This window comes from Tasmannia lanceolata, unplaced genomic scaffold (genome assembly GCF_043159265.1).
Source record: "Tasmannia lanceolata isolate RefF3 unplaced genomic scaffold, GAP_Taslan_0.1 ptg000008l, whole genome shotgun sequence".
Lineage (NCBI taxonomy): Eukaryota > Viridiplantae > Streptophyta > Magnoliopsida > Canellales > Winteraceae > Tasmannia > Tasmannia lanceolata.
In genome coordinates, this window is record NW_027518685.1 from 28,781,443 (window position 1) to 28,903,338 (window position 121,896).

The window sequence follows — 121,896 nt, forward strand, 5'->3', positions numbered from 1 at the left end:
TGGGTCTCACTCTCTACCTTGCCCAAGAATCAAGCATTGATATGGTACAAGGTAAAGTAATATTATGTTTCATTTTTTCTGTTTTATGATATTTGGAAATGCAAATTAAATTTCTTGTTGTCGTATATGGAAAAAAGCATGTATGGCCTTCAATTCTATAGATGAAAATGTTATACCGTTGAGAGAGGTAGAGAAAAGAGAGAAAGTAAAGAATGAGAGAAAAGATTGAGTTAGGGTTCTCCCCCTCACTCATGTAATATAAATAATAAAGAGTGAAGTACAAAGACAAGTATGCCCTTGGGCATTACAATAAAGACCTAAAGACCTGTTAACACTTCCCCTCAAGCTGGAATGTAGATATCTAACATTCCTAGCTTGTTACAATTATCAACTAACTTAGCTCTACTTAGAGGCTTCGTGAACATGTCTGCTAATTGATCTGTAGATCTGGTAAACACAGGAGATATGTAGCCTCGCTGAATCAAATCTCTAATGAAATGACAATCCACTTCAATATGTTTGGTCCTCTCATGGAAGACTGGATTCGTGGCAATGTAAATGGCGGATTTGTTGTCACAGTATAACTGAGCTGGAGAAGAAGAAGGAGGAGGAAATCCAATCTCTAAAAGTAAGGAACGTAGCCGCATGAGTTCGCCACTCGTATGAGACATAGCTCTATATTCTGTCTCGGCACTGGATTTAGACACGACATCTTGTTTCTTACTTCTCCATGAAATAAGATTACCTCCAATAAAGGTGCAATATCCTGTAGTAGACCGCCTATCAGCTGGAGATCCTGCCCAGTCTGCATCAGTGTATCCTTCAATTCTCTGGTGCCCATGCCTCTCAAATAACAACCCTTTACCTGGCGAACTCTTCAGATATCTCAATATCTGAAGTACAGCAGCCCAGTGTGAAGTGCGAGGTGAGCTCATATGCTGGCTAACAGCGCTAACTGCAAAGGTAATATCTGGACGTGTAACAGTAAGATAATGAGCTTACGAACTAAGCGTCTGTATCGCCCTGGATCTTCTAACAGGACTCCCTCCTCAGGGAGTAATTTCATATTCTGGTCCATAGGAGTTGAGGCAGGCTTGACTCCCAAACAACCTGTCTCATCAAGAAGATCCAGAACATACTTCCTCTGTGAGAGGTAGATACCCCTAGTCGAATAGGCAACCTCAATGCCCAAGAAATACCGAAGACGACCCAAATCCTTAGTAGAGAACTCTGTCTGAAGGAAGGATTTGAGCCTCTGAATGCCACCTGTATCGCTACCAGTGATAATGATATCATCGACATATACTATCAACAGAACACAATCAGCCTGAGACTGAAAACTGAAGACGGAGTGATCAACTGCGCACTGCTTCATGCCAAAGCGAATAAGTGTAGCACTAAACTTCCCAAACCAGGCTCTCGGAGATTGTTTGAGACCATAAATGGATTTCCTCAAACGGCAAACAAGAGAAGATCTCTCCCCCTGAGCAACATATCCAGGAGGTTGCTCCATATAAACCTCTTCCTCCAAATCACCATGAAGAAAGGAATTCTTTACATCCAACTGATGAAGATGCCAGCCATGATTCACAGCAAGGGATAGCAGGACACGGACAGAAGGAATTTTCGCAACTGGTGAAAAAGTCTCGCCATAATCAATCCCATATGTCTGCGTGTACCCTTTTGCAACAAGTCGAGCCTTAAGGCGCTCAACTGTGCCATCAGGAAGGTGCTTGACTGCATAAACCCAGCGACAACCAACGGGGCGAGCACCATATGGTAGAGGGACCAAATCCCATGTCTGATTGGCCTGAAGGGCCTGCATCTCAAGATCCATAGCCGCCCGCCAGCCTTGATGATCAAGTGCCTCCTGTAGAGTCTTAGGTAGTGAACTAGAGGACAAAGACGAAACAAAACTACGAAATACAGGGGTGAGAAAGTCATAAGACACAAAAGAGGAAATGGGATGAGCAGTACTGCGAGACCGAGTGCGAGAGGCAATCAGAGAGTCAGAATGTACCTCAGAAGTGGGGATCTCCGGCTGAGATGATGATGGCTCGGGCGGGGCTGAATGAGCAGCAGATTTGGCCCGACGCTGATACTGCTTCAATGGTTGAGGTACAGGGGCTGCACAAGGCGCTGACATCGGCATAACAGTAGAATCAACTGTAGGGGAGGAACTGGACACCGGAGGTGTAGAAACAGGGATGGGATCAGCAAGAACCGGAAGAGGAAGAACATGAGTATGCGAGGAATCCTCCTGAAGTGTAGAGGGGGAGGGATCCAACGAGATGGACGGACAAAAAAATGATTGAGTCTCAAAGAATGTAACATCCGCCGAGACAAAGGATCGTCGCAGGCGAGGGCTGTAGCAACGATAACCCTTTTGGGTCCGAGAGTAACCTAGAAAGATACACCGTTCAGCTCGAGGATCCAACTTATCTAATCCTGACCCAAGAACGTGGACAAAACAGAGACGGCCAAAAACTCGAGGTATAAGAGGGAAAGGGTCAGAGGTAGGACAGAGAATCGAGAACGGAGAGGTGCCACCAAGGACCGAAGAGGGAAGCCTATTCGCCAGGTAGCATGCTGTGAGTACAGCATCAGCCCAATAGGTCTTAGGGACCCGCATCTGACATAGTAGTGTCTGGGCCCCATCTAATAAGGAGTGAAGCTTCCTCTCAGCCACTCCATTCTGCTGAGAGGTATGAGCACATGAGGACCGATGAAGAATGCCTCGCGAAGAGAGGAATTCCTGAAAACCATTTGAGTAAGTGAAATATTCCTTTGCATTGTCAGTGCGAAGACATTGGATAACACGTGAGACTTGATTACTAACTTCAACATAGAAATCACGAAACACAGAAAAAACTTCAGAACGATCTTTTATTAAATAAGTCGATGTCATACGTGAATAGTCATCAATAAAGACCACAAAATAGTGAAATCCAAATAAAGAGGTAGTCCTCGCAGGACCCCATACATCAGAATGAACAAGAGCGAAAGGGTGTGAAGCCCGACTAACAGTCCTAGAGGGAAATGGCACACGATGATGCTTCCCAAGTTCACAGGCCTCACACTGAAAAGACCTAACAGATGAAGAAGGAACGAAGGGAATCCTGCGTAAACGCTCCATAGACGGGTGACCTAGACGGCAATGCCACCGGTATGCATCGACCGAGCCATGTAGAATCGGATGGGACGGAGTGCAGTCGAGACGATAAAGGCCATCCACCTCACGGCCCGAGCCAATCATCCTCCCAGTCGAGAGATCCTGGAAAAGACAATATGAAGGAAAAAATGAGATAGAACAATGAAGATGCTTTGTTAATTGACTAACAGAAAGTAAACTGAAAGGTGACTTGGGGACACAGAGCACAGATGATAATGTAATGCCTGGTGAAGGGGAACAACTGCCAACACCAGTGATAGGAGAGGTACTCCCATCAGCAAGAGTAATAGAACGTGAAACAACATGATGAAAATCATGTAAGGATGACTGGGTACTTGTCATGTGATGAGATGCTCCCGAATCAATAATCCAGGAGCTAGGACTAGAGAGGAACGAAGCAGGAGAACTACCTGGCTGAACAAGACCAGCAGTAGGAGGGCGGCTGGCAGACCTGAAACGCTGTAGCTCATCATAGTCGACACGAGAGACGACCATCTGATCGGTCGGAGTAGCCAGTGGTGTCTGTGAGGGGTTGTCAATAGGAGCAGGCGAATCTGGAAGGGCAAGATGTGCAGTACGGCCCTTACGAGGATCTGGAGTGTGACGCAGCTCAGGATGGAGATCAAAGCATGTCTCGTGATAGTGACCCTCACGCCTACAATGAGTACAATAGGGCCGAGCTCGACCTCCACGGCCACCCTCTCGGCCGCCGCCACGTCCGCCTCGGCTAGTATCGCGACCACGGCCGCGACCAAAAGTGCCTCCTCCCCGGGAAGGGCGGTCAGTGACTCCATAAGCAGCAGTAGTCGAGACATCCACGGGAGTAGAAATAGTAATGCCAAGTGCACACTGCTGAGCTCGTAAAAATACCTCCTGAAGAGTGGGTACAGTACCAGACCCAAGAATGTGTTGTCGAAGATGAGTGAACTCTGATCCAAGACCCTTAAGGAAATGAACAACACGGAGTTGATCCCGCTGTCTGGCTGCCGTGGTAAGATCAGTGGTGAGAGGCATAGGAGCATCCAGCTGCTGGCAATAGGAGACAAACTGTCTGTAGTAATCATGGACTGTAGAATCACCGCGCCTGTGACCCATCCAGCGCGAATAAGTGTCGCAGAGACGGGCGACATTCCCCTCACCAGAATATAATGCCGCAGTGTGCTCCCATACCTTTTTGGCAGTAGGGAGATCCATCATGGTGCTAGCAATGGCAGGGGTCATACTCTGCCATAGAAGTGTACGAACAAGGGCATCATCTACATCCCAATCATCAAAGGTAGGGTCAGTCTCAGGAGGGGGATCACGACGAATAATAGAAATCTTTCGTCGGGCCTTCAGATATGTTTCCACAGCAATCTTCAAGTCAAATAGTTGAATCCATCAAGACGGGAAGTGGTAATCGGTGGGAATGACGCATCCACCGTAGACAAAGACGACGACGCAGCCTGACGCGGCTGGGAACTAGTAGCCATAGCTGGAGTACGAATAATAGGGTCCTCAATACGAGGGGTATCTTCCATAAGAGACCGGGAAGAAGACTGAAGAGGACCAACAACGAGCAAGTAGAGACAAGGATGAAGACTATAAGCAAGCTACTAGACCGCGGTTTCGTGAGGACAACATATGCATAAGGGAGGCATGAGATAGCCTCACGACATAAAGACAAAGTCGAGACAACTCCGAGCCACAAACATCGCAACGATGTAAGTACAAATCCAGAACAACACCATGAAGATAGTGATCAAGCCGAACAAGAAAATCTAGAGCATAGCTATGACCCAAAAGAGGAAGAAGAGATTATGATGGATCAGATTAGGGCAAGGAAGAGTGGGGAAAAGAGGGTACTGTAGCAGGAACTGTAGCGATTTACTGTAGCAGTCTATAGCGATTTACTGTAGCGGGTACTGTAGCAAAGAATGGAGGGGTTATGGTTAGGGTTAGGGATGGAGAAGATGGAGTTGGAGGTTAAGGTTAGGGTTAGGGAAAAAAGAAGAAAAAATAAGAAAAAAAAAAAATGGCCCTAGGCATCCATGCCCTAGAGCTCTGATACCATGTTGAGAGAGGTAGAGAAAATAGAGAAAGTAAAGAATGAGAGAAAAGATTGAGTTAGGGTTCTCCCCCTCACTCATGTAATATAAATAATAAAGAGTGAAGTACAAAGACAAGTATGCCCTTGGGCATTACAATAAAGACCTAAAGACCTGTTAACATATACTATTCTTTGTATGGTTTGATCTGATTATCTTTATTAGGTCCCTACTGATGAAATTCCATCAACTTTATATTTAAGATCTAGAAATTATTGGACAAGGATTTCTTTGAAAACAGACTGCAGAGAACTATTTTGTCAATGTTGTTTCTAATGCAATATATGGATAGGTGACAATATGCCAAGATTTCTTGGAGAACCCAGAAACTAACTTTAAATCTCAAATAAAAGTAATTGTCGAACCCAAAAACTACCTTCAGAAACTATGGGATATGGTGTTCAATAAATGGTTTATATGTGAAGGATGTAGAGAAAAGGCTAGCCCTTTTGTTTAAACTCCAGGTACTTGATTTTGACAGTAAATAAAAAATTCACCATTTTTACTGGTTGAAGGTCCATGTTCAGCCTTGTTTTTTGATGGTCCACTATGCATTTGTAATTAGACAGACATAAATAAATAGATTTTTTACTAATATCAGTGTGGTGGTTTATAAGTTAAATTTGCAGAATTTTTTACTAATGTCAGTGCGTTTGGATGCAATATTATACTTAAGCTTGATATGTCAAAAGCATATGATCAATATGGGACTTTCTCTTGGGGTCGCTAGCTTGGATTTTTGCCCCATTATCAACCTGATTAGGAATAACCATCTCTCGTTGCCAATTCCCAGTTAGTATCAATAGAGAACTAAGGGGATTTTTTAAATCTACAAGGGGTTTATGCCAAGGTGATCCTCTATCTCCCTATTTATTTAGCATTGTAGAAGAAGTGTTGAGCATTGGGTTGAAAAAATTGTTTCATGATAAGCTAGAGAATTACTACCTTGTTCGAGAGGGTGCATGCCGGTGTCTCACTGTCTTTTTTGCAGATGGTGCTATTATATTCTCAAATGGCAGGAAGAGGAGTCAACGACATCATGAAATTCTTAGCTTTGTATGTATCTGCATCAGACTCTGGACAACTAATAAACAAGGAGAAGAGCTACTTCATATTCTCGGATAAAATTCCCATGATAAAGAGATTGATTAATTACTGAACATAATTTCCTTCTAAAGATTGCTCATGTTCTATTTGGGCATGCCTCTTTACAAAGGACATATGCAGATGATATTTTTTGAAAAATTGATTGAGAAAGTGAGGCTCCGAGTTGAACACTGGAAGGGAAAGTGGGGGGTTTTCTTTCAGTTGTCTCAAATGCGGATGGGGGATAGTTTGCGCAGATGGTCAGGGGATTGGCAGTGCCTCTATTGCAACTACCATAATTTCAGTTGGCGGAAAAGATGCCGATGCTACAAGCAAGATAAAGTGAAATCAATCTTCCCAATTGCTTCGTTATGTGTGTGTGTGTGTGTGTGTGTGTGGAGGGGGGGACTTCAAAGAGGGAGTTAAGCTAGGGGTAGGAAGAAGCTTTGGGGACTGGTTTTGCCCCCTGTAAGTACCTTAACTTCAAGTGGCGGGACAAATGTCGTTGGTGTCGACATAATAGAAACACTCCAAAACGGGTAAGCCCAACCCCCATCTGGAGGTTGACTTTGGTGAGGGCGAGCGGTGGCCTGACATTGGTAAAATTTCCTCACGCGAGGATGGAGGGAATTCGACCTTATCCATCTCGGGTAGGGAAGTCGAAGTACAAATGGATACCCGAAAAGCCTGTCTGATAGGGAAAAAGAGTGATGACAATGGGACCTTAGAATATATATGGCTTTGGGCACAAAAGTCCTGGGATATTCCATCTTTACAATGCCCCTGTATCTTAGCGAAGGACGAGCTCCTGGGTCAATTTCTATGGTATCCCATTACATGCCTGGGCCAGATCAACGGTGGAGGCTATAGAGAATCTTTTTGGTAAAGTTCTGGAAACAAAGATGGAAGGAAATCACCTACGTTGTATGAGCTTTGTCTCGAACAAAATCCTAGCTCGATAAAAAATTTCAGGTTCCTTTGTTAAAATCAGGATCCAGGACTACGTTTACACCATCGGGGTTGAAGTTTAAGCAAAAACAAGCGAATGTTTAACCGCCCTTTGGGGCGGGAGCCGCTCTCTTTGGTTGAATCCCCCCCCCCCCCCCCCCCCCCCCCCCGCGGATCCTGCTGGCTGGGGTAACTTGACATTGCCACCGGTCGAAGGCCCTCCGAAGGTTCAGGGTGGTTTCTCCGGTGAAACCTTCAAACCCTCGCTAAATTCAAATTCCAAATCTGACCAATCATATTTCAATGGCGCGCTTCCTGAGAAAAGACTTAAGAATGGTGTGGTGGGACTTGGAAACAAGAGCTTTGTTCAAAGTCGCCTGTCTTTTGCGAGGCCCGACTCCAAATCAAATTCCTTTCCTGCCCCTAGAAGGAAAGTTGTTTGGCTGGATCATCCCACCAAGAAGAGTAAACAATATGGCCTTTATCCAAAAGGAAGGAACACTTATGAATCCCTCAAATCTCGAGTTTCTGGTGGGAGTCATTTTGGTTTAAAATTCAAGGCCAAGGTGGCAAGTTCAAACGAAAAGTTCCTTAAAAGAAATTTGGAGAATTGTTTGGGAGCCACCTCAATAAGGGTAAAGAAGAAAGATTGTAGCCGGCTTCCTAAACCATTGTCCCATTTGCCCAGGGTAGGCCTTGCTTATGGATAAGTTATCAGTAGACCCCCCCTAGTTGCTAGAAGTTTCTGGTGGGGGAGTGGGGATTCCATCTTATAGTACTTTCACTAGGCTTAAGGCTATAGAGGCCAAAGTGTATTGCAGAAGTTTTCTTTATTTTATTATTTCTTGGATGTTGGGGAATGGGCCACAATCTTTCTTGTCGCGTCTCCGCTTGTTAAGCGCATTTCTCCTTACTTAGCCCTTTTACCTAGGAGCAGGAAGTTGTAAAGGTTTGGGATTGGAATTAGAGGGCAGCACTAGAACAGTATCTTGAAGGGAAATAAGAAGCACAAAGGGGAGTTTATTGAATTATTTGGTATTCCGGGCGATCCGTCCTCATCCTCAACCAAGCAGGAATTGATAATCAAGGTAATACGCATGTTTCATCTTCATGTTCTTGAAGTCGAAGCAGGCGGTTGTTTATGGAAATTTTAGTTCTAGAACAAATTATTTTGGGGATGAGGTCAATGACCTATGATGAAGAGAGGGCTTCTATCAATGACCCAACCCATAAAGAGATGCCGGGAGATCTCCTTCGGAAGCAATGGAAACTATTTAAGCTAGAGGCCCAAGATTGCCCTTGGACACTTTCTAGCCTCTGTGGGACAGACCGATCAAAGAAACCCACTCGCCGTTACATAAACATCCTTTCTTCAAACTAATCTTGAACGAAGAAAGGATGGCGAGAAGGCAGAATTGGGAAGCTAACAAGATGGTGAGCATCCAGCTGGTGGAGGAAAGGATCGCTAGCAAAAAAATCCTGGTTTCTTGGATCGGGTTTCAGAGGATCTTCTCATTGAAATGCCGGATTTCCAAATCCAGCAAATCCTTGAGGAGTTGGAGAAGTGCTCGGCATAGGTATGATGCGGGCTTGGTTTGGCCGGTGCTGGGTCTGCCCAAATTAAGACTGCCAACATTTTTTGCTCACCCGGAATTATTTTTATGATCTTCGTTGTTGATCGCATAGGTTTTTTTGGTACTTTTATCAGGAGCTGTTTAAGAACGATCCCCTAGAAAGGTCGCAAAATTTGGAACTTTTGTTTTGGAATGGTGGATGTAAGGGGGATGGGATAGGGGGAATAGTTTTTTGGATTTCTTCTTTTTCAGGGCCCTGGAGTAATCTCCTACGCTTTCATACGATAGTTCATGGGAGACTCCTAGTCCCTTCTTCATATAATTTCCGTATGAATTATTAATATATCTCTGTCACTTTTTAAAAAAAAAACACTGGAAGGGAAAATTTCTTTAGGCTGGTGGTAAACTCTTTTTGCTTAACCATGTGATGTCTTCAATTCCTTTTCATATTCTTTCTGCTCTAAAGCCTCCTGCAGCCGTGCGGAGATGTATTGAAAGCATGTTCGCAAATTTCTAGAGGATCTCTACCAAGCATGTTAAAAAACACCTCTAGATGGCTTGCGAGAGCCTATGCAAAGCCAAGGGTGAGGGAAGTCTTAACACCAAGTCTCTGGCCGATTTTTGCAGTGCATTTAGAATTGAAAGCGACATAACATACACATAAAATCAAACTTCTAGAGTGAATTTATGAAGTATAGTGACTCGAAAGGTGAAAGCTACTTGAAGGTGAGTAAAGCAGGTGACACAAAATAATGGAAGGATAGGCTCCATAGGAAAGAGAAGTGGATCAAGAATAGTAGATGGATAATTTTTCTTTTTTTTTTCTTTTTTTTTTTTGTGTGTGGGTGGGTGGGGGTGGGGGTGATGTTACTTTTTGGACAGATCAGTGTTTTGACATTGGCCCCTGATTGACCTTTTCTCTAACTAGGCTAGATTGAATTCGGAAATCGTGGTTGAAGACATTTTAAATGAAGATGGAAGTTGGAATCTTACTTAAGCAGTGAATAATCTCCCTAAAGGGGTGACTGAAGACATCAAAGGTACCACTTTGAAGAAAACGTTGGAATCTTACTTAAGCAGTGAATAATCTCCCTAAAGGGGTGACTGAAGACATCAAAGGTACCACTTTGAAGAAAACTTCTGAAAGGGACATGTTAGTTTGGCTTCCAAACAATTCGATGCACTTTTCTACATGTTCTACTTGGAACGATTTGCGCAATAAGCTGCAAAATAAATTTGTCCAAACTTTATATGGAAGGACATTCAATAAAAAATCAGTTGCTATGTCGTGGTTATTTCTCAATATTATCTTGTGGACAGCAAAGCAAAATAAAGGACATTTTCATTCTAATTTCCTTCAAATGTAACTATTGCGACATCCCCAAAGAACAGGACTTGGATCACGTTTTTTCAGAGTGATTTAACGAGATATCTTTGGAGCTTTTTTGCTAATACTCTTGACGTTCCATTGATTCGTAGTCAGCCTTTTCCCTAGAAAATCAAATTACCAATGAGTTTCCACTAACTAACTTTCAATTTCTATTGCAGGATTTATTGCCTTTAATTGTGGGATTTATTGCCGTTTATTATGTTGTTTTTTTTAGAATAATGTCATCAGAAACTAATATAAAATCTGAGTTTTACAATTAAGGTTTGATGGGTGTGGGGCCCACATTTTCTACCCAAACCAATTCACCATTTTACACCTTGTGCATAGCTCGGGTAGGGCCCGCTATGTTACATCTTTTTGATGGGGTGGGCCCCTCCATCTTACAACTCATGTTTTGATGTTTTGATGGCATAGACTCATCATCTCCACCCAAACCCAAGCAAAGGATGGGACCACAGGATTTGATGGAGTGGGGCCCCCAATGTTGTTGATGGGTGGGGTCCACCATCTCTACGGAAACCTATGCATTAGGGTGAGACCCACAATGTTGCACCCATGCATAGCATGGGCCCAGAATACTAGTTTTTCCTATGTTACATTTTCTGCTATATTAGTGACTTGATTTGTCACTAATCTATAGATTTTCAACTTTTAGTATTATAATGGAATTGATTGGTCATTTCTATAGTTAAAATAATTGTTTCTATACTTTTAGCTCAATTAATAACAAAAAACTTGATGGATGACTAGATGGACAGGCAGTCGAAACTCTGGTCAGCACCATACAAATCTACTAAATCACGTAAGAAAATATCAAATCATAGTTATTAGTTGAAGTAAATATACCAAAATTCATTAAAATAAAAGTAAACACAAATATTGGTCGAAAAATTGCATATTGCTTTGTTTGCGCGGTCATAAGATTTTTTTTTATCACCTAATCCAAGGTCTATCATGGATACATCCAATAGATATTGCTAATATGGTTTGTATGGATGATACATATTGTTGATACAGCTGAAACTTATCGTTTCGCTCTCCGGCCAATACTTTAAGCTGATACAGATTTTGAACCATGGTTGAGCTACAGGTTTGAACCCTTTTTAGCATTGTCATATAACTATAACAAATGGCAGCATGTAAATCTTTCTTTGGTCACCAAGTATTCCTTTTATCTTTGTAACATTGCAACATATGCCCATGTCACATGGTTTAATTTAATCACTTAAACATTTTGTAGCAATAATTAAATCCTACATGATTTTGTCAACTCGTACCAAACAATCTCCAAAATTTCTATTTATCATGCTATAATTGTCAATATAGGGGGCTATTTATTCTGCAAATGCTTGAAAGCATTTGTTATTTTGTCACTTTGTGGATTACATATATGTTAATCTGTGGGCCTATATGCATTTGTGCCTGATTTGTAACCTACACTGTCATTTTCTATATGCGTACTGGAATGTGCTTGTCTTGTAGCATAATGAGCTTATTTTGTATTTGTTACTCCAGACAAACTTTGATGCCCCAGGCGGGACTGATCCAATTGCAATAGACTTCACAGGAATGGGGAAGGGTGAGGCATGGGTGAACGGGCAGAGCATTGGGCGTTATTGGCCGACTTACATTTCTCCCCAAAATGGTTGTGTCAATTTCTGCAACTATAGAGGCGCTTATAGTTCAAGCAAATGCCTTAAGGGGTGTGGAGAGCCATCACAGAAAATGTAAGAATTCAGAGAATTTAGACTTTTGCAACTCTCTTTGGTCAGACTCTTCTATGGAACAATCATATATGCCTTGCTCATGTCACAGGTACCACGTGCCTCGTTCGTGGATTCAACCCAGTGGTAATACACTTGTGTTGTTTGAGGAGATTGGTGGGGATCCCACACAGATTTCTTTTGCTACTAGGAAGACTGGAAGCTTGTGCGCTCATGTGTCAGAGTCTCACCCGCCTCCTGTAGATACTTGGGAGTTACAACCACAGACAGGAAAGAAACTGAGACCAGTGCTCCGTTTGGAATGCCCATCGCCTAATGAAGTCATCTCATCAATCAAGTTTGCAGGTTTCGGGACTCCTCATGGGACATGTGGGAATTACGGATACAGTCAGTGCAATAGTGCCAGGGCTCCTGCTATTGTAAATCAGGTACTCTTATCACTAAAAACAGGTAGTGTTTTTTTCGAGCAATTGGAATTTATTAATAAGAGAAGTAAAGTACCACGGGCTGGACAGCGCAGCAAAAGGAATCAAAAGTAAAACCAAACTAAAAACTGATACTCTATCAGTAAAACTATGATCAGGAGTGACACTCCATTATTTCAAAAATTGGTGTAGTCATTTGGAATTTAGGATGAGATTGAAGAGGATGTTAACCATTGAATAAGACAAGTTGGTTGAAGTGGAAGCATGCTTCTGGAGTTCTGTGCAATCATAAAATACCTACCAAGTTGAAGGGAAAGTTTTATCAGACAGTTGTGAGGCCAGCCATGCTGTACGGCTCAAAATGTTGGGCCACCAAGAAACAGCATGTGCAGAAGATGAGTGTAGCGGAGATGCGAATACTTAGATGGATGTGCGGCCACACAAGGTTAGATCGAATTAAAAATGAAGACATCCATAAAAAGGTGGGGGTGGCACCAATTGAGGAGAAGATGAGAGAGCACCGCGTAAGATGGTTTGGGCATATCCAACGTAGGCCTTTGGATGCTCCAATTAGAATAAGTGACTCGTGCCAAGTTGATGGAGTAAAAAGAGGTAGGGGCAGACCGAAAACAACTTGGGTAGAAACAGTGAGGAAAGACTTGAGGGCTAGGAATGTAACAGAGAACATGACCTTGGATATGATAGAATGGAAGAAAATGATCCATGCAGACAAACCCAACTACTAACAGGATTAGACTTAGTCAATTTGAGCTGGGTAAATCCTTTCACCTTCTTCTTGAAAATTTACTAAAAGGATTCATTAGCCGACCCCACTAGTTTGGGACAAAGGCTTAGTTGAGTTGAGTTGAGTTGAGTTGAGTTGAGTTGAGTTGTAGCAGTTTAGGGAAAATTATAGATGCATTTCCAGTCAATTTTGAAAACTAATTTGGTAGAGACCAAAAAACCCAAAACTATTTTATAGAAAATGCCATCAAGAGGAGGCAAATTATGTCTAATGAAATTTTATGAAGTTGCTAACCTCAGCTGCATGAGAGAGAGAGAGAGAGAGTACAATCATATCCACATTTCCTTGCTTTGATAAACGCACTCTGCTCTGAACGTGTCTAATAAGCCATTATAGGCTGTTACAATTCCCAAAAACCAAGCAATAGCGCATCAAAAAGTATTCAAGTGCTGAGTGCCATTCTTAAAATAAGTGAGTGATGCCTGCCTGTAGTTTTATAAAGGAAAACAAAGGTCAGAGCAAAAATATTTAGGCAAGGACCACTTGCTCAACTATTCAAATGGTTCATCTGCCAGTCACCACCATACACGGGCCATGACCTGAAGATCTCTCTTTTCATGATTCCCTCCAAAATATAAAATTTCCCATTGAATGTAGACAATTGGCTTCTATCATTCTAACCACTTATTTGCAAACCATCAATTTAAGAGTTAGGATAGTCTATATGTATGAGGCAAGGGCCTGTCCACTGGCCTTGTCCAATAAATGAATGGTTTGGGTGGTTGAACAAATTATCTCCCACTTGTACATTTGCTTCAGCTTACATCTTATTATTTTCTAATGCTTCTTTCTTGTGACAGGCTTGCATGGGACTGAAGAGTTGCGCCATTGAAGTTTCTATCGAGATGTTCGGGGATCCATGTAGTGGTGTCACTAAGAGCCTCGCAGTTGAAGCTTCTTGCACTTAAACAGCCAAGTGCACTACAGTAGTAAAGCCTCTCTTCCAAGTTAGATAGATTCGAGTATAAATGTATAAAATAAAAGTTAAAATAAACTTCTTTACTATCGACAATGGGATCTTATCCTGAAAAAAAGTTAGTGAAGAAACAGAGCAAATTGTTCTCTGGCTTCTCCACTGCACACAATAGAATCGAATTGTAGGTTCCCACTTGGTTCCCTTACCAATCTCAAATGTTATTTTCTTTGGAGAGAGAGAGAGAGAGATTCCTGAAAGCCCATGAGGAAAACATCTCTCTATGTGGGTCTAAACCCACTACTAATAAAGTTGAAAGACCAGTCCTCCCTTTTTGCAGTTACAGAACTATATTTTTTTTTGCACTTGCATACACACACTTCAACCGTATAAAAACTCCTATACTCAGAGGTACCGATGTCTACAAGTTGCTGAAACTTGTTCCTCTCTCAAATTGACCATCATATTTTGACTTGTTTGCAATTTACACTGCATTTTCACTAATGATTTCGTACATAAACTAAACTTCGTGTGCAGGAAAAAAACTTTTCCTCCATTCATGGTTCCTCGTAGGTACTGACGACACAAATTCTTCACTCTACAAAATACTTAACCGAAAATAGAAGCAAGTAGTCTAGATTAGGCTCTCCCTGTTCTTCGCCGAGTGAATCTTCAAAGTCAGTTGATAATCGTTGGTCAGAAACAGTTTATACAATTGATAGAACATGATAGAGCAAATCCAAATCTCTTGTGTTGGGAATCGGGTGGATCTTCTACTACCTCTTTCATTTGCGTGATATCTGATGGGAATCTTTATTTATGTTAAGGCCCAAGCCGCGGGCTGTGCCGGGCCTGGTTGGGCTGGCCGGCACGGCCCGCGAGCCCGGTTCCCCCTTATAAAATGTATTTTTTTTTAAATCCGAAAATACCCCCCAAAAGTACCCCCAACAACTCTTTTTGGGGGTATTTTGGGAAGTTAAAAGCTTTTTACCAAATTACCCCCCCCACACACAACTAGTTTTGGGGGGTATTTTGGATTTTTATTGTTTAAATCTTTTACCTTCCCTAAATACCCTCCCCAACAACTCTTTTTGTGGATATTTAAGTCATTTCATGTCTTTTACCAAATTAACCCCCCAAACAACTAGTTTTGGGGGTATTTTGGATTTTTATTGTTTAAATCTTTTACCTTCCCTAAATACCCTCCCCAACAACTCTTTTTTGTACATATTTAAGTCATTTCATGCCTTTTACCAAATTAAACCCCCCCCCCAACAACTAGTTTTTTTGGGTATTTTTGTTAGTAAAAAAATACCCACCCAATCCTATAAATACAACTTTCCACCCCCTTCATTTCTCACAAAAGCTCACTCTCTCTCTATTATCTATACTCTCCAATTAACTTCTCTCTCTCCCTAATCAAGTTCTCTCTCTCCCTAATCAAGTTCTCCCTCTCTCTCTCTCTCTCTCCCAATCAACTTCTCCCTCTCTCTCTCTCTCTTCAATCTACTTCTCTCTCTAGTTAGTAGCACTAACTACTCATCAATAGGGCGGCGATTGGCAATTAACATGAGAGCGGCGATTGGCGATCAACAAGAGGGCGAGATTTTGCTCAGATAGGTTGAGGTTGGTACCCATTTAAATATTTAATTGTAATTCTCCTTTCACTAATTTTTTTTTAAACCTCTCTTAATGACTAATTCGGAAGAAGTTTTCTACCCCAACATTGGCCATGACAGCAACCAAGCCATGGGCAATGATGAGTTAATTGAAGCTTGTTTTGGAGGTCAGTGGAGTGAAAACGAGGTTGGATTTGAAGTCCACAATAAACCCAACCTTAGTGCTAGTGGGAGCCAAGCTCCTTCTCGCTCTAAAGTTAAAAGGGGTAGAACTTCAACTGTCTGGTCTACCTTCACTCGTTAAGAGATAAGACGTCCCGATGGAAAGTAGAAGTTAGGGCAATTTGTAAACATTGTAAAATGGATCTTAGTTGTGATGTTTCGAGTGGAACGGGCCACTTAAAAAGGCATGTCGATGCTTGTGGTAAAAAGCATGGCCTGTTAGACCCTAAGCAAACTCAACTAAGTCGCACATCTAGTTCAATAGGAACATTTTCATACTCATGATAATAATAGAAGAGAACTAGCCGCATACGTTATACACTCAAAATAACCATTTGTTTTTGGAGAAGATAAACATTTTGAAAAATATGTTAAACAAGCTTTAAACCCCGCTTTTAAAAGGGTACCTAAAAATACTCTAAAATCAGACAGTTGTAAACTTTTTCATAAACGTAAACAACAACTGATTTCATATTTTGAAGGATTTAATGGGAAAATTACACTTACTTCCGATATTTGGAGTACCAAAAAGGGTTATTCATATATTTGTGTAACCGCACACTATATCAACTCTAATTGGCTTTTAGAAAAAAGAATTATTAGCTTTAGTCTTATTGATTACCCACATATTCTTCAATGTCTAGAAGACAAGAATTTGCAAAATTATGCAACACCTATGGAAAAGAATTTTTTAAATTCAAATTAGATGTTAGACATAGGTGGAATTCAACTTATTTAATATTGAAACATTGCCTCCCATATAATAATTTAATTCAATCATTTGGTAATGAAAATATACCTCAACCTCTCCGTTACACTGTAGGTTTCCCAGATTGGAACACTTGTGAGGGTTCCATAAGTTTTCTTGAAGTTTTTTATACTGCAACTAATGTTTTTTCTGCTGCTTACAAACCAACCTCAAACATAATTATGAGTAACTTATATAACATCATGCTTACTTTTAAAAAAATAGAACGGAAAGACATGAACAAATAATTGAAGTCGTGGAGGCAAAATTTTAAAAATATTCCTTCACTACAGTAATGGACCATAGGTTTAAGTTATAAGGTTTAGAAGTCTTGTTAGAAGAGTGCAATAACAACCTCGATAATGATCCTGAAGATTCAGGAAATAGTATAAATGAAATTAAATCATTATTAAGGTCTATGTATCATATATATGACGTGGAACACGGACAAAGAAGACCCATTTCTTCTACGAGCTCGGGGCCTAAAAATAATCCAATCTTTACTTTAATAAGCCTAAAAAGAGCAAAACCTAGTAATGTTGGTGAAGTATCTTGCAATGAGTTATCATTGTATTTGGAAAATAAACATTATATCAATCCCGAAGAATGGGAAACTTTTGAAATTTTGCCTTGGTTGAAAGCAAATGAGAAAATATATCCAGTGCTATCCGTCATGGCACGTGATCTAGTAACCCCCCCGGGTGTCTACAGTAGCATCGGAGTCCGCTTTTAGTGCAGGTAAGAGGGTTTTAGAAGACAAAAGAACCAAAATATCATTAAAAACATTGGAGGTATGTGTGTGTTTGAAGGATTGGCTTGATGCAGATGCTATGATACAAGGACTGGAAGGCTCAAACTCATCATTTGAAGATTGCTGAAGACTTTTAATTTAGAAGTTATTGTAATTTCAAAGTTGTATTTATTTTTTATTTTTTCTTTCCTTTAAAGGGTTAGAAGCAAGGTTCTATGTCCTCCTCAGCTCCTCTTTTCTTGTTATAATATTTTATATTAATAAAATTTATAAGTGCCGCCCGGGTTCTTGGATAAATATTCCGGGCACAATCAATCTTTGTTTCTAAATTACTATTGTATAGTGTAAATGAAATTGACAAAAGGGGGACTAAGAAAATTGTAAACAAAAATTGACAAAAGGGAACTAAGAAAATTGTTCACAAAATTTGAATTTTTTTTTTTCGAAACAGAACATTTCTCGGAACTCCGTAGGGATCCCACGGAGTTCTGAGAGATCCCACGGAGTTCCGAGAAATGTTTTAATTCAAAAAAAAAACACGGGCGGCCCCGCCCGGCATGGCCATGAACCCTTCCGTGCCGCGCCGTGCTGTGCCCGGCCTGCGGGCCTATCCGGGCCTCATTTGGTTGCCACCTTGAGACCATCCTCTTATTTATAAAAACGTACCACCTGAGTTCCATCCACATAACTTTATTTGGCTTAATTTATTTAACCAACTATATTGTCCAAACTTAGCTGATATAGTTGAAATGTGCTACACTAACCATACATGTGTCAATAGTGATGAGACGCACTGATTACCCTTATACCTCTATTGATCACTTTGGTCAATGGATAATTCCGGTAATTTCATTCTTAATCTCATTATTCAATCTAGACGGTCAATCTTATAATAATGATTGCCCAGATAAGATCTTAAACCAACCTCTTTTGAGGTTAACACGCCCCTCCTCCTTCAATATCCTTACACAAAGTTGAAGACATTAGGGCCCTAAAATCTCCCTTATGACTCACCAATAATGGTTTTAAATTTCGAACGAAATTGGGGATACACGAAACAGTCGTTTATTCGACCGAAATTTAAGGGATTTCACCCAAAAATGTAGATTTTTTTATAAGTATTGAATATTTTTCCCGGTAATTTCGGATTCTAGAAGAGATAAAATATTCTTTGATTATACGTTCCGGTGAGGACCTAAACACATTCCCAAACCAAAATTTGAAACCATGGTTACCATAGGATCTCTAGTCACAAAAGTAATACTTTTTTTCCTACTAATAGTGTTTGGGGCCTTTTTCTAGTATGTAGGGAGTTGCTATGCAATTCCGCAGAAAGCCATTTCGCAGCTGGCTTTTGCATGAGAGAATAGCCACACGGGCTCACTTTTTCTCAAATATTGTCTTATTTATTTATTCATCTGACGTGGCTGTTTCCTCGTGCAAAAGTCAGCCGCGAAATGGCTTTTACGAAATTACCTATCAAATGCCCCAGTGTATTATAATATTTGTATGTACGTATCAGTTTCGCTTTCCGAAAAGCTCCGTAAAAACTTAACGTGACGACAAGCACGTGCCGTATCGTTGACCGTCGCGATAAACCCGGCACGAAACGGCACAAAAACCCAATCGGAAGAGGAACGATAAACTCTCCATCGCTCTCTATGATTTAGGGTTTTCATTTTTCTTTTCTTTTCCTTTTTCGTAACGGATTTCCGATACATAGCCTTCTTTCTCCCCTTCCGAATCGCTTCCGGCTTCTGCTACCTCCCGGCACGGCAAGGTATCGCTCTGTTTTTCATTTCTCTTATTAGTTTCCGATTTCAATATCGTTTTTTTTCTCAAAACCGATTTTATTTTCTAATCCGTTCCTCTCTTGTGTGGGAATTTACAGCATTTATGCCCTCTCTCTCTTTTCCAAGGCAAGAAATCACTTCACTAGGTATATAGTCTTTTCTTTTCTTCCACAATCCATTTGTTTATAGCAGAAAGTTCTCATTTTATTTGTTTATTTATTGAAGATCCAACAGAATATGTAATTATATATGTCTTTCTAAAGGAGAACTCAATCTTAGAAGTACTGCAATTTCTCCTGTTTTGAAGTAAACAACTAAACATGTTGCCCATTTTCATGCTACATGATGATCTTGGCCCATTGGATGTGATGAATTAGAACATTGTTCTCCCCAACATTTTTCAGTTTTTTTTTTTTTTTTTTTTTTTTTTTTTTTTTTTTTTTCCTTAGGCATTTTTGGATCAAAAAGGTTTTTTCTCAGGTACCCATGTTGATAGACCCGACACGACATGGCACCTAAGTTTGGCATATACTAGTACCATTTACTTGAAATATGTTGTATAAATCTCTTACACTATGGACATGTGTTTTTAATTAACTTATTCATAATTTTACTTATTAGTAACAATACAAATGTCTTCTGATAGTCATAAGGGTATTGTATTGTCGGCACATTGTTTTCCTAGGGTTTTCCTTTTTTTTTCTTTTTCTTTTTATGTCAACATGCGTAATGCCTACAAGATATGTAGCCTTACTCTTGCTTTGGAGTGCAAAGCCCTAGGAACTTTGTTATCTTCTCCTTTTGATACCTTCGCTGCTTAAACAAGATGGGTGACTTAGTAGTTGACTTAGTTTCTTGAGGATGTGGACTGGTGATTTGGCTGGCAGCCAAGATGCTGCTTCGGTTCTCATAATAAGGACTCAAGTGCTTTTATTCATTGTTTCATTAAATTAATGGCTTTTTGGTGGAGACAAAGAAAATTACTTTTTTATTGTGAAAGTTATCCAATTCAACGATGAACATATGTGCATGCCACAATATATATTATTATTATGTTTATAATTTAGATAGCTACCCAACCAATCTCCTACATTCTCTAGTGGTTTTGAGGCAATAAGTACGCTGTTGCCGCGAGGTGTAGGGATCAAGACTGGTACAGAGGGTGAGAGGAAAGCTCTTCAAACAAAATTTAGATAGCTACCCAAAGCCCATAATTAGGATATTGGCATTACTATGTTTTCCAAAGCATTTGGTATTGAAAGTAGGGAGACAAGGTTGGTGGGAGGTCAGCATATAACAATTTTTGTTTTGAATCGGTCTCTATTCACAGATGATTTTAATTATTTATTGGTTAATTAGGATTAGGGATTCTACTTTGGTGTTCTGTATTTCTACATTGGTTCTAGAAGTCTTTCCGTGCTCTATTGACCAAATTTTTGGTGGATTCCAATGTTGTGCTTTGGAGTTGTTACTATTTATCTTATCCTGGAGACACATAAGATACCAAAAATCAACATGTTAATTTATCCAGCTCACATTAGCATTGAATTCATCTAATTCGTAATGGCCACTACTTTTTCCTCCATCAAATGTGTATAACTTTCTTTTTGAAATGGTTGTTTTATTTTTTATTTTTTTTGAAATGGACAAATTTGTATAACTTATTTAATGCAATTTGGAGGATTTATCTGAACTCATGTAAATATCCTTATCTTCATCATTATTGTATAATATCCACAATACATATTAGTCGTCAATTTGTTCGATGCCACATGCTCAATTTATTTGTCATTTGCATCTCAACTTGCATATCAACCAATGAATTCAGCCACTTCATAGCCATGTCTTATCTAATTCCTCATATTGAATTCTGTATCTGATAAGATCAATTTTCAGCGATAGATTACTTGGGAGTTGAGTGGGATTATTTCAATCTCAACTAAGTTTAAAACGAGGTTGGAAGGTTTTATGTTGGAGCTAATTAGCGCACAAGCTCAATAATTTGGGTTGTATGCTGTGTTGTGAGAATTTTTATGTACTCTGATTTTCTTTTATGATAAGCGGAACGGGTTGGATTGCAATTGCAACAAGTATTAGCTCATCAACCTTCAGCCTTGGAGCTTGTTCATATGGTATAACAACTAGGAGGAGGGCTCGGCCATTTCCCATTTTTTCAGATTCTAAATAGGAAAGAAGGAGCACTTACCGTTAAGATTTGAGAAATAATAATAAAAAAAGGGTGTGGTTGGAAGATTTTGTTAATCAAGTCAATGAATGGGGGCCCACTTCCCAAGATAAAGGCTAGGTGACTCAAGTTTAAAAGGAAACTTGAACTCCTACATTAGAGTGTCCATTGGTAGATCGTTAATTTGTGACAAAATCACCTCCAACAAAAGTACAATACCCACTGGTAGATCATCAATTTGTGTATGAGCCGTCCCATTCAGCATTAGATTGCCCCTTTCATACGACGATGATCTGTTTTTACTTTATAGAATGCCTTCCCCTTTTTTTTGAATGATAGAGTACCTTCTCCAAGCGCAGCCTTTATATACCTAAGAATCTAGTGGAAGCATCAAGATCTGTTTTTTCGGGTGTGCTCGCATGATTGACTAACCATGCACTCCATATGGAATATCAGAGCGAGTAATTGTAAGATTAGACATGTAAGAAACGGGAGTTGCTAGGTGATACAACTTCTTATCAAAGACTAGCTGGGAAACAGGGAGTCACCAATGTCAAGAAGATAAAGCCAACAGCCTCATGACAATTGCACAGTCTTCCTCATTTTCATGTCGTCGAAAACACTGTAAGAGGGACAAAAACTAAACTGCAATTCAACTAGTTAGTAAGCTACTCATAGAAGCAATACTTGAAAAAAAAAACTACGGAACATTCAAGAATCAAAACAGGCGGTAAAAATAAGAAGAGAACCTAAAGAGTCTCTCCCAGTGATGGTAGCTAAAGATCCATTTTCTTTTTAACAATTTCTATTAAAACACGGCGAAACATTTGATAAACAATCATTCTTACTAGTCATGTCTCAGGGGCTCTTGAATCAATTTTCCACAAGGTGGATGAAGATGACAAGTGTAAGCAGAGGTTCCTGGTTGTTCTATAGTGTATATTGAGCTAGATTAGGCTTCCATCAAAAACAAGAAGTTGGTGAAGATCATCGGTACTTTGATCTATGGGATCCATAGCCTCATGAGCAATAGACTCACGCTTACAAGTGCTGAAGTAACAGCACGAGCATCAGAAGTAGCTGGCTTTGGCCACAAGGTAGGAAAAATGTCCCAACACATCTCTTTCTTGTGCATCTTTTTTACACAATGATTACAAGTCAATTGGTCCTTGTCGGCAGAAGTGAAGTTTTTTTTCGTATGCTAAAGTTTTCATTTACTTCTAGATCTAGCACCACCACTCTTGATACCACTATAAACAACCCTTGAATTAGTAACCAGTGTCGAGTGTGATGGAATAACAACGCCATGACACTTTGCGTTAGTGGTGGCTCCCCTGCTAGCCTCACCATGAATGTAATTTATATAGTGACTTGAGATGTGAAAGATTTTCCTTGCCTACGACTTAACTATTCCGACTTGAGATCTGGTTTCAACCCTGTTAAGTAAATATTTCTTCTTTAATCTATCTTTCCAAAAACAGAGAAAGAAATAGAAATAGAAAATCTTCTTTGATCTATTCCCTCGATAATGATCCAACTCCTCATTTACTCTGTAGAGAATCATAATATTCCTCTATAGACATCTCTCCCATGCAACGATTTGCTACGATTTGGTATAGTTGATAGACTACAATGGTATCATGCCTGTGAATATGTATTTGCTATATTATCTCAGACGGCCTTCATTGTCCTCAAGAATAACAGTCCCCTGCATATGCTGGATACATCTAATGTAGCAACGAGGACATTACAATAAGGTTTTCATATTCCCATGTCTCATAGTTTACATCATCTTCTGTAATTTTCTTCATTCTCCTATATATGTATCTCATCTTTAATTCCACGAATAAATATCTTGCCAGGCTTGAGACTACATAAGGTCATTACTTCCATCCAACTTGACTGTGGTAATCTGCATCTCGAGTTTGTTGAATTGACCACTTCCTGTGGATTGATTCTCCTTAAACTCTCCTAGGCGGTGTTGAATACCCGTTGGATATAATAAAGCAATCAATCACCAAATAATATTATCTATAATCACAAACACTCTGAAAACAAAATATCAGCTCTGCGGTCTATTCCATCCAAGGTCGAGCAAGGGGAATGGTCAAATAGAATTCACTCTATTTCGAGAATTTTTCTAAATAAAAATTGACTGATCCATCCAAGGTCGAGCAAGGGGAATGGTCAAATAGAATTCACTCAATTTCTAGAATTTTTCTATATAAAAATTGACCAAATTCCTTCAGTCAAATGACCATAAAATTCTAGTGATAATCAATCATCACCAAAACCGTTCAAAACTGATTTTTTCAGAATTTCAGAAAAATAATTAGAACTTCATCCAAATCTTTCCGAAAAGGTATTAAGAATCGCAAAAAACATAAAGTAATCAAGTTTCATCAGAAGCTATAGTCACTAATCCATGATGGAAACACTTGTAATATGGTTGCTGATGTCAATTGTGCAGCCATACAATACTTTCTTGACCCTTTTCTGTGCTTATTCTGTAGATTTTTGATATGTTCAATTTGGCCGCTGAGATGATTAAAGGAGAAAAATAGATCTAGATCTTTGTTCTGACAGAAGTGGAAGTGGAAAATAAGAGAAAAAATGAAAGATTTCAGAGGGATGTCACTTGAGTTGTATGGTCAGTTCACATCTTTTATTCACTGAAGTGTTCTTCACAAAATGACAATTCTTTCTTGTCTTGTTTAATAAATACCAATTACCTAAAACATAAACTTATGAATTCTCTTCAATACATGCATATCTCAGTTGCCCCATGCATGTATCATATGTATTTTTTTAAAAAAAATTTCTTCTCATATTACTTGAAAAATGTATGTGTCGATTCCCAACACATAAAGACATTTGAATTCTCTTCAGTACCTACAGATCTCAGTCGCACATGCATGTGTCATATGTATTTTATTAAATAATTTTTTGATTTATTTTCTGCTTTTTTTCTTATGTTTTTTGTAATCTTCGGTAATATTCCCTTATTCTTATATGTGTGCATGTATTTATGGTTTTCTTGTGATATTCCTTGAAATATATATGTGTCGATTAGGATTTTTTTTACATTTTTCTGGTTTTTCTTCCTTTTCCGACTTTTACTTTTGTTTTGTGTTTTGTTTTTATTATTTTCGTATTTACTCATATATTCCTTTCAGATATTTCTTATAAAATGAGGATCTTTATTATGTATATATTGTGTCAATGGAAGTTTTATTTTGGGTTATTTTGTGCCTTTTTTGGTTATCTTTATTGGCCATTTTCTCTAATTAACATTCTGTTCTTTGTTGAATAGTGTAAGGGTAGTTTAGGCATTAAGTGATAATTAGAGCGTATCGTAGTCATTGTGCATTGGATGCCCTATTTGGGCCTATATATACATCATATACATGAGGAGCTCCGTAGTGGAGACTCTCCATCTCTCCATCTCTCTTCTTCCTCTCTTCTAACCCTAACTCCATTTCTAACACGGTATCAGAGCTAAGATCCTAGGGAAAGAAAGAAAAGAAGAAGAGTTCATCTCACGTTTTCATCTCCCTCTCTCGTGCGCCTCTATATCTTTATCTCTCACGTTTTTTTTTTGTGCATAGCACAGTCCTTCCCTTTGTTTTTCGGACATCCTTGATTTCTCTCTCTATATGCTCACACTCCCTATCTTCAGCGTATCTCTCTCTCTCTCTCGAAAATATCTCCCTCAAATCTCTAGAATCTCTCTCAATCTCCCTCAAATCTCTCTCCCAATGTCGAGAATCTCTCCCTCAGCTCGCGCAAACCCTTTTTTGGGTTTTGCCGTAAAGCCTTTCCACGTATTTCTCTCTACCCACCTTGAGATTAATAATCACACGTTTTTCCCCTTAAGTCTTGTGATTATCTTTTTAATTGCAAGTTATTTCTCTGTCTTTTTTTCTCTCCCTTAACTCACACTTGCAATTAACCCCTAATCGCAAGATGTGTCCTGCGATTACCCATCCTCCAACTCATGCCCTCCAACTCATGCGATTAACTCCTCCACCATCCCATCTTGCGATTACTCCTTATAATCGCAAGATTATGTTCTTGTGATTACTTGTACTCGAGCTGTGTTGCGATTACTATCTCCACTCATGCAATTACTCTCGCCTCCCACTATGCGATTACTCCTTCTTCGCTCATGCAATTACTCTCGCCTCCCACTATGCGATTACTCCTTCTTCGCTCATGCGATTACTTCAAAGAAAAACATGATTTCAATGCCCTCTTGTAAACCCATTTTTGGGTTCTCCTCCTCTCGTAACTTTCAATTCCAACCTCAAATCTTTCCTTTCTTTCTCTTTTGAATTCATTTGAGAAGAAATCTTCTTCCCAAATCCCTTTTGGCCTTCCACGCAAACCTCCAAATTCCTTTATTCTTCGATTTTTGTAGATCTACTCCCTAAAATCCTTTTCCATCTCCAAATCTCTTTATTTTCTCTTTTCTATAGTTTTTGGCTTCGCCTTTCTCTTGATCTTCAAGGTGCACCCCAAGTGTTTGACGAGATGTCCGAGAGACGTGGGGTGCCTTGAGAGTCCGTCTTTTTGTTGGAAGTTGAATGCCTTCGCCTCAACTTGAGGGGCAGTGTTGTCTCTCGTTCTTGGGTTGTTCCTTTTTCTTAGTGTTGCCCTCTTTGTTATTTTGTCTTGAGGGGGAGTTTTGTCGAGTGTTGTCATGTAGTTCTTCCTTTGTTGTCTTTTCTTGAGGGAGTCTTGTCTTCATGTCTTCTTGACGACTTGTCTTTTAGTGTGTTGTCATCTCCGGGCTCATGTAGTCTTGCCCAAGGGGGAGTGTTATCATCTTTTCTTTATGTTCTTCGTCTGTCTCCTTGGTGCTTGTTATTCCATTGTCATTTTCTTATTCGTTGTTTCCTCTTTGATGTCTTCTCTTTGAGTAGTTTACGCATTATCCGGCTTTATGCCTTGTCCAACTTTATGCCTTATCTTTCCGGGCGATGGTGTCCCCATCATTGGTTGGCTCTTTTCAGGCAACGGTTTCTCCGTTGACCTTTTTTCCGGGTGATGGTTTCCCCATTGTTGGTCGGCTCTTTTTTCAGACGGCGGTTTGTCCATCGACCTTCTTTCCGGGTTATGATTTCCCCATCGTTGGTCGGCTCTTTTCAGCTGACAGTTTCCCTGTCGACCTTTTTTCCACCCGATGGTTTCCCCATCCTTAGTCGGCTTTCGTCAGGCAACGATGTTCATGTCGTCGACCTTGTATCCAGACGATGGTTTCCCCATCATTGGTTGGTTATCTTTTCCCCTTTTTTGCTTACCTCCAGGCGACGGTTTCCCCGCCAACCTTATCTCCAATGGTTTCCCCATCGCTTGTTATCTTCTATTGGCGTGGCGCTGCTTAGTTGGTGTTCTTGCTCCTGGTGCTTCGTTGTTTCTCATGTGCGCGCCCTTAGTGTGCCTATTTTGCTCGCTGGACCGTTGCTGGTTCCTGCCATGGCACCTCCATTGCTCTTTGATATGCAGATTTGTTCGTCGTACTCTCATTCAGGGAGAGGCCATGTTTGATTGCTCTCGCCGTAGTGCTAATTCAGGGGGAGTTGCTCTTTTTTATGGTCGTTGATCTCGCTATTGTACTCATGCGGCCGCTGTTATCTTTTATTATGCTTTCATTATGTATTCACCACACCAGCTTGAGGAGTGTTATACCAAGCTGGATGTGTGTGTGTGAGATTATTGTACTTTTGCTAGTTTTAGTTGTTGCTAGGGGTGAGCATTATTCGGTTATACGGTCGGTTCGGTTTGGTTTCGGTTAGTTTTTTTGGAAATTCGGTTATTCGGTTTCGGTTATCTAAAAAAAAATTCGGTTAACCGAAATAATGGATGAAACCATTTTTTTTCCAAAAAAATTGCTTTATGTGCACTCCGTGGGATGATCAAAACCGTCCATTTGATTTATCACAACTTAATTAGGTTGTGCTCAAAAAATCATTTCGATCGGATGATCCTAGCCCTCCGATCCAAGCTAAAATTTACTTTTTTCCCTCTTTTCCTCTCACAATTCGAATAACCGAATTTGTAATCGGTTCGGTTTCTCATAAATTCGGTTTCGGTTTCTCATAAATTCGGTTTTGGTTTTGGTTCGAATTTTGGGAAACCGAAATAAATTCGGTTTTAATTTTTCGGTTTTTTCGGTTCAGTTTTAACCGAATAACCACCCCTAGTTGTTGCTGTAGTTTTCTTTATACCAAGCTGAAGTTCCATAGTATATACACTCCAGCTTGAGGGAGAGTGTTGAATAGTGTAAGGGCAGTTTAGGCATTACGTGTACATTAGAGGGTATTGTAGTCATTGTACATTGGATGGTTTAGGCATTACTACGTGTACATTAGAGGGTATTGTAGTCATTGTACATTGGATGCCCTATTTGGGCCTATATATACATCATATACATGAGGGGCTCCCTAGTGGAGACTCTCCATTTCTTTTCTTCTTCCTCTCGTCTAACCCTAACTCCATTTTTTAACATTCTTTATTATGTAAATATGCATGTAATCATGATTCTTTCGGTTTTATTTCATTTGATATGTTTAATTTCTTTTTTACTCCTGAAACTTGAAAAAGCAATTGCGTAAGGCATTCCGATTCTCGATGTCAATGACAGACTCGGCCGTAGTCGAATAAGTTCATGAAAAACTGTTTAGTAATAACTTCTTAATGTGTTCTATGCATGGTTTTAAATTTCGACCGAGACCGAAATTTCCCAAAATTTGAAATTTCGCGAATTCCAAATTTCGGTAATTTTAAATGCCATTTTTTATTAAAAAAAAATGTTACAAAATTTCAGTCGAAATTTCGAGCCAAAATACCAAATTTCGGCAATTTTGGATTTCGCCGAAATTTCGGTTTTTGGTGGGGTCCAAAATGGGTACCGAAACCGAAATTTAAAGCCTTGGTTCTATGTGACCAATTAAATTACTGCTTGTTAAAATTAAGTTTAACATCTAATTATGGCTTTGTAGGTATAGTTTATGAATAGCAAAAAGAAATAGAAAGTGCTCACTTTGTGAAATAACTGTTGTACTTCTCATGTTTTGTTTGTAAACATGCCTAAAGATGTATAATGAGAGAAAAACTGAGAAGACAAAACTATATGAATGTGTGTGGATAAATGGTTGCAGCTGCCCTACCTAGTAGGAAATTATTTGGTTGGAGATCATGTTGCTCCATGGCGTCTCCTTGCTCTTTACTTAATCTCCATAGGTTCTGTTACCTTATCTCTTTGACAAGTAAAAACAACAAAAGTTATTATGATGACCGATAAGGAAAGAGTAGGAGGAGGAAGAAGACGGTGAAGGAGAAAAAAAGAATAAAAAAGAGGAGATGAACCGGTGCTTTCCTTACCCGAGAAGAAAACCATATGGTTGAAAAAAGAAATGTTACATATTAGACGCCAAAAAAGTGAAAAAAGGGCTTTGAAATGAAAAAAGGGGCTTTGAGTTTGTGTATTTTTATGTGACCAGAAGTTGCAATATATAGGGTTTTCTTTCAATATGCATGTTTTTGTGATATACATGTGTTGATTTGGTTGAGTGTACATGTATTGATTTGGTTTTCTTGGATATATTCTTTTTTTGTCCATTTTTTTGCTTATTTTAATTTTTTTTCTTTCTTTAATTCTGCAAGTACGTGTGAATTATTGCTTCTTTTATCTGTATGTATCTTCTACTACTATTAACTATGTTTTTTTCTTTTCTTGTTCTTTTATCAATATAGTGCAAATTCCTTTTTGTAATGAAAAGTGCAAAATCTTGTGGCCAACTGAAAATGAAAAGTTACAATAAAATCCATAAAAGCGTTAGCCTGAAATGTTACACATTAGGCATATAATTCCAATTTGCCTAAAAAGAGCAATCAAGCCGAAAATTTCCAAGCTTTTTGGCCTACGAAGTTACTTCCCAATAGAGTGTGAGATATGACCCAAAGAGAAATTGAAGAATGTGTGCAATATGTCTGATATACTTACTACATACTAAGGGGTGCCATGCTTTTTTTGAAGCTTAATTCTTGATGCACTTTTTATATGTAATAATGTATTTGTTATGTATTTTTTTTGTTTTTCATTTTCCTATTGTATGCAATATTGCAGATTTGCTGATTGCAGAATTTGGGTTGCAATTGCATACTTGGGATTGTGGTTATTAAAATGCCACGTGAGCCAGACATTGGATGGCAACATGGGAAAATGATTGGGGGACATAGGCACCATGTGCAATGCAATTATTGCCATCGGACCATGATTGGGGGTGTTACTCGCTTCAAAAAACACTTGGCAAGCAGAAAGGGGGAAATTAAGGGTTGTGATGCTGTCCCCAAAGAAGTAAGAGAGACAATAAGAAAACACTTAGCCACTGTTAAAACGAAAAAGTTGTCAAACAAGAAGCTAAAAAGGGCACATTTGGAAGCCCTGAATGTGCCTCCATCTGATGATAAGGACACAGAATCAGATGAATCGGATCGGGAGATGGCAGCTGCTAGATTGGAAAGCTTGAGGACCATGCATGAAGAAGAACCCCACCATCCCATCATTAATGGTTTATTATCTTCTTTTTTCTTGTAAAATTATATTGTCCCAAGTTCTAACCTATTTCCGAATCCCTCTACCCACAAAAGCTTTAAGTATGCAATCTTAAATACTTAACTCTTATTCCGTACAAACTACATATGATTTTATAGAGTATATTTATGGAACAAGATATTTACATATAGACAATAGTAAATACATACTTACAGAAGAACACTAATGACTTCTTTTTATGTAGTCAATCCTTCTTTCTAATTCCTATGTTCACTGAATTTTTTTTTTTGTTTTTTCAATGAGAAGATCACATTGACTGCCCTAGGTTTTATTGGAGTCTTATTTTTTGTTAGACCAAGTTGGCATTCGATGCTGAGTCTTTAACCCTTGCATTTAAACAATGGGTCAAAGTAGAAAGCCGACGAAATATGACATGTTCAGTGTGATGATCAACACTCTCTCCCTTGAATATGAGCAGAGACATTAGAATACTTGATGGATGTGCTCAAGGTCCTCAGGTATGTCCGTAAAACTTGCACTAGAATGTTGATTAGTAAATATATTGCTCCCAAGATGTCATATGAAACCCTTCTAGAGCGCTTCACAATCAAGCTAAACATTTTTGTACGTGTGCCCAATCTATATTGTTATAAAGTACTGGGAGACCATCCAAGATGCCATGGAGAATCCATGAGTTAAGAAGATAGTGCTCATCGTTAATGTTAAAAGAGTTTTAGTTAGTTTGTAGAGTGTTGTCTTTCTAAGTCATGGAAGGGTAGCAGAGTCTTTTCCCATCAAAATCACATGAGTTCTTTGAGTCATGAGTGTTTTAAATAGGCCCCACACATGATTACGAAAATTTTAAGCGGGAGAGAGAGTCATCAACTTATTAGAGGGTATTTTAGTCCAAAATTATTGGATTTTTTCTAGGATTTTAGGACTTTCTAATTCTCATCTTTTTCTTATATATTGTAAGCCTTAAGGCCATTGAGGCTATGTTATAATAAAATGAATAAAGATTTAAAGTTTTTTTTTTTTTTTTGGAAGATAACTTTTATTGATAAAGGAGCAACACGGTAAAAAGGGGGACAAGATGTTCCCGACAAACAAGAAACTAACAAAGGGGGGTCTCCCTAATAACCCGATTAAGGCGTATATACTAATCTCAAGTCAGAAAGATTAACGCCCTCTTCCGCCAGCTCGTCAGCTTCGGAATTGGCAGTCCTCCTACGATGCTGAAGAGAGGGGTTGATGAGTCGCACAAGTTCCCGAATTTCGTCAATAATTGCATGGATTCGCCAAGGCCCACCCCCTTCACACCTTCCCCAGCCAACGACGTTGGTAGAGTCACCTTCAATTATCAATGGCCGGGGTCTGTTGCTAGCGTACCATTTTAGGCCCGCCAAGAGGGATTTTGCTTCGGCCTCATTCGCGTCGCAATGCCCAGCCGGACCAAATAAGACATAATGGTGAGCCCCTCACTGTTGCGAAGAATTCCACCAATTCCTGCCCTTCCCGGATTTCCAAGAGAGCTTCCATCGAAGTTCAACTTCAGCCATCCCTCCAGTGGTGGATCCCATCGCGAAGTCATTTGATTTAGCTTCCTCTTCTCTTGCAATACAGTGCCCCAATGTCTTAGAACAGTTCCGGACGAGTAAGGAATTTCCCCCTTTCTAAGAGCAATAATAGACAGTTTTACATCCAAAAGAATGTAGCGCTAGGATTTTTCCATGTCGCAGAAAATTCTGGCATTCCGTTTTGCCCAAATGTGCCACAAAATCTTGAAAGGCACTGCCGACCACATAATTTTTCTGAGGCAACCGTTGAAGATGCCGCCCCAATGAACGATTACCGGAAATATACGATTTTCCATCACCCATTTAACACCGAATATCCTAAAAATTCCGGACCATATTCTATGGACAAAAGTGCAGTTCACAGATAAATGGTCGATAGTCTCTTCGTTATTGTAGCACATGATGCATCTGTTGGCTAGGTGAAAGCCGCAACGCTTAAGCTTGTCATTTGTATTAATGCACCCATGAGCTACAGTCCACAGAAATGCCGAGATTCGCGGAGGGGCAACGTTACGCCAAATGCGAGCATGCTCGGAATCCGGGTCAATGAGGGCTGTAAAACTAGCAATCTTTGAAGTTTTTTTCTTTCTCGTGTGGATGTAATGTTTGTTCTTCGGGGTGTGATACCTTGATCCCCTTAGAACGATTCCTAGGGTTCTCTTGGTGCGAAGGCTCGTGATTGCTATTGTGATTCTAGCATAATCTTCTTCTTCTTTGGTGGTAAGCCTTGAGATAAGTATAATGCTTCTTCATTACTCACAATCAATAGTTCTCCTATTTCTCTCATCTTTTCTTAGTTTCTTCTACAAAAACAATTTGCCCACGAACTGAAGATATTCCCACCTGCTTAAAACCTCATAACCTTAATTTTTCTTCTTGTTTACCCATTTCATCTCAACCTAAACCTTACGTCCCTTAATCTTGTCAAAACATTTGCATGTACCTTTTTGACATATATATGCACCTTCCCGGCATACGTTCGTACCTCTCTTAGTAGAAATTTTTTTCTAATCTAATCACATATGTTAGGATCCAAGATCCTAATTTTTACCCATCCTTTTTACTCTTATTTCCTACTGCAACAGTCTACTCTTGCCAGTAATTTCAGATTCCAACTAGTTGCACAACTTATTTCCTTTACATACCTTATTCCTCACCTTATTTGACTAAAATCTAAGCTTAATATTTGAAAGTTACTCCCTTCCATAGATTGTCCTGCGTCACCCCACCACCTCCACCCAAAAAAAAAAAAAATCCTTTCCCATCTCCCACATGGAACGATGAGATTAGAATATTCTAACTTCATGTCTTGACATTTTTTGTCAAATTTCATTTTTGATCTTTCCCATACTTTCTTTCTCGTAGTCCATGAAACAACTTTGAAAAGTTTTGGTACAATGCTCTCAACTCAACCACCCCGATGAAGATTGTACTCGTTCCATGTTTTTCCACGGTCAACTCTCTCTATCTCTCTCTGAAAATGTATTCCAGGGCTTGCACAAGCTATAGTTTGAGGCACAAGCTATATTTTGAGGCAGAACAAATCGGGCAATTTGAGTTGGAGTTACGGTTTCTCAACCTGGCTAAGATGACAATTGTGTAAAATATAGTCACCCTCACAAGCTATGTTGTTAAAATCTTACAATTTACGATTTGAATCTTACGATTCAAATCGATTCATGGGTTGAACGATTCAAATCGGACGAAGAATCTTTTTTCATAAAAATCTTGCAATTCAAGTACGATTCGACTTTGAATCGTGCGTACAATTTTTACGATTATGTCTATTTTGGATTTTGATAACTGATTGTGATTTCAAAATGAAAATAATTTCAAAATGCTTCGTTTATTGCTGGCATTTCTTTGTATGATGATTATTATAGATTTGAGTATCTGCTTTATTTACTGTTGTGATAAATTATATAATGATTTATTATAGGGGAGTGATAAATCGACTCCCAAATATCTTAAATCGACTTCCCATGTGTCTTTCTCTCTCCTCTAGGTTAGAGAGAGAAAGACACATGGGAAGTCGATTTAAGATATTTGGGAGTCGATTTATCACTGCCCTTTATTATATGATGAATATAGTTTGTGCTTTGTTTAGTAATTTATTGTGCGATGAATATGATTTGTGCTTCGGATTACTAATCATGGAATTTTATATTTAATTTAATAGTTTCAAATTGAAAATAAATAATTACTCATTTTATTCTTATTTTTTACCTTTTTATATTTTTAAATATTTTTTCTCATTTTTTATATATAGAAATTTGAAAAAATCTTACGATTTACGATCCGATTTACGATTGATACGATTCGAACCCTGTTACGATTTACGATTCTATTCCGATTTTCAGAACCTTGCTCACAGTCACATGTGACGTCTACCTTGCACACTGCGACACCCCTAGACCGAACCTGGAAGTCTTCGCACATGTCTTTTGGTGTACAAGCGGTTGTTGCAAGTTAAGATTTGATACGGAAGTGATAATTTTCGTGTTTCATCAGTGTGCAACAAAGCAAAAAAAAAAAAAAAACAAGCATGTGGGAAAAGATAGAAGGAGATAATATTCCATAAAATTCCAAGTTTTGGTATCCAAAACACACCAAGGACCCAAGTCCAAAAACGATTCTGATTTGCCCATGGGCAAAAGGTAAAACATCAAGTATCACAGAAGGCAACAAACTAACACGTTATCCATCACATTAAGGTCCATGGCAAGAACGAACGATCGCAACAACTATGCCCCACGATCTGCAAGAATGATAATTATAGTGAACTAAAATAGCCTTGTAGGTAATCATACAGTAAAATCTATGATGTGTGGACATGGACATGAGTGTCGTGTGTCGACACGGACACGAGTGTGGTGTGTCGACACGGACACGGAGTGCCAGACACGACAAAGCTCCAAAATCGTGTGTCCAACTTCGACATGTATACGAGCTGTCTAAGATGGCAACATCTAAAAATCTAGAAATGGTGGCACATACATACGTATAAAATTATTGATTACTATCATAATTTGTAACAATATAAATATGATATTCATTTAACAAACTAATAAATCTTGGAATTAATCAACTATAATCTAAAACAAAAATAAGATAATCAAATAATAACGGTCCATCACTTTAATCGAGTTCTCTTTCGTCTCCAATATACAGCGAGAAAGGGAGACCAATATGATACAATGAATAGTATTGGATCAAGAGTTTATTTAGGGGATGGGATATAACATCAAATACTGGTTCAAGAAGAGTTTATAATAGAAAAGAATTAATAATAAAAGAGGTATACACAATATTCAATAATAAAACAGAATGCCATAGTACATGGTACAAAAACATGTCCACACGCCCACATCAATTCAAAGACTTCTAGAAATATATTTAAAAGTGTACAAAGGAGTGTCAACACGTGTGGACACGCGTGTTGTGTCAGACACGACAGGACACGTGTGTCGGCAAGATAATCAAATTGTCATCATTTAGGGCAATGTTTATGATCCTTGGCATCATGAGGAAGCACATTGAAGGTACAGATTTGGCCCAGGCTGCTTTTACTAGCGTTTCCACCGCCTTCTTGATACTTGGAGCTTATTCGAGAATCGTTGTTTTTGTTTGAGGAGTGGATCAACAGTATCTGGGTAAAGAAAGTGTTCTTTCGAAAACATTTGAGACGGAGTTGATTTAGGGTATCATCAACAGTAGGTGGGAGTTTCTGCTCCACCAGGCTCTACTTGCTGCAAGTTTTTTTTTTTCTTGTAACATGAGCATGCGCATTGCCTTTTTCATTTCCCATCTTAGCCTGGCTTCACTGAGTTAGGATTTTAATGTGAGGCATGGATTTTGTTTGGACCTTTGGCAGGGATGCATGTGAGTGCTTTAACCTTTGTAGGATCAACAGTATCTGGGTAAAGAAAGTGTGCTTTCGAAAACATTTGAGACGGAGTTGATTTAGGGTATCATCAACAGTAGGTGGGAGTTTCTGCTCCACCAGGCTCTACTTGCTGCAAGTTTTTTTTTTTTCGTAACACGAGCAAGCACATTGCCTTTTTCATTTCCCATCTTAGCCTGGCTTCACTGAGTTAGGATTTTAATGTGAGGCATGGATTTTGTTTGGACCTTTGGCAGGGATGCATGTGAGTGCTTTAACCTTTGTAGGATGACCAATGGTGTGTGGCATGATTTTAACTGTTCTAATTAGGTTATGTTGCGTAATTTTTCTTGAATGACTAGTGAACCTTATTTTACCTCTCTGACCATAATATCAATGACCTTGATGCGTAGGTAAGCTTTTTAAGTGGCTATAGATGCAGTATAGTTTTGAAACCATTCATTGTATCACATCTTGAATGACAAATCCAACCCCTTAGCGAATGATACATGAATTCTTTTCTTCTATTTGATACATGGTTTCCATGCATGTTGCAGTGACTAGCACTTTCATTATTTCAAATCATTCATGATTTTATGTAGATAACCTTGATTGTTCTAACTAATTCTAGCGTTTGCAAATTGTTCTAGTTGAATTACCATTCAAAAAAAAAAATGGTCTAGTTGAATTGATCAGATATACAGTTGCCTACTGCTAATTTGGACCTTTTATGGGGAAGGTGAGAGGGGAGAGGGGAGAGGGGGTGGTGTTCTTTCTGCTCAACCTGAATTCGGCATCTTTAATTTATATAGGTTGATTAAACATCTCGACTAAGGAGCCAAAACTGATTGTTTCATTAGAAATCAGGCAAATCCTTTTAGGGACAGAGCAGTGTCTTTTGTATTCCTAATGATTGGAAATAACTAAATTTTTTTTACAACACAAACAGAACTTGTCCTCCAACTTATCTGGGAGTGATTCGATACCTAATTTTTTCTACGGTGGTTTTTGGACCATTAATGAGGGTTTTCTTTAACTGCTAGAATAATAGTTTACTTTGTTTTTCTAACTTTCCTTTGTGGCACCATGGCTTCTAGATTCTAAATCAGACCCACAACAATTCATGGTGGGGAGTCGAGAGTTCTTTGATGCTTTCTCAGTTGTTCCCTGCAATGATGAGCAAGTAAGTAGTTTTTTATTTCCACATTTTCATGTGAACTTGTCTGGGATGCTTCCATAAATCCTTGAGTAACAACTCTTAAGGGCTTGTGTTCCATTTGTTTTTCCTTTTTTTTTTTTTCTCCTATCTACCCTGAGTGCTTGTATGCCATTTAGTTCTTTGATCATATACTTATTTCATAAATTACATATATGTCTCACAAGTTATTGCATTTCTTTTTTCTTTCAACTTTTGCTTCATCGTAGGGTTTGGCACCTCCAAGAGCCACTGATGTTGGATGGGCTCATGGTATAATGGTAAATGGGGATAGACAGAAAATCAAGTGCAGATATTGTCATAAGGTGATCCTAGGAGGTGGAATTTCCCGACTAAAGCAACATTTAGCTGGTGAAAGGGGAAACATAGCCCCATGTGAAAAAGTACCCGAAGATGTTAAAGCGCAGATAAAACAGCATTTAGGATTTAAAGTTTTGGAGAGGCTGAAAAAACAGAAGGAATCAGCAGAAGTTGTAAATGGTCCCTCTCGGGAAGGCAGGGAAGATGAAAATAATGATGATATGGAAAGGAGTCCTAATGCAACTCTTATACGAAGCCGTAGAGGTAAAAAGAGAGGAAAAGAGGTAGATGAAGGGACCTCTAGGAGAGGAAAGAGAATCAAGAACGCATTTGTTCCCCCGACTACACCCATTTCTCAACCCATGATGCACCTTACTTTTGCTTCACAAGAAAGCATAGACCAAGCAGATATGGCTGTTGCAAAATTTATGTATGACACTGGCATACCATTCAATGCAGCAAATTCATTGTATTTCCAACCAATGGCTGATGCGATTGCTGCAGTGGGCCCTGGATATAAAATGCCTTCTTATCATGCTTTGCGCGCTAAATTATTAAACAAAATTGTCCATGAAACAGGAGAGTTGTGTCAAGAACTAAGAAAGTCATGGGAGGTGACTGGTTGTTCGGTCATGGCCGACAGGTGGATGGATAAGACTGGTCATACTGTCATAAACTTTTTCATTTATTGTCCTAAAGGTACCATGTTCCTTAAGTCAGTAGATGCATCTGACATTGCAAAAGCTCCAGATGCACTGATGAATCTATTTGATGTTATAGTTCAAGAGGTTGGTCCGAAGAATATTATACATTTTGTTACAGATTGTTCAGCTAATTTTAAGGCTGCAGGAAAAATGTTGATGAACAAGTACAGAACCTTTTTCTGGAGTGCCTGTGCGGGCCATTGTATTGATCTAATGCTTGAGGAGTTGGGGGAAATGGACGAAGTGAAAGAGACATTGGCGAAGTCGAAAAGAATCAGTCAGTTCATCTACAACCATGCATGGGTCCTTAATTTGATGAGGAAAAAAACAGGTGGAAGAGATATCGTTCATCCTGCTATTTCAAAGTTCACAACAAACTTCTTAACGTTGCAAAACATCATGTCTTTAAAAGACTACCTCCATCAGATGTTTACTAGTACGACTTGGGAGCAGTCAGTTTTCTCCAAACAAAGGGCAGGTGCAGATGTGACAGATATCGTGATGGATCCACTATTCTGGTCATCATGTTCCAAAATTTTGAAGGTCACCAAACCCCTCATTACAGTCTTACACCTGGCAGATAGTGAAGAGCGGCCTTCTATGGGTTACATATATGATGCAATGGAAAAGGCAAAAAGGGGTATAATAGTGGCATTCAACAATAAGGAATCTGATTATTTGCCCTTCTTGAAGGTGATTGATCATGTATGGGAAGAACAACTCCATAGTCCCCTTCATGCAGCTGCTTACTATCTTAACCCATCCATATTTTACAATCCAAGCTTTTCCAATAATAAAGTCATTCACAAGGGCTTACTAGATTGCATTGAGACCTTGGAGCCTGATCTGTCTGCCCAGGAAATGATTACAAAACACATAGTGTGCTATGAGGATGCTATAGGTGATTTCAGTCGGCGTGTGGCGCTGCGGGGCCGGGAATCGTTGTATCCTGGTGAGCTATCTTCAAATTTTTGCTAGCAAGTGTGAGTCATAAGTGACAAAGCTCTTTTTTCAGATGTTGATATGTGATTTTGAAGTTTGAATTCTTATTTTATGCAAACAGTTAACTAGTAAACTGTGGTCCTACAGCTACATGGTGGTCCCTGTATGCATCAGATTATCCTGATCTGCAACGCTTCGCCGTTAGAATATTAAGCCAAACATGCAGCGGACCTAGGTGTGAGAGGAACTGGAGCATGTTTGAGCGTATCCTTTCAAAGAAGAGAAACTGTTTGGAGAACGAGAGGCTGAATGACCTCATCTTTGTCCACTATAATTTGCGTCTTCAACAAAGGTAAAACCATCTGAACACTAATTATTCCTTGATGCTCTTCAACCATCATCTTGAGTGTGAAATATTTGACATTGAAGCTTTGCTCTTGACTGACATTAGGCAAATGACACTGTTGGGAGGTAAACTACCAATAAGAGGCATGCACGATCCGATATGCTTGGAGGGAATGAATGTTGATATTGGAGATTGGGTTGAGGATCCTGGAGCAGCTGAAGAAGAGGGTCACCTTGGTTGGATGGATGTAGCTCTACCCAGTAATGCACTTGTTCTGAGTACCAAGGTGAGGAATGTTGGTGACTGTAATAATAGTGATGATGATGATGACAGCAATGGAAATGAGGGCAGCCTCTAACGCTGACGGGGATTCATTAAATGGAAAACTGAGGTTGCTAAATTTACTGGGAAGCTCAATGGGTCTTTGGACTTTGGACTTTCTCACAAGTTTTCAACTGAAGCTACTGGGATTCTTGCATCATAGACATCTCCTTGTTGCTCATGAATTATTCAGTTCTGTGTTGACTTCAAATGGGTCCATTCAGGTCAGTGGTCATTCATTTCCTCTAATTCTTTTATCCAAGATTTCAGAATTGAACTTGCAAATGTATGTAACAGAAGATGAATTGGATTACTCAGGGTTGAGTTTCATAGTTCCGTGTCATAAAACCTTGTTCGATAACTTGGTTCTGTACCCCTTGTTCGCACTGCCGGGCCGGTTGCCTGCCTTCTCGTTGAAGAGGGTATGTTTAGAAAAAAAAAAATAATGAAAAGAAAAGGAATGCCAAAGATCATATGAGAAAGATGTGTGGTGAGAACTGTTTCTTAAATGGGAGATGATATCCCCCCCCCCTCCCCCCCCAAATGCATTACGTGCATACAAATTTGACGTGAAAAGTGGGCAACTTTATGTCAAATCACGTTACAAGGGGGGTGTGCAAGTACTGCAGGGGGGGTGAAAATATCATGACCCTTCTTAAATTAATATGATGAATAATCTCTTTTATGGAGTTTTATTGTTTCTTATTGCAGCACAAAAATCAGCTTGGGGAATTATTCTGAGCGCCCATGGCGGATAGCAAGTTTCAACGTAGATCAACCAAGTTTTCATCAACAGATGCGGTTTTCTTTTATGTAATGGGAAATGATATCCTCACTCCCTTGTTTTAGTAATGGCACTCCGCTTATCAGTTTATAAGTTTTCAATTAGCTTTAAAGGTAATTGCAATCCTCTCCCCCCCCCCCCCCTAAAAACAAAAAAAACAAAAAAAAAAACCTTCAACAACCAATTAGAAAGGTGTGATTAATTAAGCCTGGAGTGCCATTATCAAAACAAGGACGTGTGGATATAAAATATCAAATGGTTCAAGTACCCATTTTGATGAGCATTTGTTTTATTGTATGAAATGGTTCAACTACTACCTATAGTTTGGCTTTGTTGCAAAACACTGCCTCTTTCAATATTTGTGAATCGATAAGAGTAGGGCCTGACCTCACGGTAGTACAATGTGGCACTCCGAATGTGACATAGTGGTGCTCAGCTTTGATGAGTGACTCACTCAACGCTCTGCTTCTCTTCCAAAACCAAGTTGTTCACCGTCCTCTACTGCACATCTATGCTACAAAACACAATGAGCAGCACCAAGACAATGTCTTGATACCTCAAGGGAAATGATAAATGTGCCCCTTTTCATCACTTGGGACACCCAGCTGCATTGTGCGTGGCAATCAGGTCACTTCATTCCTTCAAATGTGAAGTACATCAGCCCTTTGCAGCCATAGATACACTATAAGTGATGAAAAGGGAAGTAATGGAGACCATAACACTCATTCTACAACCCTTTGTCACCCGTATCAAAGACATAATTGCCAAGCTCCCCTCCCCAGGAAGACCACCAACAGTCATTCCCACAGTAGAAATCCCTATAACCAGGGTCATGCTCAAATTGAATGCTAAATAACGAAAATACTAGTCTTTCATCTGATGAACTCCCCAGCTGGCTATGGGTGGCTGGTCTATGGTTGGAAAAGGAGGGCGGATAGTTTTAGTGCCCCCTTCTATATGTTTTCTACGTTTAGGGGCTGTTTGGGTACGCGGATTTTAGAATCTTGGATTTCCTCAAAATTGTAGATGGGAGACGAGAGAAGAAAGAGACCAACCATCATTTTTCCGACATCAAGAGACCAGGAGATCGTCCCATGTTTCCAGGTTTAAGAAATCTCAGGATGGGGGAGAGATCTCTAAGACCTGAATTTCTTACTTAAAATCCAAGAAACGCTATCAGGACAGCATACAACAGCTTGATCATGAACCCTCTTTTACACTGTTTTCAAACTACAACCTGGATTCTAAAATCTGCATATATAGACGGCCCCTTACAGTCCTAAAAACACTAGGGGGAGGGGGGAAGTCAATGTTAAATAGAATGCATTTATCGCCACGCTTTAGAAATTGGATTTTGAAGAAATAAAAACAAATTTCCTTCTTTTTTATACATTTTGTATGTGTATCTAGTTGGATTTGGGTGCAGTTTGCACACAGATTTTGTTGTCTAATTGATCACAATTGTACACACAAAGGCCCTGTTTGTTTTGGATTTTGAGAACCGATTGTCAGATCAAAAGTGATCAACTTCGCGTACAATCCATTTAGATTGCACACCCAAACTTAAATTTCCAGTGAAAGGAGCAATATTTCTGTTTGAAGAATGACTCTAACCGTTAGATCAAATGAATCAAAGCACAGCTTTTGCCTATTGATGTTCATATCAAATGTGTTAACACTCGGGTTCTAATTGTATACTTATGCAGACTCTCTCATGCAACAGCCAGCCGCAAAATGCCTTTATGCAAAATGCCCTATCAAATAATCCATATCTACTACTACTATAAGCTGGGAGGAAAATAAGAGAATTTTTTGATTTTTTTGAAAATTATATGAGAATTACATATCACTTTTTTTTGACTTTTTTTAACAAATACACCCATTTAACTCACATATTTTTAATCCTACCCCTCCTTTATGCTTTTAACAAAGGCACCCATTAAAGCCATATAATTTCAATCTTACCCTCCTCTTTTATGGTTTTTAATAAAAAATCTATAGGGTGATCTTAACCATCCGATTTAAGAGGAATTATGGAAACATCTATAGATTGGAGGGCTAGGATCAGCCTATGGAAATGATTTTTGGGGCACAACCTATTTATGTTGTGTTCCATCACATGGACGGTTTGGATCAACCTATGACGTGGTCCGTACAGTTCTTTGTCGGCCCGTGCATCGCACGGGTTTTTTACTAGTATACTATATAGCAGAAGAGAAAAGAAAAGATTTTTTTGAATTTTTTGAAAATTCTATGAGAATTACACATCACTTTTTTTTAACTTTTTTTAACAAATGCACCCATTCAACTCACATATTTTCAATCCTACCCCCTCCTTTATGTTTTTTAACAAAGGCACCCATTAAAGCCACATAATTTCAATCTTACCCCCCCTCCTTTATGGTTTTTTAATAAAAAATCTATAGGGTGATCTTAACCATCCGATTTAAGAGGAATTATGGAAACCTCTATAGATTGGAGGGCTAGGATCAACCTATGAAAATGATTTTTGGGGTACAACCTATTTATGTTGTGTTCTATCACATGGACGGTTTAGATCAACCTATGACGTGGTCCGTACAGTTCTTTGTCGGCCCGTGTATCGCACGGGGTTTTTTACTAGTATATATAAAGAGGAAGGGGAGTTTTATTATGCACGCTGACATGGCAGCCTCCCCTTCCTCCTTATAATCTAAGTGACATTTCAGAAATTCCCCCAGAAATATTGAAAAAAGAAAAATTGCTGAAACTTCACAAGAAACCTAAAAACGTTGGAAAAAATAAAAAATTAGAAATAAAAAGGCCGGTGATAAATTCACCCCATCTAAGGATAAAATTCACCCCCATTTGCCGGTTGTGAAGCGACAATTTGTACAACACTGGTACTCTCTCTCCCCCCATTTGCCAGTTGTGAAGCCACAATAGGTACAGCAGGGGTACTCTCTCTCTCTCTCTCCAAAACATGAACCTTTGGTAGGGCCTAACAAGTGACTTGTTTAGATCTTTGAACCAAGGCCCCATCTATACTTTTCTCACAACTAGTGGTCTCTCTTCTCTCTTTGAGCACAAACCCTTGGTGGGACCAACAATTAATGATCTAGATCTTTAAAGGTGGACATCATAAAACCTGTATTTAAAAAAAAAAAAAAAAAACACTTGGGCCACCTGATTTGAAGATCCAAACTGTTCATTTGTTGGGAGCAAACATAAATATGCCTTGCCCACAAAATCAACTATATAGGATGATCCAAACCCTCCAATACGACTCTACAAATCAAAGAGTGAGGATCATCATATGGGGATGATTTTCGGGGAAAGGCCTATTTACATTGGGCCCATCAAATGACCTGTTTGGATATTGGAATGAGGGTCGCAACGAAATTTCTGATGCGTTATATGGTGTATCTACGGAGGTGCACATATTTTTTTTTAAAATAAAGTGGGTCCACCTTGTTCAAAGATCTAAACCATTTAGTTGGTAAGCCCCAACGTAAATACACCGTACCAGTAAAAATCATCTCCATCAGATGATCCTAACTCTTAGATCCATAGAGGATTCTATTTGGTGTAGTTTATCTACAGATTAAAGGGTTAGGATCATCCAATGTAGTAGTTTATCTACAGCGCGTATATCTTTAGAAAATTACCTCACCACTTGTTCGTAGATCCAAACCATTCATTTGTTGAGCTTCACAAAAATAATCTTGATGATCCTAACCCTCGGATACTATACGACGACACCATATATGAATCTCCACGGATCGAAGAGTTAGGAACATCTTAGGGAGATGGTTTTCGTAGCAAGGCCTACTTACATTGGGTTCGGGTTGCCTTTCAACCCTTCCCGACCTGAGTTGCACCCGTAGAAAAACAATTGGACCATATTTTGCCTAGAGTTTTGTGTTCCCTTATGTTTTTCACTCTCCTCACACAGTCCCTCTCGTATCTGTTCGTCTCCCACCCTATACCTCACAATTACTTAAACCAATATTTCAAGGAAAGAAATTTCATGGTAGCCACCCTGTTTGGGTTGCGAGAAAATCATTTCTGATGGAAATTCTTTTCATATACTCTTCGAAGGTAGAACGAAAGCTGACTCAGGCCCTGGTCGTTTCAGATTGTGAGGACCCCAATTGATTATTGTCCCGTCCACGTTCATTGCAGAACCCCCTTCTCATTTTGGGTTTTTCTTCTCTCTGTAATCTCTTCAAATTTCTGGCTCAAATAATCTTCTCTCGATCGATAGAGCTCACATTGTCCGTTGAATCGATGGTTTTAGCCACTCAATTGTGTTATCGTGAGGTAATCTCTCTCCCTAATTTCTTAGTCTCAAGGGTTTATTAAAAGGGGCGAATATATGTATTAAAAGGGGCGAATATGTGGATCGAACAGTCCGGAGCCCCTAAAGGCAAATCTATAATGCCCACTTTGTGATTTCATGTTCTGATTATGCATACTTATTGATGATCATCTTTAAATTTCAATGAAATCAGCAACCCAAATGGTTATATGCTTTCTTTCTATTTACTAAGAGATCATACATTTGATAGTCACAACTGCTTATAGTACACTTTCTTTCAGTCTAAATTATGCTGATTCCTTTCTGTCAGGATAAGCACTGTCGGGCGACTAAATCATGTGATGTGTGATCTTATTCCATTCCCATTAGAATTTGGTAACAGTTGGTAGAGTGATTTTCTGAGCCAAAGTCTTTAAAGAGAGCAATGATGTTAGCACCTTCTGAAAATAAGATGGATCCAACTAATACTTTTTTGGGGAGGATGTTATTAGAGGAAATAACTCCTGTGGTGATGGTGCTTCGAACTCCTCTTGTAGAAGAAGCTTGTCGAAAGAACAATCTCAACTTTGTTCAGATGCTACTCCCATTCTGTTTTTTTAACCGGATTGATGGTGAGCAATCTCTTTTACGTTGGTTTTTCACATATTAAATGACATTTTTTTTTCCCAAGCAGTTGACCTCATTTTGTGGGGATTTTGTTTGTTCAGTACCTGTACGTACGGCAAGTGATCAGCCCTATAGGTTGAAGATGTTCAACTTGCGGTTGGTTTATGCTTCTAACATACGTCAGCAAAATGTTGAGGTATTATTTACTACACTGCTCTTGTTTAATCTTTGGATTATCTTCTTTAATTTCTTTTCCACCTAGTTCTTCATTTAAGATTCGAGATTCTGTATTAAAATTAACTTAGAAAATGAAACAGTTAAAAAGTATTGATCTTAGTTTTTATTATCTATGATGGCTTCCAACCAGAAGTTCTGTCTGACCTGCGTTCTGGATCCGTTGGTCACTATTTCATTTTGATTCCATTTGATATCTTTATTTTGGTAATTTGATTAGATATAAATCTTTTCCTGTCTTGGTTACTATTTCTATAATTACCCATTTGGTTCTAATTTGATGGTTACTATTTTCTCTTAGCAAATTTTATTGAATTAAAAATGGGTTTCACGTAGGTTACCATTTCATTCCGTTAGAGGTCTGCGACAAAGAAGCCCCTCATCTCCCTTTTTGTTCACTATCCTTTTTTTTGAATGCCAACTAGAATTAAATTTGTTCACTAAATTGGCTGACAGTTTTGTTGAATGATGGCTAAGGCCAGATCCAGAGGTCGTATTGAAGGCTTTATCATTGGCCAACCTGGTGTGGAAATTTCTCTCCATTAGTATACTAATGACCCCCTGATTTTTAGCTGCTCAAACCTCTAGAAAATTAAAAACATTAAGGCTGTTTTTAGGTTTTACAAAGCACTCTCAGGGCAACGGATTAACTTCGCCAAATCGGTTGTAATGAGATTCAAGTTGAAAGATAGCAAAACGGAGGAGTTTGTAAACGCACTGTTTTGTGAGTCTGGTTCCTTTCCCAATACTGATATAGGCCTCTTGTTGTGCATTGGTAGACCCCCAAGAGGTCTATGCGACCCAGTCATTGAGAGTGAAGAGATTGACCTCCCAGAAGAAAAGTTTTCTCTCCCTTGGGGGTAGAATCATTCTAATTAAAATTGCTTGCCAACCTCCCCATACATTACATGCCGGTCTTTCATAGTACCATGATGGTGAGTAAGGGAATTGAATAGCTTCAAAGAAACTTCCTATGGAATGGTAAGGAGACATCCGGGATTTATCACTTAGGTTATATGGGAAGAAGTTTGCAAGCCTAGAAAGCAGAAGGGAGGGCATAGTTTCAGAAGGTTAAAGTTGATGAATAATGCTCTGCTCGAGAAATTACTATGGAGGTTTGGTGAGGAGAGTGAAAGCCTCTGGAGATCGATGATTGATTTTAAGTATGGATCTAATATTAGGTGTTGGGACTTGTCAATTGATTTCATGTTTCAAGGCTCTTTGGTTTGGAGGTATATCTGGAAGTATGAACACTTTTCGAGGAGGGTATCTGCTTCAGAGTTTCCAATGAAGAGAAGATAAGATTTTAGACAGATAAATGGTAAATGCTGTGGCTGTAGTCCTCTAAGTGTGGACTTTCCTGTCCTTTTTAGAATTGCTTCTAATAAAGGAATTAGTGTGGCTGATTCTTTAGCAGGCTTAACGAGAAGGTGGAATGGAATGTTAGATTTAGGAGGATTTCTTTTCGATTGGGAAGTGGATTTGGTCGCCTCCCTTCTTCGTATAATTAATTCGGTCTATATTAGAAGAAAGGGTTCTTATTTAGTCATATCCTTTTACTTTCACATGTTTGTCCTGGCAGACCTTTTGCCCGCCATTGGAGCACCAAGGCATCAAGGAGAGTAAAGTCTTTATGCTAGACAGCTTTTCTTGATAAGATCCATACTGTTGACGATTGCCGGCATTCTCAAAAAATCTTTATCAATCATTGTGCTTAGTGCTTTATGTATCACTGACGTTGAATATGTAGAGCACATTTTGATCCACTCTAGATTCAAGAGGGATATTTGGTACTTCGTTTTTTGCCTATTCAAAATTAGTTGGGTTCTTCCTGGTTAGATTGGTGGTCTTTTCATGCATGGAACTTCGCTAGGGTTGCAACTTGGGCCAGGTTGGGTCGGGTTGAGGCCAACCCGAACCCAACCTGAAAAAGCATTTCTCCAACCCAAACGCGACCTGACCCGAGCCCAACCTGAGGACAGTGAACATGAACCCTAACCCAAAGCCAACACTAACCTGACCCGACCCGAGCCCAACCCGAGGACAGTGAACATGAACCCTAACCCGAAGCCAACCCTAACCTGACCCGACCCGAGCCCCAACCCGAGAAGCATTGCTTCTGTAGGAACCCAACTTGAAATCCCTGTGATTTTCTTTTGAAAAAAATCCTAAAAAGAAAAGGAGGAAGAAGAGGGAGAAAAGTTTTGATCTTTGTCTCGTGTAAGCAATACAGGAATACCTTGAAGCAGAGAAGAGTATTGAGGATATCTGAAGAAATCCCTCCATAACACCTCACTTACTCACATATCAACCATTCCAGTCTGTTATCAGCTTGCCCAACACCACTTTTTTGAGTCGAGGCAGCAAAAATCATTATGGCAAATCCCATATACGATTTACGATCCGATACCATTCAACCCCTATTATGATTTACGATTTGATTCTGATTTTTCAAAACATTGGATTCAAGCACATGGTGCATGGGTAGCATTCAAAATCTTTGGATTGCAGGCTTCATACTTATGTCTAGTGTCTTAACAAGCTGACCCTTTTTTCATGGAAGTTTAGGAGGCTTTTTTGGAAATGCACGATTTAATGTCCAGCCTGTTAGAGTGCTTTTTTCACATTCATCGGGAAGAGAATGATTTAACCGATAAGTTAGCAAAATTTAGGGGGACTTGTGACAATTTAAGGGTTTGGCATTGCTAAGTTACCAACTTCTCCAAAAGCTTAATATGTTGGAGAAAGGCGTTATTTATCTTTTATACTTTAACACTCCCCCGTTCGTGTGGCCCACTTGGCAAACACGTGGCACATGTGGTCCCACTTTGGGCCGACCATCACGTTTGGATTTTTGCTATCCGGGAGGTTTGAACTTGAGACCTTTGGCTCTGATAACATGTTAACTTACCAAATTCTCCAAAAGCTTAAGCTGTTGTAGAAAGGCGTTATTTATCTTTTATGCTTTAACAGGCATGACATGCCAGCTTTGTAGCTGATTATTGTGTTTGGGTTGCGTCCCTGCTCCCCCTTGTTTTGGACTTGCTTTTGCTCTCCTTTTTGTTTTTTAAGACTATATGTACTTCTTTAAAATAATACTATAGGTGAATACTCAAATATATGGAACTCGCTATTAGCTCCTGAGTCCTGACATGATATATTTTTTTTATAATTTCTACCTTCTCTGCCATAATGTTTTTATCGATTGCATTCATAATCCTTCCATAAAACTCTTTTCTTTTTTCCATCATGATATCTCAAGTAATAGGATCTTTAAAGCTTTAGACTGCTTTCATAATATCTTCTCCAAACAGGCTGCAGAAGAGCATTTGAAGCAAGTGGTTAGTCATGCAAGCGAGAAAGATCATGTTGATTTGCAATCTGACCCACCACAACAGGAAACAGTGTTATCTAGTAAGTTTTACTTGTTTTCGATCCATATTTACGTTTTTTTCACCCATGATCTGTTTCTGAATGTTAGTTTATGCACTTTAATATCTGAACCTCACATCTAGCGGACACCAATTTGCTTAAGCAGCTTCATAGGTATGCCTGACTAGATTCTAGGATTATGATATATAAGGACAATAATCACCTGTAGCCCCCTAACCTTCAAGTTTACTACAGTTGCTTGCTTCAACCTTTAATAGTCCAAAAAAAAAAAAACCACAACAACTCGGTGGTAGACCTATGATCTGCCTATGATATATGATCAGTCATTGTTATGTTCTTGTTTCTTACACACATAATTTTTAATTTGAACTACAAATGTTGGACATTGGCATGCTGTTGCAAGTGCAATGATCTATTTTATTTTTTTGTGTCTGATTGTTAATGATATTTTTATGCAGTGGCTGCATCCAAATCTCCACCAGCATGGTTTCAAATGTTCAATAAAGAGCTTATTCGTACCTTATCCTTTTCAGAACATGAAACCTTTGACCATCCTGTGGCATGTAAGCTGTCAAATTTCTTTTATGGAGAAACCTCGGTGACTCCATATAGATGGTTATAATACTTTTGGTGTATAACATGATCTTTTATGACTTATGGTGATCTTGGATGTGCAATTGAACTTTGTCCAATTGACATGCAGGCCTTTTTGTTGTGTCCTCAAAGGATAAACAGCCCATCAGCAAATTTGTTGACCTTTTTAACACAGATCAGCTGCCCTCTCTTCTAAACGAAGGTGCAATGGATCCAAAGATTCTAAAGTATTATTTGCTAGTGCATGATAATCAGGATGGCACTTCAGAGAAGTATTTTGGCTCATCCCCTATTTTATTGTTGCATCTAATTTATTTTTGTCTACTTACATCATCATACTAATACAAAAAAAACTCTCCTGTTGGTTATGTTTCTCCTCTTTTCTTATGTGATTATTAGCATTGAAATAAGATCCGTATGTAAAGTGATTTTTTACACTACTGATCAACATTTAGAACTTATTGCCAGCTGAACGCTGCATCCGTAACCCTTGTTATTTGTGTGTGTGTGTGTGGGGTGGCCATTTCCAGTTTTCATCTTTACCAGCATAACATCTACCGAGGAAACATATAAAGTAAATAAGCTTTCTTTGCACTTTTCATCTCTACCAACATTACATATACGTAAATGTTATTGATTCTTCTATTCTTATTCCATCATGTATTTGTAGATGACATATATCACTTTTACATTTAGAATAGAAGGATCAATCATGGAACACCTCTGTTCTTTTCATTAACTGTCTATAACTAGGAATCACATCTATTCTCTTTTCATTAACTGTCTATAAGATACACATCTATTCTCTTGTCATTAACTGTCTCTAAGTTGGAAACACATCTATTTTCTTGTCATTAACTATCTATAAATAGGAAACCCTTAAGCTCATGTCTTCATGTCTTTGAATGTTTATAGAATTTCAGTTTATTAGATACAGGAACAAAGTACCTCCTATTCATACAATTTCAAAAGTGTAATATTAAGGAAGGTGTTAGTCTCTGTTTCACCATAGAGGTATTTATGGAGAACCTCTATTACTCCTTTTTTGACAATTATGATTTATGATTCATGCATGGAAGTAGATCAATTATAAGTGTCCAATGTGGTTACCTGAGCCAAAGTATATTAACGAGATCTTCATGCAATGCTCCTATTAGGGCTACTTGGGTAAACTGCTACCAGACGATATTCTAGTCTACCATAGGGTTGTAAAGTAACTTCCTAGACGATATTCTAGTCTACCATAGGGTTGTAAAGTAACTTCCTAGACGATATTCTAGTCTACCATAGGGTTGTAAAGTAACTTCCTAGAAAGAAAAGGGATCTACCAAGAGAAGAAATGTTTCTTGGAGAGAACAGTGAATAACAACGACAACATGTTATTTTACCAAAAAAAAAAAAAAAACAATGACAACATGTTCAGAGTCAGGTGCTAATATGGATACGAGTCCTATCTTTTCCTTTTTGAATGAAATTTGTGTCAAATAAGAAAAAAAACCCATTGCAAACCACCCAAGAGACTACAATAGGACGTGATTTACATTTCTCATGGAGTGGTAAGCTTTTGTCGTGGTTTATTGTCACTATGAGCAGCCATGGGAGAGTGATGTTGGATGGAATTTGGTTTTGGAGGTATCATTCTGGATAATATGGTTAATATTCTCTTTGCACATGTGGGGTCTGATGGTCAATCTCATGCAATTCATCTAGAAGTTTTGGCTTTCCGGAATGGTGTCATGTTTCTTTACTTCTGTCAGCTTTTCTTCTTATTTAAAGAGATGAATGGTATTCTCTCTCCATTTTCTGAGTACAAACTTTATCACATTCGGTGACAGGGAAATTCTTATTCAGATAGTCTACCCAACCACTGAGGCTCTTGTAGTTCTGTGGCTTTGTGGCATTATATGCCATCCTTGTAATTGTTTCTCTTCTTTTTCTCTTTAGTTCGCTTTTTCATTCTATTTTCTTTTCCTTTGGCTGCATTGAGCCTTTTGTTTCTTGCCTTTTTTATTTCAATGAAATATCTGTGTATAAAAAAGCAAGAGGCCTTGGCTAGTCACCACCAACCGCCTCGTAACTCTCCTTGTTCAGTCGATAAATAATTTAAACTCTAGTTTGGATTGGAAAAATTTCCCAACCAGACAGTTCTCCATATGCTCCACTACAAGTATGATTGCCTCATCCAGAATAACAAGCCTTTCAGACTCAACATCTCCTATCCTAAGTCTGGGTAAGACTTCCTCTTGTTCATTCCTCTTTCCTGACCACCTTCACAAAAGAAGCAAGCTTCATCTTCTCGCGGACAAATCCATAGCTCGTCCTCCAACTCTGTTCCTGATCCGGGCTTCATATTCCCCCAAAATCATTGATGCCGACCCATTGGCCAAGGGTTGGACTTCCAAATTGAAATTTGCTCATAAAAACTGTTTGGCGGGAGGAAACTCACTACAAAGGGAGTATCGTGACTATAAAAAACCTGTAAGCTCATTATTGATGCACGTGCGTGTGTGTTTATGATGGGAAGTCTTACATGAAGGGATATACTTGTAATTTCTATTTTTCTCTTTAATATATACAAGAGATTAGAAGTCATGGGTTTTAACAAAAACTCTATGAATTCCTTTCCCCCTTCTCCCATTCATCTTCCTTCTCTTTTTTCTGTTCTTTCTCTCTTTATTCCTTTAACCAATTATCAATGTCTAACCAATCTAGTTCAAAAAAAAAATTAATGTCTAACCAATTATCAATATCAACTTAGTATCAAAACAAGGTTCTTGCTGCTCTGGTGATCTTCCTTAAGGCTTCTAGGGTGTTGCCGGAAACTCCTTGGGCGGGTGGGAAACCCGTTTCCCCTAAAACGCGTTTCTCGTGGGTGGGAAACTCGTTTCCCCTAAAATGAAACGCGTTTCGGAAACGTTTCCGAAATATGATAAAAAATTGGAGAAGTGTTTCCGAAATCATAGGAACATATGAGAAACTTATGTAAATCATGTGTGAAATGCACGATAAACATATGTAACAATGCATGTGAAACGTGTAGGAAACATATGTGGAACTTACGAAAATCATTTTGGAAAAAACACATCAAAAATTGTGAAATAGATATTAAAAAAGAAAACAAAAGCATATATTGTAAGAAAAATAAAAATAAGAAAAATTCAAACAGAAATTTGAAATTAACAAAATTTAAATATACAAAACCACATATTTCGTGTTTTCGTTGTGTTTCATGTGTGTTTTTTCTATCGTTTCTGAAACGCTTCTAATGTGTTTCCTAAGACGTTTCTTGTACGATTTTCTGTTGTTTTCTCGTTTCTCGTTTCCCCTAATATTTTTTTCAAGCGTTTCACGTTTCGTCTCCCGAATTCGTTTCCCACCCTGGTAACTATGACAACAAGTATAGATAGGATCATCAGCCGTATGTATCATTTAGGGAAGCTGACATCAAGGTATTTGTTCATTGGAGTTTTGGAGTTTTTTATGCTTTTTCTAGAATTTTTTACCTAGGTTTTGAGAGCTTAGAGATGCATCTTCTCCAAAACTCCTGAAAAATATAGATTTGGTTGTTTTTTGTTGGTATCTTTTGTGGGGCTTGTGTACGCTATTTACTCATGATAGTTTGATCCAATACGATATTTTGAAGAACCAAAATCAGATCTGAACTGATTCTTAGAAGAATTGAGATTGCTATCTTTTGTGGGGTTTGTTTACACTAGAGTTTTTATATGGTGCCTGACAGTCATGTACCGTGCTAGCGGTACCGCCCTTGATATTTGATCCAACTGCAGACCACTTTTTAAGAGGCTGCTGGTGGATCAAATATCAAGGATGGTACTTCCATCGTACCACCTACAAGGTACTTGACGGTTGGCCACCATATAAATTCTCGTGGGCGCTATTTACTTATGAAAGTTTGATCCACTACAATTTTTTGAAGAGGCAAAATCAGATCTGAACTGATTCATAGAAGAATTGAGATTGCTATCTTTTGTGGGGCTTGTGTACGCTATTTACTCATGAAAGTTTGATCCAATACGATTTTTTTGAAGAGCCAAAATCAGATTTGAACGGATTACGAGAAGAATTGAGATTTCTAGGGTGAAGTATCCTCTCTTTGTTTGACGCCTCCCTTGTTTTACTGGGCTATCTTGGTTCATGTGATTAGCAAGGATTTTGCTTTTGGGTGAGATTTTCCCTAAATCTGCTCTATTCGTTTGCATAGGAAAATGCAGAAGATTCATCTGGTGACCAAGAATATCTGCAATCAACACTATGGGAGCTTTGACAAGAATACAGGTATCCTCTCTTTGTTTGATGCCTCCTTTATTTACTGGGCTATCTTGGTTCATGTGATTAGCATGGATTTTGCTTTTGGGTGAGATTTTCCCTAAATTTGCTATTCTTTTGCATTGGAAAATGCAGAAGATTTATCTGGTGACCGAGAATGTCTGCAATCAACACTATGGGAGCTTTGACAAGAATACAGGTGTTTCTGATATGGGTCTGTAATGGCCAGTCATCCTGGTAGTTCAAATATATGGATTATGACTGTAAAATGGAATGGGAAAAACTTCCTAGTTTGGGCACATTCTGGTAAGTTTTAGATTGGGGGATGTGGTAAGCGAGGCTGTATTATCGTTGAGAAAAGGCACTGAAGATGGATGATCCCATGTATTTGAAATGGGAGCAGGAGAATCTGATTGTTATGTCATGCTTTTGTGTTTGATGATTCAACATAACATCAGCCAGAATTACATGTTTTTGAAGACAACAAAACAAATCTGGGATGGTGTGCATGAGACTTATTCTCCAGTTCAGAATGCAACCCAGGTGTATCAGTTGGCTTTGTCAGAAGGAGAAACCCCTATCCTTGTACTACTCCACCCTCCCAAATTTGTGGGGAGGAGATGTATCATTTTCAGGTGATCAAGTGGAAGGACCCAAAAGATGAGTATTGGAAATTGATAGAGCAAAATTGGGGATATTAGTTCCATGTAGGACTGAAGCAGGAGTGTGAGGTTACCATACAATAGATCATTATTTGTAAAGTTCCTCCTTTTAGGGATTGACCCTTTAGCTCAATGGTCAAGGCTTTGTTCTTTGACCTAGAGGTCTGGGGTTCAATCCCAACATACCTACGGAAAAAAAAGTTCCTCCTTTTAAGTCTGATATTTGTTCTTGTCTCAAGTAAAGAAAGTAGCAGAAATGCCATGCAGCCTACTCAGGACGACACTGTTAGAGGTTTCAAATAGGAGAAAGGTAACACTTAAAAGGAGGTGGCAAGATGGATGATAAGGGTCAACTAGTTTATCATCAATATGGCAAGATCGGACACAGTAAAGAAAATGCTAGGATATAGTCTGGATCCCATCAAGGTTAAACAAAGGGAAACGACCAAATGCCATTGTCGCCACCACTACTCCTACATCGTCATAGATGACTGGTGCACGTACTACTACTACCAATATTAATACTATTGGCTCCTCTACGGCTCTACCATAGAGATGCTGACCTCAGCCTGGTAAGAGATGGAGAACCTCCACGGCCTATTATCTTAATTCAAACCTAGGGTTCGCAAATCAGATTTTGTGAGTTTGTAGGAGCATTAACGGGGACTGATTCAATTAGGGCAGCAAGCCAGCAAGCATTTCACCCTCAAGTCATTGGTGCCCTGCAAGTCTAAAAAATTGCTTCAAATCAGTCCCTAAGGGCACATTTGGCTACGATGGATTTTTTTCCCTAAAATATTAGCTTATCCAATGGTGATGGACAGTGAGAGAGGGATGGATTGGAGAGGGACTGAGTGAGGAGAGGGCAAGCAAAGCTGAAAAACCAGGAAACAAAAAACTCCACTCAAAATCTGATTGACCTTTTCCTGATTTTTTACCTTTTCCTGATTTTTTACCCACATTTCACCCTCAACTCATTGGTGCCCTGCAAATCTCTCCTCCCACCTGTCCTATCCCTCTCTTACCACTTGGAGACACTAATTTATCATGAAAAAAAATATTCCTGGCAGCCAGACATGGCCTAAATGTTTGCCAAAGGGTGGAAAGAAAGGAGACAAATTTTGGATAAGATGGGGATGGATCACATGGAGATTATGGGAAAGGTTGGGGAAAAGAGGATGAAAAGAATTAAAGGGAAAAATGTTAGAGAAAGAAAAGGAAGGAGAAGAAAGGAAGGAATCATGGAAGATATTGGAAGGAGAGAAGAGAACTAGAGAAGGGTCATAACTGGGAGGGGCGGCACTGCCCTGATGTGTCTCATCCAACAGGGAGGAGGGGAACAAGAGAGGTGAGAGAGAGAACGGGAAGGTAGCAGCTCCAAGCCGTGAGATGGAGAGAGAGGGGAGAAAAGGGAAGAGAGAAAGGAAGGGGTGGCAGCTCTCAAATGTGAGAGAGCTAAAGAGGAGGGGGTTTACTTTCTCTTCAAAATTAGGGTTGGAGAGAGGATGGTTGAAGTTTATATATGAGGGGGTTTTAGTGGCTTAAGTGGTCGTCCGTGAGAAGTACAAATAGGCAGGGGCTTTCAGCTTTAAGTTTTAGGCAATGTGGGCCATAGGTTTTAAATGGGTTTAGGGTCATAAATGGTGGGTCGTGACAAATGGGTAAGTGAGAAAATAGCAAGAGGGTATGAGTAGTGGGCCCCAGGTAGTGATGTGGACATTCCCCTAATCTAGGTCCAATCAGACAAAACAAATAATTAAAATAAGTGTATGTGAAATAAAACAAATAAAGTTAAGATAGTGACTAATCCTAAGGCTAAATCACATTAGTTTCTCCCATGTAGGAAGAACTAGACGTCTGAAATGCATTGGTATTTGTCGTTGCGAAGCCGTTGTAGCTTGATCTCATCCTCGCCAACGAACTAGGTACCACATGTTAAAGCCCCAATGGTTCTCTGTCGTCCTGACAACCACTACTCCTCTTTCTGATCCTCTATTGATGAACTCACTCTGAAAGTTAATGAAATGATGCCTTTGGGCTCTGATGGGTCTCCATGGTACTGGTAAAGATCAGAAACTGTTGAAGATGAGAGAAATCATAACATCCTCCTGAAGGTCCAATAGATAAGCATTTGAACCTAACTTGAGGATTCTATGTGATCCAGATTTCTTCTTTTCCAACTTGCCATAGGCTCTAATCAGGAATTGCTCACGGGGAAGAATGCTGCCACTAGCTCTCCAGTGTGGAAGGAATAATCTCTCCGACCACAATCTCTCTAATACCTCTTGTTGTACCTCGTTTATGTATTGGGACGAAGTCGTTGCCCTCGACATTGTGCCCCCCAGGGTATGAGTATAGGGGTACGATTTAGAAGGTGGGGAATTAGATATCCATATTCCATAGATGATAATGGGCAATTTTCTAGTAGAGTGGTTAATGGAACTATTAATGGCAAACTCTGCTTGGGGCAGAACTAAGTCCCATTGATGTGGTCTCTTGTATTTCTAAGCATCTCATCAAATTTCCTACATTATGATTGGTCACTTATGTTTGTCCATCTGTTTGGGGTTGTTATGTGCTACTAAATTGAAATTTAATCCCTATTTGCTCCATAAGTTTCTCCAAATATGACTCAAGAACCTAGTATTTCTATTTGATGTAGTTAACTTGTAACCTATGAACTCATTCTGTGAAATCCTGGAAAATCACAGAAACGTATGGAAGCATATGCAAATGATATAATTTTACGATGAAACATTATGAAATACTAGACTTAGGACAAAGATTTCACGGTACTTGAAGTCTACTCCATGAAAAAAGATCAGAGGTGGCCATATGAGGGTAGGGGCCTTTATTGATGCTAACTGGGCCGGCGCTATTGATGATCGCCGATCTACTTTACCTTCATGCTTCTGTACCTTTGTGGGAGGTAATCTTGCTACATGGCAATCTAGGATTGCAAGATCAAGTACCGAAGCAGAATACAGATCAATGGTTCATGGGGTAGCCGAAATGTTATGGCTAAGGATTCTTTTAACGTGAGCTAGCAATGGAAGTTGAATGTCCTATGAGATTGTGATAATCAAGCAGCTATCTACCTTCTAAAAAAAAATCAAGCAGCTATCAATATTTCCTATAATCCTAAACATCATGATAGGGCCAAACACATCGAGTTAGATTGAAACTTTATCAGTGAAATAGTTGCTTCTAGTGAGATGTGTTACCATATGCGATATCTAGCTGATGTTCTTACCAAGGGCATAGTGAAATCCAAACTTAATGATGTACTTGGAAAGCATGACACGATCAACATCTATGCTAAGATTGATGGGGAATGTTGTTTGTGTTTATGATGGGACCTATCACATGAGGGGGCATACTTGTAATTTTGTTTTCTCTTATATATATATATATATATATATATATAGAGAGAGAGAGAGAGAGAGAGAGAGAGAGAGAGAGAGAGAGAGAGAGAGAGGTTTGCCACCTAGCCCTTGAGATTTTGACGGTCGGGCATCATATATATATATAAAGAGATTGGAAGTCATGGGTTTCACCAAGAAACTCCAGGACATCCTTTCCTTCTATTCTTGTCCCTTTCAAACTTATCCTTACATTCTAATCTTCTTCCTTTCTTCTCCTCTTCAATTCTTTCTTTCTTTTGTCCTTTAATCAAGGGAGATGATATTTTCACTCCCCCTGCATTACGCATGCGCTCCCCTTATAACGTCATTTGACGTGAAAAGTGGGCAACTTTAACGCTTTTTGACGTCAAATCAGGTTATAAGGGGGGCGCATGCGTACTTGGGGGGGTTGAAAATATCATCGCCCTTAATCAATTACCAACATCAATTCTCACGAAGGAAGATGCATATTGATCGCTATTGACTTGTCACCTGGAATACTAGTTAATGATATGGTAAGCAGCTGGATGTCATTCAACTTTGTTACATGTCTTTCTAGTCATGTATCACGACCCTGTTTCATGAACTAAGAAGTAAAAATTGCTTTTGTGGTACACCTAGCCTTTATTTAGAAGTTTATTTTAGAATAACTGGAATTTATAGGCTATTGGTGAACATCTATTATTGAATTGCTTATTCATTCTAGTTTTGTTGGATTGTATAGTCACAATTATTTGAAATTCTCTCTCTTCTTTATGTTCGAAGGGCAACAAATATTTTAGCAGAAATGAGGAGTACTTTTGGCTCCAATGACTGTAGATTGCTGTGCATCAACTCTGCTCAAAGCAGGGTTGTAGAACGAGACAATAATCCATGGGCCTCCTATGTAAGTTAATTTTTGGGACTGCATTATTTTTTCTTTAAAGCTGATTATATGTTATCATTATGTGTTTGGGATATTAGGCGTAACACCATTAACTTACTGTTGTAGACTTATTTTTATATTTGTCTTAGGAAACTGATGCTTCACTTAGTCGGGATATTGGTTCATTCCTTGATATCAATGATCTCAATGAGGTAATCTGATTTTAATCCCTTTTACACTGATTTAGGCTTTTTTTCCCTTCAACATTGGCCATTTATCACCCTTCTGAAATTATTCAGGATCACTTGCTTTTAAATATGTGCGGAAAATTTGACTGTTCTATTAATTTGTGAAATAGATGAAGGACCTCATGCTAGATCTTTCTTCCAAACATATCATACCTCACATAGAACAAAAAATACGCATCCTCAATCAGCAGGTAAGGTATTTTAAGTTTGTTTTTCTATTTGCAAAGCACGGATGTTTTGTACTCAACTTTTCATTGCCTCATCCCTGTCTTGTTTTGTTCTCATTTCTCCTGCTAAATCTTTCTTCGTAGGTTTCTGCAACAAGGAGAGGTTTTAAAAACCAAATAAAGAATTTGTGGTGGAGAAAAGGAAAAGAAGATGCATCAGATGCCTCTAATGGCCCTATGTAAAATCAGTCAAAAATAATATCGTATTTGCAGTTTTTGTGCATAATTTGTGTTTGCAGTTCACTTTCTCTATATTAATTTAGTTCAATTTTTCTTGTTTCAAGGTATACCTTTAGCTCTATTGAGTCACAAATAAGAGCCTTGGGAGACTATGCATTCATGTTGCGTGATTATGAACTTGCCTTGTCGAATTTTCGATTACTTTCCACTGACTACAAGCTTGACAAAGCCTGGAAGCAGTATGCAGGTGTTCAGGTATCTATAATTGTTTTGTTCCATTTATCTGCAATGTTGCTGGATCATCGATGATTTATTTTGAAACTTCTTGTGAATTCTCGTTCCTACTCATTTGATGTTGATTTAAACTTAGTTGTTATTTCCATGAGCCATTTATGTTCATTAGGATTGATGCTTGTGAGGGTTAAATTCGATCAGATGCTTGCAGTTGGTTTCTTAAGTTGTTAAAACGAGATTGACATTGCTTCTTTAATTTCTCAAATAGAGCATCCATAAATGTGTATGATGCTTTACGACCTTTAAGGAGTACATTTATTATCTTTGTAAGTACTATAAGATGCACCAATGTTACCCTTCAGAAAAAAAAAATGCACCAATGTTAGAAAATATAATATACAAAAAAGGATTCTCCAACAGATCCTTTCCTTTTTACTTTTGGGTTGACCTAACTTGAACTAGAAGAAGTGGAGGCAAAAGAAGAAACACAAACGGGAATCAATAAGTTCAATATTAGTGACGATATTTATGGTAGTATTAATCTTTAGCCCTAGAGAATGGCGCAAAGCTCTGTAGCAATGTCCCAGATGGTAGGAGCTCATGGGAACATCAATATCATTTATTAAGTAATAATTATTCAAATACATAATATACTTTAAATTGATATTATCAATTCATATTCAGTTATATATTTGTATGTAATACATCTAGTATCCTTATGTCTTTTCCACACGCACGCACGCATGTGTGTGTGTGTGTGTGTGTGTGTGTGTGTGTGTGTGTGTGTGTGTGTGTGTGTGTGTGTGTGTGTGTGTAATTAAGATATATGGTAATTGTTTCTTTTGAGATGATGTCTAAAATTATGAAAGAGATAGCACCACTCATAAAAGTCCTCTATTTACACTCTCTATTGCTAATGAGTTTTTATATTTTTTCAGCAGCTCTCAACAGGTGAGCTCAAACACACCAAGTAGGTGATGATGAAGGAAAGAAAGGTGTAGTATGCACTAGAGAAAATAGTTGGACTTTGTGAGGAATGAGGATAATGATAGAAAAAATGTACAGAGTTTGTAGATGAAGAAGATGCCCTCCTTTTTTTTCATTTTTTTGTTACTCACTGGTGCAAAGGGTGCTTGAATGAACTCTTGTTTCGTTAGTTGTGATATTCGAATTTTTGGTGGCTCATGGTGCCTAAATCGGGGTCTTGGGTCACATGGATTTTTATCTTGGAGTTAACAGATTGAAGATTGAGGGGAAGGGAAAGATACAGAAAGAGAAAGAGAAACCGAGGGAGCAGAGAGTAGATGAAGAAGATGTTTATTTTACTTTTTGCTACTCACTGGTGCAAAGGGTGCTTGAATGAACTCTTTGTTTTGTTAGTTGGGATTTTTGAATTTCTGGTGCCACATATTGTGCAAATTGGGGTCCTGGGTCGCAATGTTTTTTTAATGTTGGAGGCAAGAGATTGAAGATTGAGGGAAAGGGAAAGATAGAGAAACCGATGGATTAGAGAGTAGATGAAGAAGATGCCCTCTATTTTTATTTTATTGCTACTCACTGGTGCAATGGGTGCTTGAATGAACTCTTGTTTCATTAGTAGTGACTTTTGAATTTCTAGTGGTTCGTGGTGTCCAAATCGGGGTCTTGTTTCACATGGATTTTTATCTTGGAGGTAAGAGATTGAAGATTGAGGGAAAGGGAAAGACAGAGAAACTGAGGGAGACGAGAGAAAAAAGAGAGGAGAGTAGAGAAAGTCATAGATGGAGAGGACTGATAGGGTTAGATTAGGGAAGAAATGATGTAACCTTTAGAGTTCCTATTCTTTGACATCGTGATGCAGATATTAGGATTTATTTACATGTTATTTAGTTTCTAGGATTTTATTTCCATGTTATTTAGCTTCTAGGATTTTATTTTCCATGTTTTAGTTTTAGGGATTTTTTTTTTGAAAGAAGCTGCAGTTGTTTTTTTTTTTTTTTTGCCTCAAAACTTTCAACTTCGACGGGTGCAAATACTCCGATCTTCTTCTTCAACCGCAAAGGGCGCTTGGATTCTTTGCTCTGATACCAAATTTGATGTAGGACCGGGAAGAGAAATAGAAGAAAGGGGAGAAAGAAGAAGAATAGGAGAAGATTAGAAGTAGAAGAGAAGAATTCAGGGAGAAGTAGAAGAAGAATAGGAGAAGAGGAGAAGAGAGGGAGGAATAGGAGAGGTGAAGTAGAAGAAGGGAGGGAAGAATAGAAGAAGAGAAGTAGAAGAATAGAGGAAGAAAGAAATATGGGGGAGAAGCTCTCAATTCAATTCAATAATCATCGAAAGTTAAAATTTCTAATACAATGAGGCCTATATATAGGCAATGGGATGGAAATAAAATTTCATGGAAAATAAAATCCCTAAAACTAAAACATGGAAAATAACCTAGAAACTAAATAACATGGAAATAAAATCCTAGAAACTAAATAACATGTAAATAAATCCTAGTATCTGCATCACACCGTGATAATGAAGGTTGTTCTCATAGTGTTACTAGGATAGGATCAGAGTAATGGATTAGATAATAACTGAATATTACACGGCGATGTACCCCTAAGCCATATGTACAATTATATGTCTTAGGTGTAAAATGGTAACATTTGAAACAATGTACACTCTACAAAATAATAATGGGTAATCTTCCCTTTACCTGGTTAGGAGTTTCCAAAATTATAGTTAATAGGGAGAATTTTGTGGTTGTAAATTTGTTAGCTGAAAATTTTATGTGACATGGTCCAACTTCATAGAATGAGAAGATGAGAATTTGAAGCGGGTGTTGAAGGGTTTTGCTAGGGTTTCATTCAAGTTGAACTAGAATGTGAGGATGGTAAGGCTGGAGCTTTCTAGGCAGACTTGAGGTGGCTTTTAACACAACAGAGTTGATGATGCCAATCGGTTGCAAGTTTCACGATCTGTAACTGGGATGGATGTCCAGCTGGGAGAGATTGGAGTTGCGGTGGCAAGATGCGTGGCATGGATGAGGAGAAGGTGCAAGTGCTAGATGAGGGCCAGGGTTAAAAGGAGCTTTGGTTGCTGGCTGTACACATGGGACATTTACATATTTTATGTGAACAAGCCATTCTCATCTTCGTTTCCTATAATTCTTATGCAGATTCAAGCATGCTGAAACCTCTTCTTAGAGGGTGGGAGATAAACTTCCATGTAATTTCTAATGCCATTTTCATCTTCCTTGGGGCTACTTTGTCAGTCTCTTGCATGCAATTTGACCTCCTTGGGGCATCTTATAATATCTTCTAATTATGTCCATTGGATGACACTCATGGTCAATAACTTTACATCCTTCTGCATCTGGTAGCTATGTAATCATTTGTTCGTCTTTCAAGTAACCTAGTTTAATTTTATATTATATTTGATGGAGAATCTATGATCGGATTCGGTTCCATGTCCTGCTTATATCAGTTTTGAAAACTGGTGTGAACCATCTTGTTCTATGGAAATGCCCATGGTAATATGAGAATCAATCATTTAGTGAAATGGTCAGTGGTTTTCTAAAATTGCATGTTCTTTTATATTATACATACTTCTATTTATTGATTTTTGTTTAAACTTTGTAGTTTACATTATTAGCATCCAAGTTCTTCTATGCCATCTCAAGTTGTTGAGTCTTTCTATTTTTTTTTTCTTTTCGAAGTTTATTTGTTAATGTTCCTTTCCTATTTTACTTCCTCTCTAAGAAAAATGTTTTGTACCACAGATGCTTTAGTAAATGTGTTTCCATTTTTGCTAATAAACTTCTATTCTCTACTTGCTATGTTTGGTGCTCATGCAGGAGATGATTGGACTTGCATCTTTTATGTTGGACCAATCAAGAAAGGATGCTGAGTATTGCATGGAGAATGCTTTTAATACATATTTGGTATGTTCCCGCTTCCTTGCCTGTATCACTGTAAGGTCCTGTTTTTTAATCAGAGGATGAATGCTCTGGGAACCCATGGGATGTCATTAAAATTTCTTCTCATTTAAATTTTTTGATATGCTGGTGTTTCTCTATTATTCACTGAAGCACCCTTGCGTGGCCTTTAGTTTTGCCATGCTAATCCTTTCACGTTTGTATAGAGATAATATATGCCTTAATCTTGTTCTGAAAAATAAAATAAAATTGGAACTACCCTATTGATACATTACAACATGTCATAAATAAAAAATGCTCAAAATCCATAGAGATTCCTTTATGCTTATGACTGTTGCATAATTACAATTATAATTTTGACTATGGGAGTCTTACTAATTTGTACCTCTCTAAGTTAAATTATAATTTTTGTAATTTTATCTTATAAGTTAAATCTAGTTAAGTTTTATGGTATTCTATTTATACATTTTTTATTTCGTTTCATAGGATATCTGTATCTATATAATTCCATCTTACAAGATAAATCTAGTCGAGTTTTATGGTATTCTATTTATACACATGTTTTATCTCATGTTATAGGATATCTATATCTATGTCAGTGTCCCAAGCTTTGTCCCAAGCTTTTGAAAATGCTTTTCTTCAATATATATATATATATATATATATATATATATATATATATATATAGAGAGAGAGAGAGAGAGAGAGAGAGAGAGAGAGAGAGAGAGGAAATGAAGTATGTATAGCTGCACAGATAAGCTATCTATGGATGGTTCACACACAAACCATAGTGGGGGCCACATTTTTGGGGGGGTCCAAAGCATTCATTTGGAAGGCTCGTCCATGGATAGGGTGTGTACCAAAAATCAGCCCTATAGGATCATCCTATCCCAATCAAAGTTGGAGGGGAAAATGGACAGACACTGTTTCTGCCCATTTTTTCCCTCCACAAATGGCAGGGGTAGGATGATCCTAAAGGGCTGATTTTTGGTACACACCCTATCCATGGAAGGGCCTTCCAAATGAATGCTTTGGATCCCCCTAAAAATGTGGCCCCCACTATGGTTTGTGCAGCCATGCATAGATAGCTTGTCTGTGCAGCTGCACATACTTTATTTCCTCATATATATATATATATATATATATATAAAGAGAGAGAGAGAGAGAGAGAGAGAGAGAGAGAGAGAGAGAGAGAGAGAAGAGTAGGTACTCCCTGGATAACTTGTATACTCCCTAGCTTAAAATAACAGTTGGGGCCACATTGTTTGGGTGATCCAAAGCATTCATTTGATGGGCCCTCACATCAATAGGGTGTGCCCAAAAAGTCAGCCCGATAGGATCATCCTAACCCTATGATCTGTGGAAGTAAAAATGGGCGTGTATAAACCTGCACAAATCTGTCCATTTTTTGCCTCCACAGTTCATAGGGTTAGGATGATCCTATCGGGCTGATTTTTTGGGTACACCCTATCTATGTGGGGGCCCCTCAAATGAATGCTTTGGATCACTCAAACAATGTGGCCCCAACTGTTATTTTAAGCTAGGGAGTAGATAAGTTATCTACTCCAGGGAGTACCTAATCTTTTCTCATATATATATATATATATATATATATATATATATATATATATATATATATAGGGAAAAGTGTTGCTACTCGGTCTTGTAGCTAAGCTTATCTACTCGGTCGGGTTAAATACAGTGGGGGCCCACATTGTTTGGGTGATCCAAATCATTCATTTGAAAGCCACTTACCTAGATAGGGTGTCCACAAAAAATCAGATCCATAGGATCATCCTAACCCATCCAACAGTGGAGGGAAAAATGGACAGACACAGTTTGTCCACAAATCTGCCCCCTTTTCCCTCCACTGTTGGATGGGTTAGGATCATCCTATGGGTTTGATTTTTTTTGGACACCCTATCTAGGGTAAGGGACTTTCAAATGAATGGTTTGGATCACCCAAACAATGTGGACCCCCACTGTATTTAACCCGACCGAGTAGATAAGCTTAGCTACAAGACCGAGTATCAACACTTTTCCGATATATATATATATATATATATATATATATATATATATATATATATATATATATATATATATATATATATATATATATAGCAGAAGAGAAAAGGAGAGAATTATTTGAATTTCTCCCAAAATTCTATGATAATTACACATCACTTTTTTGACTTTTTTTAACAAAGACACCCATTCAACCCACATATTTTCAATCCTACCCCCTCCTTTATGCTTTTTTAATTATGGAAACCTCTATAGACTGGAGGGCTAGGATCAGCCTATGGAAATGATTTTACAGGCACAACCTATTGATGTGTTCCATCATCACATGAAATGATTTTGTCGGCCCGTGCATCGCACAGGGTTTTTTACTAGTATGTATATATATATATATATATATATATATATTTGGAAAATGCTGAGTCTATCTTCTTGTATTTGCGCCCATAACCATTTTTGAATATGATAGGTTATGAGGCTTCCACAGTGTAGGGAAGTGTTGTAGGTCTCACGTCTTTGTGATAGCATCATCTAGTCTTGTCTTAGTGGTCAAGATTGGTAGGTTCTTTGGTGTTTGTTTTTGAATTAGTAGGGATCTTTGGTGACATGACCAATGTTTCCACTGATCTGGGTAGCCAAGGCCATAGCTCTTTTGCAACCCAACCAAGCCATGGATGACAACAATATATGGGCCAGGTTACAATTGTGTGTTTCTGTGTGGACTTTGGTCCCCACAGAAGTGGAAGTACTTTGTGGAAGTCTACTGAATTCCCATGGAAATTATGTAAAAATCATGAAAGTTTATGGAAGTCTATGGAAACGGTGAAAATTTAACGTGAAACTTCTGTAAATGCTTGAATAAGCACAAATATTGTAACGACCTGGATTTTTTACTGCATGGATCGCTACGGGCAACAAAACATATTTATTCTTATAATTACACAACGGAAGGTTAAAGTACATCCTGAATTTACAAAACATCCCAAGTATGACATATTTAAAACCTTTTAATATTTGAGGAGACTGACTAGGTTCATCATTTCCGTATTTCCTTAGGTTGCTTTCACACTTCCCATAACTAAGGTTCCTCATTGACAAATACTCCTGCATCCAAATTTTCAAATCCTAGTAGGAAAAAGTCGGTTATGAGAGCAGGTACATAGAAGCTTCGACAAGTAGCTGAAATCAATAATAAGAGACAGTTCTATAAAAATCTGTAGAATTTTGTATAGAACAAAATATGAATTTAAAACTAATACTAATATGATTTTTTATAGAAACAATTTAACCAGAGAGTAAAACAAACCATTTAAAGCCCAATAGTTTCCAACTGTTTCTATTTCTGAAGTTTCCTGTAACGATCTGTCTCACCCTCGTATTATCCTCTTTGGACTTGGCCCGCTTCCGCTTTTGGGTAAGTCGATGGCTCAGAGGTACAAACACGTCACACGAGAGAGACTATCGCACATTTACCTCTTCCATTTCTCATTTTCGTTCAAACTTTTCGTGCATATGAAATCCAACATTTCATTTCATTTTTCAAAATGAAACACATTTCATCATTTTGAAACAAATATGATTTGATATTTCCCAAATGTAAACAATGAATATTCGAAGTAAAAGAGATAAGAAATATCTTAATAAAACAACATATAATCATATCTCCATCACTTTCTTTGAGAAAATATACCAGTCGAGTCCAGCTATCACCTGCCTTATCAAACCTGAGAAGTGAAAATTTGAAGATGCTTGACGTTAAAGATGACAACGATCAGGGAGAAGTGATTCTCCTAGCCTCTTCCTTCTCCCTCTCTTCCTCCCTTTTCTTTCTCTCCTTCTTTTCCTCTCTTCTCTTTCTTCTTCTTCCTTTTCTCTTCCTGGCTGCTCTATTTATAGGAAAAACTGAGGGAATAGTAACATGTGAATAGTTTTATGCATAATAATTGTTATTTTTACCGGGTATTACATTCTGTTCCCCTTAAAAGAATTTCGTCTCCGAAATTCATCTCTCCATACTCTCAGGAGAAAATGGTTCTATCCTAATCGTAACAACAAGCAATGGTTACATTCTGCATCTGTAAGACTAACACATGGAGGTTTAGACATATTTCAAGCTCGATCTATTGCCTATGTTTCATCTATCTAACCCCTTTCCTAAGACATACCCAAGACTCGTGCAACCAGTTTCCTCACAGACTAAATCTGGTAGCTCTGATATTGTCTGGTTCTAGACTGCAGCTAACCTGGCTTTAATACCAACTGTAACGATCCGGATTTTTTACTGCACGGATCGCTACGGGCAACAAAACATATTTATTCTTATAATTACACAACAAAACATATTTAAAACCTTTTAACATATGGGGAGATTGACTAGGTTCATCATTTCCGTATTTCCTCAAGTTGCTTTCACAATTCTCATAACTAAGGTTCCCCATTGACAAATACTCCCGCATTCAAATTTTCAAATCCTGGTGGGAAAAAGAGGGTTATGAGAGCAGGTATATAGAAGCTTCGACAAGTAGCTGAAATCAATAATAAGAGACAGTTCTATAAAATATGCAGTATTTTGTATAGAACAAAATATGAATTTAAAACTAATACTAATACGATTTTTTATAGAAACAATTTAACATGATAGTAAAACAAATCATTTAAAGCCCAATAGTTTCCAACTGTTTCTATTTCTGAAGTTTCCTGTAACGATCCGTCTCACCCTCGTATTGTCCGCTTTGGACTTGGCCCGCTTCCACTTTTGGGTAAGTCGACGGCTCAGAGGTACAAACACGTCACACGAGAGAGACTATCGCACATTTACCTCTTCCATTTAATGAAACACAATATCATCATTTTGAAACAAATATGATTTGATATTTCCCAAATGTATACAATGAATATTCGAAGTAAAACAGATAAGAAATATCTTAATAAAACAACATATAATCATATCCCCATCACTTTCATTGAGAAAAGATACCAGTCGAGTCTAGTTATCACCTGCCTTATCAAACCTGAGAAGTGGGAATTGAAGATGCTTGACCTTGAAGATGACAACGATCAGGGAGAAGTGATTCTCCTAGCCTTTTCCTTCTTCTTTATCTCTTCCTCCCTTTTCTTTCTCTCCTTCTTTTCCTCTGTTATCTTTCTTCTTCTTACTTTTCTCTTCCTGACTGCTCTATTTATAGGAAAAACTGAGGGGAATAGTAACATGTGAATAGTTTTTATGCATAATAACTGTTATTTTTACCGGGTATTACAAATATGCACAAAAACCGTCACATAAGCAAGACAACCATCCATAATGGTTTAACAAGATCAGACACCTACTGACATGCGCTACTAGAACCGTAAGGCTCATTTTAAACATAGATATTTACATGGTTTGAAAGTTAATGTTCATGCAATTTCTTTTACTCTACCCATCATATTAATGGAATGACATTAATATTTCCTGGATATATAGGCTATTTTGGTTGTGCGGGCGCATTGCAATGAATCAAACTTTGGACTTCGGTCCCCACGGACGTCTACACCTGTTGGGTCGAAATTGACATGCGGATAGAAGTTTAAAACCATGTGTATGAGCGGCATGGCCCTACATGGGACACACTGCTCAGTTGTCCTTGCCACGGACTGGGGTCGTCAGTTTAATTTGGTATGCAGGCACATGGCTAGGGTATGCACTCCCCATCCTAATCTCCCTAACCCGCTGTCCTGACCATAGTGGCAATTTGGAATTCAACCATAGTTTCTTCAAATCCCATATAAAGTTTGATTTGGTATGCGGGCACTTGGTTAGGGTATTCACACCCCTTCTCCCTACCCCTCTGTCGTCTCACTAGAGTGGGGATTTGGAATCCAACTGTAGGTTCTTCAAATCCCATATAAACACGCATATATGGATTCAAACACTTTTAGATCAAAAACCTAAAAGTAAGATACTAGAAAGCTTAAATTATGAGGGCTTTGAATAAAAAATTGCAAATGTGCACCTCTTATTAGTTTGACATTAAACAAATGGAAACATCTCTGAACTTGATTTCCACCATATAACTCACAATTTCTCTAAATCACTTGAGTAAGTAGTGGTTATTTGACATAGGGCACTAATAGATCAAAGTAAGTTAAATTCATAAGTGGGGTCTGCCTTACTATTCATAAAGAACATCTTAATTGAACCCTATTCCTATGACTTCACTGCACCCTAACTAGTCGTCACACAGGGTTATCTACATTAGCTGATCAGATATGGATGAAATGGAGGCTTCCTGTGATGTATAAGATTCTGTACATTTGATTTACATGAAATATTAATCTTCAAAAGAAGGAAAATAAATAATCCTAAACTATTAGAAACAAATACTTAGATAATAACCCCATTGCCCATAATCACCAAAAATATTCTATGGCCTATGAGATTTTAATAATGAAATACATTTACTAAACTTTCACATAGTTAATCCATGTAGAGCATATATGACATGTAATGTGAAGTAGTATTAGTTATAGCAAAAATGGATATAAGAATAAGATTAAGTAGCAGAGGAAGACAAATATGGTATAAACTAAGTCTCAATAGAAAACGAAAACGATAGCAAAGAAAAGTCTCTTAGGGCTGGCTCAGATCAATTTGTGATAGGTAGAGAAGTTAATGTGTTGTTACTCTGCTATATCTTTTCTTTTTACCATTGTGTAAAATCCTTTTCAGAAAATTGGCACCACCGGTCAAAGAAACGCTACAAGGTGTGGTCTATGGTGGGCAGAAATGCTCAAGACCTGGGGACACTACAAAGAGGCAGCTGGTGTTTATTCCCGTGTTTCCAATGAGGTACTGTTTGTACAGTTGTTTAACATACAACCATTGTTATTTTCTTCTATTGACAGTTTTCCTTTTATCAGGAACCTCGTTTACATGCTGCTGTAATGCTTGAGCAATCATCTTATTGCTACTTGTATTCTAATCCACCCATGTTACGCAAGTACGGATTTCATCTTGTTCAGGCTGGTAACCGTTACGATATCTCCGGCCAGGTATTTATTTATAAAACAACTGAAAGTTTATATTTTGCATATAAAATGTTGGTACACATTTGGGACATTTGAGTTTCCTATGTTGTCCATACAGAGGAAACATGCTATTCGGACATATAGAAATGCACTTTCTGTATACAAAGGAAACAGTTGGAGCTATATCAATGATCATGTTCATTTTAACATTGGCAAGTAAGTTACAAATAATCTATGCTTTTAGAAGTTAGGGCTATTGGTATGTGTGCATTAGGTTAAAACTGTAGTTATATTTGCAAATTTTGTTTCTGATTCAGGTGGTATGCTCTTCTTGGAATATTTGATGTGGCAATCAAACATATGCTGGAAGTTCTGGCATGTACTCATCAATCCCTTACAACACAAGAGTTATTCTTAAGGGACTTCCTTCACATTGTTCAGGTACTCTACTCATTGTTGCTGGCCAGGATGTGCTCTTCTTTAACCAGTCCTTCAGTTTTTAACACAAATTTCTTATGGGCAAATCAGAGTATGGGGAAAACGTATGAGGTGTTCAAACTTCAGTTGCCTGTTATCAACATGCACTCGCTCAAAGTCATTTTTGAGGATCATCGGACTTACGCATCAGATACTGCTGTAAGTTGCATTAGTAACTATGGTAGATTGTCATTAAAATGGAAGTCTTCTGCTAATGATTTCCAACCTTCTTTGGATTAGTAACATCACTATCTTCAGCGATAGAGCTTGGACACACATGTAGAATTCCGCAGTGTATGTTGAATATTTGTGTCATGTGCTCGTGTTCAACTTTTCACTGAAATGTATGATTGGAGACCATTCATGGCTGACAAATGTGCCAATCCTAACATTTGAGACATCAGATTCCACTTGGAAGATCTTGTTGACGCTGGCAGTGCAAGTATCACTTTTATCCTTTTTCATTTGATTACCTGGAAACTTTTCTCTGCCATCTGATTGCCGATATGAAATTCCTAACTTTCTTACACTTATGGGAGCCATAAGGTGCTGAAATTTCGAATAAATTAATGTTGGATTTGTTGCTCACACATGGAAGCTTTGTAACTCCTGTGAGTGTGGTGGTAGGTCATTGATGTGATTCAGTCATCTTAGTTGTTAGTGTTAAGAGAAAGTTTAGAGAGAAAAATGTATGAGTTAGGGTAATCTCCTCCTGACTCATATCTTTATACTAAAACATAAAGAAATGTACAAAGTCCTAAATGCCCTTAGGTAAGTTACATATTCCAACACTCCCCCTCAAGCTGGAATGTAGATATCATACATTCCTAGCTTGTTACATATATCACTCAATTTTGACTTATTTAAGGACTTTGTAAACATATCAGCTAATTGGTCCCTTGACCGAGCAAACACAGTGCAGATCTCTCTTTTCTGGATTCTTTGTCGGATAAAATGACAATCCACTTCGATATCTTTGGTGCGCTCATGGAAGACTAGATTGTTGGCAATGTATATTGCAGCTTTGTTGTCACAATAAAGCTCCGAAGGAGAAGATGAAATGAAGCCAATTTCAGAAAGAAGTGAACGTAGCCAAATAAGTTCCGTGCTTGTCTGTGCCATTGCCCTGTACTCAGCCTCTGCACTTGACTTAGCTATAACATCCTGCTTCTTACTCTTCCATGAAACAAGATTGCCACATACAAATGTACAATACCCAGTGGTGGACCGTCTATCTGCTGGGGATCCAACCCAATCTGGATCAGAGAAGCCTTCAACTTTCATATGGCCATGTCTTTTGAACATCAATCCCTTCCCTGGAGCCCCTTTCAAATACTTGAGAATCTGTGTCACCGCAACCCAGTGAGAAGTACGTGGAGAGCTCATATACTGACTGACAACTCCAACAGCATATGAAATATCTGGCCGAGTAACCGCGAGATATATAAGTTTACCGACAAGCCTGCGATACCTGCTAGGATCCTTCAATAACTCCCCTTCTTCTGAAATGAGTTTCACATTAGGATCCATGGGTGCAGAAGTTGGTTCAACTCCAAGATTGCCTGTTTCTTTTAGCAAGTCCAAGACATACTTTCTCTGTGATAGGAACAAGCCTCTAGAAGAACGAGCAACCTCTATCCCCAAGCAATACCTGAGCTGACCCAAATCCTTAGTAGAGAATTGCTCCATGTGATGATTATGTCATCCACATAAACTATCAACAAAATACACCCAGCTGAAGAGTGATAACTGAAGACTGAGTGATCAACTGCGCATTGTTTCATGCCAAAGCGCATGATTGCCTCACTTAATCTCCAACCCACGCACGCAGAGATTGTTTGAGGCTATAGAGTGACTTGCGTAGGCGACATACATAGGAGGAAGTCTCCCCCTGAGCAACAAATCCTGGTGGTTGCACCATATACACCTCCTTAGTCATGTCGCAATGGAGAAAGGCATTCTTCACATCCAGCTGATGAAGAGGCCAGCTATGATTAACAGCAAGAGACAGGAGCACATAAAGGGAATTTTCGCAACTGGACTGAAGGTCTCAGTGTAGTCAACACCAAAAGTCTAAGTGTATCCTTTCGCGACTAACCATGCTTTTAAGCGCTCGACAGTACCATCAGGGAGGTATTTGATGGAGAAAACCCACCGACAACCAATAGGACGGGCACCAGGGCGTAGGGGAACCAGATCCCATGTATCATTACTATGAAGAGCGTCCATTTCTAGGTTCATTGTATCACGCCAGCCAGGATGTTCAAGAGCCTCAGCCACTGACTGTGGTAAATACATAGAAGACAAAGATGAAACAAAGCTCTGGAAGGTATTGGTGAGCTTATCATAAGAAACAAAATTCGAAATAGGATGTGCAGTGGAACGGGATTTCGTACGAGATGCAATAGGAGAATCAGAAACAACAGTGGAAGGCGGAAGAGAAGATGCCAGAGAGCTGGAGAGAGGGATCATCGGCTCAGAAGATGATTGTGCGAGAGAAGGTAGAAGAGACCTATCTGTAACTTGGCGCCGCTGATACTGCTTTGTAATTTTACGTGGAGCTGGCTTCTCCAATGTGGCAGAAAAGTATAATCTGCAGAAAGTGGCTGCATGGAAACAGGAGATGACAGAAGAGAAGCATGTAGATCTGGTAAGGGAAGCGATACCTCGTACTCGAGAGAAGGGGTGGAAGATTCCACGCGATGTTTGAAGAATGTCTCAGCCTCAAAGAACGTAACATCGGTTGAGACAAACCATCGACGCAGACGAGGGCTATAGCAACGATAGCATTTCTGCGTACGGGAATACCCCAGAAAGACAATGCTCAGATCGGGGATCGAGTTTGTCACGGCAGGTCCAAGGTGATGAACAAAACGCATCCAAATACACGAGGTGTCAGAGGAAACAGTTCCTTACTAGCAGATAAAATCTCGAAAGAAAAAGCACCCTCTGAGACGGAGGAAGGCGATTCGCTAAGAAACACGTCGTGAGAAGGGCATCACTCCAGTATGCCTTAGGAACACTCATCTGAAAAAGAAGAGTACGACCTACTTCAAACAAATAACGAAGTTTCCTCTCAGCAACACAATTCTGTTGAGAGGTGTACGCACATGAATACTGATATAGAATCCCATGTTGGGAGAGATAGGATTGAAAGCCATTAGTATCAGAAAAGTATTCTCTAGCATTGTCAGTACGAAGACATTTAATATTGTAATTATATTGATTCTTAATTTCAGAGTGAAATGTGCGAAAAGCAAAGAACACGTCATATCTACTTTTCAGTAAATATAACCATGTCATGCGTGAGAAGTCATCAATAAACACAATAAAATACCGAAAGCCAGTACTAGATGCGACCCTAGAGGGTCCCCATACATCAGAATGAACTAATTCAAATGGACTAGACACTCTACTAATGACCTGGGAAGAAAACGACACACGACGGTGTTTTCCGAGTTCACATGACTCGCACTAAAAACTAGAAAAAGGTCTGGGAACCAGAGAAGTCTGCTGCAGCCGCTGAAGTGAAGGATGCCCCAGGCGACAATGCCACTGAAATGTATCCACAGAGCTATGTAACACAGTAGGCGGCTGGCAGTCAAGACGATAGAGTCCATCTACTTCACGACCCGTTCCAATCGTCTTCCCAGTCGAGAGATCCTGAAACAAGCAATAAGATGGAAAAAATGAGACAGAACAGTGAAGAGATTTAGTAATTTGGCTAACTGAAAGTAAACTAAATGGTGATTTTGGTACACATAAAACAGAAGATAAGGTAGCTGCAGGATGAGGGGAGATATGACCAACACCAGTGATAGGTGTAGTAGACCCATCAGCAAGGGTGATAGACTGAGAGGGAGACGAGAGGGGGGCGAAAAGAATGAAGCTGAGAAGAGTTACCAGTCATGTGGTTGGATGCGCCAGAGTCAATGATCCATGACCTTGAGCTAGATAGAAAGGTAGTGGGTGAACTACCTGGCTGGGCGAAACCTGTAGAGGGAGGACGAGAACTGAGCCTCAGACACTGGAATTCCTCATAATAGGCACGGGATAATGTATAGGTGGAATCCGCTGGCGCAGTAACAGAAGCAGAGAGAGCGGAATCTGAAGCAGAAGCAGTAGTAGCACCCATGTGAGCCGAGCGTGCCTGACGAAGCTTGGGATGCAGGGTATAACAATGGTCGATATAATGTCCCTCTCGCTAACAGTGAGTACAAAAAGAACGGCCACAGCCACCACCAGATTGACCACCACCACGGCCTGCACGGCCAAGACCACGACCAGAGGAGGCCCCACCACGAGGCGGACGAGTACTGCCATCATAGGTCGCGAGAGCAGAAACATCAACAGGAACAGATATCATTGGATCACCAGGAGAGCACTGCTGGACTCGGGAGTAAACCTAAGTAAGGGAAGGAATATCGTCAGAACCGATAATTTGCTGACGAAGGTGCGTGTACTCTGGACCCAAACTCTTAAGGTACTGCACAACACGGATCTGATCCCTCTGACGGGCAGCCTCTGTGAGATCCGTGGTAAGCGGCATGTAAACATCAAGCTGCTGACATAGGCCAACGAACTGGCTGTAATGGGTGGAAAGAGGGAGATCACCACGGCGGAAATGCACCCACTCAGAATAGGTAGAGCAGATCCGACTAATGTTTGCCACGCCAGAGTAAAGAAGAGTAACTTGATCCCAGATCCGTTTCGCAGTAGGCAGAAGCATCAATGGCCCAGAGACGTGAGGGGCCATACTCTGCCATAGAAGGGTACAAACAAGAGCATCCTCCTGTTCCCATCGATCAAAGGTGGGATCCGTCTTAGGAGGAGGATCACGACGAATGGCGTGGGCTTTCTCACGGGCCATAAGATACTTCTCGACGACTTCTTTCCACGTAATGTAGTTTGCCCCATCCAACTTAACAATAGTAATCTGTGGGAATGATCCATCCACAGAAAGATGTGGTGGCGAAGAAGATGCCAAAGAGGGTGTCTGACGAACAACAGGAGTCACTCTTGAGGAGGGATTCTCAATCACTTCCTCCATAATAACAAACAAGACAGAAAACAGACAACCCAGACAAAGATAAATAACAGTAGATAACTGAATAGGTGGGCTAACTAGGGCAAGCCAAGAAAGCTAGACGCAGCTCCAAGAATGATGGTCATCGACGAAGCTTGACAAGATTGAAGCCATGAGGCATAAGAGCAGCCGCGAAGACAAACAAGAATAAAAAATAGGATAGGAGATGAAGATCTAGCACATAGAAAGAGGGAAAGAGTTTTAGGTTTTACAGAGGAATGAAAAGGGGAGGAAAAATTATGTGGGCTGAAAAATGCGGGGGACGGGGGGGGAGGTGAGATCGCACGGTCCTTTCTCAGAGGGTCCCGACAACTCTGGGGAGGGGGGTGGAGGGGGCGACCGAGCAGAGAGAGGAGCAGGAGGGGAGATGCGCAGGGACAGAGAAGGGGTGGGCGGCGGGGTTTTGGATTAGGGTTAGGGTTTCTCGAGGAAAGAGAGAGGGCGTGGGATTAGGTTTTTTAGTTCGTAAAAAAAGGAGAGGAGAGGAGAGTGGAGATGGGGAAGTGAGGGTTTAGGGCTAGGTGAGGGAGATGGAGAAGATGAAGGTTAATGGAGGACCCTAGGGATCAGAAAACTCTAAGACTCTAATACCATGTTAAGTGAAAGTTTAGAGAGGAAAATGAATGAGTTAGGGTAATCTCCCCCCGACTCACATAAAGAAATGTACAAAGTCGTAAATGCCCTTAGGTAAGTTACATATTCCAACAGTTAGATATTGTTTTTTTTTGGGAAAATTATAAAAAAAATGCAAAGTTTTGTCTAAATTGTGAATAAAGGGTATTGATTTGAAATTTATAAAAAAGGTGTTGTCAGGTGAGAGAAGATGGCTTTTAGGACAAATATACCCCTCCTACCTCTTTTTTCTCTCCACCTTTTTGCACCTATCCGTATGCACTTATTACCTTCTCACCTACCACCTTCTTCTTCCTTAAGACTTTTCTAACTTGGAAAACTCCATGGAAGGGTTTTGAAGGTTGCCATTTACAGCAGGGTTTGGTAATCATGAGGGTTTATTCATGATAAACTTATCGAAGCAGTGTTACAAAATGCAAAGAAAATGAATTTTGAGCTTAAAACTGAATTTTGTTGTTTTCCCCATTTTTAAGATAAATCCATTTTCTTTGCATTTTTTTATTCTAAAACATCAAAATCAAGCTTCAATTTATGGTTGCCTGCATGACACTAAGATCACAATGTATATCCCTATTATTGTTCGAATTTTTACTCAATTTGAAAATAAAAATCTTTGGAATTATCCCTTTTCTACTGGCTTCCGTCGGAAGTCCGAACAAAACTTCGGACTTCCGAATGGAAGCTAGTATACATAACCAAAATATTGGTTCCATTCGGAAGTCCGAAGGTTTGTTCGGACTTCCGACGGAAGACAGTCAAACTTTGTAGTTCGGTAATTGTCATATGTTAGTACATCCTTTTGGTATTTTTTTCGTAATTTTAATACTTTGCTTCCATTTTTTCGTAAATTTTCATTTAAAACTTAGCACTTCAGCCACAAATCCGTAATGATTACTATTTTTTGCAAGTAATGATTACTATTTTTTGCAATTATGCTTTTGCTACCCACCTTTGCACCCATATTACTTCTGCCAATCTTTGCATCAAAGGATGGGCCACAAGCCGAGAAGTTGCCTCGGCAAAGGTGGCTAGCAAATTCCCATACAAAAAAGGGAAATGTTATCCACACTACTGTATTTTGATGAGGGCACTCCGCATTTAATTAAAAGTACGGTATGGCCCCCCATAGGATGATCCAAAGCGTCATTTAGATGGGCCACAGCCTAAATTTGTTGTGTCCCAGAAATCATTTCCATAGGTTGATCCTAACCCTCCGATCTATAGAGGGTTAGGACCAACCCTCTAACATTCTAATCAGAGGGTTAGGATAAACCTACGGAAATGCTTTTTGGGGCACAACCTATTTAGGCTGTGGCTAATGGACGGTTTGGATCATCCTATGGTGTGGGCCATACCGTACTTTTAATAAAGTGAGGAGTGTCTTCATCAAAATACGGTAGTGCGGATAACATTTCCCAAGAGCATCTTAAAAAATACGGCAAAAATCCGGGTGACATGCGGGTCGACCCGGCCCGGCGTGGGAACCACATTTTCTACCCCGGAACCACTAGGGAACCAAATTTTATACCTCGAAACCACTAGGGAACCACATTTTATACCCCAGAACCACTAGGGAACCACATTTTCTACCCCGAAACCACTAGAGAACCACATTTTATACGCCGGAACCACTAGGGAACCACATTTTATACCTCGGAACCACTACGGAACCACATTTTATACCCGAGAACCATTACGGAACCACATTTTATACCTGGGAACCACTACGGAACCACATTTTGTACCTCGGAACCATTAGGGAACCACATTTTATACCCTCGAACCACTACCGAACCACATTTTATGCCTCGGAACCACTAGGGAACCACATTTTCTACCTCGGAACCACTAGGGAAACACATTTTATACCTCGAAACCACTAAGGAACCACATTTTCTACTCCGGAACCACTAAGGAACCACATTTTCTACTCCAGGACCACTAGGGAACCACATTTTCTACCCCGGAACCACTAGGGAACCACATTTTATACTTCGGAACCACTACGGAACCACATTTTATACTCCGGAACCACTACGGAACCACATTTTATACCCCGGAACCACTAGGGAACCACATTTTATACCCCAGAACTACTAGGGAACGACATTTTATACCCCGGAACCATTACGGAACCACATTTTATACGCCGGAAACACTAGGGAACCACATTTTCTACCCCGGAACCACTACGGAACCACATTTTATACCCCGGAACCACTACGGAACCACATTTTATACCTCGGAACCACTAGGGAACCACATTTTATACCCCGAAACCACTAGGGAACCACATTTTCTACTCCGGAACCACTAGGGAACCACATTTTATACCCCGGAACCACTAGGGAACCACATTTTCTACCCCGGAACCACTTGGGAACCACATTTTATACCCCAGAACTACTAGGGAACCACATTTTCTACCCCGGAACCACTACAGAACCACATTTTATACTACGGAACCACTAGGAGGGGCATATTTGTCCTAAAAGCCATCTTCTCTCACTTGACAACACCTTTTTTATAATTTTCAAATCACTACCCTTTATTCACAATTTAGACAAAACTTTGCATTTTTTTAATAATTTTTCCTTTTTTTTTTGGGACTATTGAACGTGTATTATATTTTCTTTTGGTAGTATTTTATTAGATTTGTTAGCATTTTATTTTGCCTAGATGTGGGGGTGCCGTCATGAGCATATGGCCCACCATACCCATCTTACATGACCTACTTTACCCTTACCCATTTTTAAACCCACCTTTAATAGCTTTTTCCCTACACCACTTACTTATCCTCCTATTGTCCAAACCCATGACCTAACTTATCCCCCATTAGACAAACCCATGGCCCACCACTTAATACACAAACCTCCCACCATAAAAATACTGCTTTTAACCCCCACCTACGCTAATCTTGGAAAACCAAAACAAAACCCTAGGTTGGTCGACATCTCCCCGTCTCTCTCTCTCCTCAGCCCCCTTCTTGGTTGGTCGACATCTCCCCCCCTCTCTTGGTTGTTTGACATCTTCCTTCTTCCCCTCCTCACAGCCTACGTTTCTTGGTTGGTCGACATCTCCCCCCCTCTCTTGGTTGTTTGACATCTTCCTTCTTCCCCTCCTCACAGCCTACGTCTTTCTCCTTCCCTCCATTACAGTTCATCTTTTACCCCTTTTTCAGTTCTCTCCTCCCCTCCTCTACTCGACTACACCTTCTTCCTTCTTACATTCTCCCTACCGCTCCCCTTTTTGTTTCTTTATCTTGTTCTATGTTTCTTTCCCCTTTTACATTCCTACGTCATTTTCTCCCCTTCCCTTTTCACTCCCTCCGGTTGGGTTCATAAATTGTTCTTTCTTGGTTGGGTTTAAAATCTTTCCCCTTTTCTACTCTGATCTTTTCCCCTCTTGACCTTGATCCTTCTGCCTTTATTCTGGGTTCATAAATTGTTCTTTCTTGGTTGGGTTTAAAATCTTTCCCCTTTTCTACTCTGATCTTTTCCCCTCTTGACCTTGATCCTTCTGCCTTTATTCTCCTTGTTTTGGCTAAGATCAACTGCTTTTATTTCTACTCTAGCTATCTCTCTTCCCCCTTTAGGAGACCACCTGCAGCAGAATGACGTCCGAGGCCCGTTACGACTTCATAGGTACAGGTCCATCATTTATTTTTAGCCTACCGATATTTCCCTTGAATCTATCTCCTCAAGCTTAACCTTATTCTTTCCCTTCGCATTTTCTCTTGCAACACACCCTGGACCCATCACCCCCTAATTTCTATATATTGTTTGATACCTTTCGGGCCATAGTTAGACTTTATTCGGCAAATCTGATTTTGTTTGTTAGTTAGATCTTATTTCTTTGATTGATAAGCTAACTTTTTCTTTCATTAGAATTTGTTGTTGGGACTGCCACTTGGATGAGATTTTCTCTGTTGATTATTATTTTAAAAGTTCTAGATCTCTATGAAAATTCGGTAATTTTACTGATATAGTTCACCATGGTGATTGACAACATTCGAAGTACAATTTACCATGGGGAATCTACAATTTTCTGAGTCTATGGTGCTTATTTAATTTGTTGCAAATGCTTAAGTAGTTGCTCCTTTCGAGCTTCCTGGAATATGACTTCTCCATCTTTTCTCAAGGTAACACTTTTATTGTCATCCATCGTCTTAAATTTCCATCGAAACCGACACTAAACGACCGAAATGTTTCTGTTTCCATTCCCACTGAAATAATACTGAATCTAAATGCATATCGAAACCAAAATGGTAACTGGTAAGTGCATTAGTGCATTAGTGCATACTATATCAGTATGTTTTACACAACTATAATTATATAAATTGCATGTGAATTGTGGTGTATATATTATGTATAAATATTTATATGAATTTCATGTGAAATGAGATGTTCTGAATTATGAGACATGCGTGACCGCATGTCACTTAAGTGTTCGATGTTATTAAACTGTTATGGATGGTTGTCTTGCTTATGTGATGTTTTGTAAGTATGTATTTTTTCTTATTCCTGTATTTTCTGAAGTATAATCATAAAATTATATCATTTGCATATGTTTCCATGTTTTTTTGTTGAGTTTACATGATTTCTGCCAAAATTTCCAACTGAAACTGAAACAATTTCATTTCTGTGAAAGCCGGAATCAAAACCGAAACTGAAATTTAAAACCTTGTCATCCTCAAATGCCGTAAGAAATAAGAATGAAGGCTTCATTGCTTTAAAGATTTCCTTTTATTTATAATGAGCCAATATTAGATTATTCTCTCATGTTTTTTTTTTTGCTCGGGGCATAATTTGGCTGCCTGTACTTCCGTTAATCCTATGTGCTATACTACGACATATGCATCTTTAGATACGTGTTTATTCTTCAAATGAATGATTTCATGATCATGTGCATCGTGTTCACTTGTTGAAGTATCCAACTGATTATTGTCTGACATTTTTAACTCGATAATTTAAAGTTGACCTTTGCTGTATTCAAATTAGATCTTTATTATTGACCTTTGTCATTTTATTTTTCAAACAAAGGCCCATGTCAAAGAAAACTTGTGGCAAGTGTTGGAGGAGGAAATGGTCCCGTCTTTATCTGCAATCAGGAATAACTGGTTGGAATCACATGCACAGTCTTCCGTATTAAAGAAATACAAGCATGTCTGTGTTTGTGTTGCAGGAGGTATGATTCAGTAGCTGATATGTGTCCACGCGTGCGTGTCTAAATATATGCATGCATGCATGCATGCACACATGTATATGGGATTTGCTAGGCAATTTTGAGGAAAGCCATTTCCCAGTTCACTTTTGCATGAGACAACAGCCACTGCAGATGAATTAAATGAATAAGACAAAATCTGCTAAAAATTGAGACTGTGTGGCTGTTGTCTCATGCAAAAGTGAGCCACGAAATGGCTTTATGCAAAATTGTCTAACAAATCCCTATATATATATATATATATATATATATATATAGAGAAAACGGTTCCTACACATATGTGTAGAGAGTTCTCTACACACTAGCTTAAAATACAGTGGGGTCCACATTGTTTGGGTGATCCAAGCCATCCATTTTAAAGGCCCTCACATAGATAGGGTGTCTACAAAAAATCAGATCCATAGGATCATCCCAACCCTACGATTTGGGGAGGTGAAATGGATGTCTTTAAACCTTCACAAATTAGTCCATTTTTTGCCTCCACAGTTCGAATGGTTAGGATGATCCTATGGATCTGATTTTTTGTGGACACCCTATCTATGTGAGGGCCTTAAAAATGAATGGTTTGGATCACCCAAATAATGTGGCCCCCACTGTATTTTAAGCTAGTGTGTAGATAACTTATCTACACATATGTGTAGGAACCGTTTTCTCATATATATATGTATGTATATATGTATATATATACCTTTGTCTTGAATATGGAAATTGCATTTTAGATGCGGCTTAATGAATGAAAGCTGAGATGACATTTCTGTATCTATGATGTTGATGTGGATAAGTATAGCCACGAAATGGCTTTATGCAAAATTGCCTAGCAAATCCCTATATATATATATAGAGGAAACTGTTGGTGAGCTTAACCAAACTTATGGTGAGCTAGCTTGCCCAATCACATGGGTCCCACATTTTGGGGAGTGATCCAAACCATTCATTTGCAAGGCCTTATCATAGATAGGGTGTGTACGAAAAATCAGCTCCATAGGATCATCCTAACCCCTCCATTTGTGGAGGACAAAAATGGACAAACTTGTGTCTCTCCATTTTTGTCCTCCACAAATGGAGGGGTTAGGATGATCCTATGGAGCTGATTTTTGGTACACCCCCCATCTATGTAAGGGACTTTCAAATGAATGGTTTGGATCATCCTAACAAATTGGGCCCCCATGTGATTGGGCAAGCTAGCTCACCATAAGTTTGGTGAGCTTAAGCTCACCAACAGTTTCCTCATATATATATATATATATATATATATGTATGTATATATGTATATATACCTTTGTCTTGAATATGGAAATTGCATTTTAGATGCGGCTTAATGAATGAAAGCTGAGATGACATTTTCTGTATCTATGATGTTGATGTGGATAAGTATAAACTTTATAGTTGTGTGAACATACAATTTTGTCATATGAATTTGAGGGAAGTTATACATATTTCATATTGACATCATCATCTGGTGAATTATCTATATCATGAGATTTACTGTTTTGTTAAGTGCCAGTTCGATGAACTTTTTATATTCATTTTTTTAAGAGCATATATATTCATTTTTTTTGCATATACTAAATGCTAAACATCACTACTAATTGTTGACAGAAGGCCCATTGTTGTGTGTGATTTGCACTCTTGATCAAATTATGTCACAAGGAGACACTCAAAAAGTAAATACTATAATTTGCATAAAGACAACCACCTACTAGTGTGAAAGATCAAAGATTCTAACCTTTATCTTGAAATAACTCATCGTAGTTAAGCCTTTGCCCTAGTGGTGGTGTTCTCAAACTTGTTGATTTGGACCAATAGGGAAAATTCTAATTCTTGTGCCTCTGATATCAAATAAATGCAAAATTAGGAGAGATTTTCTCTAGCTTCTAGCTATGTAAAAGTCACAGTCATCTAGCTGATCCAGGGTTTGAACAAACTTTCCAAAAATAGAACTTTACCTAACCCTTACACATCAGATTTAGGTTATCTATAATGATCCGTCGTAAAATCACAATGATCCATAATAAAAATTAATGAAATCCAACTATCGGATCTTTAGGTCAAATCAATCAATAAATATAATGGTTGAGATTAACTCAATCCGACCGTCAATTTTAAGATCAAATTCATTCAATATGACCGTCAAGATGATTATGTTAAAACCCAACAATCCGCAAGAACTTCAAAAATCGAAATCACAAAAGGTAGAGAATGTGTTGTTCCTTGAGGGTTAAATTCTGGAGTGATAGATGGTGCATAGATGGGCCCTTAAGGGTGTTGTTACCTGACCTTTATGTTCTGGCTACTGATAAAGATGCTTGTTGAAGTATAAATGATTAAATAACACCAACTCTAACAGCATGTTTGGTGTTACTGCATTCTCTTCTTATTTGGCTTCTGCTTTGTAGTTACCAATTCTTTCAAGGCCCGTTTGGATACCTCAGATTTTGTATTTGGATTTGGAATTGAGTTTTCAGTACAAAATGAATAGATCTGCCAGCTCATGTTGAGGGAGACAGAGAGGGAAGGGGGTAATTCCTGCCGCAGGGGAGAGGTTGAGGAGCCAAGAGGGTGAAGGAACTGCCAGATCTGTGGATTTCCAATTTCTTATTTCCACAGCTTATTTGGAAATCTGATTTTTTTCACTGTCAGTTGCTGAATTGGAAATTCAAGGATTTGATCGGGATCCAAATGTCAAAGCAAAAAGGGCTGCAAATATGAGATTTCCAAATCAAAATCTTCTCGACATCCAAATGAGCCCGCACTGAATTTCAGAGTTCCGAAATTTTATTGGAAGTTCCTACGGGTTGTGATTTTTAGCAGTTTTTTTTTTCTTCTGAATGGTTGAAAATTCATTCAAATAGAGGGACTGAGATGGTCAAATACAAGTCCGAGAGAAGAAAACAAGAAAGATACATGAAGAGATAAAAATGGTGGATAAGAGAGGCCCGAAAAAACTAAGGCGGTAGAAAATCGAACCGCTCAAGGGCCATCAAACAAACTCCATCCCTGGCAAGCCTATCCACCACCTCATTGGTCGATCTCCTTATATGACGGAAGGAGATACTCGAATTACCCAGAATGTCTTTAATCTCCTCAAATATCTCTGCAAATCTCCACGGGAACACATGGTATCCGCTTAACCAACGGATTACATTAAGGGAGTCCCCTTCTACCACCACTCTATCTAGATCTTCTCCCTCTAAAAACTTGATACCTTGATGGATTGCACTTACCTCTGCCTCACTTGAGTCGCCCACTCCAATGGGGCCTGCGGAGGTCCATTTCATTGATCCCCTTTCATCTCTTAGGAATCCCCCCCCCAAACGCGCAATGCTAGCGGACCCGGATTTCCAAGACTAGAACCATCAAAATTAAGCTTCGGGGATGCAGGAGCCGGCGGTTCCCACTCCGGCACAATCGAAGGACTCCTAGCTGAAGCACACCTCCCTCCACCCATCACACGAATCAAAAGCGGAAACAAATTTGAAGCTTGGAAGGGTCTTTCACCCACAAAATTTTAAGAGCTACCACTTTGTTAGATAAAAAGAAGCTCTCAGCAAACACCTTAAATATCCTGGCATTTCACTCTTTCCACAACACCTAAACAACTTCAAGGAAGGAAGTGTTCCATAATATTTTGTTTTTTTCCCCTCCATGGAGACATTTGCCAACAGTCCAAAAGATCGATAAGGTGCTCTGGGAACACCCAGGATATTCCAAATCTTTCCAAGATGTCGCTCCATATCTTCCTAGCGGCCTTGCAGTGGATGAATAAGTGATCCACTGATTCTCCATTTTGAATAGCACAATGGTCAATAGTCAACGTTTTCCGCTCCCTCGGAAAATCCACCGTTTGAATTCGCTTGCGGAAAGCGGCCCACCCAACTCCAATTGTGGGGGTGGGGGGTTTGGTTTGCTGGATGGACCAGACCCTTGCTATACTGGGGGAGGCTGCTCAAGACACGAGGTTCTGGTAGAAGATTTGGCGGAGAATTCCCCCGAAGTATTGCATACCCATACCCTTAAATCTGATCCATTTCTCTTTATATAGCATCCCTCTAGTATCTCAAAAAGTCTGGTCACCGATTGTAACTCCCTGTCAAAAATGTTTCTTTTGAAAGCTGGCACCCATACAACCCTAACCTCTCTTCTCTCGAAGTAGTCTTTGACTAAAGCCTCTACTGAAGATGATATTACAAACAAATACAGGAACAACTCCTTCAAAAGGTACAAAGGAACACCATTTATCTTGCCAAAATCTTACTCTTATCTCCTTATGATTTTTAGCAGGTTAGTGACTGATATGTATAGTTATATGCTTTACAGCCCTTCTATCACATACCTAGCTTACCAATGAACCAGGTAACTGTGAGTTTTTTTAACTTCTCCATCGTTGGTGCTGAAATAGCAGATGATGATAAGGATTCCATCTCTACCCAAAAAATGAAGACTAGTAAAGTTTTTTCTTGTTTCTAGTTATACAAAACATCTTATAAAAGCAGTAATATTCTTCTAAATGTCTCATCTAAGTGTGATTTCTTATGATCCAAAAGGACTAATTTTCTACTATTTGTCTTGTTAGACTATTCTTTCTTGAAGCAATTCATACCATGAATTTTTTAAGATCCAATTTTAGATCTATGTTCTAGGAAATGACATTCTTGAAGGCTATCAAAATGACCATTTAAATTTATTTCTATACGGCTCTAAATATAGGACATAATATGGATATAAATCTTTCTAATGCCATCTCCTATTTTATTCACTTGCAGAAGCAATAAAAGTTGAACTTGAATTCAGAAATCCTCTTCAAACCTCACTTTCTGTTTCTGGTGTTTCTCTTGTATGTGAGCTTTCTGCAAGATCTGAGGCAACAGGATCTGGTATGCCAATTACTCTGTTATATTGCATCCTTTTCATACCAGTCCCAAATTGTTAAGTGTCTATAATCCTATGTAATCATCAGAATTGGGCGATCAATATGTCAATGATGCGGATGAACGCAGATCAGCAACTGGATTTCCAGACGATATGGCACTAAGAGAGTTCATCAGAAATAAGTAATAAAATTAGTTTCTAATCCAGGATTCTTTAGTTTTTCAAACTTGTGTTGCAATGATTTCTAAATGTGCTTTGTATATCAGCTATAGCTATTAAAAATGCTGATGGATTTATGGATGCAGGGTGCTAGATGATGGGATCTCTTCATTTGTATTATCAGAGGTCGACTTTTCACTTCATGGTGGCGAGACTATGGTGGTAGGTCCTCCATGAAAACAATCTGCAATTAACTTTTAAGTTTTCTCCATTTCACATTTGCGCATCACATCGTCAAATACTTATGTGGGATATTAGGTTGATGTCTTCCCTTTCCTTCATTATCAGTAGTTAATCTAGTTGTTTTTTTATGTTGATTAGGCAGGCGCCTCAGATATTCATCGCTCTACTACACGATGGTGTATGCTTCTTTGATATTGACCTTAAAATTTGATTAAAATTTCATGCGGCTTGATCCTACCTCATTAAATGCACGATCATCAGCACACTTTGAAACCAATCCAAATGAATATGAATTCAATGGTGACGTGGTATAAGTAGAGCAACTGATGGGACTAGTTATACACCGCCCATGAATTCAATAAATACGATAAATAACATGCAAGTGCAATCAAGACCATTGATTGTGTAGAACATCATACTAAAGAAGTACAAAAATCAGCGGCTTATTTTTTATCGATGAACCCTTTTTAATGATCAAGGCCCTACGACCATCCGATGAAGGTGATCTCAATAATTTATGTCGATGCTTGTGGTCATCATTTGGACCAACTGATTTGATCATATGTACGTTGCGCTGGTACGAAGATTTGCCTTTAGAAACGCGTTACCATCAATTTCAAGGTTCTAACATGTAAGTACAATCAAGATTGTTGATCTTGTAGAACGTCATGAGGCACCTAACATGATTTTGGTCATGGACATCCCATGTGATAAAGAACCACAAAAAATCAACAGCTTATTTTTTATTGATATAATCCTAAAGGAGGCTTATAGTTCAAGGGCCTAGGATCATCCGATGAAAATAATCTTAACCGCTTTCAACCTTAGTTATGGTCGCCATTTGTACGGACGGATCTGATCACATTCGTAGCACAAGCGGGCCATTACCTTAATCAACAGACATGTAAGTGTGATCAAAGTCGTTAGATTCAGAACTACACACCCCCACCAATTTAATAAAACCTCTTCTCGTAAGAGGAATATTTGATCTCAATGCATGTTATGGGTGTGATTCTCTTTTCATGTGAAAAAATAAAAGAAAGATAAGAGTTTAGGAGTAGAAATCCCATTCCATCATTGCATAGAATAAAATAAAAGAGCCATAAGGCTACATATATGAGAAAAGAAATCTAACTAGAAAGCTCTAAAACCCTAATAAAAAAACCTAACACTTTGGATTAAATTACCCTCTAATGGCTAAAAGATTCTCTCCACTTAAAATTTTCATAATACATGTGTGGGGTCTATTTAAAACAATCATAACTCATTGAACTAAGTGATTTGATGTACCCACACCCACACCCCACACACACACGCGCACGCACACACCCAAATGGATAAAAAAGACTTACAAAAATTCCCAAAAGTCACTTGAAATTAGAATATGGTCCCCATTGCAATGGAAGACCCACTTAGTTTCCTTGTCCTTTAAAGTAGCAGCACAATCTTTTACTCTCTTTTGGACTTTATTTCGTGCAAAGTGCTTCTTGAAATGGCTCCAATGAGGTACTCCATTGATGCAGGAGATCCATCCGCCAAGCTATGTTACTCTGATTGTTGAGAAGAATGTTCCATCTAGGAGATATGGTGGTCTTATCCTTTGTTTGGACCTGTTAGCTTGTGCCCGTTCCTCTTTTTAATACATTGATTATTACAATTGTTGTATGGTACTCAGATTCTGTTATGGCTGTTAGTTCATTAGTTCCTTATATCAGTGGATGTTTCATAATTCTTGGTTTGCTTTCAGGTACAACTAAATGTCACTCCCAAAGTAGAAGGTTTCCTCAACATAGTTGGAGTAAGATGGACTTTATCAGGTTCTGTAGTTGGTTATCAGAATTTTGATTCTGATCTATCAAAGAAGAAACACATAAAAGGAAGAAGGAAAGTTACACACTCTTCGAGCCAAAACCTGAAATTTGTTGTGATCAAGGTCCGTTTTATCTGTTATCTTTTTATCCTTTTTTCTTTTTTTTTTGAAAATTGACGATTTCATTGATACTATGAAAAAGACATTAAGGACCAGAGGTCCCGACTTGCATTACATAAAATCAAATAAGGTTAGCCAGGAGTATACTCCTAGACCATAAAAAGTGTCTAAAACAAAAACTAGCCTATGCTATGAATAAGAACACCACTAAAGCATCCTCCAAACCTCCACAATTATGTTTTAGTCCCCCAAAAACTAAACTTCTAACAGTGTCCCAAAAGCTATGGGAGCCTCCCTCTTTTCAGACATCTACAACAACATCTCACCTTTAAACAACTCACCTATACCGAGTACTTCTCCAACTCCTCCAAGATGTTCTGGACTTGGAAATCCGGCATTTCAATGAGAAGTTCCTCCGGAATCCGATAAGACCGATACAGGCGACAAGGGTTTTTTCTTTCAGCAATCCTTTCTTCCACTAACTGGATGCCTACCACCTTGTTAGCTTCCTAATTCACTCTCCTCTCGACCCTTTCTTCAGCTAATAGTAGTTTGAAGAAAGAGTGTTTAAATAACGACGAGTAGGTATCTTTGACCTCACATGTCCCACAGAGACTATACAAAGTAAAGGGGCAATCCTTGGCATCTTGTTTAAAAAAATTTCACTGCTTCTGAAGAAGCTTTTCAGTCATTTCTTTGTGGGACGGATCAATAATGAAAGCCTTCTCCTCATCATAAGTCATCGACTTCATTCTCGTGAGGATATTTTCTAAGTTTATAATCTCTGTGAATAACCGTCTGCTCCGCCCAACCGAGCCAGAGGAGGAACCACCCGTGTTGTCTTGATTATCCATTCTTGGCTGCTGATTTGATTACCCAAAGCAGAAGGAAGAGTCGCTGATGCAGGAGCGTCCCCTCGGCATTTGATATCGGCCCACCTGGCTCCTTTAGAGTAGAGATTCCTTTATTTTGCCCCTTGCTTATATAGTGTTTGGTATTGTTATTTTAGTGGCTTTATTTCTTTTAATGTCATTTTACAACATTAGGGGTAGTTTGGGGATGCAATGTTGTATTAGGGCTGTGTTATAAAGTCCCTTCTTTCCTCTCTCTCACTTTAGTTTTTGATGATTTGAGTTTTAGAATTTTCTCTTTTGAGAGAGCTTGGCTCCTCTTGTATTTTCATCTTCTTCCTTGAGATAATGGAGTTCCAAGCTATTGATTATAGCTTTTCTTCCATTTCTCCCATCTAAACTTGTTGAATGCAAGAATTACATTTCGCCAACTCCGCGCTTGATTGAACCTCATGCGTCCCTCGCTTGTGGTAAGATCGAGCTCCTTATCCCTTTAAAAAAAAAATCCCCAAAAAAATTATAAGTTTAATTTCAGCATGATCTAGAAATCACGCCTCCGATCGCGCTCTACATCAGTCGCCCAACACCTACTCCTTTGGATTTCTTACTTCTCTACAAAGTACTGTATTAGCAATTTCCTATAAGTCCAAGTCCAAGGCCTTACACCTTCCCGCTTTTCAATAAAAGGGATAAGTATTATTTTGGCACTAAAAGTTAAAGTGGCCCACCCCCCAAAGTCCAACCATTAATGAGTATATAAGAAATTGATCCTAACCCCAACTAAAGCTTGGGGCATCCCTCATCCACTCACGACACATACATTGGGTATCAAGGGGGCTTCAATAGACCTCGATTTATTTATCTTTAAAGCTTCAACCCCTTTTGATGTGAATTTCAAGGGGATGCCCCTTTTGTCCTTGAGTAATCTTCCACAAGATGACCTCCTGACGGAATTATACGTGTCCATTCTGAATCCTTGTTTCCTTAGTCGTGCGCTTTTCATCTTTCTAAGTTCCGGATATGTACCCTGGTTGAGTAATCCAGAGGTACCAGGCCTAATGATACCCAGATCTTTCCTTAACTTCGCAAGTCTACATTTCAATAGCTTTTGACGCATAGGACTGACATGCATAGACCTCGATTTATTTATCTTTAAAGCTTCAACCCCTTTTGATATGAATTTCAAGGGGATGCCCCTTTTGTCCTTGAGTAATCTTCCACAAGATGACCTCCCTACGGAATTATACGTGTCCATTCTGAATCCTTGTTTCCTTAGTCGTGCACTTTTCGTCTTTCTAAGTTCCGAATATGTACCCTGGTTGAGTAATCCAGCGGTCCCAAGCCTAATGATACCTAGATCTTTCCTCCTTAACTTCACAAGTCTACATTTCCCTTTTGACGCATAGGACTGACATGCCAAGACAAGCCCTGTCCCCTTTCATAGGAAAGGACAGGAAGAAGGGAGGCGCACTACCCTGCAAAAGACCTGACGCTGTTGTCAGATGCTGAGATTTGAAATTTGAATTCAAGGGCCCCATAGGGTCAACGGTCTCCCTACCCAGAGGTTCCGAGCAGTGTGATAGCGAGATCTCCGGTATCGCCGGTAGCTTTTCCGGGATCTGAGTAACGATCTTCGAGGGGTCAAAAGCCAAAGGGGAAGGGGCCAATCCAGATTGGGAATTCTGATTTTTGGTTTCAGAACCCAACTGCCGTCTATTACTTTGGATTTCGACCCCGACAGAGTAACATCAGCCCAATGTTCGGATCTGAATAGAAGTTGGAAGTAACTTCCACCACGGTACGAGAATTTTAGCTGCTATGAATGACATGCATTGTTTATGATCCCCTTCCATTTTAACTTCCAAGACTCGACCAAGTAAGCCACCTAAAGCTTCAACTGTTGATAATGCCCAAACATGAAAGGGGATGCCATAAAAGTTAATCCATATCGCCTCCACACCTTGGACATACTCTGTACTCCAAATGGAAAGGGAATGCAATTTACTATCCCATACCTCCCTTCCTTTGGCTAGGATCATGGCGGTTTCCTCCTCCGACTCAAACATAAACAAAACCTCATTCTTTGATAGATCGCATGGGCAAGAGAGAGAAGGGATATTCCAAGATTTCTTAGCCCACTGCCAAAGATCTTCAAGGGATGCTGAAAGATTCCTCTTCTTCCCATCGAGGCAATTTTTAAGGGTATCCAGTCTTGTTTCCACTTCCTTACCCGAGATGATTAAAGACGGAATACCCCCTTCGATCAGAGGAGAGATCGTCCCAGAATCAGGCCATCGATCAGCTTCCTTATTAGCACTATCCAATGTGGCATCCGGATTGGTTTTTTCCTTACCAGGCGAGAGAGTACCCGTCATAGTCAGATGGCATATTCGACATTTGTCCCTCCATCTAAAATTGGGGTAGTTACAGGATGAGCAATTCCAGTCTCCGGATCTCCAAATTGAATTCACCTTATTTCTTTTTTTCCTTAACCCCCTTCGTGGATGTGGGATGTAGCTCCAGGCAGGTGCTCCATCGTTTTTCATCTTTTTTATCTTTTTCTTCTGTTAATAACAGCATATTCTCAATGTGCAGAATCTACCCAAGCTTGAGGGTTATATCCATCAGCTACCTAGGAAAACATACACAGGGAATTTAAGGCGTCTGGTACTGGAGTTGAGGAACCAATCATTATCTTCTGTAAAGGTATGATTTATGATGTTCTACTTTTTATAATAGTGACACTAGTTCATTCAGCTAGCTTTTGATTAGAAAAATATTTTCTAAATGTGACGTTATACCCAGATTATATGCATGGAATCTTATATTTTCTGAGATGTGTTTGTTTCCATGCATTGCTCCATTCCTGTGTTATAGAAAAGTTGATAGATGTAAAGAACTTGTTTTTGAGTTAAATTGAATGTGCCATGTGTCTTTTATATCTTTGGCAGAATCTGAAAATGAAGATCAGTCATCCGAGATTTTTAATTCCTGGGGGTCCGAAAGATATGGATATGGAATTTCCTGCCTGTCTAGAAAAGCAGATGGATAGTGAAGACAGTGATATACAAACTACTTTTATGAAGTCAAAGGGCTGTTTATTTTCATTTCCCAAGGTGAGTAGAGGTAATTGGTTTACAGTTTCCTATTGCACTTTATGTCAAATAGCTTTCCCAGAGTCTTTGGTTTGTTTTGCCATTTATTTGCTTTCCATTTCTGCTTTGCAGGATGCTACAATTCAAGGAGGAACAACCTTTCTATGGCCCCTCTGGTTGCATACTGGAGTTGCCGGAGGCATTTCCATGAACATATCGATATATTATGAAATGGAGAACTTTTCAACTGATATGAATTATCGTACTTTGCGCATGCATTATGATTTGGAGGTAAATCCCCAATAAGATAGGTTGCAAATTTAGTTTTTTTTTATTCATCTGATCTGTTTATTATTCCATTACAACTATTGTGCTCAGCCTAATGCCATGCAGTGCAGACTTTTACCGCTTTACAACTATTGTGTTGAGCCTAATGCCATGATGAAACATTGCTCAATCCAGTTCTCATTTGCACCTGACACTGGTAACTCCAGGAAACAAGAGTGAGGATGTCAAACTAAAACAAAACATAAAGTAATTTTAAAGGCTTGAAGCATGTATGAATCTTTATATTTCAAAACATAAAGTAATTTTAAAGGCTTGGAGCATGTAGGAATCTTTAGATTTCAAAACAAAAAGTAATTTTAAAGGCTTGGAGCATGTAGGAATCTTTAGATTTCGAGGCAGTAGCCACTACCTAAGGTGAATTTCCTTTTATCAGTTATACTGAATAAATTACACCTACTCCATCTTTAGAGTTGATTTAGAAGTTAGAACCACATCTGGCTCAAGACTAATATGGAATGACCTTAGACCTTTTTTTATGCTATTACCTCCTTACTATTCAGTCAAAAGAAAAGTCCCTGGTCATGAATATGAAATGAAACTTAATTTTTAAAACTAAACTGATAGTAGTCTTCATTTTTGTGCAGGATCTCTTATTGCACTAGGGGAGCCAATCATTAATGCTCATCAATAATAGTTTCTACAGAGTTAAACAATCAGTATTTTTATCTATATAGAAATTAATATTTGCTTATAACTGTAGAAATAAATCATCAAATCTTATGACATTTAGAAGACAAACAATCATCTAGAAACCAGCAAATTTAAGTTTTATAAATTGGGTCTGATTTTCAATTTCTACCAGATGTTTTGACTGGTCTGACATGCAAAAGACTACAATAATGCTTTTCCTTGTAGAACCAGATATCATTTCTCTAGGGGCAGTCCTTTAAACCTTTTCCTTAAATGAATTCAACTTGGCTAGTCCTGGGTAGCGAGCTGTTTGTCGTTGACCATGAGTAATAGCTAATACCTTTTCCTTGGCGTATGTCAAATGCAGTCATATATTTGTTTAAATACTTGGTTACTAATAGCCATTCATAAAAAAATACTTGGTTACTAATTACAGTATTTCCATTTTTATACTTGTTTTATCCTTAACAAAGCAGCAACTATTGCAATTGTCAGTTCTTGGCTGATAAATATATTTCCTTGTAGGTGTTACCGTCACTTGATGTACTGGTCCAAATCACTCCATGTCCATCAAGATTGCAAGAGTATCTTGTGCATATGGATATTATCAACAGGGCCGGTTCAGGAAGTTTCTGGCTTCGTCAGCTATCATCTGTTGGATATCAATGGAAGATTTCACTTCTGCCACCATATGTTGCTATTTGTCCTTCACAATTGTTACTCGCTGGTCAAGCACTATCATGCTTCTTTAAGCTTAAGGTGTGTATTATGAGTACATTGAAGTAAGAATGAAGAAACTGTATTCCAAGCTCTATTTACCTGATAATATGCTCAGTTAAGATGCACAAGGCTGTGTCATGGTTACGCATACTTCATAATGCATCCCTCAAGTTGTAGAATAAATGTCATGTACAGCTAACTTGGAACATATAAAATCTAATCTACTTAAGCTTACGAGTTGGAATCCAATTCTTCCAAAATGGATCGCAACCAAATCAACTCATTGGTACTGTGTGTCATCGCTTTGTGTTATGCCTTTGGGCTTTACCGTGGCCAAGGTTTTAAATTTGGTTTCGGTTTTGGTCGGCACGGAAAATGGAAACATTTGTGCTTTGGTGGAAATTTCAGTGGAAATCTTGTAAAATCATGGAAATGTATGGAAACATATGCAAATGGTGAAACTTTAAGATGATACTTTGGGAAATGGTAGAATAAGCACAAATACATAGAAACCATCGCATAAGCAAGAAAGCCATCCATAATTGCTTAATCTCATCGAACAACTAGTGACATTCGTTGTCGCACATATTTGGAATATAAAGTCAATAAAGAATTAATGAAGTATTAGAAGGTACAATGACCTGTCTCCCCTTTAAGGACCCCAACTCTATATCAATGCCAGATAGAGTTACAAGATAGTATCGGTCCCGTGTTGATCTGACATCCCATGCATAAGATATGGTTACTTTGTTGTGCATTTCAATGATGTTCCTAGGATGAGCTATCTCATTTCTTTTTATCCCACATGAAATTATCGCCTTGCTGAATTTTTGGAAACAAGCACGTGGAGATTTTCGCAGATCATTACTTCTTCAATCTAGACACCTTATCCAATTCCCCATGAGCAAGAAACCCAAGTGGTTGCTCCATAAATACTTCTTGCAATTCTCCATAAAGAAATGCGTTTTTAACATCTAAATAGAAAGATGCCAATGGAGATTAGCAACAAGAGAAATAATAATATAATGCCAATGGAGATTAGCAACAAGAAAAATAATAATATAAATAGTGCTAAAGCTTGGCAACAAGTGACAATGTCTCCATACAGTCTATACCATATGCCTAGGAGCAACTATAACGACAAGTCATGCCTTGAGATTGACCGGTACATATGAAGCACGGCCCCTGCAATGCGGCACTTTATGCCTCATTGTATTGTCTCGACCGTTCTTTGGAATAGGGAGTTTGCGGCTCTCACAAGCAATCGGGTGCCCTTCTTGCATGAGCACACCCCCAATAGCATAGTCTGAGGCATCCGTCGACTTCAAACGGCAAGGAATGGTTCAGTAGCTGCGATCAACTGAACCATTTTGGAGACACCACTGTTTACATATCTACAACCAACAACACTCTTTCCTGTTGGTAAATGTGACAACTCCCTTGAATCATTATCATGAGTGCTGACATGTCTTCTTCCATTGATTTATGCCAATCAAGAAGATGGATTGCTTGAATAAGAGAATTAGGAATATGAACAGAAGAAAGAGACAACAAATTTTTGAAATGTAAAATACAGATGACTAAAAGACACATACTAAGAATGGCAGGAATGTCGAGGATGAAGAATCCGTCGATTGTCGGAAGAATGATAGGAATGAGGAGGAAGTTTGGAAGAATGATTTATGCCAATCAAGATGATGGATTGCTTGAATATGAGAATTAGGAATATGAACAGAAGAAAGAGACAACAAATTTTCGAAATGTAAGATACAGATGACTAAAAGACACATACTAAGAATGGAAGGAATGCCGAGGAGGAAGAAACCCGTCTATTGTCGGAAGAATGATAGGAATGAGGAGGAAGTTTGGGAGGATACGAACTCTTTAATGGCGATTTATCCAATTCCAAATGGATGGGTTTCCTAAACCGTAGAGACTGCAAGGTTATAGCCGCTAGTCGCACAAGTGCAAATTCATCAACTTTTGATTCCAAGTAGTCTGCCTCTGATGTAGTAAAAGATGGACCGCTACTGATAGAGAGATATACCATCTCATAAAAGTAAAATTTCTTATCCTTACCATTTTGCAATATATCCATCTCAAAAATAGCGCATAAGTCATTTTATAAAGGATACTGAGTCGACCAGGGATGTCCCCTGTCTGCATGTCCGAAAGGATTCTCTCCCGCCCAACTCTCTGTCTTTGGAATTGGTTCAAAATAAGGTGGCATTGCCTCTTCAAGGTGAATCAGAATTTCTGCATTTCAACTATATGGTCAGCATACAAACTCTGTAAGTAGCTCGGAAACTTTTAGAAGCAGAACCTCAAGTTGGCAGCAATTTGAATCACACTTACCAACTTTTAATACCATGAAGCTTTGGAGTTGGTCCCTTGCATGTGTGTGCTACATGGCGGCGAAAATTGTCTGTATCGGATCGAAAGCTGATAAATCTAAACTGAGAGAATTGATGTTGCTGGATGACAGGGACGCAAGGGATCAACCTCCAGGTGGTAAAATTTTGATCTGTTATGCTAGAGGAAAAAAAGATTTCTAAAGAATGGCTGGCAACCTCGCCTTTTCATAGAACATTAAAAGTCTAGTTTTGCTCGTAAAAAAAAAACATTAAAAGTCTAGAGCTTCAAGAGGAGGAAGACGTGTAGAACATGGTTTATGATGAAGATTGGAGCTTGGAATATAAGAGGCTTTAATGAGGGACCTTCTCAGGTTCCCGAAAACTCTCAAGAGGTTAGGGATCAAAATCATTTTAGGGCAATATTTTCATTAGTGTGCCAATATCGCAAAAGGGTGCCGTTATCATTTGATGGCATCATAATTGATGGTGTCTCATTATTATTGACCCGGACCTTTTAAGACTTGTGACCCATGTTACATGGATTTCTTCTGAATGGATGAAGTTGTCGGACACCGTGTCAGATTCCAATACTTCAGGATTCTCTGTGGCACTTTTAGATATGTTTTATTTATTTTTCTAAATACGACTATCACAACATTACAATTATCGCATGTTTTGAGTTTTATCCATCTTAATAGTGTAAGTTTTTATAACCATTCAAAAAAATAGTTTCTATATGATTAAAAAACATTATATTGACTTAACCTATTTAAAATTTTAATATATATATATATATATATATATATATATATATATATATATATATATATATATATATATATATGAGAAAAGTGTTGGTTATAACGCCTCCCATTGGTTCGCTTAAGCGGGACCCAAACATTTAAACGAATGGGAGGCGTCATAAGACTCATAACCACTTAAGCGCACCAAAAAAATGGTGCGCTATGTTGCGCTTAAGCGCACCAACATATTCCTCTCTCTCTCTCTCTCTCTCTCTCTCTCTGTATATATATATATATATATATATATATATATATATATATATATATATATATATATATATATATATATATATATATATATATAGAGAGAGAGAGAGAGAGAGAGAGAGAGAGAGAGAGAGAACATTTCCTACACACTTGTGTAGGTAAGTTACCTACACACTACCTTAAAATACAGTGGGGGCCCACATTGTTTGGGTGATCCAAACAATTCATTTGAATGGTCCTCACATAGATAGGATGTCCACAAAAAATCAGATCCATAGGATCATCCTAACCATTCAAACTATGGAGGCAAAAAATGGACTAATTTGTGAAGGTTTATACACGTCCATTTTACCTCCACAAATCGTAGGGTTGGGATGATCCTATGGATCTGATTTTTTGTGGACACCCTATCTATGTTAGGACCATTCAAATGAATTGTTTGGATCACCCAAACAATGTGGGCCCCCACTGTATTTTAAGGTAGTGTGTAGGTAACTTACCTACACAAGTGTGTAGGAAATGTTCTCTCATATGTATATATATATATATATATATATATTATAGGGAAAAGTGAGCGTACTCGGTCGAGTAGATAAGCTTATTACTCGGTCGGCTAAAAACAGTGGGGGCCCACATTTTTTGCGTGATCCAAACCATTCATTTGAAAGGTCCTTCCATAGATAGGGTGTCCACAAAAAATCAGTCCCATAGGATCATCCTAACCCATCCAACTGTGGAGGGAAAAATGGGCAGATTTGTGGACAAACTGTGTCTGTCCATTTTTCCCCGTTTTTTCCTCCTCATGTGGATAGGTTAGGATGATCCTATGGATCTGATTTTTAGTGGACACCCTATGTAGGTAAGGGCCTTTCAAATGAATGGTTTGGATCACCCAAAAAATGTGGGCCCCCACTGTTTTTAGGTCGACCAAGTAGATAAGCTTATCTACTCGACCGAGTATGGTCACTTTTCCGATATATAAATATATATATATATATATATATATATATATATATATATATATATATTTGAAAAGTTAACGATTTCATTCCATAATCCAGCAATTACAATTGATTGGGGACATGATGTCCCCACCACAGTCAAACAGATGTCAATCCGGCTAAGAAATGAAAACCACAAACAAAAACAGTACGTTACACCCCCATCCAAAACTCATCGACAACCATGGAAATATCTGCCCGTTGAGCCCCCTCTCTTTACCAATTGGGGATGAATAATACGCACAAAGTCCCTGATTTCATCCAAAATGTTGGCTAACTCTAAGGAACCGAACATCTGTTCGAGGCCCAAGAAAACTCATTAGCAGAATTAAATTTTTAATATATTACTTGTTATAATCATATTATTATGTATAAAATAAAATTTATGAATTGATTAAAATATTTTGTCGAATCCACCAATCTTTCTTTTGGAGGTTTGTCGAATCCGACACTCGATATTCTTGTCAGATTCTTACTTACGCTCGTGCTCATAATGATGTAACACAGCTTGTGACATAACTTGATATCATGTCACTTAAGTTGAAAGTAGTGCCCACTTGATATTTTTGTTGGGTTTGACTTCCAAGAGTTCGACATTTCAAAACTTAATACTTTGGCCCAAATAAGATTCCCATGGCTGCTAGAATGGTTGGGGTAGAGAGATATTCATCAAAATCAAGGTTGCCAGAGCGGAAATCAAAAGCGGGAATCGAAACAAGAATCGAAGGCTCCCGGGATGGTCGGAAGCGGGAACCCGGGAGTCGCCAGGGAATTGCCAGGAAGTCGCTAGGGAGTTGAGAATCGCCAGGGAATCTCCGTGGAATTGCGTTTCACATAACATTAAACCGCGGTTCCCAAAAGTGAGAATCATGTTTCCCACGATTCTGAATCGGGATTCCCAATTTTGGGGAATCGAGAAGATTCCCGATTCCGAATCGCGAATTGGGGATTCGAGATTCCCCAGTCCATGTAACGATTCCTGCTTCCTTGATCAAAACTCTCTGATGGAAGCAGGAAATGAATGAAGTTGAAGATCTATAAAGGCAAGTTCAACAACTTATGCAGCAACTCCATTGCTACGAAGTCTGAGAATGTGATCATAACTGTCACGCCTAGGAGGATATGGATTCCAACCCTTTCCTTGGGCAATGTCTATGCGTTGAGTCAAATATGGTTTTAAATTTCCACCGTAACCAAAACGAAGCAACCTAAAGTTTTTGTTTCCATCCCCACCAAAACAGTACCGAAACTGAAATGTATACCGAAACTAAAAGCGTAAGTACATTAGTTATATATTATATCAGTACGTATTGCATAAATATATTTAGATGAATTGTATGTAAAATATGGTGCATGTAAAAAAAAGGGCGGCCTAGTGCACGAGGCTCCCGTCATTGCAGGGTCTGGGGAGGGCTAGATGTACGCGGCCTTACTCCTGCTTTGCTTGCTTTGCAGAGAGACTGTTTCCGTGACTCAAACCCGTGACCACCAGGTCACAATGGAGCAACCTTACCGTTGCGCCAAGGCTCGCCCTCTGAAATGTGGTGCATGTTTTATGTATAAATATTTATATAAATTACATGCGGTACATGGTATGTACTGAATTATCAGACATGCGCGACAACTCTTGTCACTAGGTGTTGAATGTTATTAAACCATTATGGATGACTATCTTGCTTATGTGATAGTTACAAAGTGTGTATTTGTGCTTACTCTAGAATTTCCTAAAATTTCATCTTAGAATTCTATTAGGTGCATATCTTTCCATACATTTTCGTGATTTTACATGATTTCCACTGAGGTTTTCAACCAAAACGGAAACTTTTCCATTTGGCGACCGAAACCAAGATTTAAAACCTTGGAGTCATATGAGAGATAAAAAAAACCCTAGATTCACCCATTACGTGGAAATGGGCCCTAGAGAGTTTGATATGATGGTTGATAACTTTGAATGGAGGCAGCAACCAGAAGATTATATTGACTTGTTGAATATCATGGAATGAGTGTCCAATTATAAGGATGCGATTTTAAGAAGGTGAAGATTTGTCCATTGAGAGGTTTATTGACTGGTTGAATATTATGGAATGAAGCTGGTGCTTGAGCGCTGCAATACCTTGATTGAAAGGGAAACTACAAATTTCATCGTGTGGCCATTGAAGAGAACTCCTGGTCCATGAGATTAGCCTGAACTATTGATGATAGTGGACTTAAAAAGTGGTAGAGAGGGTTTCTTTTGGTCATATCGTGAGGATACGGAGATTGCTGATTATCTTTCTAAAGGAATGTTTAGATTTTGTTTGTGTATCAAGCATTTTTTCCCTTTTCATAACTACTATGCTCTCTTCTTTTCATCGATGAATTTTTCCTTAAAAAAAAAAATTTCTAGTTCTTTCTTTTATCTTTCAAGTTCATTATTTTCTTCAGGATTGCGGGAAATCCTCAACCACCAAAGACATAGTCACTTCTCTTAGTGCACCCCTAAGAAGAGATGTGAGGCTGGGCACTCAGGGCAACCAAGAACCATTATTTGATATATCTAGGTCACCTTTGGCAGAATTCCACTATTATGAAAGAATGCAACAGGAGAAGACAGTTCAGGTTAGTAGGTGTCACAATTTATTTTTCTGTTTGGTCTCCTAAGCTCATTTATATTGTATCAATAAATTGGTATTATGCCATTTGTGTTCCGGATTACAATGTGTAACTGCACATGTGAAGTATTGCCGGGATTTATTCTTTTCACAGAAAGGACAAAGTGACAAACACACTATGAAAAAATTTATTGTCATTATGAACTGTACAGAATAATGAGAATGGTAATGTATGATCATCTTTCCACCAAGGGCAACATGGTAGATATGCATGCAATATTGAATTTGGAATTTTGTATGTCAATTTATGAAAAAATGATGCAGAATTGAATAGTAGATTACTGGTTAATGATTTTGAACTTTGTGAGGCCAACTTAAAATAGAACTCTAGATAAAGGATCACAAGGTAAGGTAAGAATCTGCACCTCGAATTCAGAGCCCAAGTTTCTGGCAATTGGCTTACCAAGCATGACAGAGTGAACCCAATACTCGAAAGCAAGCAGGTCAGTACTAGAAATAAGTGTCCCTTCTAAGGACCCCAACTCTTTGTCTATACCACATAGAGTTACGAGGTATTATTGGTCCCATGCCGATATGACATCCCATGCGTAAGATATGGTTACTTTGTTGTGCAGTTCAATGATGTTGCCTACTAAATATCACTGCCCACATTAATGAAATGCAAATAATAATATCTTTCCATTTTTGTCGTTCCGACCATTTCAGTGGAATTTCAGAAATTTTAGTCAAAATTTCAAGGAAATAATGACGTGAAAGGAAATCATATAGATTTCGTTTCAGTGGGGATGGAAATGGCAACATTTCGGTTGTTTCGGAGAAATTTCGGGGAAATTTAAAACCATATTATTGGGCAGCAAACACAAATTAAGGGTTTGGAAATCAAGAACTAAAGTATAGTAAATATAACCAAAGAAGATAGGGCCAAGAGGCTGCCAAACTAAAATATTATTTAATATCTGTATCTTAAGGAGGGCCAAAGGCTTTACATATATAGACTTTTCCAAGCTCCACTACTACGTGGTTGTGGGCTATAAGGATTGTAATCCCAAATACCTCTAAAACATAAGAAAACCTATTATAACTTGCCACTTGGGCAAGAGACTAAAACTTGACTCTTGTTTACTTAATACATGGACTCCTAGCGTAAGGAAACTCCACATAGCAATAGGATTCTAGTTCAACGAAAATATGGCATTTCCCTCTTGTTGCAAGTCTCTTTGTGTGCCCTCTTGGTTCATTTATGTGAACTAAAGGTGGGCCCTCTTGATTGACTTGGTGAGCTAAGTGAATTAAAAGGCAAAAGACTTGACAGCACTGACAAATAGAAAAAAAATTGCAAATGCCCTCATTAGCTAGGGAATCTTCCGTGTGGGCCCCACACTAGGTAAATATAAGTTGATCATCTAGAACTACTTCGAACTTCCTTGATTGCATGAATGGAAAGCAATCTTGGAGTTGATTGTGAGGCTTCAGAATCAACATGGTGCCCCTATTTAAGCAGTGAGGTCTTCCACATCGAAGATTTGGACTAATCCACATGTCGTGAGGAAGTTCTAAAAAATAGGCAATGGAATTGATTTTCTTCATGATAATGTATGGGCCAGCACTATGTGAATTTAGCTTCATAAAAGCTCCTTTAGGAAACTGCTTTTGTCAAATCCACACCATCTCCATGTCACCTTGAAAACAAGCAAGGCGACAATGTAAGCCAGCCCTTAATTTATAGGCTTCATTGATGAGGATGATTCTCCTGAAAGCATCATCATGCAACACACGCATGTGTCTAGCAAACCCTTTGACTTCTATGTTGGTCCTTGCTTCTGGCTGTAAAGATATGAGGCTGACAGCCTCTGTGGCCGGACATTGGTGATCACTTCAAAAGGACTCTTACCGTTGGATCTATTGACAGAACTATTGTAAGCAAATTCATCCATTGGAGAAGTCTAATCCCCAACTAGGCATCTTAGAAAGTCTCCCAAGCTTCTGGTAACAACGTATGTCTGGTCATTAGTTTGTGGGTGTAGACGAGGACTGTAGCTTTCTGTTGAGCAGCTTCCACAAGGTCCTCCAAAACTAGCACGTGAACTTTACATTTCTATAAAAAAACAATGGTCTTGGGATGGCCATGAAGTTGCACTACTTCTTTGAAAAGTTGGCTATATGAATTGCATCTAACATTTTGCTACGTGGTATAAAACGTGTCATCGTTGAGAATCAATCCGTGACCACGGACACAGAAGAATCATTTGAAGGCCTAGATCCATGCTAAGATCTTTCCAAGGCTCATGTGGGACAAGTAAAGGCGTTTATAGGCCTTGTTGCACTTCTTTACGTTGGCCAATAACACATGTGACCTTGTTGTACGATTCTAGCCACGCCATTCTTCAAGTTGGACCAATAAAATCTATTTTCCACCATGGCTATCGTCTTATCACAACCAAAGTGTTATGTGACACCTCTGGCATGTAGCTCCCAAATCACTTGATCTCCAAGTGAGTGTCTAGAAGGCATAGATAAGTATCTTTGAGGAGATGCCCATCATGAATGAAAAAGATTGAGCTGTTGTCTTGCTGCCCTGCGATAATTTCCGCAGATATCATGCCAAAATCTTTGCATGTAGATTAGTCTTTCGCTAATCAAAGCCAATCACATGGGGAGAAATGGATTGTAGTATATACAGCACGCGGCTTAGAGCATCAACCACTTTATTCTCCATGCTTGCTCAGGATTTGACAATGAATGTGTACTCTTTAAACTCCACCCACTTGCCATGACGATGACTAAGATTTCTTTAGGAATTTACTTAGCGGAGTGCTTCATTATTAGAATATAAGATGAATTCCTTAGAAATAAGGTAGTGTCTCTAATGGAGAATTGTTTGTACCACTTGTACAACTATTTGTTATATGTAGAGAACTTCTTGGATTCATTGAGTTTCTCGCAGTGATAAGTAATAGGATGGCCCCCTTGCATAAGGACTCCATCGATACCCACTTGAGAAGCATTGCAACTTCAGATACTCAAGGGAAGTCTGGTTGCTGAAGAGGACAGGTCTCTATCTTCTATTTGATAGCTTCAACGGCGTTTGTGGCTACCTTTTGACCATACAAACTGCCCCTTCTTCATAGCATCGGTGATAAGAGCCATGATCGTACTCAAGTTTATGATAAACCTCATATAGGGTGGCTAACCGCTAACCTGTAGAAATTGCAGACTTCGTGCAGGTTAGTAGGTAGCTTTTATTGTTTCATGGCCAGCTTTAACACCATCAAATGATACCACAGAGCCAAGAAAAATTATACTAGAATTCATGAAAGAACACTTCATTTTAGCAGAGTTTTTCATGTCGAACAACTCCCAACACTTGTTGAAAGTGGGAGGCTTGTTTTTCCTTATATTTATTGTTGTCATCAAGTAAACAATCCAATGTAAGGCTTAAATAACTAGGTTATCAACCTCCATTTTGGGAAAAAAAAAAGAAAAAAAACTAGTTCATCAACCTCATGAGCATACTTGGAGAATTGGAGAGACCGAATAACATGATCAACCATTCATAGACTTCATCTATGGTTTTGAACGTCGTCTTCCATTCGTCATCCGGTTTATGACCTAGAGTTGGTGGTAACCGCTTCGAAGTTCAACCTTGGAGAAGATAGAAGAACTCATCTCTTGTCAAGCATATTGTCCAACCATGGAATTGAAAAACAGTATTTGATTGTAATCTTCTTGATGGCTCTACTATCGATGCACATCCTCCAACTCCCATATTTTTTAAGAGTAAGCAAGGCAGGCACGACCCAAGGACTTATAACTCTCGTAGATAATGGCACAAGGACTTATTAACTCTCATAGATAAAGTCCCTCTGTAGTAGCTTTTATACTTTCTGCTTTAATTCGGCATGCTCCATTGCATTCATGAGTTGCGTTGCTCAAGGGAGGGAGCTCTTCTGGGGGTACATATGAGAACTATGGAGTGGCTATTTCACACATTGGGACACTTTTTGAGGTGACTTGGCAACTGGTTTTGTTACTTATTTAGTCATGAACTCATGATTGCATAAACAACTCCTCTCTCTTTACTTTCAACCTCGATCTTAGTGAGCAAATTTAAGGCTTTCTTCCCAGGCATTGAAGCCTTATCCTTGCTATGGCTCTTATGGTTTTCAGCCGACATAGGCCTTAGACCAATTCATTTTCCATGGAACGTAGTGTATGTATTGGCTTTCCCACAATGATACACAATTTGGTTATACATCTAGTGACGTCCAAGAAGAATCTGTGTAACTTTCGTGAGTATTATGTCACACCAAGAAGCTGAGTTACAAGGATAGTAGTCTTGTCTTCCCAGGCAATGCTATATTGATGTAGATACGGCAGAGTGGTCAGCTGCAATCGATCACTCATATCTTAGGATGATACATTCGTGTTGTTGCCCCCATTAATAATAAGCTTGCAAAATGTATCCCTACTCTTGAGTATTGACTAGGGTGTGGAAAATAGCACTCTGAAGCCAATCCTTCTTCGCCTCCTCTTTTGGTGCAATTAGTATTCGCCGCACCATACTAGAAACCGAAGCAACCACATCATCCTGTGGCTCATCATCATCGTCTATGAATTCATCATGCTCTTGATTAGGATCCTCATCCTCGACTGTGTCAATAGCCTCCTTTTTTTTTCTTGTTGAATGGTTAAACCACCTCCTTTTCAACACTAAGTGTAAGTTCTTTAAAGGGCATTGAAAGCTATAGTGACCTTTTCCTCCGCACCTAAAGCAACTAGTTTCGTTACTGCCCATCTTTGTTGATTCGTTTAGGGGCACCTTTCTTGTAGGCTGGGCAGCTTGTGCAGCTCTAGACCTACCACACGTGAGAGTTATTAACATTATTGAATGCTGCAGCTGGAGTTCTCATATCTGGCTCTCTCCTGGTTATGGCTTCTCCTCCTTGGTTGCTGAATTTCTTTGTAGAAGACTGCCTCATATTCTTCTTTACTCTGAAGGCAATCTGGACGACATCTTTCATACTATATGTGCGCATGGTCGTCATCGCCTTGTGAATTTCAGATCTCAACCCATTTTTGAAGCGAGAAAGGGTTTTTCTTGCATCTTCAAAAGTCATCCCTAATAGACAGCTCATCAAACTTTCTAATGTACTGATGACATATTACCTTAGTGGAATGTAACCAATTGATCATAGTCTTCATCCTGAAAGTCAGGTCATAAGTACTTGTCTTCAATATGCATTCACCCCACCCAGTCTCGATAATTGGCGGCCCTGCAAACTTGTGTTGTTTCCTTTCCATGTTCCTCCACCATACTTTGGCATGCCTTACCAATTTCATCCCGGTTGTGATCTCCCATGGAAGCAGCATAATTAGATCTACCTCGTTCTAGCTTCTCAGGTACTTCATCACTCAAGGTGACTAGGGGTACCCAATTCATTACTCGTGCAACCTCGGTAGTTGTCCTAGTATTTGGTGCATCTTCCTGGCTGGCCAAAAATTCAATAGGCTAAGCATCTCTTTGACCATAAAAATAGGGGTGTCAATGGATCTACTTATGTCTTAGTCACGGTCCATTCAAATTTCTTATCGGTCGAATCATATTCAGAGTGTTCTTCAGATCCTACTTCATTGGTCTTTGTCACGATCCATTTGGGGTGTCCTAGTAGGCCCTACTTACATTTTACATAGTTAAAATTCTCAAAAGAGGGCAAGGGAGAGGGCGAGCGTGAGTGTGACCTTAGCTGCAAGGGTGAGCTGCAACAGCAACAATGCAGTGGGCTAGGGACTTGTGGTCAATGTTTAGAGAAGGAAGAGAAGAGGGTGACTCGAGAGTTGAGAGATGAATGAAAAAAAACCAAAAATTGTAATTGTTAAAAAAAATACATATGGCTTATTTTTACTAAAATACCCTTAAAATTATTAAAAAAAATTAGAGGGTATTTTCGTAAAATAGTGTAATAAAATCTGATTTAGGACTGCCTCATGGACTTTTAGTAGTTGTCTGGATCTGATAGGTAATAATTTCGGATCTTATGATCTAGGGTCTTGAAATGTGTCCATGGATCCTGATAATGTATTTAGATCTTGTCTATTTAAGTTTGGATTCGGATGGTCCATTGGACCGTCTGGAACAATTGATGGCCCTACATAAAAATCTTCAAGCTACCATTAAAATAAAAAAAAAAGTCTTCAAGCTTTTTAATTGTGGCATTCCCTGAGTAGAGGAGTTTGTTCCTTCCCCGGAGTGCAATTGACTGTTGTACAACCTCTCTACCAACTTATTGAGGAAATCATCTCTTTGGTTTTGTTTTGTTTTTTGAAATGGCGCAATATATTGAATAAAACAGAACCGAGATGGTCCACCAAATACAGAGGAGCAAAAGAGCATAAGAAAAAGGAAAATACAAATACAATCAAAATAAAATCAGGGTGGCAAATAATCAAACCACTCCAAACACTGCCTATTCACTCCTGATTTAGCTAGACCATCAGCTTCTTCATTAGCTGATCTTCTAACATTATTGAAAGAGATCGAAGAGTCACCCATAAGAAAAAGGAAAATACAAATACAATCAAAATAAAATCAGGGTGGCAAATAATCAAACCACTCCAAACACTGCCTATTCACTCCTGATTTAGCTAGACCATCAGCTTCTTCATTAGCTGATCTTCTAACATTATTGAAAGAGATCGAAGAGTCACCCACCCAGTCAGCAATCTCGTCAAACAAGCTTAGAAATCTCCAAGGAGGGGGAGCTAAGCCAGCTAGCCATTTAACAACATTCGAAGAGTCCCCCTCCACTATCACCTTATCCAAAATATTTCTTTCCACATAAAGGATACCAAAGTAAGTTGCTTTCACCTCAGCCTCGGAAGAGTCAGATGATCCATTTGGACCTGAGAAAGCCCACTTTACAACACCTTCATGGTCTCTCAACAGACCCCCAAAGCCTGAGGATCCAGGGTTTCCGAAGGAGGCTCCATCCACATTTAACTTACAGAATCCCTCAGGGGGCTGGACCCATTTTTGCACTACCTTGGACCTACAAACCCCTTCCATGCAAACTATATCCCATCTTTCCCATAAATCATAGGCAGACACGAATCTAAACAAAGGGATGCTCTTTGCCCATTGAATAGATAAAGCTATAATTCTCTGGAAGATGGAGAAGACGGAGCTAGCTTTTCCTTCAAAGATTGTCATTTATTTCCTTCCAGACTGACCACCAGAGAGCTAAGAGACACATTCTCCATAATACCTTTCCCTTCTTCTTCCAAGGAACAAAATCCCAACTTTCTAGCAAGAGGGGGATCGACGTAGGAAAAATCCAATTAATGCCAAACCGCACCAAAATTAATCTCCAGATTTCCCTAACTATTTTACAATGAAGGAACAGATGATCAATGGATTCACCATCCTCTAAACAGAGAGGACAATAATCAATGAGGATGATACCCCTTTTTCTCAAAAATTCGATAGTTTGAATGCGCCCACGGCAAACAGACCAACCAAAGAAGTTCACTCTAGGGGGACATTAAAAGGACCATACCTTGGCCACAAAAGAATCATCCCCCTCCGAAATCAACTTAGAATATGCCGATTTAACAGAGAAAAAACCGGACGAATTCCACATCCAGATCCTTTTGTCCTCACCTGACTTCTTTATATAGCACTTCTCAATAATCTCAAACAAGGCAGAGAGAGCGTCCAGTTCCCGATCAAAGAAATTCCTTCTGAATCTAGGGCGCCAAACCACTTTGTTGTCCAACCTCTCGAAGCATTCACACACCAAAGCATCCTTGTCCGCTGCAACCCTCAATAACTCTGGGTAGAGAGCTCCCAAAGCTTCATTTGCACACCAAACATCCCGCCAGAATCTTATACGACTTCCAGAATAGACTTTAAATCTGCATCCCTTTCTGAACTCCAATGACAATTTCAAAATGTCCCTCCAAATAGTCAGGCCATTTCTTTCAAAGACGTCATCCGATTCCCAATCATCTCTTTGGTTATTAGTGAATTTCTTCTTGAAGTGGAAGGAAGCATGAAAAAATATTTCTAATTTCTTTAATTTTTCCTTTCATATTCCAGGATCTATGTTAGATGAGGATGTTTTCTTTAGAAATAACTAAAATAATAGCAGTTACCTCTACAAGTCTCATATCATAGTCGTAATCATTCATAAGGACCCAAAAATTGTGTTTTATCATTCACATGAGAGTAAATCATCTCTATGGGTGTGTAGTCAACATATATTAGTCCGGCCCTGGTCCCAAGCACTAGACAGCGGTAAGCAAATATTCAAATACCTCAGGAGAACTAAGCACTATTGCTTAGTCTATGGTGGTGGTGATTTGAGCATCTCCTGTTATAATTATACTGACTCGAACTTTCAAACTGGCGTTGATGATTTAAAATTATCATCAGGTATCATCTTTACATTAGCTAATGGACCAGTAAGCTAGAGAAGCTGCAAACAAAAAACCACAGCGGACTCCATAACTGAAGCGGAATATGTTTTTGCACGTGATGCTACAAAGGAGGCGGTATGGCTGTGGAAGTTCATCTATGGACTTCGAGTTTTACCTTGTGTAGAAGGACCTGTTACTTTGTAATGCAACAATGGTGGGTTCATTCCTCAAGCTAAGGAATTGAAGTCTCATCAGAAGTCAAAGCACTGTCTTTGGAAGTATCACATGATACAAGAACTCATCAATAGAGGAGACATGACCATTACCAAAATAGCTTCATTGGATAACGTGGCAAATTCCATAACCAAGTCTCTTAGTAAAAAAAGTGTGTGAATCATTTAGAGAAGATGGGTTTGAGATATATGTATAACTGACTTTGAGTGCAAGTGAGAGATTGTTAGACTATACGCATTAAAAGCTGGTATTTGTGTCAAAACTTTATCATCATTTTAATTTTATAACTATTATTGGGTAATTAAAGGAATGTGTAATGTTCTTATTTTTGTTGAATACGTGTTTTCCCAAGAAAGCATTGTAGGAATATCATGCCCAAGGATTCACATATCCTGAGGGGTAGGGAGATATGATATTACAGTTCCTTGTTGTCCTTAAATATTCACAGTTGGGGTTGATACTAGGCTTCTTTCCCTGTATCTATTATCATCAATCCAGCCTCTGCAATGGAGTAGGGTGACCTATCTCAGTCAATGGGGTGGAGACCTTGCAAAGTGAGTGTTGTAAAGGAGTTTGCACACTAAACTGGATCGTTCATATTAGAATAACTTGTGACCAAATATATAATACCTAGAGTCATTCTAACATTAAGTCACATAGTGTCCCTTGACCTGAGGGGTCATATCCGCATGTGAGCCCTGTTGTACAATATGTGTTATTTACTAGTCAGTCCCGATCATGGTTTCACTTTTAGATATGCTGGATTATGTGGCTAGCCTAGGAAGATAATATTGATACCCAACATGGAATCCTCTGCCTCGATAGTGGAATGACAGTTATAGTTCCCACTTCCCACTTAAGTTAGGACTCTTAAGTCCATGCCCTAATATGGTACCCCTAAATGTGGTAAAGTGGAGCAGTAAATGTGTAATATTATGGAAAGAGATATATTAGTCTTTCATTCAGACTTCAACATTAGTTGATGTTGCAGGTATAGACAAAGGGTTGTCCGATCTCAAGACATTAAATGTCCTGTGCAGTAAGATTGCTCTGCAAGTTGACGTCTGAACCCCTGTAGATATCCAACTCAACTTCCTCAACATGAAAGATTCTTGGTAAATTTTTGTCCATGTAATGTAGAAAAATGGGGGTGGCACCAATTGAGGAGAAGATGAGAGAGCACCGCTTAAGATGGTTTGGGCATATCCAACGTAGGCCTTTGGATGCTCCAGTGAGAAGAAGTGACTCGTGCCAAGTTGATGGAGTAAAAAGAGGTAGGGGCAGACCGAAAACAACTTGGGTAGGAACAGTGAGGAAAGACTTCAGGGCTAGGAATATAACAGAGAACATGACCTTGGATAGGATAGAATGGAAGAAATTGATCCATGTAGACGAACCCAACTAGTGTCAGGATTAAACTTAGTCAATTTGAGCCAGGTAGATCCTTTCACCTTCTTCATGATATTTTTCTAAAGGATTCATTAGCCGACCCCAACTAGTTTGGGACAAAGGCTTATTTGAGTTGAGTTGAGTTGAGTTGAGTTGAGTCGTAATGTAGGAAAGTCTAATGGAATAAGAACATTGACATAATTAATGCTAACGCCATTTATCATTCAAAAAAAAATTAATGCCAATGCCATGAATTTGAGGGAGAGTAGGCTACTAGTGAGGAGTCCAACTTGGACTCCATCTAGAAATCAGTGGTGGTTGGGAACCCGACTAGCTTCTAGAAGAGAGTCACGGATGGACTCTCCACTTGAGAAAGAGGTGGAATGGTTTCTCCCATCCACCTCGAAGAAATGGATGGGGGCTCCCTCCCTTCTTTTTGGCCGACTTGTATAAATAGGGAAGTGTCCTTTTGGCTAAGATTTTTCACACACCTGGTCTCCCAGAACACCACCAGGACTCCCCCCTCCCGTAAGAAATTCGAAATTTCTAATCTTCCCCATCTCTTTCTACAAGCTCTAGGTTTATGGTTTTTCTTCTTGGAGCCACTTCTTCCATTATCTGGGGCTGGCACTTGAGAAGGAGATCAGCCTGAGCGAGGAGTAGATCAAACAGAGTGATTGTGATTGTGATTGTGATATGCAACTGGTAGAGGTAACTGTTATTAGTTTTCGATTCTTATTTAGACATTGAACTGTCTAACATAACAAGAAAAATGCACGTGTTAAGGGTAAAATTAGAACCCACTCTTTAGATCCGGACACGTGTCATGGGACCATCGGACGGTTTGTAATAAATCACCTTTCATTTTCTTTTAGTTACAGGCTCCATGATCTCACTCGCCACGTCAAACGAAGTTGTTAGAGATCGGATCTCACGATCAGGTGATTAAGACATTAGGCTTCAACTAACGCATACATCATATATAGTTCTGTTAACTTCCTAGCCAATGGGAAAGAGACACGTGGGTCTTATACCTTGCTAGTATGTGTGATCCCCTTTAAAAAGAGGATTCTCCCGCACATATGAGGGGAAGAGAACGTAAACACTCTCTAGAGTTCTAGAAGTGGAGGAAGAGCTTTCTCCGGGCAAGCTTCTTTATCTTCATCTCCATTTTCTCCAGGCAATCTCTGATCGGTAAAAGATTTACATTCTCAGTTTAGTTTGTTGTTTCTTGTCATCTTCTTAGTCCTAGTCTTTCTTCTGTAAACATTGATTTCTTGTTGTGAGCTAGTTAAGGTCCTTTGGAGCTATATCTCCAGGATCTTTCGCCTCCTTTTGTAAAGTGCAGGAAACCAGCGGCGAAACTCTACCAATCGCACAATCATCAAGACGGAAATTAGTATTAACAACATGGTAATAGGAATCTAAGCCCCATGGAAATGTGGCCTTTCACTCTTGCTGCAAGTGTATGTGTGGGCCCTCTTAGTTCACAAAAGTGAGTAGAGTGAATTAAAACATAAAAGACTTGACTATCCTCACAACTAGGAAAAATAGGACACAAGTGCCTCCCTTACCTAGGGAATCTCCCACATGGGCCCAACACCGTCCTCATGCTAAATCAAGATTGCGGCTTTGGAATATAGTATGTGGTGTCCTTTGGTACACTTTCAGGGGTTGCTTCTAATTCCTATCAAAAGGCTTGATGGTTTCCAAATCTGTTGTCAAAAAGAGCCACATATTGAATGTGGTTATTTTTTAATCACTCATGATTTTAAAGAGACAGAGGCCTAGATGATTTCCGCACTTGTTCCTATGTTACAGAGTTGTTTAAAATTATTGAACTATTTCCTCATGACATTGTTTCTATCACAATTTTGTGGTCTTTATATTCACTTAACGGGAAGTGGTGGGAATTCTCCAATCCCCACACAGATGCATACCAGTAAGGGATTCCTATAATATAATTGCGTTTGTCCTGTCCTCTCCCTCTCAGGTAGGGTGCTATCAAGGCCATCTCAGAGAACCACTAGGGAAAGGAGGCCGCCGGTGTTCCTCTCCTTCTCAGGCGAGCATCTCGCCGGAATCCCAAAATCCGTCGCCAGAATCAGCCTCCCCTCCTCCCTTGCATTCAAAACCCCAAACCATATTCACCCACCATCTCTTCCCTTCTCCACCACCGACCTCCTCCTTCATAAACCCTAGATTCACTTCCTTTTCCATTAGATCCAACCCCAACTCCATTGATTCCGGCAATCTCGTCGGAATCCTACCAGATCACCACCATCACTACCCATTTACCAGTCGTGCCTCCACCACCACCATCACCATCTCACCCTTAGATTTCATCACCCTACAAATCCCCAAATCCTAATTTCTCCTGGCACCCCATCTTCTCTGGAAAGTCTCACCATCGTCTTGCTCTCCAACTACTACTGCAATCATCTTCCGATAGAGCCTCACCATATTGATCTCCATCGGAGAAGGAATTTTAGGGCTTGCATCCGGGCTCTGGTACCAGATTTTCTGGGGCAGCTCTCTTAGGTCTCAACTGCAAGGAAGATGTTAGTCTATGAGAAAGCAAAGGGAAATAAAATGTCAAACTACAATTCTTTGAGAATGGAGAAGACAGCTAAATGGGCAACATCGGAGAGGTGGCCTGGGGATTGGCTTTGCTCAACCTGTGACTACCTTAACTTTATATGGCGGAATCGATGCAGGTGGTGCCACCAGAGGAAACAGATTATTGCTCATCTTCCAGTCTTGACTCCTGTCTACCAGCCACAGAGGCCTTCGACTACTGTTGAGGATGAGAGTAAGTGGTGGCCTAATTCCAGGGAGATCCTGACATCTGTTGAGGAAGGGACCTCGACTTTATCCATTTCGGGGAAGGAGATGGAAATGCGGACTGACATTTTAAAGGCGTGTCTGATTGGTAGGAGAAGGGACAGCAGATGAACTTTGGAACTGGGCTAAAAGCTTTTGGAACATCCCTTCTCTAACCAAACCCTGTGTTCTAGCAAAGGATGAAGTTCTTTTCATGTTTGATTCCACGGATTTGGCTGTCAAGGTTTTGGCAAAAGGCCTTGAGGCATGTGGAAGTCAATTGCTATCTCTTTTTGCTTGGCATAAGGACTTTGTACAGGGAGCGGAAGAAATTTGGGTAAATTTTTATGGAATTCCGTTACACGCTTGGGCTACCTCTACGGTGGAAGATTTAGGAAAAAAATTTGGCCCGGTTTTAATAGGCCAGAGAAAGGAAGACTGGGGGGGCAGGCGTAAAGTTGGGATACTGTGTTTAAATTTCCTATGGGATTTGAAATTTGAATTCAATAGAGAGGTATCCTACAACAGTCTCTTTTCCAATCGACCTCCAGCCAGTCAACACCTGGCTTTCGCTTCCCTCCGGCAAGACTAAGGCCGCCAATCAAGAGCGAGGGAGGCTTGGATGAACCAAAGGAGGCAATTCTAAAGGGTTCGGCGGGGGATAATTTGAGGTTTTGTGGGGTTGGCCCAAGCTATCTGGAGAGAGCTCAATTCAAGGAAGTCATGATCATTGTATGAGCTTTGTGTCGGCTAAAATCTGAACCCCTAGATGAAAGTTATCTCACCTTCTGTACAGATTTGGATATTGGGTGGTTGCTTCATCGTTGGAATTGAAATACCCCAATCCTTAGAAAGCAAGGAGCCCCAATCGGTTCCGTATAACACTGCCTCCCATAAAGCGACAAGTTCGAACCTGATGAGTCCGTTAGTTCCGCCGATTCTGACTCTAGTGACTGACCCATTTGTGGGCCAATCTCATGGTAGAAGGCCGCCGGTGATCCTGGCGGTGGGAAATGGGTTACCGGCTGAGTGGAGAAATCCCCGCAGGAAGACCGTTGGGTCCTTGGGATCCTACCATTCAAATTCAAATTTCAAATCCCCGTCAAAGAAAAAGGGCAATGGTCCCAAGGCTCCCAAGGTTATGGATCCCTCAGGGATTGATGATAATCTCTTGGGATATGTATTAGCACCAAAACGAGTGTGCGGGCAGGTGAGACTTTTTCCGACTAAGAATTAAAGCGAATTAGACCATCTAAATCTAAAGGTCCTGATGGTCAGAAACCAAAGCCAAAGAAGACCCTTGGCATTCTCAAAAAAGGGATCACTAGATCCCGCCCTTCTGGTATGATTCTTCATCCATAGATCCTTTACTCTCCAGGGCATGTGTCGCCCTGGGGTGATTCGGTGCTTTTGAAACCCCCTTGCTTCTGGCCCGATGGAAGCTGGATGTAAGGCTGCTTCTCGGGGTTTGGGAGCGTTAATGGTTTCTCTGACTATCTTAGTATTATTATTAGTGCTAAGTTGAAAGGATTATTGGGTTTAGGAGGGTCCCCTTACTGTAAGAGGTGGAATTAAGGAGAAAAGGCATTCTTTAACAAAGCATAATGCGCAAACACGGGAAAAAACCGGCTCCCACAAAATTGGGTGTCTACACATAGCTGCTTGAAGTGGCATTTGGATGGGAAAGGGCTTGAAGTGAAGTTTTTACCTTATCATTGAAAATGAAAATTGGAAGCGGCGGCACCCGTGAATGAGACGTTAACCATGAATAGATCGTAAAGTTGGAAATTTTGTTGGGGTGTGAAGTATGTATAGGGAACGGGGAAAGGGGATTTTTGTTCTTCAAGGGACCTGGAATGATGTCCTTGGTCATCATACGATTTACTTACCAAGGGTTAAATATGTATCTGTCAATTTTCAAAAAAATAATAATATAACTGCGTGTTTTGCCACACTCCCAACCCCTCAAAGCTGCATACCGGTAAGGGGTTCCTATAATATTACTGCGTGTTTTGTCACACTTGGATTTAGCTTTCGAATTTTCCCTCACATGCCTTAGAGATTTGGTTTTCACATTGAAGCGTTGGCGGGTCTATTTGTACTCTGTTGGATGAAAGGATCATTTAAACTCTGAAAGGATAGCTGAAATGATAATTTGTTTGTGGGGCTGCCTGGTTCTGTTCAACCTAGGAATCCATATGGGTTATTTTCTTTTCGTGAAAACTACCTAGAACCTTTATTGTAAAAAAGCTGGTTCTGTTTAACAGATCTGAGACGATCAAATGGAAACCTATCCTGATTGTGTTGCTTCTGTTCTGTTTCAGTTCAGGATATCTGAAAGGGATCATTAAAACTCTCATGATTCTGTTGCTCCCAACCATCATCATTTCATGAGAATTTCATTTAATGTTTTATTTGCATGAATCAGGATTGTCAAAGTACGGTTGACTTCGTCCTCATCTCACAGCCTGAAGAAAATAATGCCAACCTGGAGCCAAGAGGCCTATCAGATCCCCCACTGCTGTTTTCACATCATGTGTGTGCCTGCAGGTAAAACTCCAAAGAAGGCTAGAAGTGCTTGGTGGTTATGTATTCTGATCTGATTTCGTATGCACTAATGTTTTCATGGTTTTGTTTTATAGTATCGCCAGCACAAGCCCAATATGGTGGCTAGTGGATGGTCCACGGACTGTGCACCATGACTTCTCCGCTTCTTTCTGTGAGACCAGACTCTACATGACCATCTACAACTGCTCCAATGCTGTTGCTTCCATCAAGATCAACACATTTGATACTTTGCCCAACACCGCCCAATTAACCGATGCGTCTATTTCTTCGGGAAACAAAGAAGGTTGGCATGATGTGTCTCTGGCAGATGACATAAAAGTCCTCTCTGATGTCCAAGTGGGGGTACGGCCAAGCAAGCCATCGTTAGACAGCATCTCTCCTTTTGTTTGGTGTGCTTCGAGCTCTACCCGAGTTGTGTTGGAGCCCCTGTCCACTGCTAAGATTCCTCTTCAGATATGCATATTCTCACCTGGGACCTATGATCTATCTAATTATGCACTTCACTGGAACCTTCAGTTTTCTGATAATGAAGAATCTTCCAGAGATGCAACAAGGCAATCCTCCGGGACAAACCCAGGCCATCCTTTTTATCTTACTGTACTGCAATCACCATGATTTCTACACAAGCTGGATTTTCTGTAACCACCATGGACATGGAAGTCTCTAAGGTTATTGTTACAGGCCCATTTCCCACTTTTTTTTTATTGTTGTAAATTATGGTTTGAACAAAAGCAAACGGCATAATTAATTTCCTCAATCTTAGAGCTTATTATCCAATCAGATCTCACTTTTGAATCTGATATTTTTGTTGTTTGACACTTAAGAAGCCCCCCAATAATTTGGAAAGGTTTAAAAATAAAGATGGAGGCTAATATGTTTCTTCTTGAGTTTGGCATCTCCCAGCATTAGTATCACTGCAAAGAGCAGAAATGTTCCCAATTTTAAGATAACCCCGAGTCGAAAACATTTCAGAATTGTCTGAATTTGGTAGAAATGAATGAACAAGCACCTTTTGAAATTTGCAGGAACACCACAACCAAGAGAATTAAAAGTACATCCTCATGATGCTCAAAAGAAGATTATTGCTTTCCCATATTTTGCTTGTAATATCTGGTTTGAAAATGTGGATCTCAATAAGGTGGTCGTGGAAGGGGACTCCCTTAATGTCATCAGACGGCTGGTACCGTGGAGGTTTGCCTTCTTATTTGATGAAAGGATAGAATCCATATCTTTCTGCCATGTGAGGTGCTCAGCAAACGGTGAGGATGATAGGTAAGCTAGAGAGGGGGAGATGAAAGGAAGTTTTGAGTTTTTCAACTAGTTGGAAAATGGTAAAAAGAAAGTCACTTGAACCCTTCTTCATAAAAAGCACATCTGCATTGTTAATGTGGTCAGATCCGAAAGACATGGGAAATGTGTTTTGATCCTAGGCCTTTTATCCACTGGTTCAACCCAAAAAAAGGATTCCTACAGTCCTCCTACCTGTTCCAGATAGGACCCAAACCACCTCATGTTGTTCTACAAGGTCAATGCTCTTCATTTTTCAAACACGTTTTATCATTGATAGTAATCGTTTTTGGAATTTTGTGGAGGGGATTTTGATTGGGTGAGAAGAATCGTTTCGAAGCTTCCAAAGTAAAGATAAAGGAAAAAAAAGGGAAGAAGGAACGCGTCAAAGAGAAAATTAGAAATTAGAAGAAGAAGAAGAAGGGATATTTCCTTACCACCAATTTGACTTTTCATTCGATTCAGATCTTTTCATAGAACCGTTAGATCTGAAAGCACGAAGGAGGATCTCCGTTCATTTTTTTAATCAATTCATTAATAAAATGAAAGAAAAGAAAAATGGCAGACGCAGAGGCAGGCAGGCACCTTCCTTGACTGACTCTCTCTCTTTTTCTCTCCTCCAAGATTTTCCCTTTGAAGCCGCGTCTGATCTTCATCTAAAAGAGAAGAAGAAATCATTTAAGGCAGAAGTGAAGAGGAAGAGGAGGCATAGAACCCTTGATTCGATTTGATTTGATTTGATTTTTGTAGAAGATGAACGATCTATTCTCATCAGGGTCCTTCTCTAGATTCAGAGGAGAGGGGGGAGAGACACAGATGACGAGCACAACCGGGGTGAACCTAGACAAGTTCTTTGAGGATGTGGAAGGGATCAAGGAGGAGCTGCGTGAGGTTGAGAAGATCCATCAACGCCTCCAAGACTCAAATGAATCGAGCAAAACCCTTCACAATGCCAAATCCATCAAGGATCTCCGTGCTCGTATGGATGCTGATGTCTCTCAGGCCCTCCGCCGTGCAAAACTCATCAAAGTCAAGTTGGAAGCCCTTGATCGAGCCAACGCTGCTAATCGTAGCCTCCCTGGTTGTGGGCCTGGCACCTCCACTGATCGCACCCGAACCTCCCTCGTCAACGGCCTTCGCAAAAAGTTGCAGGATAGCATGGACAAATTTAGGGCTCTTAGGGAGCTCATCACCTCTGAATACAAGGAGACGATCGAAAGGAGGTACTGTTTTTTAGTTTTTTTTAACATGAGGGGCCGATTTTAGAATCTTGGATTGACGAGAGAAGAAAGTCACCTGCCATCATTTTTCTGATTTCTCGTCCTTCTCTCTTTCGATAGAGCAAGAGATCATCCTATGTTTCAAGGTTTTAGAAATCTCAAGATGGGGGAGAGATTTCTAAAACCTAGATTTCTCACTTAAAATCCAAGAAACGCTGTCAGGACAACATCCAGCAGCTTGATCATGAACCCTCTTTTACATCATTTTCAAATAAAAACCTGGATCCGCTTATGTTTTCAAATTCAAACCTGGATTCTAAAATTCCCGGGAGTTTTAAATCAGCTCTGATACCAAGTGAAACAACCAATTACTCCAAAAGCTTAAGGCGACGTTATTTAATCTGTTATAATTTATTAACAGGTACTACACGGTGACCGGTGAGAAACCGGACGATCGGACAGTGGAGGCTCTGATATCAACTGGGCAGAGCGAGACGTTCCTTCAGAAGGCGATTCAGGAGCAAGGGAGGGGTAGGGTACTGGACACCATATCAGAGATTCAAGAACGACACGACGCGACCAAGGAGATAGAGAAGAACCTTCTGGAACTGCACCAGGTGTTCTTGGACATGTCAGTGCTTGTTGAGGCGCAGGGGGAGCAGCTCGACGATATAGAGAGCCAAGTGGCGAGGGCCAATTCGTTCGTAAGGAGTGGAACCGATCAGCTCCAGACTGCTAAGAAGCACCAGAGGAACACCAGGAAGTGGACCTGCTATGGCATCATCCTACTCCTCATCATCATCCTCATCATCGTCCTCTCCATCCGTCCTTGGAAATAGGAACAAGAACTAGTTAACAGAGAGCAGCAATTCCCATCCCAGGCTTCCTGATTATGCTATTCTGTTTGCTTGATTATATCTATCTCTTTTTCGTCTTCTGTTTGTATACACCATAATAGGCTCTGCTGCTTTCGAGATTTTTTTTTTCTTTAATTTTGCTTTCATGTATGTTTTTTTTGCTTTGTTTTGTTTGTGGTACATATGAAGAATCTATGATCATTTATCTCATCCTTTTCTTATATTTGTCCTTGTATTTATTTGATCTCATCCCTTTTGTATGGATCAGCAACAGCAAACCCAAAACCTATGGAGCTCTGAGATGGAATGTATCCTGTTTAATCTTGAGCTATGAATTAATTACTACCATGTTTTTCAGAAAAGATCAACTGTTGTGCTGATTGGATTAACCATCTCTCTATATAGGTTTTTCTTTGGATCTTGATTAGAATACGTTGAAGATAGATGTATGGAAAAAAAACTTATATTGAGATTCTTTTGCCTTTTTCTCTTTTCTTCTCCATTAATCTTGTGTCTTCCTCTTTTGATATGATACAACCCGTAGTTGATCATTTACTGGTGGTACCAGACCCATAAAGAAGAGTCAAAAGACCCAGATAAACATTCTAATAATAATTTTATTATTGCACGGAAATGCAGTCCACAAGGAATACATCATGTTCATATAGCTTTCCATTTATTAATGAAGGTTTGGCAAGAATCGACTACCTTGCAAAAAAGAATTGTCTAGGAGTAGTTGGGCAGCCTTTATTTTGGCAGGAGCTCAATGACTTTGATGCCCATTTGATGAAAGCAACAACTTCTAAAGGACCCACCTTGATATAATGCAAAAGGGAAGTGATAATAAGGGGTGCAACTTGGGTCGGGTTGAACCCGAACCCGACGGGTTCAACCTGAATTTTGGGCGGGTTGGGTTGACAATTGGGTCCGGGTTGGGGTTTGGCAACCCGACCAAAATTCAAGTTGGGTTGGGTTGGGTTGGGCATTTTTGCAACCCGACCCAACCCGTAACCCGGCAAAGAATAAGATTAACACGTTACTTTTTGACATTTTTTCTAGCTTCTAATTTTCTATTCTTGAAAATATAATAGTGTATACTTTATGTACTTATCAAAAAGTCAAAAATAAAAAGTAAAGGCAAACCCTAACCTAGAAAGTAGAAATCGTTATTCTCTATTTCTCTTTGAGAGAAGCCAGCAGCCTCCAATCCTCCATCGGACTATCTCTCATTCTTCTCCGGTTCTTCCGCCACAGGACCTACAAGGTTCTCTCTCTCTCTCTCTCCGATTTTTTTCATTAAGATTTAAAGAGGCATTTGATGGAGTAACTGATTTAAAGAGGCATTTTTTTCATTAAGATTTCAGCAGAAACCCAACCCAACTTGGGAAATCGGGTTGGGTTGGGTTGGGTTCAGGTTAGGAAAAATCAATTTGGGTTGGATTGGGTTAGCCTAGCCGGGTTGAAACTCGGGTTGGGGGTTGAAGTTTTTGAATTGGGTTGGGTTGGCCTCAACCCGACCCAACCCGACCCGAGTTGCACCCCTGTGATATATCAGCCCCCCTTTTCTTCCCAGGGCCGGAGGAAGAAAAGGCAGTAAATATATCATTTTATCAATGC

The 121,896-nt window shown here is 39.3% G+C and overlaps 4 protein-coding genes across 11 annotated transcripts in view; all 4 read left to right on the forward strand.

The window, feature by feature from the left end:
- BGAL8 (beta-galactosidase 8) overlaps positions 1-14,463 on the forward strand; it is a 50,052-nt gene extending 35,589 nt beyond the window's left edge. For both annotated transcript variants that reach the window (XM_077389051.1, XM_077389052.1), the window contains 4 exons: positions 1-51; positions 11,773-11,984; positions 12,073-12,409; positions 14,012-14,463. The exon at positions 1-51 is cut by the window's left edge and continues 60 nt beyond it. In XM_077389051.1, the coding sequence (XP_077245166.1) occupies positions 1-51; positions 11,773-11,984; positions 12,073-12,409; positions 14,012-14,119 (708 nt within the window). In that variant the 3' untranslated portion in view covers positions 14,120-14,463. The remainder of the gene's footprint in view (positions 52-11,772; positions 11,985-12,072; positions 12,410-14,011) is intronic.
- Positions 14,464-19,088: 4,625 nt separating this feature from the next.
- LOC143885085 (uncharacterized) lies at positions 19,089-40,466 on the forward strand. 6 transcript variants are annotated; one of them, XR_013253137.1, is made up of 8 exons: positions 19,154-19,244; positions 19,356-19,403; positions 29,574-30,018; positions 36,560-36,645; positions 36,888-38,634; positions 38,772-38,976; positions 39,076-39,515; positions 40,003-40,466. XR_013253137.1 is itself a non-coding variant. In XM_077389055.1 (7 exons), the coding sequence occupies exons 3-7, from the start codon at positions 29,631-29,633 to the stop codon at positions 39,326-39,328; spliced, it is 2,679 nt and encodes an 892-aa protein (XP_077245170.1). In that variant the 5' UTR covers positions 19,154-19,244; positions 19,356-19,403; positions 29,574-29,630; the 3' UTR covers positions 39,329-39,775. The 6 variants fall into 6 exon arrangements, 2 of the variants coding, with proteins under 2 accessions (XP_077245170.1, XP_077245171.1); XR_013253138.1 differs by lacking the exon at positions 29,574-30,018 and having other exon boundaries at positions 19,089-19,244; XM_077389055.1 differs by lacking the exon at positions 40,003-40,466 and having other exon boundaries at positions 39,076-39,775.
- Positions 40,467-44,076: 3,610 nt separating this feature from the next.
- On the forward strand, positions 44,077-117,802 carry LOC143885086 (Tetratricopeptide repeat (TPR)-like superfamily protein). 2 transcript variants are annotated; one of them, XM_077389057.1, is made up of 29 exons: positions 44,077-44,377; positions 44,686-44,986; positions 45,083-45,177; positions 48,530-48,629; positions 49,067-49,171; positions 49,312-49,474; positions 58,321-58,441; positions 58,570-58,632; positions 58,779-58,859; positions 58,980-59,074; positions 59,180-59,330; positions 63,133-63,219; positions 69,947-70,066; positions 70,138-70,269; positions 70,364-70,461; positions 70,563-70,686; positions 70,774-70,881; positions 81,484-81,628; positions 86,428-86,538; positions 86,622-86,715; positions 86,839-86,914; positions 88,683-88,868; positions 92,312-92,422; positions 92,668-92,832; positions 92,944-93,102; positions 94,315-94,548; positions 101,299-101,472; positions 116,776-116,897; positions 116,990-117,802. In XM_077389057.1, the coding sequence occupies exons 2-29, from the start codon at positions 44,800-44,802 to the stop codon at positions 117,528-117,530; spliced, it is 3,948 nt and encodes a 1,315-aa protein (XP_077245172.1). In that variant the 5' UTR covers positions 44,077-44,377; positions 44,686-44,799; the 3' UTR covers positions 117,531-117,802. The 2 variants fall into 2 exon arrangements, with proteins under 2 accessions (XP_077245172.1, XP_077245173.1); XM_077389058.1 differs by lacking the exons at positions 44,077-44,377; positions 44,686-44,986; positions 45,083-45,177; positions 48,530-48,629; positions 49,067-49,171 and having other exon boundaries at positions 49,364-49,404.
- A 776-nt stretch (positions 117,803-118,578) lies between these two features.
- On the forward strand, positions 118,579-120,500 carry LOC143885088 (syntaxin-121-like). The gene is made up of 2 exons (XM_077389061.1): positions 118,579-119,425; positions 119,844-120,500. Exons 1-2 carry the CDS (start codon positions 118,956-118,958, stop codon positions 120,259-120,261), a joined length of 888 nt encoding a protein of 295 aa, XP_077245176.1. The 5' UTR covers positions 118,579-118,955; the 3' UTR covers positions 120,262-120,500.
- The last annotated feature ends 1,396 nt before the right edge of the window (positions 120,501-121,896 follow it).

Bases quoted from the DNA above. Each gene is read 5' to 3' on its own strand.
- LOC143885088 (XM_077389061.1), top strand. From the start codon at position 118,956: ATGAACGATCTATTCTCATCAGGGTCCTTCTCTAGATTCAGAGGAGAG. The intron at 119,426-119,843 runs GTACTGTTTTTT...ATTTATTAACAG, and splicing joins AAGGAGACGATCGAAAGGAG to GTACTACACGGTGACCGGTG.
- LOC143885085 (XM_077389055.1), top strand. From the start codon at position 29,631: ATGCCACGTGAGCCAGACATTGGATGGCAACATGGGAAAATGATTGGG. The intron at 30,019-36,559 runs GTTTATTATCTT...CATGGCTTCTAG, and splicing joins CCACCATCCCATCATTAATG to ATTCTAAATCAGACCCACAA. The intron at 36,646-36,887 runs GTAAGTAGTTTT...GCTTCATCGTAG, and splicing joins TTCCCTGCAATGATGAGCAA to GGTTTGGCACCTCCAAGAGC.
- LOC143885086 (XM_077389057.1), top strand. From the start codon at position 44,800: ATGATGTTAGCACCTTCTGAAAATAAGATGGATCCAACTAATACTTTT. The intron at 70,687-70,773 runs GTACTCTACTCA...TGGGCAAATCAG, and splicing joins ACTTCCTTCACATTGTTCAG to AGTATGGGGAAAACGTATGA. The intron at 93,103-94,314 runs GTAAATCCCCAA...ATTTCCTTGTAG, and splicing joins GCATGCATTATGATTTGGAG to GTGTTACCGTCACTTGATGT.